Genomic DNA, 144,179 nt, shown 5'->3' with positions numbered 1-144,179 from the left:
TTTGTGGATAATAAAGATCATTATAAACTGATGAACCAAAAGATAGATACAGAGACAGTAAAGCAACAAGCAGACTGTCAAATTACAGAGGGGAGGGGAGGAGGAACTAGGGGAGATAATAGATCAACTGAAGGACTTGTATACATGCATATAAGTACAACCAATGGACATAAAGCTCTGGGGAGGGAGGGGATGTGTGGGAGGGAGGGAGGGGGAAAAATCAATAAAATATGTAAAAATAAATAAATAAAGTAATTAAATTAAAAAAAAAAAGAATGGATGAGATCAGATCACGTTTGAATGCTAGTGGGGAAGTCTTTTAAAAGGAAGATTATAAAAATTCAATAGAGAGGAAAGATGAATAATATAAAGCAAATTGTTTCATTCCTCTGATTCAAATAAACACATATTCCTCAGCCTGCTCTACAAAAGCCTTCTTTGAAAGCCCCTGATGGAGTCTGTGGCCTCATCTCATGACCCTCTTCCCATCTTGCTCTTCCTTTGTCCTACACTAAGAAGTCTTCCATGAATTTCTAGCTTTAGAATTTTTGTACAAGCTATACCCTCTTTCAGGAAATCTGTTCCCTCTGCTATTTTACTGGATGACTCTCTTTTTGTCATTCATATCACAATTGGAATGTTCTTCCTGACCATCTAATGAATCCAAAACCATATCCAAATTTTCATATGTCTGATTCATTCTTATCTTTCAGGTCTCAGTTTCAGTACCCTCAATGAAACCCCCCAATCACTTAAAAAAATTAGTAACATCACCCCCATGTGCCCAACCAATCACCCTGTTAATTCTTAGCATGGCACTTATGTCACATTTTCTTATTTATGTGCTTGTTTATATAGTACACTAGAGGCTCAGTGCACAAAATTGTCCATGGCATGGGGGGGGGGGGGGGGAAATCCCCTCAACCCTGTCTGCACCCTCTCCAATCTGAGACCCCTCAGGGGATGTCTGACTGCCAGTTTAGGTCCAATCTCGGGGCTGGAGCCTAAACTGGCAGTCAGACAGCCCTCTCACAATCCAGGACCACATGTCTGCCTGCCTGATCGTCCCTAACTGACCCTCCCTGCCTGCCTAATCACCCCTAACAACCTCTGCCTGCCAGCTTGATCTCCCCTAACTGGTCTCCCCCAACTTACCCCCCCCCCCCGCCTGCCTGGTCACCCCTTACTGCTCCCCCTGCTGGCTTGGTAACCCCCAACTTACACCCTCTGCAAGCCTGGCCACCCCCAACTGCCTGCCCCCACCAGCCTGGTCACTCCACACAGCAAGCTGCTCAGTCGTTTGGTCATCCCTCACTAATCCCCCTACCAGACTGGCCACCCCACACAGCCTGTGTTCAATCGTCTGTCCAGTTGTTTCAGTCATGATGGCCCCTGGCTTTTTATATATTAGGATGTTACTTCTCTATAGAAAGTAGACTTTATGAAAGCAGGGATTTCATCATATCAATGCCACATCTCCAGAATGTGTAATACTGATTGGCATATAGTACATGCTCAATAAAAGTTTGTAGACTGACCCATAAATTAAAAGGCAATCTAATGTCTAATATATAGACATCAAAGGCACATTATTGTATAAATTTTAATCAAATTCAGTACAAGTATACAGGTAACAATAAAGGCAATAGTGAATATAATTACTATTTTGAAAGAGAGTTTTTTGTTACTAGATAATGACTCTGTATCTCTTATAACAATACTGGTTGTTCTGGAAGGTCATTTTTTCAACTGGTCTAATTAGCATATTAGCTCTTTATTATATAGAATTAAACTATAACTTTCATTCTTTGGTTATATACTACCTAATAGCAAGAGAAGGCTTTCCAGGAACACTTTGCTATTAGAAAATAGACAATCTACACTAATAAAAGAGAAAGATGCAAACTGAACCATACCTTTGTGATGCCCGCCAGCCAATCAGGAGTGAGCATGCAAATATACCCAACAAAGATGGTAGGTTAATTTGCATATACAGGGGCCGAGTGGCTGAGGGCAGAACAATTGGTTGTCATCATGGCGATGATGCAGGTGTTCAGTATTACCCCAGCTGCTCTGAGCATCTGGGCACCGTGGGAAGGTGAAAAGGTGACTCCAGGCTGGAGCAAAGGCAGTGCTGGCAGCCAAGGGAATAAAGATCCATTCTTGCACGAATCTTTGTGCATCAGGCCTCTAGTGTAGTATAAAATGTGACTGTGGATAACTCACTTGGTAAATACAACATAAGTATGAAATCAAGTGTGCTTACATTTAGCAAACATTTATTAAGCCATGAGTTACGCCAGGCCAGCCGTATTAACTGCTGTGCCAGAGCAGGTACATGGTGCTGCAATAATTTTTAATATATGAAATATCTGACTCTAATAAGAGACATTGATTTCTTTTCTCTTAGATTTTCAAATTTAAAAATGACAATATCCAATACAACAATAGCCCTTCAGTGAGAATTAATAAAAATTATATTTATTTTTTGTCAGAATGACAAAAGTATAAATTTTAGAGTGCTGCAGAATTTTAGTAATTAATTTATGTGTGCCATTAGATCAGAAGTCTTCAAACTATGGCCCGAGGGCCACATGCGGCCCGCAGAGGAGTCTGATCTGGCCTGCCAGGTTTTTTGGGCAGTGAGTGCAGCCAAGGTGTTACAGTTCAGCCGCCAGGACCTGCATATACACTGTCACTGCACGGCCGCTCTGACTCCTCTGCCTCTTTAAGAGCACAGTGCCTGCTGGGGCTCAGAGCATGTGACGTGCCACTGCACAGGCAGGTCTGTGCTGTGCTGCGCTGCGCTGCGCTGCGAGGCAATGATGTAAAAAGGTGCCCGCTTCACCCCCAGGCAACGTGGTGTCTGTGTGCTGTGCCTGCCTGTCAGTGAGGTTCTCCTCCTCTCCCTCCACTGCCTTCACCAAAGGTCGGTCGAAAGTGCCATAGAAAGAAATAAGATATGTGCAGTGTGGGTAGGAATTAGTAGTTCATATAGTCCGGCCCTCCAGCTCTCTGAGGGACGGTGATCTGGCCCCCACTTTAAAAAGTTTGAGGACCCCTGCATTAGATAAAAAAGGTTGAAAATCACTGCCCTAGGCATATAGAATTCAAAGTTAACAAAATATGGTAGATTACTCTCTATTAACTCAAAGATGAGTATGTAAGCATACTATACTTTTAAAAAATTTATAGAGCCTGAAAAATAATGAGGGTTCAGTTTAACACCTCTGTGAAATGAGATCATATTCATTTGAATTTACACAGTATACCAGGCTTCTATTTCTCCTTGTAGCACATCATTAATATAAAGTTCAGTTACCTGGAATATAACCCCTTTCCTTAAATTAAGTGAGAATCTTTTCACACACACACACACACACACACACACACACACACACGGGAGAAAGAAGAGGCTATATTTGGTGCCAATGTTTCAATGAAGCAATTAAGTTTTGGCTGCAACAGGAGGAGATTGCCATAGGAAAAAGGCATAGCAAAGAAAGATACCATGCTCAAAGATTGTGCAATGTCAGCTTATTATTTCTGGAAGGTGCTAAATATTAAAAAATGGCTCTTCCTATGTTATAAGGAATGTGTAAAATGAAGAAACTTAGAAAACACTGGAAAGCAACACAGAAGAAAATAATAAAAAAATGAATAGCAATAGAAATTGTGTTGAACTGAGCATGACCTTTGGAAAGTGAAGGAAAATCATGCATTTCTAAGAATACCTTATCACAAGTGCTCTCTGAAAGATTAAAATGATCTCAGTATTTTCTCATTTATTTAGTGCAAACAGGTATGGCTTGCTCTGACAAACATCCCGTTTTCTACTTGTGTGTTATTATGGGGAGATAGAACATCAAGTTTATATTGGTTTCTCAAAGTCATATCTTTTTCTTTTTCTTCTAACTCTTATGTTTTAATTTTTATTGAATTATTGGAGTGAAATTGGTCAATAAATTCATATAAGTTTTAGGTGTACAATTATATATAATACATAATCTATAAATGTATTGTATGTTCACTATATTAAGTCAAGTTTTCTATATCATTATTTATTCCCCGCCTTTATCCTTTTCTACCTCCCCAAATCTCCCCTTCCTCACAACAGTAATCACCATGCTGTTGTCCGTCTTTGAGGAGTGTTTTGTGTTTATTTGTGTGGGTTTTTTGTTTTGTTTTGGTTTGGTTTGTTTTGTTTTGCTCAATACCTTCACCTTTTTCACCCCACCCTCAAATCCCCTACCTGCTGACAGCTGTCAGTCTGTTCCCTGTATCTAAGTCTGTTTCTATTTTGCTTGTTTGATTATTTTGTTAATTAGATTCTACACATAAGTAAAATCATATGGCATTTGTCTTTCTCTAACTGGCTTATTTCACTTGACATATTACTCACCAGATCTATCTATGCTGTCACAGAGGTAAAGTTTTCTTATTTTTTAACGGTGAATAGTATTCCATTGTGTAAATGCACCACAGCTTTTTTATTCACTCATCTTCTGATGAGCACTTGGGCGGCTTCCAAAACTTAAATACTGTAATTAATACTTCCAGGAACATAGCTGGGCATATATTCTTTTGAATTAGTGTTTTGAATTTCTTCAGATATATTCTAAGAAGTGGAATTTCTAGGTCATAAGGCAGTTCTATTTTTACTTTTTTGAAGTAACTCCAAACTGCTTTCCACAGTGGCTGCATCAATCTGCATTCCCACCAGCAATGCATAAGGGTTCCCTTTTATCCTTATTCTCTTCAACACTTGTTGATTATTGATTTATTAATGATTAACGAACCAGTGCATGGATTCAGGCACTGGTGGGGTCTCTTAGCCTGACCTGCACCCTCTCACAATATTGGACCCCTCGGGGGAAGTTGGAATTCTGGTTTCAGGCTGATCCCAGGAGGCCAGGCCCAGAGACCCCAATGGTGCAATAATCTATGCACAAGGCCCCTGGTATGCATGTAAGACCTTTGGTTAATCTCTTCCCTCACTCCACCTTCCCCCTTCCCTCTGAGATTCATTAGTCTGTTCCATGTTTCTATGCTTGTGCATTGAGCATATGCTCCCTGGTGGTCAGTGAGCATCGTAACTACTGATCAAACTGTCTAACAGCCCCATAGTCGAACAGTTGCTTAGGGTTTTACATATATAGGTAGCCATTCTGGCAGGTATAAGGTATTATCTCATTGTGGTTTTAATTTTTATTTTTCTAATTAGTGACATTGTACATCTCTTCATGTGTCTATTGGCCATCGGTATGTCCTCTTTAGAGTAGTGTCTATTCAGATCCTTTGCCTATTTTAAAAATTGGATTATTATTAATTTTTTTGGTATTGAGTTATATTAAATTCTTCATAAATTTTGGATATTAATTCTGATCAGATGTATCATTGGTGAATATGTCTACCCATTAAGGGTGTTGTTTTTTTATTTTGCTTATGGTTTTCTTTGTTGTGAAAAATCATTTTGCTGCTACGTAGTCACATTTACTTATTTTATTTTGTTTTCCTTGCCCAGAAAAAAAAAAAAAAAAAAAAAAAAAAACATTGCTAGGAGAAATATCTGATATTTTACTGCCTATGTTTTCTTTTAGGAGTTTTATGGTTCTGAGTCTTAGATTTAATTCTTTAATACATTTTAAGTTTATTCTTATGTATGCTATAAGAAAGCAGGCTAGTTTCATATTTTTTTTTGCACATATCTGCCAATTTTTTTCCAAAAGCATTTATTAAGTAGACTATTGTATGTTCTTGCCTCTTTTTATTAGTTTACTATATTTATCAGGTTTATTTCTGATCCATCAACCTATATGTGTGTTTTTTTATGCCAGTACCATGCTGCTTTGATTATTATAGCCTTATAGAATAGTTTGTTAACAGATAGAGTGATTCCTCCAACTTTGTTCTTCTTTTTCTAGATTGCTGTCACTATTCAGGATCTTTTATGGTCCATATAAAGCTTGGAATATTTGTTCTAGTTCTGTTAAATATGACATTGATATCTTAATATAATGTTTTGGGAAATTTGGACATTTTAAGTATGTTAATTTTTTCTATTCATGAGCATGGTATATGCTTCCACTAATTCATATTTTTTAAATTTCTTTCTTCAGTGTCTTATAATTTTCTGAGTATAAATCTTTTATATCTTTGTTTAAATTTATTCCCAGGTGTTATATTTTCATGCTATTGTGAATAGGATTATTTTATTAGTTTTTCTTTCTGAATTCATTATTCATGTATAAAAAATGCAACTGATTTCTGGATATTTACTTGTATCCAGCTACTTTACCAAATTCATTTATCAGTTCCTGTAGTTGTTTTGATGGAATCTTTAGAGTTCTCTACATACAGTATCATGTCATCTGCAAATAATGACAGTTTTTCTTTTTCTTTTCCAATTTGTATGCCTTTTTATTTCTTCTTCTTGCCTGATTGCTTTGGCTAGGAATTCCAGTAGTATGATAAATAAGTGAGGTGAAAGCAGACATCCTTGTCATATTCTTGATCTTAAAGGGTACATTTGTAGATTTTAAGCATTGTGAATGTTGCTGGCTGTGGGACTGAATTTTATGTTATTATATTGAGGTATGTTCTCTCTATTTCCACTTTCCTGAGAGTTTTTAGGGTGCTAGATTTTTAAAAAATATATATTTTATTGATTTTTTACAAAGAGGAAGGGAGAAGGATAAAGAGTTAGAAACATTGATGAGAGAGAAACATCAATCAGCTGCCCCCTGCACACCCCCTACTGGGAATGTGCCTGTACCCAAGGTACATGCGCTTGACTGGAATCAAACCTGAAACCATTCAGTATGCAGGCTGACACTCTATCTACTGAGCCAAACTGGTCAGGGCTGGGTGCTGGATTTTATCAAATGCTTTTTTCTGCATCTATTGATATGATCATGTGATTTTTATCCTTCAATTTGTTTATGTAGTATATCATATTTATTGTTTTGTGGATATTGTACCAACCTTGCATCCCAATTGATTATGGTACATGATCTTTTTAATGTATTGCTGGATTCGGTTTGCTAATATTTTGTGATTTTAGCATTTATGTTCATCAGGGATATTTGCCTATAATTTTCTTTCTTGTAGTGTTATTTTTTGAAATCTCCATTGTTGAAAGTATTAAATATGTCCCATTCTTTTTCCCCTTGACCCCTTCTAGCCAACTCCTGCCCTCCTCCCCACCACCCAAGGTCTTCACCACATTATTGTCTGTGTCCATGGGTTATGCATATATATGCCCACAAGAACTTGGGTTGATTTGGTCTTAGAATTAGGATAAGTCTGGCCTTATAAAATGAGCTTGGGAGACATCTCTACTCTTGAATATTTTTGTAATAGTTTGGGAAAGATAGATGTTAGTTCTTGTTTAAATAATTGGTAATATTCACTTTTTAATCTATCTTTTCTTATTGTTAATCCTCACTCAAGGATATTTTTCTATTGATTTCTTTACAGAGTGAAAGGGGCACACAGAGAGAAATATTAGTGTGAGAGAGACACATCAATTGATTGCTTACCACACATACCCTAACTAGAGCCAGCGATCAAACCTGCACCTGAGGTATATGTCCTTGACAAGAATTGACCAGGGACCCTTCTGTCTGCAGGTCAATGCTCTATTCACCCAAATACATATAAAAAAATTCCTGGAAGATATTAAAGGATAGATCTACAACAATACAATCATAGTAAAAGACTTTAATATCTCACAGACATCACAGAATAAATTCTCTAGAGAAAAAAATCAGCAAAGAAACAGCAATCCTAAATGACTCACTAGATCAAATGGACTTAATTTACATTTTCACAACATTTCACCCCAAAGCCACAGAATATACGTTCTTCTCAAGTGCACATGGGACATTTTCAAAGATAGGCCAGATATTGGGTCACAGAAAAAAATATCTCCAAATTCAAGAAGATTGAAATCATATTAAGATCTTCTTAGATCACAATGGCATAATATTAGAAATAAAATACAATAACAACAATAAAAAAATTAAACACTTGGAAGATGAATAGCATACTATTAAACAATGATTGGGTCACCAAAAAAATCAAAGAAGAAATTAAAAACATCCTAGAAATGAATAACAATTAAAACACAACAATTCAAAATCTTTGGGACACAATAAAAGCAGTCCTGAGAGGGAAGTTTATAGCTCTACAGGCCTACCTCAAAATATAAGAAAAAATTGTAGTAAATCACCTAACTCTACAACATAAAGAATTAGAAAAAGAGAAACAAGAAAAACCCAGATTGAACAGAATGAAGGAGATAATAAAGATTAGAATAGAAATAAAAGACATAGAGACCAAAAAATAACCAAAGACAAAACAAGCAAGCAAACAAAAACAATAAAAAAGATCAATGAAACCAAGAGCTGGTTCTTTGAAAGGTTAAACAAGATTGATGGACCTCTAGCCAGGCTCACTAAGAAGCAAAGAGAGAGGACACAAATTTAAAAAAAAAATTAGAAATGAAAGAGGTGAAATAACAACTGATCCCACAGAAATACACAGGATTGTTAACAAATACTATGAACAACTCTATTCCAACAAATTAGACAACCTGGAGGAAATGGACATATTCCTAGAAAAATAGAAACTTCCAAAACTCAATTAGACAGAATCTAAAAATCTCAATAGGCTGATAACTATGGAAGAAATTGAAGCAGTCATCAAAAAGATTCCAGCAAACAAAAGACTAGGCTAAACAGCTTCACATGGGAGTTTTACTAAACATTCAAGGAAGAACTAAAACCTATTCTCCTCAGACTATTCCAAAAAATTCAAGAGGAAGGAACAATTACATGCTCATTCTATAAAGCCAGCATTACCCTAATACCAAAACCAGATAAAGACAATACAATGAAAGAGAATTGCAGGCCAGTATCCCTCATGAACATAGATGCCAAAATCCTCAAAAAAAATTCTAGCAAATTGAATCCAGCATTACATCAGAAAGATCATACATTATGACCAAGTAGGATTTATCCTGGGGATGCAAAGATGATATAATATCCACAAATCAATAAATATGATACATCACACAAACAAATTGAGAGATAAACATCACCTCGTCATATAAATTGATGCAGAAAAAAGCTTTTAACAAAATCCAACAAATTTTCTTGATGAAAACCCTCAGTAAAATGGGAATAGAAGGATCATACCTCAACATAATAAAAGCCTTATATGACAAATCCACAGCCAACATCATACTCAATAGGAAAAAATTAAAACATCTTCATTTAAGAATAGGAATGAGACAGGGATGCCCACTTTCACCACTCCTGTTTGACGTAGTTCTGGAAGTGCTAGCCATAATAATTAGACAAGAGGAAGAAATAAAAGATATCCAAATTGGAAAAGAAGACATAAAACTGTCATTATTCACAGATGACATGATACTGTACATAGAAAACCCTAAAGGCTCTATATAAAAATTTATTAGACTTAATAAATGAATTCAGCAATATAGCAGGATGCAAAATTAATGCCAAGAAATCTGTGGCATTTCTATACACCAACATTGAACTTACAGAAAGAGAGATAAAAAAAAAATCGTATTTACCATTGCGCCCAAAAAATTAAGATACCTAGGAATAAACTTAACTAAGGATGTAAAAGACATTCTCGGAAAACTACAGGACACTGAAAAAAGGAGATAGAGGAAGACATAAACAGAATGAAGAACATACCATGTTCATGGATTGATAGAATCACTGTCATTAAAATGTCCATACTATCCAAAGCAATCTATAGATTCAATGCACTCCCCATTAAAAGACCAACAGCATATTTTACAAACCTAGAACAAATTCTCCAAAATTTCATCTGGAATAAATACTTTAAAAAAAAAACCTGAATAGTTTCAGCAATCCTGAGAAAGAAGAGCAAAGTAGGAGGGATCTCAATACCAGATATCAAGCTGTATTGCAAAGCCACGGTTCTCAAATCTGCCTAGAACTGGCAGAATAACAGACATATAGATCAATGGAACAGAACAGAGAAACCAGAAATCGAGCCAAACCACTATGCTCAATTAGTATTTGACAAAGGAGGCAAGAGCATACAATGGAGTCAAGACAGTCTCTTCAATAAATGGTGTTGGGAAAATTGGACAGATAGCTGCAAAAAAAAATTAACCTTGGCCACCAACTTACACTATACACAAAAATAAACTCAAAATGGATAAAGGACTTAAACATAAGACAGGAAAGCATAAAACTACTAGAGGAGTCCACAGGCAGCAAAATCTCAGACATATGCTGAAAAAATATCTTCCCTGATACAGCTCCCAGTTCAATGGAAATTAAAGAGAAAATAAACAAGTGGGACTACATCAAAATAAAAAGCTTCTGCACAGCAAAAGAAACTATCACCAAAACAACAAGACAACACTGCCTGGGAGAATGCATTTGCCAATGTTATCACCAATAAGGGTTTAATCTCCAACATTTACAGGGAACTTATACAATTTAACAACAGGAAGATAAAGAACCCAATCAAAAAATAGGCAACAGACATAAAGAGATGAAAGAAGATATAAGGAAGGCCAAGAGACATACGAAAACATGCTCAAAGTCACTAATCATCCGAGACATGCAAATCAAAATGACAAGGAGGTACCATCTCACACCTGTCCAAATGGATATCATCAACAAATGACAGTGCTGTCAAGGATGCAGAGAAAAAGGAACCCTCATGCACTGCTGGTGGGAATGCAGACTGGTGCAACCACTGTGAAGAACACTATGGAGTTTCCTTAAAAATCTAAAAGTGGAACTCCCATTTGACCCAGTGATCCCACTTCTAGGAATATATCCCAAGAAACTAGAAACACCAACAGAGCCGAAACCGGTTTGGCTCAGTGGTAGAGCGTCGGTCTGTGGACTGAAAGGTCCCGGGTTCGATTCCGGTCAGGGGCATGTACCTTGGTTGTGGACACATCCCCAGTAGGGGGTGTGCAAGAGGCAGCTGGTCAATGTTTCTCTCTCATTGACATTTCTAGCTCTCTGTCTCTCTCCCTTCCTCTCTGTAAAAATCAATAAAATATGTTAAAAAAAAAAAAAAAAAACAGAAAGGATATATGCACCCCTATGTTCATAGCAGCACAATTTACAATAGCTAAGTTTTGAAAACAGTCTAAGTGTCCATCAGCAGATGAGTGGATTAAAAAACTATGATACATCTGCACAATGGAATACTACGCTGCTATAAAAAAAGAAGGAATTCTTAACATTTGCAACAGCATGGATGAAACTGGAGAACATTATGCTAAGTAAAATAAGCCACTAAGAGAAAGATAAATATCACATGATCTCACTCATTTATGGGAAATAATGAACAACATAAACTGATTAAAAAAAACAAACAAACAAAAAAAACAGATCCAGAGACAGATAAGCATTGATCAGACCATCAAACCTCAGAGGGAAGGTTGGGGAGGTTGGGGGTAAAGGGGATTTCTTTAGGCTTATAGTCTCTCTCAAAAGAGTAGAACATACTCTTATAAACACATTTCATTCAAGCATTAATGAGGAAGCATATTCGCTTTTTGAAAATTGCCGTATAAACATAGCATTTATCAGCTGCTTAGTGGAAAGAATGAGACAGAAGTAGATGGGGAAATAGTTGTGAATCCAGACCTTTATGGATGAAAAAGAAGTATTCCTTTATGTATTACTTCACATAGAGCTAATACAACAGAATAAAACTTTTACCAATTATTGTAAAATTTGGCACATAAAGTATCAATTTCTAAAATATTTTGAAATTCTTAAGTATGATATATTAAAAAAATAAGTACAAGCACTAAAAATACAAAAAAAACCTGTTTAAACTAGTGTGAAATATTTGTAAGTTTTCCAATAAAACTTTGAGTAATTAATGCAGTGCTAATTCTTTTATCAGTATTTTGCCATAATAAAACAGTGACATTAACATACAAAAATGTAGTAAGCTGTTTTTCTCACTGTGTCTTCAAAAGAGCAAGAGGCTACTTAAAAACATATATTTCAAAACAAAGACCTTGTTCTTTTTACTATTTCACATTGAGCAGGAGTGAATAATTTATAGATGGCTTGGATTCAATCCATTTTGCTGCATTTTAAAGCATATAAGAAAAGTAAAAGCACCATGCTTTAGTATGCCTAGCCAGATATAATATATTTTATTGTACAAGTCTTAACCCCCCAAAATGTGGTGTGCTTTCAAGGTATTTTTAAATTGTGTGAGGGTATTGGTTTTAAGGGCACATTATTAATTTTTCCATATTTATTATCTCTGCACATTTTATATTTAATCTTTTGTGAAGAAAAATTTGTCTTTAGCTATGTTTGTACTAGGTCATGAAATTAAGTGGTGACCCAGTGGAATTGGGACATTAAAAAGACTCCAAAAACTTATTTGGACCAAAAAACCCAGGGATCCCAAGTCTGGATGAGATGAAACCTCCATTAAGTAAGAATTCAATGAGCTCCTAAAAACTCTACAGAATTGGAGTAGCATATGTTAATGAAGGCCATTTTGATACAGCCTTATGGTAATCACTAAACATTGAGTTTATTTTTTTTAGTTACCAAGTTATATATGAAATATATCCTCACCTTATCCCTGAATTTCACCTTAAACCTCTGCTCTACTTCATTTCTCTTTCCCTTCAGGATCAGTTCAGGGATAGAGTAAGAGAAAGCTGTGGGTGCAAACAGCAAGCAATGGGGCCAGTAGTGATCACTGTTCTTATCCTTTAGCCACAGAAAACAGTATATTTTCAATTGTGATGTGAGTACAGCAAATTGAAATGTCATAACATGCAATTTTGATTTTGATTTTTAAATAATACCCTATTAATCATTATTTTGTTTATACCAGTTAAACATTTGAACATAACAAGAGTTGATGACATGATTCAATTTACTATGGGTAATATATATGTCTATTTTCTATAACTTTCTTACATATATTTTCATCAGATCTTTCACCACATGTAAATAGACCTCACTAATTTACTTTATATTGTTAAAGAAATACCATTTTCTTTTGTTTTCTCAGTCTTGTTCAGACTTTCCTAAAAGACTTTACTAAGACATACTGAATGTATAAACCTCTTTGCAGAATGATATTAAAATATAAAATTACAGAATACCAGTAAGAATGAAGTCCATATTCACTGAGATTTTATTCTTTTAAGTAAGGCAAAGATTTCATTTGCTGCTTTCTATTGCTCTCTTACACCCATGACCTCAAAAAATTAAATATAATCCAGAATAGAAACACACCATATCATGCTGAGAAGATATGGAAAATTTTAGAAACTGTAATGTTTAGGAGAACCAAGATGGCAGCTTAGGTAAGCACCTAAGCTGCTGCCTTGCACAACAATTTCAAAACAACAACTAAAATCAGAATGGACATCATTCAAAAACACAGGAAAGCTGGCAGAATGGGAAATCTACAAATAGAAAGAAGGAGAGAGGCTCACAGATTGGATTGGGAGATACAAAGCACTGACGTAGGGAGACATGCGCATGCAGAGAGGGAGTGCAAGATACTGAAAACCTATTTGAAGAAATAATATCAGAAAACTTCCCCTACCTGGTGAAAGAAATAGACTTACAAGTACAGGAAGCTCACAGAACCTCAAACAAGAGGAATCCAAAGAGGACCACACCAAGACACATCATAATTAAAATGCGAAGAGCAAAAGACAAAGAGAGAATATTAAAAGCAGCAAGAGAAAAACAGTTAATTACCTACAAGGGAGCACCAATACAATTGTCAGCTGATTTCTCAACAGAAACTATGCAGGCCAGAAGGGAGTGGCAAGAAATATTCAAAGTGATGAATAGCGAGAACTTAGAACTAAGATTACTGTATCCAACAAAGTTATCATTCAGAATTGAAGGGCAGATAAAGAGCTTTACAGATACGAAAAAGCTAAAGGAGTTCATCACCACCAAACCAGTATTATATGAAATGCTGAAAGGTATTCTTTAAGAAGAGGAAGAAGAAGAAAAAAGATAAAAATTATGATCAACAAGTACATATATATCAACAAGTGAATCTAAAAATCAAGTGAATTAGAAATCTGAGGAACAGAATAAACTGGTGAATATAATAGAATCAGGGGCAAAGAAAGGGAGTAGATTGATAATTATCGGGGAAAGGTATGTGGGGGGTGTGCAGGAAGAGACTGGTTTAAAATTGTACACCTATGGGTGAGGACAATGGCAGGAGGTGGCAGGGGGAGGGTAAGGGTAGACTGTGAGGCAGGAACCGGGGGGAAGGGAACTATGGTGGGGCGGGGGGAAGGAGAAACAATTGTAATAATCTGAGCAATAAAAATTTATTTAATAAAAAAAGAAGCTGTAATGTTTCTCGAACATCATGCAGTATACTATTTGTATGTGGCTTTCAGTATTTCCAATCAAAATAACTTTAATCATTCAGTATAATTTAATATTTTTAGGTAAATAAGTCTTTTTTTTCTTAAATCTTTTTTACATGAAAAATAATATACAAAAATTACTCACTAAAGAAATGCTGTTGTAAATAATTTTATTAAGTTAAATGACTTTCTGGTTTATCATCTGGTGTTCATTCTTATCCTATCTAATAAAAGACTAATATGCAAATTAACCATCACCCCTCTACACCCACCAGCCACACCCACCAGCCAATCAGGAGGAAGTATGCCAATCAACCCAACCAAGATGGCTGTAGTCATGGAGAAAGCAGGAGGGAGGTTTGGGTTTCCCTGGTGATGGAGGAACCCAAGCTTTCTGCACACCCTGGCCGGCCCAGGCCTTCACTTAAGGATACAAAGTTTCAATTATAGAAGATAAATCACAACAAAAATGGCGGCAGCCATGGAGCTGGAAAGCAGGAGGCAAGGGTTTCCCCTGGCAATGGAGGAAGCCAAACTTTCCACCTACACTGGCCAGCCTAGGTCTCCACTGCAGGCTACAAAGTTTCAATTATAGACGATAAATTAGTCCTAGCAGAAATGGCTGCAACCACAGAGTGAGCAGAAGGCTTGGCTCTGCTCCGGGCTACAATCTTCAATTATAGAAGATTAATAAATCCCAAATACCTGGGCCTCCACTTGGGTCACCAGGGGGCATGGCTGGCCTATAAACCACCACAAGCCTCTCTCCCAGGCAGCCCCATGCCCCAAGGGAACCCCCACCCTGATATGGGACAGCTTTCAGGGCAAACCAGCTGGCCCTCACCCATGCACCAGGACTCTATCCTATCTAATAAAAGAGTAATATGCAGATTATCACTCCAACAAACAAGATGGCTGCCCCCATGTGGTCAAAGATCCTGCCCCTATGTGGACACAAGATGGCCACCACAAGATGGTGGGGCCAAGCCTTCAAGAGGGGGCAGTTGTGGGTGATCAGGCCAGCAAGAGAGGGCATTTGGAAGGCATCAGGCCTGCAAGGGAGGACAGCTGGGGGGAATAAAGCCTGCAGGGAGGGCAGTTAGGAGAGACCAGGCTGGCAGAGGAGGGAAGTTGGAGGCAAACAGGCTGGCAGGGGAGCAGTTAGACATCAATCAGACTGGCAGGGGAGTGGTTAGGGGGTGATCAGGCTGGCAGGCAGAAGTGGTTAGGGGCAAATGAGCAGTTGGGAGCCAGCAATCCCGGATTGTGAGAGGTATCCCAGATTGGAGAGGGTGCAGGCTGGGCTGAGAGACAGCCTACACCCCTGTGCATGAATTTCGTGTACCATATACATGAATTTCGTGCACCATGTGCATGAATTTTGTGCCTCTAGTACATTATATAAAAGGAAGCATAATACTTATAATTCTTTAAAAATTTTTTTATTGATTATGGTCTCACATAATTGTCCTCATTCCCCCATTTCTATCCCAAACCCCTCCCTAGACATGCCCCCCCAACCCCCATTGTCCATGGCCACTGGCTAGGCCCATATGTATGCACACAAGTCCTTTGGTTGATCTCTTCCCCTCACCCCCATCCACCCTTAATACTTATAATTCTTACATGTACAAAATTATGACAGGCTTACTTTTTAACATTTTTTCTTTATTACTCAGAAAATAGAGATATAATATAACATTGATTTTTCCATATAAAATTAGCCAAATCTCAAGACAATAAAGTTAATAATATTAGCACAAGAAAGATAGAAGAAATGGAGATCAGATTGCATTTTCTTTTTGCATCACTGGTTAGAGCCAGTACTTAACTGGAGGCAACTTGGCAGAAACGTTATCTCACAATGAAGGTGAAGTTCAGATGTATAGCAGTTAGAAGCATTTTCCAGAAAACACACTTTGGACATGTGTTGATTTGGAAATTGCCCAAGTTGGACCCTGAGGACAACTGTTTTCACTGTAATCATTATCCAAGTCTCAAGACTTCTTGTACAGATATGGATCTCCCACATTCATGGGTAAGTTTGTAAACTACAGAAATGTACTGTCTTATCTTGACGTTTGTACTGGCAGGAAATAAAGAGATAACAAAACTGATAATCAGGCAAATATGTCAATGTCAGGAAGTTAGCAGAGCTAGAGTTGTCTTCCAAAATAGCAATGCAGCTCTTACAATTTTTACTATCGTGTTTCTATTGCATGGATCCCTTTGTGTTAAAAAAACAAACAAAAAAAACTGCATGATTATTTTTCTAGTGTGTTTTTTTAATTGAAGGAAGGCTTGGGGTGTTGATTCAGATTTTAAAATGTGCACTGAATTGTCTAAATTATTGCTGTTTTTATGATGTTTCATTAACAAATAATGCTAATTTAAATGAGCATTTCTTTTGGGCTGCCATTCTCCTAAGCACTTTACATCTATTATTTCTATTACATCTCACAAAAACCCTGTAAGGTATGGTGTGCTATTCTAATATTAATTCCCTCCCCCCTGTTTTACAATTAAGAAAACATTAGGCTCAAAAAGTTATTAGCAGGTACAAGATCACCTAGCTTACATTAAGTGAAGCCAAGATCTAGAACCTGGGTGGTCTTATGCTAGGGATCTTGCTTTTAGCTAACATATTGTGCTGCTTCCCATTTACTAAGCTAGGCCCTAAGCCCATAATGGTACAAGACAGTGATATGAACTCTAGAGTTAGATAAAATTTGGTTTGGATTCAAACTATGCTATTTGTGTAGTTTGAGAAAATTATTGAAACCCTTTGATTTTAACCCTCTCAATTGTAAAATGGAAATAGTAATATTAAATTCATGAGTTAATTGAGAAACTAAAATGACACAACTGTTCTGGAACTTGAGTGGTTAATTTTTTTTTAGCTCGATTGTCAGTTACTTCAGGCATGTATTATACCTTTATTTCTTTACGTTCATGGTTGTTTGTGTTTGTAGTTAATAAATGGAATAACCTTGTGTATCCAGGAGCCTTACTCTATACTATTTTGCTGTAACTAGTATCTCATTAGACAAGGGCTATATTTCATGGTACATTGGAGATATCTGAAGATCCCTTGGAGTCCTTTTCACCTTTTAAGATTTGTGTATTAATTTAGGGCTTTGCAAACTAGAGCTAAAGTGTGTTTTCAAAGTGCACATTAAATATTGCAGGTATCCAGTAGTGGCTTTGGAACTAATGAGACTGCCCAGCATTAAATATTTTTAGAAATCTCTCTCCTTCCTTTGTCTGTTCTGGGGCTGCTGGACCTTGTAGCTTCTTGGAGCAGTTTCATAGAGAGCAGCTGGTAATATAATTAGGAACTACTTCTGAAGACTCTCCCTGACGGCTTTGGAATCAGGATCAAGAAAAATGGATACTTGGCAAGTAGCAAAGCTGGTGTACAATAATGTAAACACAAATATTTATATCTTACTTTGAGAATAAAATCTGGACTCCTTAACTGAGCATTTCTGGATTTCAGCAATCTTGCCTCAGTCTAACTTTTTAGGTTTCTTTCTTTCTTTTTAAGATTTTAAAAAATATATTTTAGAGAGAGGGGAAGGGAGATGGAGAAACAGAAGCATTGATGTGAGAGTGAACATCAATTGGCTGCCTCCAGCACACTCCCTACCAGGGATTGAGCCCACAACCAGGACATGTGCCCTGACCAGGAATTGAATGGACAACTTTTGGTGCATAGGTTGATGCCCAACCAACTGAGCAACACCGGCCAGGGCTTTATTGCTTTTTTATAGATTTCCTATGCTCAACTGCCAAATCGAATGATTTCCTATTTCTAATCACTGTGATGGCACTTTCCTGCTTCTCTATCTTTGTGTTTGTGTCTTAGCCTCTGCCTACTATGTTATTCTCTTCTTTAAAAACCAATACCCCATTCCTTGAGACTTCAGATCAAATGTATTATCTTCTAGAAAGCCTTCCTAGGTCATGCCAGATAAAAGTAATATCTCCTTCCTTTGAACTTCTAGATCACTTAAGGGCATTGTTCTTTCATTATACAGTCATCAAACATACTTTGGCATCTCTGTGTGTCAGTCACAATATTAGACATTGGCAAAACAGAGTTAAACAATACATAAATTGCCTTTATCTTAATAGAGTTTAACATACTTCACCTAGCAGTGCAATTAATTGGACATTTGTTCATTTGCTATAAGTAATTTATCTCTGTATCCTCTATAGTCCCTAGAATGTTGTGGTTTTTCAATAAATATTTGAGTAACATTTGCTAAAAAAATAAATAAATGAAGTTGTGAAAATAGATATGATTTTCATAGGTCAGATAAAAATTTTCTTCTCATCCTTCTAACTGTCCTTATATTAATTCAATTATATATAACTAGTTATTATGTGTATGTATTTGTGGATGAATATGTATATTTAGGATATATAGATTGGTAATTCTTTTTTCCTTAGGTAGTTTTGTCTTTTTTAACATATAACTCAATAATTAAGTGAGTTTGATGTGCAGAAGTTCAAACATATCTGTAGAATGCTTAGAATTTCAGATAATAATGCTCAGCATTTATGACAAGAAAACCAAAGTGGATTTTAAGAGAGGTTTCAATAATATGTTGGACTTAAATTTGTTTCATAATGAGATTATTTACACTCAGGGATTTAAAACATTGAGTGAAAAAAGTTGGCTTAGTGCATTCTGCACATATATTCTATAATAATAACAAGTGAAAAATATCCAGTTTTATTTAAGCATAGCTGGCATTTTTTTCTGTAGTTATTGCAATGTTATTATTTGGGTCCTACTTTAATTTCATTCTATAGAAGGTGTAGAAGGCAGATAGTGATGAGGAAAAGGTGTGCTTCTAAATGAGTGTTACTATCAATGGCAGGTGACATTTTTGCAATTTTAGAGGGTACAAATACACACACACACACACACATATATATATATATGTGTGTGTGTGTGTGTGTGTGTGTGTATATATATATATATATATATATATATATGTATATATATGTATGTATGTATTAGGGGTCCGGCGCACAAAATTCCTGCATGAGGGGGGGAAGGTCATATACTGGGAGCCCTCAGGGGATGTCCTACTGATGGCTTAGGCCCACTGCCCATTGGGAGTGGACCTAAGCTGCAGTCTGGCAACTCTTTGTGGGAGCAACCTGGCTGATCAGAGGAAGGCACCAGCCCTATCACCCCACTGCTGCAGCCACAACCAGTCACCACAGTTGCCAAGATATTTGCATCAATATGGACTCCAGTCCCTTTACCATGAAAAAATGACAACTTTCTTTAGGCATTTTCAAGATGTGCCTTTCATAAGATATGACATTTATTTCTTTATTTTTCTTTTTATCCTCACCTGAGGATGTTTCCATTGATTTTTTTCCCCCTTCCCATTGATCCCAGGCATTAGGCTTGGGAAGCTGATTTCGCATGCCCCTCTGATCGCAGGCTTGGCCCCTTCCAAAGCCTAAAGCCTCTGACTATGGCTTTAGACTTGTGAAGCCCCTTCCCCCACCCCTCTGATGGCCAGCTGGGAGTGACCTGAGTGCCGAGGAGGTTCGTGGGACCCAGGTATGTATGCAAACTAACCGCCATCTTTGTTGGGTTAATTTGCATACTTAATCTGATTGGCTGTGGATGTAGTGGAGGTATGGTCAATTTACAAGTTTATAATGTAAGATTTTATATATATATTTAAATGTCCAAACATTTTCAGATATAGTTAGAGCTGTTCCTAATCCTCACATTTCAAGGGAAAACAAACCAATCCACAAACACTAGTTTCTCTTTGATTTAAGGAATTTCAGCAATAGTAGATTCCAGATACTTTGAACCCATTATCAAATAGATTTCTGAAACTAACTTGTCTTCCAGAAAATCCTCATTCAAGGCTGGTTCTGATGGAGCTGTGTTCAATGCCAACTCTGACATTACCAGCAGAATCAGTGTGGGTAATCTCTTCACCCTCCTTAACCCACTAGTTCCAATTCTTCACATTAGCCTCAGATACTTCCTATCCTTTTTCCTCTGAATGACTCTTTACATATTAAAAATAGCCCATATGTAAAAAAGATGATCAATATCTACCATGCAAGGCTGGTGGGGAAATTAAATAAAGTGGTGTCAAGACTCAGGAGGTAATATTTATATCCAATCAAAGAATCCAGAGCCTTGTGCTCTTCTTGGAAAGAAGCACATTTTAGTCATATAAGATACCATAAATAGACTGAATGCAGACAGGAAATGTATTATTTGTGAAGGGCTTTTCACAGAAGTTAACGGGAGAAGAACAAGACACACAGATGTTTAGTGTGTGGTTTAGTTGTTTATAAGGTCCATGGCATCTGAAGAATGGGAAAAATATGTGATTATGGAAATAATATAAATAAAAAGGTAAAAGGTCAGATTTATGAAGGCATGTGCTCCATAAGAGAAGTATGAGAGCAAAAACTACTTAATGATGTGGGTCTTTTCTAATATCTGAATGTATAGTGTTGAGAGGGGATCACAGATGCATCTTAAGAAAGGTAAGAGTAGAAATAAGCAAAAGTAATATTTGAAGTCAAGTGTTTACAATCCATTTATAAGACCAGTGACTGAAGACTACTTATGAAGCTTTATATGCTAAGAGCTTGAAACATCTTAACATAAAGAAGAGAGTGAAACCATAAGCTTGGTTGGAAATAAAGGTAAGAATGAATAAAGTTTGTGTTACAGAGAAGATATTTTAGATTAGTATAATGACATATTATGATAAATATATTTTTCAAAATCTGGAACAATTATTCAGATTAAACAAATTTTTATAATGTTAAGAAATAAAAGTAATCTTAGTATGCAAAAGGAGAGCAAATATCCATTTCTCCCTTCAAGTGTCTAAAATATTTTGAAATACATTTTCTTAAAGTAGTATAATATGTTGGAAAGTGAAAGGCCTGAAAGAGCAAAATAGAGACCCAAAATAAAATATTTCAATTGCAATCTAGGTAGAAAAATGATGATGAGAAACCAAATCACATAAAAATCAAAGAAAATTTCATGACTCTCAAGTTGAAAAAGTAAACAAAACTTTACTGAAATAATTTTAAAGTACATAAGAAGAGGATTATATAAATGGGAATTGAAGGGCTTATTGAATTATTACATGAACCTATCAAAACTATGCAAAAAGGGAAAATGTAGATAATGGAAAATTTCTTGATAGAACTGTTTCAGTGAGAGCAAGAGGATATGTGCTATTGTCAACCAAGAAATAACAAAGATTTTACAACTAGTCTTTTACTTCAAATGGGGCATACTGGATACTCTAATTATTAACATAGGAAAATACTCTTGGGACACATAGACCAACTTCTAAGTGGTATAAGAATTTTAACACTTACCCAAGAAACTACTGTTCTATGACAGAGAGGTGACAAACCAGGATAAGCTATGTGTGCCTGTCCTCCACTTTGTGTCTCTAGTCTCAACCTTGGCAATCTCTTCATGACTCTGACCCTAGTCTACTTCCTTCAATCAACATGACACATCATTACCAGATTAATCTACCAGATTAATTTACTTGACTCATCTACCTGATTAATTCTACCTCATTAATTATTCTAAAGCTCAAGCCTAATAATGTTACTGCCCCCCCCTCACAAATGCTTAAATATCTCCCTGGAATTACAGTGTCAAATGCAAACTCATTCACCTATCCTTCTTCTCTCTTACTACATAGATGCCCCCAAGTCTCTTTTACATACTCTCTGTAATAGGCAATGTGAATACTATCCTTTTGCCAAACTCAATGATTCCCCACCCCAACTTAATAGTTTTGTTTCACAGTTTCTTCATTTTAGCCTTTCTTTCTTCTCTACCTATATGATGAATAGTATTGTAGTTTATGATGAGTAAGAATTCATGCTGTATGCTTTTAAGAAATATATAAAAATAAATGAGGATCGAGAGAACCAATAAAAAGAGGGCAAGAAGACACATGGTTTAAAGTAAGTGCAAAATTAATTTGATATATTTTGTAATTATTTTCCTTGTACATTAGTGATGATATATTCCTGCCAAGAAGCCTCTGTGTCCCATTGATAGATATATTTCTTTCTGACCCAATGAATAAGACAAGACATACCAAGAAGATTGCTACATATCCACCCAAAGGAAGGCATGTTATGAACTGTCAGTTCCTCATAGTTTAATGCCCTAGTGTTCAACTTGGACAGCAAAATCCATTTGTTAGAACAGCTTAAACTTTTATCTGCTTACATTGGAATTGATGTGGGATGGAAAAAGGACAAATTGCAATGAAAAGTTTTGGACAACTTGTGAAACGAAAGGCAGAGTGAATGATAATCTGGACTGAGAAATTCATAAGAGAAAATGAAAATGTGATACAAAAATACCAAAAGATATCTCTACTTGCTACACTCTACACTGAAATTAGTGAACTTGAGAATTAAGATTCTAAAAATAATTTTTAAAAGCCTAAATGAGCAGAATAATTAGTTATAAATATTTACATGAGAAGTTTTTAATTATAAGCAGTATGTTTGATGGGAGAAGAATTAACATTAACTCAATAGGAGATGCTGTAATAACTTATTTGTTCATTCATTCATTTATTCATCCATTCACCCATTCATCAACTCATATAAAATTCTGCCTGAGCCACTCAGTCTATGAATGTGGGAGCTAAGAGGTATTTATATGGGGAAGATGATAATCTACCATTTCACATTTTAATGAGAATTTAAGGGTCTTATTAAAAGGAAAAGGTTAAATCATAATTCTTAGCATAAAATTCCATTACAATGGCAAACACATTACAGTACTTGTATATAAAATAATTCTGGATATAAAAAATATCTGATTACTTACATAAAGTATTTTATATTACAATAGTTTATAGAAGAAACAAATTTGAGAGATAATAGAGTAAATTATTATATCTGTGGAATTTATTTATTTAGTTGTTAGTCTGCACCTGAGGATATTTTCCATTGATTTTTAGAGAGAGTGAAAGGGAGAGAGAGAAACAGAGAGAGAGAAATATCCTTGTGAGAGACTCACATCGATTGGTTGCCTCTCACATATGCACTTGACTGGAATTGAACCCAGGACCCTTCAGTACACAAGCCAATGCTTATGCACTGAGCCAAGCTGCCTAGGGCTCTGGATATTATTTAGGTTGAGTGTGAAGAAAGTAAATGTGTATAAAATGTTTAAATGCATTTTCTCATTGTCTTATATAATAAAAATAAAGATAAAATGGGAAAATGTAATTGCTCTATTTGAAGTAGTATTCTGAAAGTTTAGAATTAAAGGGCATTATTAAATTAGACTTTTTAGGCAGAGCAATATAGAATACAAACCAGTCTAATTATTTGGGTTGATGTTTGACTTTACCTAATTATACAAACTTCATACATGTTAGGGAATAACAGACTGTGACCTCATTCTAGAATTATTCCAGAAACCAGGACACCGCTGCTTTAGGAATTGCTCTAAGTGTTTTGCCCCTCTTCTCTCTTTGTATTTTTGTTTGTTTTTGTTTTGAATCTGTACTTGTTTACTCAAGTGCATCAAAATAATGAGGAAGTTGAATTGGTACTCTACACAATTAAATTCTTCTAAAGTCATTATAAGTACTTGTTATTTAAAATAGTTCTTAATAAGACCCAGGGTAATCAATTCTAATTATATTTTGGCTTCTACAAAAAAAAAAAAAGTTGAAACTTATTTCATTAGAAACTCAAATGGAAGGAGAGGACAAAGAATGTCAATCTGAAAAAGGCCCAATTATGCTCATGATCATGGGAGATCTAAAGCTCCTATTCACTTACAACCTAACTCTTTTGTATACTTCAACAGGGTACAACAAGTCACCAAAGCCAGACATTGACCTTTGTGAGGAGAGAGGCTTGAATGTTAGAGCATTTTATGTAATGAGGCTTGGAGAATACACCAAGTGTTGGTAGGTGTGTGTGTGTGTGTGTGTGTGTGTGTGTGTGTGTATGTGTGTGTGCGCACACGCACATGCCTTTTGTGTGTGTGGCAGAGAAATGGCTCATAAGTCAAATAATACTAGCATGCTTAGTACATAGCATGGTGTGTCAGAGGCTGTTAGACAATGATGGAGCATAGGTCAGAGTCAGAAGAGTCAGGTGTAAGTGCAACTGTCACTTACTAGGATCTCTTTGGATCAGGTTGCTTTATCTTCATGGTCTTCTTCCTTATGGAAGAAGAGGGAGACAAAAAGAGAGGAAGAAAGAGAGAGAGAGAGAGAGAGAGAGAGAGAGAGAGAGAGAGAGAGAGAGAGAGAGAGAGAGAGAGATGCTCCATATGTACCAGACCCTGGGAATCAAACAAGCAACCTCTCTGTGCACAGGATGACGCTCAACCAACTGAGCCACTTTGACAAGGCTGTTGCCTTGTCTTTAGAATGAGGAAGTGCTATCTATGATATTTAAGGTTCCTTTTATTATCAATAGTTATGGCTATAAGGGCACACTGGAGGAAGAAAAATTCCATGAGCAAGTAAAGATTAACACAAGGATTTTCTTACAGCTTTTTTAAAGCAGCTCTTTTATCATTCTTTATATGAACATTGTTGACCTTATTTCTCATTGTTTTCTTTACCTAAGCTATTTCAGGTTTAGGGTTTGTTTTTTGCATTACCAACTTTACTTCCTCTGTTCTGAAATAGCAGTGATATATATGAATATAGTTTTCACTTTGCATGATGCAAGTTCTCAGGGTCATAAAAATGTTTTTCATGAAACAAAATGTTTGCATTTATATTCTCAGGAGCTAAGAAGGTTCCTGCCACTCAATAAGAACTACTTAAAAAATGGAAATGAAAGATATCTGTAATACTATCAACAATAAAAATATATTTTAAAAAGAATCTAGGAAAAATACATGTTGAAAATAAAAATTTTCTCTACAAAAAAATGAATTAGTGTGTTTTAAAAATCATTTTGAATGCCATTTCAGAAGACTGAATTCTTCTTTGAAAATGAGTGTTTGAAGTTTAAGATGGTAAAGGGGGCAGAAGAATCAGGGCTATGGAGTATAAAGAGTGCTGGGTTGGAGTGAGACAACTTCTTTTGCCACCATCACCAACCACACACATACACACACATACAACAGGTGCCACCTTGAATGCTTCAGGCATATGAGAACTTGTTCTGATCATGCAGACACAATTATATAATGATAATCATGTCCTTCTTTAAGTTAACACTTGACTATATTTCAGTTGCTGTTACATATGCTATCTTTGTGCCATAACTCAGAAAGGTGATATTATTTTCCCCATTTTAATGATAAAAATCAGCTCAAACAGGTCAAATAATTTATGCAATATAAGTGATGATCTAGATTTTAAGTTCAAATCTATGAACCTGAAAGTTTTCTTGTGAAAACCATGGCTTTATAACTTATGAGACTAAACTAATAACTGTGTTTCTCACCTGTGAAAATTAAGACAGTTTTTTTACTTGAAATGCATAATGAAATGCTACTTGTGAAAGTGCCAATTCAAGGTACTGGCTTAATCGCTAAATAAATGGAGTCCCTGACATCTAGGGGAAATGTAATTTATCTTGTACTAGCTTTTGAATTAGGCAAAACATTATTGCCATTTTAAAGAAGGAGGAATTGAGGCATGTGAAGATTAAGTGGTATAAAATACCATTTGACACCTGAGGTCTCACAGCAGATAATGGCAGAGATGCTACTTAACATAAACTTTTCTTAGTCCACACATTTTTTTTTTATCACAAATTGTCTTTAACATTTCACCAGAAAGATAAATAGACATGACAGTAAAAAAAAAAAAAAAAAAAAAAAAAAAAAACACACACACACACACAAACACACAAACAAACACGGCAGAACAAAACAAAACAAAATAAAACAAAACAGCAGAACGTGGTAGAAACTCCGAGTGTTGGAGACAAATGAGTCTGGCCTTCATTTGTAGCCTCTCTGCTTACTGTCTGGTGACAATTGAGTTACTTGATTTCTTTGAATTTCAGTTTCTTGTCTATTAAATGGACAAAATGCAGATTTTGTGATAGGGGTCTTGCAAGAATGTAAAGTGTTTAAGTGATAACCATTGGAATTTAATGAAGAAGAGCTACTACTTTTCTATTTTTAGCAACAATTATTACTACTTAATTAAAATTTATAATTATATATGTGTTTATAATTACTTATCCCTCATTTGATTAACAACAGCATAGTGTCTATGATATATCAGGTATTGTCCCAGTCTATGGGGCCAAAAAGTTAATCAAGACACATGCTTGTCATTAGGCTCACATCATCGACAATTCTTAGCATTTTCACATCATATAAGATATTGTTGTATTAAATGTACATCATTAGCTTTCACAAATTTTTAAGACTTTAAAATATAGTTTATGCAATTTTCTCTCTGGAGATAAAAACAGTCAGAACTACCTAGTTCAGTTGTTCACTGTGAGGGTAGGGTAAGATTCTGCTTTTAGCTTCCTGGACGTGTACTAGTGACCCCACACCTGTGGTCTCTGAGGCATGCAGACAAAAAGAAGGTGGGGATGGGGTTCATGTGCTAGGCTCACCATTGCCCTTTTTTAACCTTCCAAATTATCACTTCCTAAATCAGCAGTGTCTTATATATATATATAAAATGATTTTATCTTTTAAAAACCCTTTCATATATTTTGTCATAGACATATTAAATATTTACTTTGTGATATTTTATTTCAGAGTCAGAATATAACTCAGGCATTACACACATTTTGCAGAGGAGAACAAAAATGAAAAATAAATTTATGTTTCTTCTCCTTCCTGGGGAGATGTAAAGCAACTGGTTTTCAGTCTAAAAACACTTATGAAAATTCAGTGTAAGATCTTTATCCATCTCATGGTTCCTAGTTGTTAAATACAACCACACCAATGAATAATTGGATTAAAAATATGGCCTTATTGTATCTCACCTCAAGCCCAACCAAACTGAAGTCCACATCTCACCCACAGAAAGGGATTTTTAGCCAGGCCACAAACTGGATTAAGTTTAGGAGCTTATTTGTTTGTTTACTCAACCATTTCTTTTGGAGTATTTACAATGTAAGGAAAATAAAATCTTGGCAGAAACAGACACTATGAACCTCATAGTCCAGTGAGGGGCAAAGAAAGAAATAATCTCAGAAATAAACATGAAATGATACTTTAATAAAATCTATGGGAGCTGCATGGTTTATTGAAGCCCAGGAATATGCAGATTTGATCTAGTTAGGAGTCAGGAAACACTTTTGGGTATAATGATGCTTGAGATTAAATCTGATGAAAGAGTGGCAGCAACTAGTCCAAATTCAGGAGAATATGAAAATGGGTCTGAATAGCTGGAAGAGGAAGTGAGGAGACATGGTATGAGGTAAGACAGAAAAGTCAGACCACTTATGGCTTTATATGAGATGCTAAGTTGTGTTGTGTGGTGGCTCTTAAAAGCAATGGGAACCTATGTACAAAGTGTTTTAAGACAATGGTTTGTTTTTGTTGTTAGTTTGCTTCTTTTTTATTTGTTGAGGATATGAGATAAATGATTACATGTATATTTTAAAAAGATCACTCTCCATATAGTGATGGCAATAGATTAGAAGGGATAGATGCAAGGTGACATGAATTATGGTGGTAGAAAGAAGAACAAAGTAATTAAAAGCTCTCAGGCTCATAATCCCCAGCATATAGGCTTCTCCAAAAGAAAGGTCAGTTTTTAGTCATCTTTTGGTATGCAACCCAAAGAGTCCCACTCACTTTAGGACACGTGGTCAGAGGAGACAGCGAGGAAGTGACACAATGACCTCACTGAACATTCCAAATCTGTACTTTAATTTTTAAAACTTAGACACTCATAGCCACCACAGTGGCTTAATGGAATCAGTCATTCCCAATGGATAGGAAATGTCATCCATTTGTCTCCCCAGATTCCTCTTGGACATTGGCCACTTTCTACAAAGAGTGGCTTGGAGCCATGCAAGTTTCAAAGGAAATTGGCCTTTCAAAGGGTCATATGAGTAGATAATGCATATTGCCATCATAAAATATCTAATGAATATTAAGGGTGGCTTTCATTTGTGATTATTGAAATGAACTCAAGTTCCCTCTCTAGATGCCGGAAAATTTTCCTCCCCGGAGAGATCTAATGGATTTGGGGCATTCTGAATGATTTGGTGAGAAATCAGAGGTATCTGTACAGCCACCTGCAAAGGGCACTTCATTTCTAACATGTGATTGTCACAAAATATTTTCTTTGAGAACCCGGAATGATTGATGTGACCCATTATAAGCCATGCAAGGTATAAACTGAAAAACTGGAAACAGAAGTGGTTAAAGACACCGCAGCTTAAAAAAAAAAAAAAGACTTATAGAGAGGGTTATTTCCTTTTAGAAAAAAAAATATATATAATAGATGTGCCACCTGCCAGAAATTTAGATCAGCTGCTTGTGGCCACTGAGAATCCCTACAGCTCTCTGTATGGAGTAGATTAAACTGTTCCCATACAGTGGTAATATATCACAAAGAGCAGTAACAGGAATACAATATGTTGTAGCAGTTAATGGTACAACTTCCAGTTAAAACAATATTTTTAGAGTTTCTTTGACCACTTTCCATTTTATGTATGTTATTTTTGATAAGTTAATTTTTTTTCCTATTTGCTGAATCAATATCTTTCAAAGCTTTATAGGATTAAAGAGGAAAATTAGAGGCAAGAGTTCCATGGAGCTTTGCTAGCTCTGTGGGCCTGGTTAACATTTTGAGAAACGCACAAATAATCTATGAAACAGCAGTTGAGGATTAAAATAAAAATTTATTGTCACTTTTAAATTTGATGTATACTTGGAAGGAAAATGAAGCAGTAATCCAAAGCAGCAATTGTCCAAAAGGCATTCAGATTTTACTATAGAATGTGGCAGAGAATCTCTTCAGATAAAGTAATTTTTAATGCTAGATGTTTAACAATTGAAGTAAAAAGTGTTGTTGAAGGAGTGTTTTCCTTTGTGGAATGAATCCGTGAATCTGCTACTTATGTCATGAACTAGGTACACTGCAGGAAGTTAACCCAAATGTTCTGCATCCTTTTTATAGGAAGAAATTATTACTATAATTTAAGACAATGAATTCCTCTTTGACACTGGATAGTAGAGCTTGATTCATTGGGGAAATTTTTCTGAGTGTAGACTTGGCTCTCAATTGGACTTCCATTGGATGGGAAACTTTTTCATTTGTGAAGATGCTGGGATGGAGGACAAGTCAGATGGTACAAGCTATAATTTTCTTAGCTATATAATAAATAGAAAAGTCTACATGGCCATAGACCTCTTCAGGGATAAATATTCATGAATCAACTTTGTGAAGAAATAAGTAGCAGTTGTGGATTATATTAAGCCATCATATAGGGGGATAGGAGGACCTAATTCCCATAAAAACATTTCCAGTCTCAGAGACTTATATTTTAAGACACAAAATAGTAAACACCTTTCTTTACCCATAGCCTATATAAAATCCTATATAATAAAGAGGTAATATGCAAATTGGCTATCACTCCAACACACGAGATGACTGCCCCCATATGGTCAAAGATGACCACCCTCATATGAACACAAGATGGCCACCACATGATGGCCAGCAGGGGAGGGCAGTTATAGGCAATCAGGCTAGCAGGGAGGTCAGTTGGGAGGTACCAGGCCTGCAGGGGAGGGCATTTAGGGGTGACCAGGCTAGAAAGGGAGGAAAGTTAGGGGTGATTTGGCCATCAGAGAGGGAAGTTGGGGGCAATTGTGTCAGCAGGGGATCAGTTAAGCACTGATCAGGCTTGCAGGGGAGTAGTTGGGGGTGATCAGGCTGGCAGATAGAAGCAGTTAGGGGTAATTAGGCAGGCAGGCAGGTGAGAGGTTGGAGCAAGTAGTCTTCGATTGTGAAAGGGATGTTTGACTTCCCTCTAGGACATCCCTCAAGGGGTCCCAGATTGTAGAGGGTGCAGGCTGAGCAGAGGGACACACCCCCCCACCTCCGTGCATGAATTTCATGCACCAGGCCTCTAGTTTTATAATAAGTAGACAAGAGGCGATGTGTAGTGTTCTTCTTGCCAGTGCACGCTCACTAGAATGCAATCCTGCTTGGACGTGAAAGGCTGATATATTTATAAGGGAAAACTCAGGAGCTCATTTTCAATGAGAATCAGAGGCCTTTGGAAACCTGAAAATTTGTAGAAAAGAAATTACATTGGAATAAAGAATTACAACACGCCTGCTGATTCCAAATAAAACAATCTGTTTCACAGTTTTGTTAGAATATTATGTTCTGAAATTGTATTTGTCAATGTGTGATTTCATGAACCAACTCCAATAAAAATTCCTAAGGCGTCTGTTACTAAGGACTGCCTACTCCAGACTTAAGAATCAGAATTTCATCAAAGTTTGAGAATCACCTCTGAATCAGACAAAACTATTAATTATTGTATAACTGATTTTCAATTTAATCTTCACCTATCCAGAAGTCTATTTAATCTTCACTCCACAAATTATTTAATCTAATAAATACAGCAACCCTATAAAATAGATAATTCAGTTTTCCAAATGAGGCCATAGGACTCTGAAGATTGATGAAGTTGGGATTTTAGTCAAAGTCTTCTGAATTCCATTCCTATACAATAATTGTCACCTTAGGGACTCACACTGACCACAATACAAACCAATGTACTGGGCAGCCCTCAGGAATTCTTAGTACTCAAGATCCTTATTATCAACCTGTGCAGAAGTGTACAGAGCTTCTGTAGGTGCAGCTGATAAATCCCCAGAGATTGTTCTGTGCTTTCCAAATTGACTTAAACTCCCATCACAGAATGTTTTGGGGCTTTTGATAAATCACAAAGTAGAAAAATCCCCATGTAAACCACCAGGCCACTTACCATATATCTTCCAGATTTTATAAAATGCTTTTGAATATAAATAGCACTTAGGATTATAATAACATAATCATTATTTTCTTTAGTAACTGTAAGAATGGGATCTGATTTTTGTTAGTGGGTCATTGTTGGGTTGTTTCAAGCTTAACATTAAAGCTGGATTAAAATTAATTTGACTCCTTTGTGCAATTTTCTCTAATTTAGGGGAGCCTCATTTATTTTCTACTAGAAGTTCAGTGTACTGGCGGGGGGAGGGGTCTCCTCAGCCCAACCTGTACTCTCACCAATCTAGGACCCATCTGGGGATGTCCCACTGCTAGTTTAGGTCTGCTGGGATCAGGTCTAAATGACAGTCAGACATCCCTCTCACATTCTGAGACTGCTGGCTCCTGACCACTCATCTGCCTGCCTGCCTGATTGCCCCTAACCCACTTCTGCTTGTCAGCCCGATCACCCCCTAACCTCTCCCCTGCCAGCCTGATTGATGCCTAACTGCTCCCCTGTCAACCCAATCACCCCCACTGCCCTCTCCTCCCAGCTCAATTGCCCCCAACTGCCCTCCCCTGCCTACCTGATCACCCCCAACTGCCCTTCCTTGCAGGCCTGGTCCCCCCAACTGCCCTCCCTTGCAGGCCTAGTTGCCCCCAACTGTCCTCCCCTACCAGCCAACTTGTGACAACTTGGGGACTGCCATATTGTAACAATATAGGGGTGGCCATCTTGTGAGGGTATGAGTCAATTTGCATATTACCTCTTTATTATATAGGATGCTGTCATTTTTCAACCCTCTCTTCTGCTAACTCCTCCTTATTAGTAAGGATATTTTTGGGGATTGTCTTCCTATAGTCCCAGTAGCCATGGAATTCCCTTAAAATACTTCTGTGTGAGCTCTAGCCCCAATGTAGCATTCTACCCCATCACTGAGGAGCAAAAGTCATTTCCTTTGTCAGAGGGTCAATAAAAATACACAGTTTTGATAATGATTCAGTTCAATACTTTAGTAGGAGTTCCCAATGTCATTTAGTCTTGAAGGTTAGGTCCTAACATATTTAACCAAGCCAATGTATTTGAAAGGGATCCCTAGGTAGTGTGCGTGTGTGTGTGTGGGTGTGGGTGTGGGGGTGCGCGCGCGCACGCTTCTTTGCATTAGATAACATTAAAATACAAAAGTGAAAAAGCTTTAATTTGATTAATCATTGCCAAATTTCTTCTGCTCTTATCTTTATTCTAAAGCAATAATTTTTTAAAGTGGCTTTATTTGGTGGTAGCCATTTATGATGCAATACCTTAAAACAATATTCCTATAAGTGTCAGAATAATAGAATGTGGGAAATGAAGATCATTGGTGTTAAATGGTAAAAATAAAAAAATAAAAAACACACAAAACAAAATAAAAAATAAAAGAAAAACCTGATGATTTTTAAAATATTTATGCTAAAATCTTTTTGAAATTGAGTACTTACCTCTGTTATGTGGTTTTCCTAACAGTCTGCAACCTTTGGATATCCATATTTACCACAATTAGAAATTTTGGTGGTTATATTTATTTAGTGCAGATGAAAATGATGAAGTGTCTCCTTCAACTGAAATACAACTGAACTTAAATTCAATCATGGGAACTATAGTGAAAATGTGGTTATTGCCCTTGTCAACCAAAGCAGCAGCTTGGCCTTTCTATCTGGACAAACTGTTAGAAAGGGAAGGTTAAGTCTTTATCAGTAACAAAAACAGACTAATACAGAAAGAAAGTCAATCAAGTAAATAAATTATGATACAGTAAAACCTTGACAAAACCAACTAATTCAGTCAAGGGGTTGTCCAGTAAAGCCAAAAGCCTGTTATATATTAAAGTTAGTTTTCCGAATGCATATGTTAAAAAATTGACTAATTGGTTATTTACATATTTTTACTTATGTAGACATGTTTGTGTAATTAAAATAAGGTATGTGCCGAAACCGGTTTGGCTCAGTGGATAGAGCGTCGGCCTGTGGACTGAAAGGTCCCAGGTTCGATTCCGGTCAAGGGCATGTACCTTGGTTACGGGCACATCCCCAGTAGGGGGTGTGCAAGAGGTAGCTGATCGATGATTCTCTCTCATCGATGTTTCTAACTCTCTATCTCTCTCTCTTACTCTCTGTAAAAAATCAATAAAATATGTTAAAAATAAAATAAAATAAAAAGGTATGTATGAAAAGCTTAATTTCACATAAAAGTTTTCTATATGTATTACAGAAATTTTAAATTTATACTGAATAGGTCTAACAAATGTGTGCATTCACCAGTCACTCAGAGTAAATGAATTAACATGGCTAGGGTGTGACTTAGCTCATGTGGGAATATCACCTGGCAAAAGTCAAAACTGCTGTACAAAGTCACACGGTGTGAGCATGTGTTAATCATTTATGGAGCATTGTTTCTGAGTGGTGACTCTTGTATTCAAATATGTCATAGATTAGTAATATTTATTTATGTTGGCAAAATAACTAATGTTTTTCTTCCCTAACATATGGCTTATTCAGTAAAATGTGTCTCTTTTTATACTTTACAAATGAACTAAACTAAGTATGTGATGTGGATAATGATGGCTTCCTAATGTATAAGCTACATTCTTTGATGGTATATCTAAACAACTCTTCCTGTGAGTCAGTATTTTGCAAATATCTAAATTCTTCTCTTAAAGCATCTTATTTGAAATCTATTGCCTGGGTTAGAAGTAATAATCCTCTCCCTTCTAAAGTCCAGATAGTTTATGCAAATCAGACATGTTTTAAATGAAGATATTTTTCATTTCTAGGCACATAGTAAAGCTAAAAAATGGTGTGTCAGAGCCAGCAGGAGCACTGCATGGCATAGCTACTCTGAATTGTTCTGAGTCCATATATTCTTCTAAATTCTTCCTGACTATGCCAGGGATGGTTCTGTTGGGAATTTAGTTCAATTTCCTTCTTTATCCTCTGCTAAATAGTTACAGGTGTTAGGTACAAGTCTCTGCCTGGGGCTGGACCTCATAGGACTCTGGGTCTTAGAGAAGTCATGAGAGTTTGTGGGTGTATAAGAACGAGACGTTATTACAGAAGCCAGCAGCCACATAGTCATTAGACTAAACGGTTCTTTACAGCAGTCCTATATAGGCAGGCAGCCAGACACCTGCTGGTTAACATGTACATCTTTCCCACAAAGCAGCATTAGTGTCTGTACCCACAGCCATTATCTGAGTAGATGCCCCCTGCTCCTTAGATTATGCCCTCATATTGTAGCAGTACCTAAGCTCTTTGCCTCATCAACTTCTCTAGCCGCTCCAGCTCAGCAGCTTCTCCTGTCTCCCCTGCCCAGCACACTGCCTGGTCTCTGAAGCCTCACATAGTAACCACCTCTGAGCTCTCTATGAGCACTTAGTCTTACGTCACAGCAGCAGCTCTCAGCTCCATCTGAGCTCTCTAGCCTCTCCTCTCTGGCCTACTCTCTGGTCAGTAACTTGTATATTACTCCAGAGACAAAGAATTTAGATGCCAACAGAGACATCAGTCATTTGTCTATAGAAGGGCACAGCTTACCATGAGATTGCTGTGGCCTTACAGCTGTGTACGGTACCTCAGCCTAGGCACAGAGTGGCCTCGGACAGTCCGGTGTATTGACAACAAGGCCTCTTCTTTAATTGGCCTTGGTGTAGTTCCCACAGTAAGTGTCCCAACTCAGCCACCCCATGGAGATATAGGGTATTTTTGTTTCCTTTTGCTACTATTCTTAATTGTGCCATATTACTTATTCAGTCTTTTCCTATTTTGGTAATCCTACCACTACTGATACTTACACAAACTTCCATTGCAGAGAGATAGGGCACCCACTATCAATATACATGTCCATGACCCCTCCCAAATATTTCACACTAGAGGCCCAGTGCATGAAATTCGTGCATGGGGGGCGGGTGTCCCTTAGCCCAGCCTGCATCCTCTCTAATCTGGGACACCGCTCTCACAATTTAGGACTGCTGGCTCCTAACTGCTCATTTGCCTGCCTTCCTGATTACCCCTAACTACTTCTGCCTGCCAGCCTGATCATAACCTAATCACTCCCCTGCCAGCCTGATTGATGCCTAACTGCTCCCCTGCCAGCCTGTTTGTCCCTCACTGCCCTCCCCTGCAGATCCTGTCACCCTCAACTTCCCTCCTCTTGTGGCCTGGTCACCCATAACTGTCCTCCCTTGCAGGTTTGATCACCCCCAACTTCCATCTTTTGCAGGCTTAGTCCCTACAAACTGCCCAATCACACCTGTTGGCCATCTTGTGGTAGCCATCTTGTGTCCACATGGGGGCAGGATCTTTGATCACACAAGGACAGCCATTTTGTGTGTTGGAGTGATAATCAATCTGTATATTATTTTTTTACTAGATAGGATAGAGCAGTGGTTGGCAAAATGTGGCTCTCAAGTACATATGGCTCTTTGGCCCCTTGAGTTTGTGGCTCACAAGCCACGGTTTGCGGAACACTGCTTTAGGACAATGATTTGGGTGATACCTTACAGCAGTGGTTGGCAAACCTTGGCTCACAAGCCACAAACTCAAGGGGCCAAAGAGCCACATGTGGCTGGTAAGCAGCAGTTTGCCAACCACTGGGATAGAGCCCTGGTGCATGGGTGGGGGCCATCTGGTTTTCCCTGAAGGGTGTCCCAGATCAGGGTGGGGTTCCCTGGGAGCATGGGGTGGCCTGGGAGAGGGGTCTGTGGTGGTTTGCAAGCCAGCTACACACCCCTGGCAATCCAAGTGAAGGCCCTGGTATCTGAGATTTATTTGTCTTCTACACTTGAAACTTTGTAGACTGGAGCGGAGCCAAGCCTTTTGCTTGTTCTGTGGCTGCAGTCATTTCTGTTGGGATTTATTTATCTTCTATGATTGAAACTTTGTAGCCTTAAGCAGAGGCCAAAGCAGGTCAGGGCCACTGAAGCTTGGCTTCCTCCATTGCCAGGGGCAACCCTAGCCTCCCTCCTGCTCTCTGAGGCCACAGCCATCTTGGTTGGGTTAATTTGCATACTCGCTCCAGATTGGTGTTGTGGGAGTGGTTTGTGGGTTTGGCTTGTTGGTCTAGCAGGGTGATGGTTAATTTGCATATTAATCTTTTTTTAGATAGGATATGTTCTTCTTTGGAGAAAATGTGTTTTCCATGGTAAAAAAAAAATAACTTTAAGATTATTTAGAAATAATCTTAATGTAATAACCTCATTGATTTTTGAATTTATTATATTGTGCACTTTATATATAAAACAAAGGGAAATAATTTTAATTTATCCTTCAATACAATACAATTAAAAGCATATACTTTACATGTCTGGTTATGTCATAAAGCTAATATTTTGGTAACATTGTTAGTTACAGTTTTTAGTAAATGTTTAGTTAAACATGTTTTACATTCGTCAAACTATTTCCTCATTTGTTCTAGTACAACATGTCATGTCTCAGGAGGTTATAATGAAGTTGCAGAACAGGAAGCAGAATGCTTTAACTGTGTCTTCTTGCTCTCTTGTGAGTCCTATCACTTTAGTAAAGATGTATCACTTGTGAAGTCTGCGTGCATTTATGTTGCTTGAAATACTGAAAGCATACTCATCTTCTGTATTTATAATGTAATCTATTTAAACCATTAAAGACTAGAAAAATCCAGAGAGAAAAACTTTAGAGTGTCAGAAGTTTGAATGCAATCTACCCCATTAGAAAGAAGACATTTGCTTGCATGAAAAATTATCCTCACAATTAATGACCTTATCAGGAAATACACATAACAGAAGTAACAGCTGTCCTCTAGTATCTTTAGTCTTGATCTAAATGATAGTATGTTTCTTAACAAGTGTTTTACTTGCATAGAATAGAAATTTTAAGATACAGATATAGACCAATTTTTCCAATGAAGATAAAGATCAAGAAAAACTAGTCTTGAAACTCAGATAGTTTGCTACTAGGAAATTAATTTTATTTAACTCATGGTTATGAGATTTGCAACTTATTTTGTAAATTAGTAAGTATCATAATATCAATATCAAAATCATTTTAATTGTTTATATTATAGTACTATCATTTTCCATTGTGACATTTCCATCACTAAATAAGACATTCTGGCAGGATTGAATTTAATGCCTCTTTCTTTATTCAGGTAACATTATACAGACAGGAGAAGTCTGGTATAATGTTTTGAACCAAACAGAGAAGAGAAGGTGATCTTTGCTCTCTCCTTTTCATTTGTTTCATAGGTGAGGAGATACCAAGGAAGTAGAGATGTCAATAAGTTTTGAAAAGTTTGCAGGTTTTCCCCATTCCACATCTCTAATCTATGTTCCACAGTTCAGCCAGACCTTTTATCTAAAATGCAAATCTGGTAGTGTTGCTCTCTTGTTTTGGCAACAGTTATTCCATAGTTCCCATCCCATACAAATGTACACTCTCACTACATTTAAATCCACACTACTTAACATGTTTTAGTTTAGTAGGGCAACCATAATAAGGTACACAAACTGGGTGGCTTAAAAGAATAGATATTTATTATTTCACAGTTCTAGTGGTTAGAAGTCCAAAATCAAGGTGTACTTAAGTCCTTTAAAGAAGGATTCTTCCTTGTTTTTTCCAGTTTCTTGGCTTTTGTCAGCATGACTCCAATTTCTTTTACCATCATCACATGGCTATTCTCTCCCTTTGTGCATGTGTGTGTCCAAATTTTCTTCTTCTAAGGGCAGTCATGCTGCCTTAAGGGTTCACCCTACTCCAGAACAACCTTACCTTAACTAATTACACCTGAAACAACCCTATTTCTAAATAAGGTCAGATTCTGAGGTACTGTGGGCTAAGACCTTCAAACATTACATGTGGCCGTGGCCTCCAAATCCTTCATAGTCTGGCATTCAATCACCAGTCACCATTTTCTGTTTTTTTCCTTGTTTACCACACACAATAGTTGCGCAAAATACTCCTCACTTCCAGATAATACCAAACAGTTTCATGTCTCTGGTCCTATTACATATTCTTCTCATGGTTGAAATATTCCTGTCTTTTCTTTTATGTGGATGGCAAATTCCCACTTGGCTCAGTAGTACCTCATTTATTGAATACTAGAGGCTCAGTGCATGAAATTCATGCATGAGTAGAGTCCCTAGACCTGGCCAGTGATCAGGACTGACCTGTAGGGTGACTGGCAGGAAGATTGGGGAGCCCCTGCTAGCATCCACCTTGGCTGGCCTGGGGCATGTGGGTTGAGGGCAGCTCTTGCACTGAGTGTCCCCTGGTGGTCAGTACACATCATAGCAACTGGTCACTCCATCAGTTGTTTTGTTGTTCAATTGATTTGTATATTAGGCTTTAATTAAATAGGATTTCTATATCTTTCCAGACAAAACAGCAATTTACCCTCTATTCCTACTGGCTCATGCACCTTGAATTATACAGAGCACATTGCATTGGATTTCAACTCTCTATTGATTTGCCTTTCTTCCCACTAAACTAATAACTCTTTGAAGGTACTATCCATGCTTCTCCATTTTTAGATACCTGGTAGAGTGACAGACTCATAGTGGACATTTAGTAAATATTTGTTAAACAAATAAGATAGAACTCCTTCCCCATATATTGGAATATGATAAGAATGAGAACAGCCCAGAAACAATAATATGTGCCTGTGAGCATGCAGGTCCTGCCCAGTCTTCTCTGCGTGACTAACAGAGTGATTTGGCCAAGTCCTCCTCATCATTACAAAGCAGTCACAGGAAAAACCTTAAAGCATTTTAAGGTTTTTTCAATCTGGTGGCCAGAGCTGTGATGACTAAAAGACCAGCAACAGACTTCTTCAGTTTCCAAATGGGTACCTTGTAAAGATTCTGTTCACCCACTAATTGCCAGCAGAGGAGGTGACCTTTGCTGGATGAAATGAAGAAGTTGGCTTTGCATGAACCATATGACATACTTACTGATTGTACTAAGAACTAGAAAAAAGTCCACATATTTCCCCCTAAGTGTTTATCATTTTGAAAAGCAAGTTTCCTTTCTCTCTCAAAGGAGAAGTGTTAGTTTTCTAAAGCAAGATAAGCTGGCAAGTTCAAGTAAAGCTCTAATATTGAGAGACTCATAGGGCAAGAGTTTAAGTAGACATATATAATTTTTTCAATAGGTAAGGAGATATTTCATTTCAATGAAATCTTTGCAGGCTCAGCCTTAGAAGTCCTGTAATCAGGACCTAAATTGCTAGCAGTGGGAATTCAAATAGCCAGTTTCCAGTATGTATAAAACTACAATAAATATTTCATAGGAAAGCTGCTAGGGTGGAATAAATTATTAATAATAGATCATTATTATCAATAGGAAAGTATGTTGACATTTCTTATGAATTTCTCAATGAAAGAGAAAGTATTTTTTTAAAGTGGTTTATGGTGTTTTAAAATTAAAAGAAAATTTTATAATATCTAGTTAAGCATTTATTCTGCCTACCTTATCCCTTTTGATTTTGAGGAGTATGAATTCTGAGGTTTTGATGCTGATGCTTATTAATTCAAGAAGGAAGATGGTGTGCAAATATATAGCATTGAGTTTATTTCTCGAGTAGACAAACACATTCTGAGCCTCTCTCTGTGCCATAATCTAGAGCTAGCAATAGGCCTGGACTCTGCCTTCTAAGTAATCAAACCAACCAACCAGTCAAGAGTACTGACAACTAGAAAACACTTACATGGTTTCAATCAGGAAAGGCCCTTTGTGCAGGTGGCATGAAGGCTGATGCCTTGAGGATGACAAGGAGCCAGCCATGTGAAAAAATGAAGGGAAGAACATATCAAACACAAGAGAGGGCTTGGCCAAATGCCCAAGGCAGACAAGAACTGACTGGTTTATAAGCACAAAGAAAAGACCAGCATGATGGGATCAAAGAAAGAAAGAAAGAGAGCAGCAAGACTGGAAATGCCAGAGATTCAAGCCTTCCTGGTCATGGGGAAGAGTATGGAGTTTTTTTTTAAGAGCAATTGCAAATCCACAGTTAAATGTGTATTACCAAATCTAAATGGAAAAGAACTGAATTTCCCTGTAGAAATTTCTCCCAGCTGGTGGCTTGGAATAAACATCAGATGGAAATCCATTATAGCATGAGACAGTAAGGAAATATAAGATTAAACTAGAAATGATATATGTACAGGCTTTGGAAATCAGAGGGCAGACATGGTACAGGAAGTTGGGTCACACTATGACCACATCCTACATGAGAATGGGACTTGCTTGCAATCCTAGATACTTCATATGTTTTTACCTTTGTATTTGAAGAAGGTTAATGAAACTAGCATTTGTTAGATCTTCTCTGTGTTAGAAATTTTTTACATATGGTCTTATTCAATCTCAACAACAACCAGATAAGAAAATATTATTTTCCCCTCTCATCAAAGAAGAAAATGAACTCAAGAGGTCAAATGTTGGACCCAAATTTATATAGTTTGACTGAACTCAAACTTATGTCAGTCCTCCCAAGACCATACACTCCAATCCCACAAAAAGACCTACAAGGGTGGTATGAGAAAAGAAGACCCAAGCCAGGCTTTGTCAGCAAAAGACTAGTCACCAGAATGTGTTAGCTGCTGTATGGACCACTTTGGTTTATTAAAATTCGATGCCCTTAAAAATAAAAGAGGAAATTTGATTTGTTTCCAAGTATTGTAGATACTAGTTTTCCATTAATACATTAGTTGTTTTTGTTTTTTTTTTGAGCTCTTGGAAACAGATGTAAATGGCTATTTGGTTTACCATACTACTTTATTAACTGACTTTTCTTTCATTCTCACAATATAGCTGTAAAAGTTATGGAATATTTTCTTATTAAAAAATAAAACAGAATTGAGTTGTAGGTAACATACTTGTAAAATCCTGTAAATGATCACCTGACTTTTCCCTTCCAAGAAATGATAAGTACAAATGGAATAATTTTACAATACCGGAGTGTTTTGAAGAAGCTGTGCCTCACTGTGGCTTCACACTTTATGTGGAAACCTCACTTCATGTGTGTTGGGTTGGGGAGAGCAATGTGCACCTATTAAAAACATACCTGGTCTCTAAGAAGAGTTTCATTACCCTTTGTATGAAAATGAAAAGATGATATTTCATCTAAATTAACACAAACATATATACACACATTTATATACATATCCACTTTGCTGTGGTAAACATTTTTACACTAAAATTCCACCCCAATAATATTTTATTCATTTTTTTTGGTTATTCTATTCATTTAACTGATATGCAATTAAAGTATTTCATTTTATAATTATACTAGAGGTCCGGTGCATGGGAGGGTGTGTCCCTCAGCCTAGCCTGCATCATCTCTAATCTGGGATCCCTCTCATAATCCAGGACTGCTGGCTCCCAACTGCTCACCTGCCTGCTTTCCTAATTGCCCCTAACTGTTTCTGCCTGCCAGCCTGATCACCCCCTAACCACTCCCCTGCCAGCCTGATTGATACCTAACTGATCCCTGCCAGCCCGATTGCCCCTAACTGCTCTCTCCTGTCAGCCTGGTCACCCCTTAACTTCCCTCCCCTGCAGGCATGCTCACCCCTAACTGCTCTCCCCTGCAGGTCTGGTCACCTCTAACTTCCCTCCCCTGCAGGCCTGGTCACCTCTAACAGCCCTGCCCTGCAGGCCTGGATCTCCCCCAACTGCCCTTATCTGGAAGCCTGGTCTCCCCCATCTTCCCTCTTCTGCTGGCATGGTCACCCCTAACGGCACTCCCCTGCAGGTTTGATCACCCCCAACTGCCCTCCCTTGCAGGCCTGTTCCCTCCCAACTGCCTTCCCCTGTTGACCATCTTGTGGTAACCATCTTATGTCCACATGATGACAGCCATCTGTATGTTGGAATGATGATCAATTTACATATTACTCTTTTATTAGATCGGATAGAGACCTGATACACTGGTGGGTGCCAGCTGGTTTGCCCTGAAGGGTGTCCCTGATCAGGGTGGAGGTTCCCTTGGGGCATGGGGAGGCCTGGGTGAGGATCCTATGGTGGATTGTAGGCCAGCCATGGCCCCTAGTGACCCAAGCAGAGACCTTGGTATCTGGGATTTATTTATCTTCTATAATTGAAACTTTGTAGCCTTGAGCTGAGCCAAGCCTCCTGCTTGCTCTGTGGCTGCAGCCATTTTTGTTGTGGTTTATTTATCTTCTATAATTTCAACTTTGTATCCTAGATTGCAGGCCTAGGCTGGCCAAGGTGTGCAGAAAGCTTGGTTTCCTCCATTACTAGGGAACCCCAAGCCTCCTGCTCGCTCTGTGGCTGCAGCCATTTTAGTTGGGTTTACTTGCATATTCGCTTCTGATTGGCTGGTGGACATGGCTTGTAGGTGTAGCAGAGTGATGGTTAATTTGTATGTTACTCTTTTATTAGATGGGATTATGGGCAACATTGATGGAATTAAGATAGATAGAGGTTTTGATTGTTTAAATAAATGGGCCATATATTATTATCTCTTATTAGAGGCCCTGTGTATGAAATTTGTGCACTGGGGGAATGTCTCTCAGCCCAGCCTGAACCCTCTCCAATCTGGGACTCCTGGAGAGATGTTCAACTGCCCGTTTACAGGGATCAGGCCATGGGGGTGTGGCCAGCCTGGGTGAGGGGCTGAGGGCTGTTTTTTTTAGGCTGGCCACAGTCCCTTCAGTGTAGGGGACCCCACTGGGGTGCCTGGCCAGCCAGGGTGAGGAGCTGAGGGCTGTTTGCAGACTACGGAAGCCTCCCAGCAAGGACCCTCACCCCATGGGTGTGACCAGCCTGGGTGACGGGCTGAGGGCTGTTTGCAGTCTGGAAATACCTTTAGTGACCCAAACTCCTTTTTTCCAGTGCTTCTTGAGTTGAAACCAGGGCCAAATGGAAGCAGGTATCTGGGATTTATTTATCTTCTATAATTAAAACTTTGTAGCCTTGAGTGGAGGCCAGGGCCAGCCAGGGCAGGTGGGAAGCTTGGATTTCTCCATCACCAGGGGCAACCCACACCTCCTGCTCACTCCAGCTCCATGCCCGCTGCCATCTTAGTTGGGTTAGTTTGCATACTCGCTCCTGATTGGCTGGCGGGTATAGCAGAGAGATGGTCAATTTGCATGTTTCTCTTTTATTAGTATAGATTAGTGTAGATAGGCTTTCAGCATTAACAATAGTTTCAAACGGTAAGGTCTGAAAAACAATCTGGTCACTTCTGAATCTGTTATAAATTGGTCTGACTAGTGAAGGTGGATAGGAAATAGAAATTATTTTGTTCTTCCTGTTTAAGAATAGCTTTTCTTAAACAATGTTTTATTAATTACATTTTTCCTCAGTAGGCAAAGGCAGGAATCATAGTCTGCTGATCAGCCAGTCTCTCTTCCTCTTATGCTTCTGGGGAAAGCATAAGAATTAAGCAGGGGATTTTTATAGCACATGTGGAGTGTACTGTGTTCAGATAGATGTTAATTGAAAAAATACTTTTGTGCAAAGTTAGTTCAATTGGTTCTGTCAGTATTGAACTATGGACAGAATTTTTTTCAGCCTAATGAAAAAAGGATTCATAAATGGTTGAGGTGGTACTAAATTGCATTCTTAATTTAAAAATTACTTTGAACACTTTTAATACAAATGTAATTTTTTATTATTTTATACTATCTATAAAAATGAAAAGGCAAATTATTTCATAGGATACTTTATTTCTGAGCTTGTGAGAAGAAATGTGGAGAAAGCAAAATTACTTAAATGTGAGAATAATCTTTCATGAAAATGCTTTATGATTGTGTTAAGGTTGATGTAGGACAGGTCAATCCTACATCAATCTTAAAATATTATATGTAAGTATGGTGGTGACAGAGGTAAGTTTTATGTAATTAGTTATACCTTCCATATAATTTGGAGTTTAGCAAATAAGATAAAGAGATGCAAATATTTTAAAGGGCAGAGTAAAAGAAGAGGTGATAAAAATGTGAAGAAATGGCGGGACCGGTTTGCCTCAGTGGATAGAGCGTCGGCCTGCGGACTGAAAGGTCCCGGGTTTGATTCCGGTCAAGGGCATGTACCTTGGTTGCGGGCACATCCCCAGTAGGGGGTGTGCAAGAGGCAGCTGGTCGATGTTTCTCTCTCATCGACATTTCTAACTCTCTGCCCCTCTCAATTCCTCTCTTTGTAAAATCAATAAAATGTATTTAATAATTTTTTTTTTAAATGTGAAGAAATGTAGTTGACCAAACTATATTTTGCTTAACTATAGTATATGATCCACTTACAGAGACAAAGACATGTATGATGAAAGGACAGAAGAAGAGATGCATACCAACTAGTGTATGGGACAATGGAGGTGACTGGAGGACTGGAGCAAGTGGCAATCTCAGAACCTGCAGAAAAAGGATGCAGCACTCAGTAAGTCAGTGTGTGCCTCAGACCCCCTAAGAACTTCAGCATTTGAAGGCTGCAAGGAATACAATTCCTTACTCCTCATCCTCCCCAGAACATGAGAGGATTATTACCTGAAGACCCTGAGTGGTTTCAGAGAATAGAATTCCAGAAATTTCTATCTGAGGGTCTTCTGATAAAAAGGTTTTCTTGCTTCTGATCCCCCGACCAGCCCACCCATTTACACAGTGGTTCCAGACAGGACTTTCATAACATGTCCTAAATGATGTATCAACAGCCAAGGATCACTAGACATTTGAAGAAAGCCACAAAGATGAAAGATAAAAATAAGAGCAAACAAAAGAAAGATATCAGAAAGAAAAAAAGTAATGCAAAAGATAGAAGTAAAATTATAACTGATGACCTCAGAAAGGAAATGTGTAAACATTTAAATGAATAAAACATTTTAATGAATAAAATCTATAATAATAAAAGCATAATATGCAAATATACCAAACAACCATCCTGACATCCTTCCAGACAACCTTTCGATGAAGCTGGGGCTGCAGCCTTGGGATCAAGGCAGCCATCTTGGCTGCAAGGGAGGGATCGAGGCAGTCACAGTGGCTTGCAAGAATTTCATGCATCAGGCCTCTAGTTATTTATAAAACAGAAACAAACAAAAAATAAAATTGAAAACAGAGAAATATAATACAATGAGAGTATCAGTGAATAATGTCTAACATTGATTGTATTAATCATATTCCGGAAAGACAGATCAGAGAAGAAAAGATGAAGAATTTATCAAATAAACCCAAAGCCAAAGGTTGTGTTTCCACTTTAAAAGAGCCATTGAGTGAGCAGTACAGAGAATGAAAAAAAAATAACCCATATCAATAGGAAACTACAAAGACGAGAGAAAGGGAGGAAGGGAGAGAACCATGTATAATAAACCAGGAATCATAATGACATTAGACTTTTCAACAATAACTCTGGAAGCTGGAAGGCAATGAAGAGGCCTTCTAAGTTCTGAGAAAAAAATGAGGCTAGAATTCTGTTTCATGTCAAAACACCATTCAAAGAGTTGTAAAGAATCTACAAGCATCTAAAATGTTTTCATTAGAAAGGTGTGTTTCTGCAAATGAGAGAGTAGACAAAAATGATGATGTAAGACTCAAGTCAGAGAGAATCCAAACCAAGACAAGATTGAGAAGTTCCATTTCAATTTCAGCCTTAGTATTACATCTATACTAATAAAAGGGTAATATGCTAATTAGACTAGATAGACTGGATGTCTTCCAGACATCCTTCCAGACAAAGCCACAGTGGCAGGGACCGAGGCAGAGTCAGTTAGGGGCAATCAGACTGGCAGGGGAGAGCAGTTAGAGATGATCAGGCCAGTAAGAGAGAGCAGGCAGTAGTGATCAGGCAGGCAGGGGAGAACAGTTAGGGGCATCAGGCAGGCAGGCAGAGGCAGTAAGGGATGATCAGGCAGGCAGGCAGAGTGGTTAGGGGCAATCAGGCAGCCAGGCAGGTGAGCAGTTAGGAGCCAGCGGTCCTGGATTGTGAGAGGGATATCCAACTGCCAGTTTAGACCTGATCCCACAGGAATTCCTGCAGGATAGGGCCTAAACTGGCAGTAGGACATCCCCTGAAGGGTCGCATATTGCAGAGGGTGCAGACCAGGCTGAGGGACCCCCACCCCATGCACAAATTTCATGCACCAGACCTCTAGTATTTAGATAATAATCAAACTACATTTGAAGGAAAAAAAATCTGAACATTTTGAGCATTTAAAATTATAATGTGTGAACTTAAATATTCAAAACAAATAAGTTGTTAGATTTGTTGGGGCATTTATCTGGAATACATTACAACACATAGAGAATCAACCATAAAAAGGAAGTTAGTTATAAACTCCAAAAAAATGGATAACAAAGGGAACATAAAGCATTAAGCACAATTTGACTTATCCATCAAATCAACATTATTTACAAAATAATAATGAATAATTGTTTAACTGAATAATTATAAGGAAGTTGGAAGATGAAAAGAGTAAAGAATTCACAAGGATAAAAGCAGGAATCATTAGATAATAACTAACACATAAGTCAAGAAAGTACAAGCCTATCACATAGAAAAATGAATCTAATTAATGAGAAAAATGATTTTAATACTAGAGGGATCAGAAAAGAATTGAAATAGGAAGTCTGGGAATAGAAGCATATATGACAGGAAGCTTCAATTTTTTAATCCTTTAGGGTAAGCATTTTAATTTTTTAAAAAGTTAAAATGTTATTTAGAAGTGCAGAAGGGAAACATATTATAGAAATGTAAAGATTATGATCATAATTCGGGTGTGACCTTGAGGCAAGAAAAACTGATAAAATTAATAGATAATGGAAAATATAACAATAAATACATTTAAGAAACATAAATTACAATGCTATAGCTTCAGGTCAAGGAAGAAATAAAATATGCTCATAATAGTAATTTCACAGTTAATGTTATTCGTAGATAAATACCTTATCAAAAAGCCATCAGCAGGGAACTTCAGGACCTAAAGAATTTAATAAAGTGTGGAAAAGTCTAATCTGTAATTTTACCATGATTTATATAAGCAGGAAATTAGATAAAATTATTATTTAAACTAGTATTAATGGGCTCTTGACTCTTCTTGGAATCACAAAAAGGTAGCTTGGGTTGCAGAAGGAAAGTGAAGCAGTACTGGTTTATCCCTGTGGTGCTGAGTCTGAATTAAAGAAGAGGGTTCTGATTAGTTGCATACTTACTGATTTCAACTTTTTATTCACACTTAATGATTGAAAGAAACATTCTCTCCAACCAGTAGCTCAGCATTACCCTGTACCCAGCCCTTACCATTCCTGGCTCTAACACCTAAGTAAACCACTTCCATTTTATGCCAGGTCTTTGTGTATGCCAAAGCACAACGGTGAGAGAGAGGGATATTTATGTGCTGAGGCTTTGGATTGAATCCTGACTCCACCACTTACCAGATGTGCAAATTGGACCTTACCTCACCTCACCTGGAGGTAAGAATGATATTAGCTACATAAAGATTTTATGAAGATTACATGGGAAACATGTATAAAGCATAGAGCACAATGCCAGGCATATAATAAGCACTTAAAAAGGATAGTCTTTATTATTATTACCTTTGATAATAAGATTATTTCTATAATTTTGTAATTTTAATTATAAATGGGTAAAATTGCATCATTACTTATTGTGTCAACCACTTTGTATATACTTAGAATTTATTGAAATGATTTGAGTAATTTATATTTACTTAGAATTTATTCAGTTCCCCTAATTGTTTTAGTCACTGTTGAACTGGTGCTCCTTGTATTTTGTTTATGATGTCTTCTCAAACATTATTTTCAAACAATTTGCCATGCATAGATATGATGTGAGAAGTTCTTTATCTCTTTCTAGATAGTTTTTCCTGTATGATTATTTAGGTTCACCATTCATCTTAGACCATTGATTCTTTTTATTTACCTCAATTCTCTATTTCTTCTCTAACTAAGATATGGAGATAATTTGACACATTATCTTTGAGGAATTTAAAATAAGAATAATGTTGCAGGGCCAAGCTCACTCCCAAGAGTCATCCAAGATATGCTGGGCCTGCCCAGCCCATTTCCTCTCTCTAAAGCATCATGATTTTGGCACATCCAGAGTGGATCCTTATTTTGAGACACACTCTAATTAACAACCATGGTAATTTATTACTATATAGTGAGAAATATAAATTACAAGGTTTAAGGGACTTGATGTCCATACGAACAATGCATTCTCCTCCTGAAGAGCTACATAGAGCCAAGTCATTATTAGAAGGTTACTCTTAGGCTTAAAATAAAAACAGAAAGAAGTAGTTAAACATATTTGTTGTTTATTAAAATCCAGCTAAAATCGCTTGATGCAGCGATCTCCACATGATGAATCACCTTGTCAGGAGAATTAAGACACTAAAGGTTGATTAGAGCTCTCTTTCTTGAACTAAGCAGCTTGAGTAGATGCTATTAATACTTACCTCTGTTACTTCCCTTTTTCTTTGTAGGAAAAAATTGTCAACTCTCTCCCTTCTCTCCCCCCACCCCACCCCCAACACACAACAACATTCCTAAGTGTTTTAGGCATTAACCCTGTCACTGCTAGTGAATGTATGAAGACTCTAGTAAAACTAAGGCAAGGCACCATATTACAAGAAGAAAATAATAATACAGTAATTTTTATGTAGACTTGATACATATCCTTAAAAGAAAATTAATCTGTGATAAGTAAGCTTAATTTCAAGTTTTTAGGGAAAAACAAACCTTGATAGTTCCCAACTTCTTTACACACCCAGTTAGTGGAATCAGAATTATTTCTTCTTCCAATTTTCTCCTCAAAACTTGAGCTCATGACTCCCTAAAGCAGGTCACTAGGCAAAACTATAGTTTTTCAATTAGTAAGACATTAGAAGGAATTTCAAGCTGACACCAGTTTGGCTCAGTGGATAGAGTGTTGGCTTGTGGACTGAAAGGTCCCAGGTTTGATTCTGGTCAAGGGCATGTATGTGGGTTGCAGGCACATTCCCAGTAGGGGGTGTGCAGGAGACAGCTGATTGATGTTTCTCTCTCATCAATGTCCCTCTCTCTTCCTCTCTGTGAAAAATCAATAAAATACTTTAAAAAAAAAAAGAAAGAAAGAAAGAAAGAAAGAAAGAAAGAAAGAAAGAAAGAAAGAAAGAAAGAAAGAAAGAAGGGATTTTAAGAGTTTAGGGAATGAGCTGGGTTCCTTACTGAAAAGGATTAGTAAGAGACTCTATAGACAGAGAATGAGTAAGTGATTTCAGAAAGCTAGAAAATATAAGAGATTCACAGGAAGGCTACTATCCACAAAATCTCTTCCTGTAGGCTTGGGGGAACATCCATCCCACCATTTCTCTGTACACAGTACACACCCACATCTAAACAAGGAGGTGCTTTATCTACCATGTGATAAGAATAAACTAGATATCTAGAGGAGGGATAATACCCAATGTGTTGTATATGGCTATATGCCTTTAAAAATAACACCTGAATTATTGAGTAAAGAACTACATAGAACTTCATTAGAAATCCTGAGTAAGGCTAGATTTGTATCATAGGATCTCCACTTTCATCAAGCCATAAATAGGTAAGAACTCATACCCCCACTTAGACTTCTTTCTATAAGATTACCTTTTCCATTTTGTAGAGAGCAGCCTACTTGGAAGGGACAGAAAGAAAAGAGGAACTATAAAGGTTAGGTTGCTTTTATGATTTACTCCACCTTTTGTTTATATAAATGACTAAATTCTGTTGAACAAAATGGAATATAATCTATTACTTTTTTATAATTATTCTATATTATATTAAACTAGAGGCCTGGTGCACGAAATTAGTGCACAGGTAGGGTTCCCAGGCCTGGCTGGCAATCAGGGCCCATTGGCTGCTGGCTGGGGCCTCCCTTCTCCGGCTACCAGCTGCCAGCAGACGCTTTCTTTGTTCTGCACTGTGCCCTGGTGTTCAGCGCACATCATAGCAAGTGATCAAACTCCTGAGGGGACAATTTGCATATTGGCCATATGTTAATTTCAAATTATATTCTATAATAACAATATTATTTCTTTTATTTTTCAAGTTCTTGAAAGATGTCTTTCTGTTCTCCTCCTTCAACAATATATTTGAGGTGAGGTCAGAAGTAGTTTAGTTTATAGTTACTAAAATAGCTTTTTCATCATGGCTGCCCCAGAAATGCACTGAAGTGTTAGATTTTTTGTGACCAGGACACTTGTTAGAGGTGTAAAAATTAAGGCAGCGTGGAGATCCTAATCCCATTATTAAAGAGTTGGTTTGAAGACCCTCCATCCATTGAACAAATGTGTCTTGAAATACCTCAATAATTTACAGATTAGGATTAACCCAACATTACTAACTTTATCATTCAATTTGGTGACTAAAAGCAGAGATAAAGATAGATGTCATCAGGTGATGAAAATGTCAGAATCAAAGACATCAGGTAGCATTTTCTCATATTTATACTTTCCTGATGCCTATGATTTGAATTTTATTATTTTTTATATCATAGAATATTTGTTGCACTGTTGAAACAACTCTTTCCTATCTCCCCTTACTTTCTCATAAAACACACCACAGTACCTATCATTTAATTGCAATTTCTTTAAAGTTTTTGCTCACTCTGTATGATGCAGAAATAGTAACCAATGTATATGCCACAGAGTTCCAACCTGTTTTACTTCCTGGGTAAAAGGCCATTAAGGTAATGTGTAAAAGCAGTCCATGGAGACTACTCTTTTGCAATTTCCTTGTTTCAGAACATATCTTAAGCAACATGTGGCTTAGTGGTTGAATAGTGATGTGGAGTTAGGTGTGCTCCATAATGATTACCTGATTCCTGTACTGTCGACCTTTAATTTCTGAATTTGCTGGATCGCTGTGGGTCACCTATTAAACAACTTATTAAATGATTATCCACAGATGAAGAAATGGGGACACAGAGGTGCAGATATTTCAGTTAAGACATATATTTCTTCATAACTTTCAATTTTTGCAAAAGAAACAAAAAATTTACTTAGGCCACAAATTCAACCTAAACCCAAACAGAAAGTTTGAGAGAGGGCATACTTCTAGGTGATTACCCAAACTCAAAGTCCTGAGATTTTTCATTGTTATCTTTTGTGTCATTAACTTATAAATATCAGCCTGATAATACTAGAAAATATAGAACTGTTCTTGATATCTAGTAAAAGCATATTAACCACAATCTTGACAAGTGTATTCCTTCAATTCTATTATGTAATAAAAACAATATTTTAGCAAGTCAGGAGGCTTGATATTATTGTCAGGCAGCATACAATAGATACTCAATTCAATATTTGTTAAACAATTAGCAAAATTTGAATGCTGGAACTGGGCCTCAAGAGAAGGGGCTTAGAGATGTAAAGAAAGACTGAGAAATCGTCAGTTGATTTGTTATCTAGAGAAGCTGATACTTTAGAATATAGCACCACTACTTTTCAACCAGGGGTTTTATAGACAGAAGTGTGGGTTGATTTCCAAAACAATAGAACTGGAGTTTCAGATATTCCACGACTCCCTTTAGTAAATCCCTACTTAAAGAAAGCTTGAACTTCTTGCTTTTACTTCCTTGGTATCTTGATTTTGACATTATAATAAAAATTTAAAGCTCTTTAGTTTGGCAAGGAAAATCTTTCTAAGCCATATTAGCTCTATTTCAGACCTATGGACCTATTAAATAGGAACTCTGGAGGCTTCATTTGGAGGTCTGATTGATTGATCTACTGGATCATCACCAGAACAGCAATAATCAGTGTATGGCATTGTAGATTGTAGCAGAAAGATGTCTGGTTAAATGAAGGGCCTGTTTAATTGATTTTCAATTAATCAGGACTTTACAACATAGTAATATGTTAAAACAGTAACAATATGCATAATCACTTACTTTTAGAGTCAGGTTCCCATTTATATTTATATGAATTTCATCCATGCTCTATTTTAAATGTATGCATACATGTCTTACACAGGATTACTATTGTATAAAGTCTAGTTTATTTCATCTTCTAACAGTTTACTTAGAAATGTAAAATTGACTACACTGAGTATTTTCTTAAAAATTTTTTGTACTAAAAAACCTACATCTCAAATTTTATTTATTAGCTCACATGTTTTCTTCCCTTTACCCATAAAGTGTGTTATAGATTTTTATTTTATATAAACTAAAAATAATGAGTGTTATTTTGAAATCCTTATGGTTCTGATGATAACTGCAGGTATGTCAAAGTGTGACATTTAGTAATTTACATCATAGAATATAGAAGAAACAGAACATTAAAGAGTTACTAAAGAATAACTGTAAAAATTGCCAAAAACTTTACCCATGTAAATGTGACATCATATCCTGACCAAAGGAGGAAGTGGCAGGTCACAGGGCTCAAACTTACTGCTGTCAGAGACAGCACACTGCTTGCTGTCTTCAGTTGTTTCTGTAACGACAGAAAGTGCACCTACTTGGAGTAGTCTGAATTCAAAATGCTGAAGAGAAAACCATCCAATGTTTCAGAGAAGGAGAAACATCAAAAGCCAAAGGTAAGGCAATTTTATACATAGTCAAACAAAACTAAACCACTTAATAAATTGCACACACGGAGAGAATTCTTATCTGCTAGTCATAAATAAATTCAACCATACGGCTGAATGCCTCATAGCAAATATGGAAAAAGATTGCATTACAAAACTAGATGTTAAATAATACCTGACAATTATATATGATCTTTGTAATTTAACTTATAGGTCATATTTCATTGTTTATATCTGTAACTGAACTTTGAGCACAGAATATCAACTTCCTTGAAGTCAATTTGGTGATCTCTGTTTGAAAGATTGATATTATAAAATCTTCTTGCACATTTTTAATGACAATAGACTTGTTAATGTCTACTTAACAATTTTCTGAATTTATTTTAGTACTTTTGTGCTCAGGTCTTCACAATAAATTTAATTATGAGAAGATTTTAAAATAAATATTTGGTTAAATATTTGATGTTTTTATTTTTAATATTAAAATATGTCAGCATGTTGTACATAGTATTTTTCTATTCTGTTTTTTGAATTAAAGAGAGAATTGGGTTGTCTTTTGGGAAGCCTCAAACCCCCAAAATTAATAGATTTGACAAGTTGATTTTATTTGGCATGTTTTTCTTCTCTTAATAATTGCCACTTAAAAAGTAGAGGTGCCTGGCCAGTGTGGCTCAGTGGTTGAGTCAACTATGAAACAGGAGGTCTTGTTTAGATTCCCATTCAGGGCACATGTGGGGTTGCAGGCTTGGTCCCCAGGAGGGGATGTGCAGGAGGCAGCAGATCAATAATTTTCTCTCATCATTAATGTTTCTATCTCTCTCCCACTTCCTTCCTCTTTGAAACCAATAAAAAGTATATTTTTAAAAAGTAGGGCATGAGGTAGCAAAGTTTAGTTTCTATTTCAGAAATCTATCTATATTAGTTATTAGTTATTGATTTATGAAATCCTGGTATAGAAACTTTTTCTAACATTTGTACATTCTTGAGTTTGTTATGTAAATAACATTTTAATTCTGTTTGTGAATAAATAATAACTGAGTTTCAATATTTTTAAAGGACTAATTTATTACCTGTTATTTGTCTTTATATACTTGACACCCAATCTCAGAGGAAGGATTTGAAAATTGTAAACTTTTGACTTGATGTGGCATTGAATAATCATCAATATTTGAAAACTCCTTGCAAGTTACACACAACCACCCTGAAATAAACTAAAATTAAATGATTTCTAATCTTTGGAATAAATTATTTTTAATATTAATTCTTACTGACACAAAGATCTGATAAAGGGTAGACAAGTATCTTTACTGAAAAATATAGCTAGATAACATAATTTATTTTTCCCTAAGGTAATAAAAATTCAAAGTAACATTTTCCAAAAATTATCAATACAAAAACAGTTTCTAAAAGCATCATTTACCTTTATATTTAAGATTAATTTTATATAAAATTTACTTGATTAAATGCAATAACATTGAGTTTATAATAGTAGATTTAGGAAGATTCCAATAGTATATTTAGGAGGAAGCAGTAGTTTCCCTCCAAGTATTTAAAATCTAAAGTTAGAATATTTCATAAAGATTGTATTATATAGTAAGTTAATATGTCATTAAACTATTTCCAAAATGATATTTCAGTCAATTATCATTTGCCTTAATTGCAGGAACTATTGTAATATAAATAGAGTGCTGTTCATCTTATTGACTTTATTATTCATAAAAGTAAAAATAAATTGATAAAATGCATATCTGGTAAAAAAAAAAACATATATTGCATTATATAGTCACATTGGAAACATTAACTCTTGTAAATGAATTTCCATTTTCTTTTTTTTTTGTTGCAATTTTCTTAATGATGTGACTTGAGCAAATGACAAAGATTCAAATTCAAAATGCAATATGTTTTTTTTTAAAATATATTTTATTGATTTTTTACAGAGAGAAAGGGAGAGAAATAGAGAGCTAGAAATGTAGATGAGAGAGAAACATCGACCAGTTGCCTCCTGCACATCCCCCACCGGGATTGTGCCGGCAACCAATGTACATGCCCTTGACCAGAATCAAACCTGGGACCTTTCAGTCCACAGACCGATGCTCTACCGCTGAGCCAAACCGGTTTCGGCAGAATTTCCATTTTCTTGAGATAAATAATTTTATTCCATATACATTTTAAAATTCATTTTCCTATTACACTTGATGTACAAAATTATATTAGTTTCATTTGTACAACATAGTGATTAGATATTTGTATATCTTACAAATTGATCACCTCAATAAGTCCAGTATTCATCTGACACCATACACAATGATTACAATATTTTCTACTATATTCCCTATGTGTGACTATTTTCATTACTGATAATTTGTACTTCTTAATCCCTTTCACTCTTTGCACCCATCTCTTCACCCTTCTTCCATCTAGTTACCATCAATTTGTTCTCTGTGTCTATGAGTTTGTTTCTCTTTTGTTTATTTATTTTGTTTTTTAGATTCAAAATGTAAATGATATAATATTCCATTGCATAAAACCCTTAGCTCCATTCATGTTTTAAAAAATGACAAGATTTCGCCAAGACCGGTTTGGCTCAATGGATAGAGCGTCGGCTTGGGGACTGAAAGGTCCCGGGTTCGATTCTGGTCAAGGGCATGTACCTTGGTTGTGGGCACATCCCCAGTAGGGGGTGTGCAAGAGGCAGCTGATCGATGACTCTCTCTCATCGATGTTTCTAACTCTCTCTCCCTTCCCCTCTAAACAAAATCAATAAAATATATATTTTTTAAAAATGACAAGATTTCATTCTTTTTTTGGCTGGGTAATATTCCATTTCATATATATACCACATCTTTCTCCATTCTATATAAATTGGAAGACTTTGTGAATGTATATGTACAAGTATGTTTTTCATATATTCCATGTTAACTTAATTCTTTCCTTTTAATATGTAGTTAATGTTTCCCAAATATTATAATTATGCCTTATAAGCATTTCTTTTTCTGGGTAAGTTGTTGAGCATTTTGTGGAGGAGAAAAAAAAAAAAACAAAAAAACAGAATCCCTAGGGATGGCACAGATTGATGTTATGGCAATCCCTGTACATACATGAGTGGTAAAATGAGGAGTGCAAATTTCTTCTTCATCTACTAGAAGAGGACACAGGGCATGTATCCAGAGAGATAAAATAGAACCATCAAGGAAACTGTCTAACATATAAGAAAATCACTGTCTACACTGACTAACCACATACCAATTATTCAATCTCCTGAGTCAGAAACATACACACATTATCCTGCACTATTTCAGAATTTTTGAGAGAGATTTCCCTGCGTTTTATTATAAACTAGAGGCCCATCATGCGAAATTGTGTGAGGCACCCTGCCTCCTGCCGCAATGCGAGAGCTGCTGCTCACAGGCCTGCGGGGAGGTACAGAGAGGGGCTCCATGCACCTCCTGGTGACAGGTCATTTGGTCGTTCGGGCATTATGGCCAGTGTCTTTTTACAGTATAGATACTGAAGTAAGTAATGAGCAACATTAAAAATTAGGGAAATATTATTTAATCATTTGGTTCATGTTAACTACTATAGGTTTTATTTCAGGTGACAGAGTACCCAATTCAAATAGTGGATGCATTTTATACCTCAAATAAAAGTTATGAAACTGATCATTTGTATAGGAAATGAATGGAAGAAGACTTTTTTGTTAGTATTTTTAAATGACTTCTACTTGTGAGAAGAATTCAAACCATTCATGGATATAAAATGTAACAATAAATTGTGTAAGTGTCCTATTTCTAAAATAATTTATTATTTTCTAATGTTCTCAAGACTTACTGACAACATGCCCATCAATAAAAAATAATAGGTCAAAACACACATTAAAATACATATTTAATTTCATCACTAATGTGTCCTCTTTTTCACCCTTTATTTTTCTGTTATTCCACTTTGGGTATGAGTTCTTTCTTTCAAATAGCTCATAAATAGAAACAACAGTATTCATATTTATTTTAAGAGATTCATAATGCAGCACAAGAGGAAGAGATAAGAGATATTTCATAAGAGAAACTAAAAGAGCCTGGGAAATTATTACAAAAGAAACTCACTATTTATACTGGAATGTTAATAAATTCCAACAGGTTCAATTTGTTACTCAGAATCCTCTATGGTGACTAGGTATTTTGCAAATTAAGAAAGGAATTTGATAAGTAGTTGTGCAGTATTCTACATTTAGTCTATAAAAAATAGCCTTGGCTAACATACAGGCAACAAAGTATACTGTACTTCCTTCTTTGATTTTGTTTTTACCTTATTATCATGAGTGTCCATTACAGATATAATTTTTCAAAAAGTTAAGCATATCCAGGATTAATATTTAATAAGATATATCATTTAACTGTATAAATGCTTGCATTATAGAACAGAAGATTTTTGAATACTTTTTCAATTAAAAATTTTTTTATTTTTAGCTTTCTATATTTATTGTGAGTTTTTTACATATCTGTTGCTGTGTTCAGAGCTTTTCGTATACTAATTGATTTAATATTTGTAACAACTCTGTGAGGGAATGTCTTGTCTCATAGAGGAGAGAGCATAGAGAAGGTGAATTAACTTGAGAAAAGACACACAGGTAAAAAATAAAACTGTGTGATATGAAATACAAATATCAATTTTCAGTATTCCTATTCTTAAATATTATGCTGCCATTACAAGTATAGAAACAGTAGATATTATTTCTAATTGTCTTAATTACCAGCTAAATTTTAATGAAACTTGGCAGGACATATTTGTAAGAGCCTCTGTAGGTTTGATAGGAATTTAGAGATTCTCCATTCTTATCTCTGATTAGATGCAAGAATTCCATCTACAAAATTTAACACTTACTGAAAAACAATAATAACAGCTTCTTTAATATTCAAATTGCTCAAGAAAAAACAACCTAAAATTGAAGTAAGTATAACCATGTATCTCCTTCCTGCACCTAGCATAACACCTTCCATGTAGTTGGCGCTTAATAAATATTTGTAAACTGAATTAAGTTTCTTGGGTCTACTGTACATAGTCTGGTTCCAGTTTGGATGCTTACCAGTGTTATGTACTTTCATTATTCTTGGATCAAGTCTGATAGTATGTACATAAGAAACTTTGTATTTATATGTGTAAATACAACTAATTCATATTTAAGTTTTATTTTAAAAAGGAGCACCAAAGCTGCAAATGTTGTGCAAAACTCCTAGAGACGCCTGTCATTATGTCACAGTAGAACTTTATTCCAGGTCAGGGAATACAGTAGAAAATTCAAAATATAGAAAAAAAAATAGATCCCATAAATAAAGCTCTTCAGCTGAACCAGTCAGGCTTTATTTGGCTGGGATGAATGATCTGTGTTAGTCAATTCTAACTGAGGTTTTCCTTTGAGTAAAAGAGATTTAAATACCATTGTTATTTTAAAGGAAAACACTGTGATGATGGCAGTTCTGAAAATCGATTTTTTAACCATTTTTAAAAACCTGAAGTGCATAGTAAATGAGATACCATTAGTGTCACAAATGCTAATTTTCACTAGCTATGACTGAAGTGGCATTCCTTCTACTTGCATTTGATCCTAGCAATGCTAAGAGGTGAGGAGTTGATTATGAACTGTTTTCACTGCACTGCCTGCTGTGCAAATTTATTCTCCTCAACAAAGATGACACATGGTTGTGGCATTAAAGACCTTTTTTCATTGCTTTTCCTATCAAGACTGTGCAGATATATTTTAACTCTTATTGAACCAAGTATGAAAAAAAGAGAAGCACATATGCCCTGGTGCATACGTTAGGTAAGGCATTTGCACAAGGGCTTATGGCATTATTTTTTTTCTCTAATTTATAGGAAATAAAACAGTCCTGTAGCTCACGACATGATAGCTAGTAAAAAATAAATTGGTTTGGGATTATATGAAACAGTTTTTCTTCTTCTAATCCTGTGGGCTTCTGCCCTACTGCTTCTTTTAGCTTCTTCATCTGGGGTATAATTTTCAGACTTCACTTGACCTGAATTCAGTTGAATGTTTTGGTTTTGTAAACAAAGTGATATCAAATAAGATACGTGATAAACAATAGAGGTATTATTTAAGTTCACTTTTCACATTTAAAACATGGTGGATGTATATAAATGTTTATTTTTATTTTTATTTACTGACCTCCCTCTGCAGCCAAATATCTCTCAAGATGTTCTATTCTTTTATGTATTTAGTCAATATTTATGTTTTAGTTGTTTTCCAAGAAATATTTGAAGTAAATTATGAGTCAAACCTAAAATAAAATAAGACAAGTCAGGAGAAAACAACATATAGACCACAATAAACGGCGTCACAGGGCCATGAAGGTTGAGTTAACTTTGGGTAAAAGTACTTGTTCCTCAGTGTTGTCCTACAGACCAGCAGCATTGCCATCCCCCGAGTTGGTTAGAGATACAGATTCTCGGGTCTATGCAGGCCTATAAAATCAGAACATATCTTGTAACAAGATACCCACGAGTTCTGTGAGCACTTTAAAGTTTGAAAACTATGTTCATATTAATGGTTCTCAACCTAGGATGCATATGTGAATCACTGAAGAGCTTTAAAAAATACTGATAACTGTGTTCCATATTCAGATATTCTGATTTACTCATATAGAATATGCCTGAGCATCTAGAATTTTTAAAGTTTTACAATCTTGAACCATTTTTCCCCCCAACTAATCTTTTCAAAAGACTTAGAAGTTACTTCATTAATACATTCATCTATCCATTCATTAATTCTTCAACATAAGAAGTATCTAATGAGTCCAGACCATAGACTGGAAATACAGTGGTGAATAAAACAAGGATGCCTGTCCTGGTAGTATTTTCATTTACTGAGGATGACAGACGACAGGATAAATATGTTAAATATATAGCATGCTATGCCATGACAAATTCTAAGAAGGAAAGGAGGGATGTGAAATATAGAGGACCAGGAAGACTTGGTAAGAATGGGATGTGTGGAAAAGGACCCGAAGGAAATGGAGGAGCTGGCCGTGAGACTGGCTGAGGAGATCTGTTCCAGGCTGAGGGAGGAGTAAGTCCAAAGCCTTGATGTGGGAGTGCCCCTGGTGTGTCTGAGAAACAATGGAGCAGAGCACACAGGGGAGAGAGCGCTCAGACACTAAGAGCCTCAGTCACACAAGATCACAGGGCCTTGTAGGCCTTTGTAAGGATTTTGCCTAGTATTAAAAGATTTTGAGAAGAAAACGGTCTGACTTACATTTTAGTATATTTATTCTGTCTGTTGGGTTTTGAATATTCTGAAGGGAGTGAGGGCGGAAGCAGGGAGATGAGATCCATTTTACAGGCGTCTTCAAACTATGGCCCTCGGGCCACATGCGGCCCGCAGAGGAGTCTGATCCGGCCCGCCAGGTTTTTTGGGCAGTGAGCGCAGCCGAGGTGTTACAGTAGGAATTAGTAGTTCATATAGTCCGGCCCTCCAGCTCTCTGAGGGACCGTGATCTGGCCCCCACTTTAAAAAGTTTGAGGACCCCTGCTAGGAGGTATTACAGAAACTAAGAAAGAGATGGTGGTGTCTCAGTTAAGGGAAGTGGCAGGGTGGATGTTGAGAGATGCTGAGATGTATTTGTACATATTGCATACATTTGAAAATATATAAAAAACTTAATGTGCTTGAAAGATGGTAAACAGAAAGGTTGCCATTGCCCTGCACTGGTCTTGCTTCCAGCTGGTGCCACATTCTAAGAAGAGATAACCTCATTCCTCTCCTCAGAGCCAGCAGAAGTTCATTGCCAAAATGATGTGCCACTTTTGAAGGAAAGGTTTCCTTCAAAACACAGTTTTTTATTGCACTTAATTTTCATTTCTAGGGCACCTCAAATAAAAAGAGACAAACTAATAATTTCCTCAATTTACCATGTTTAATTATTCAAAACTTAAATAATTTTAGCCTTGAAAACTCTCCAAAAATAGCACAAATTCATTTTAACATTCTCATTATTATGCTCAATATAAATCTATAACTAAGTTGTTTTGCAAGAAAATAGCAAAAGGTTTGAGGCAAAATAGTTTGGTTATACTTGAAGAAAGCAGAGTGCCCAAATAATATATAGAAAATTCATAAGACAAATGATTGAGGGATTTGATGGAATTACAGAATTCCCTTTAGAAATTTGGATATTATGTCCTGGAATAAAAATACTAAATCATTGCTCTATCATACACTGGATTTGTTAAAAATCAATTTAATGAGACACCTCTCTAATTTTTCTTGCCCTGCATTAGAGATAAATGGCTTCATTTTCCCTGCTGATTATTTTTTTAATGGAATTCAGTCCATATTCTATATATCTAAGTTTCCATTAGCATTACCAAACTGACCCATTTCTCTTTCTTTCTAGTGTTAAGGTTTTAGGTGAATTCCTAGAAACAAGACATTTCATAATTAGCTTCTTAGTAGAGAAAAAAAGTTTTCCATTAAGAATTAATAAATAAGAATAGAAGATGGTTTTAAACTGGCTCTGGGGGTAGATGAAGTGATCCTTTCATAGATAGAGCCATTTGTCAACACAGTGTCTTTGTCCTCTTTCTTCCCTTATATGAAGAACTTGGGAATTTTTCTCATAGTCTGTATTAATTTTCTAGAGCTTCTATAACAAAATACTATAAATTGGTGGCTTAAAGAACAGAGCATTATTTTCTCTCAGGTCTGGAGGTTTAAATTGCTGGCAGGGTTGGTTTCCTCTGAGGGACATGAGGGATGGATCTGTTCCAGGCTTTCTTTAGGACTTGCAGATGGCCACCACTTGCTGCCTTTTTTCTTGGTTGACCCTCTGGGCATGAGCATTCCTCCTGATGCCTTTCTTTGTGTATCCAAATATCATCTTTGAGTGGCTGTGGCTACTATCATGCTTTCCTGTCTGTGTTTTCCTTAGCCTAGAATGCTTTTACCTGTTTTTTTTTGTTTGTTTTTTTCCAAATCATGAACCCGTATCTTTGAATACCTCTCTGGACTCTCTCCCTCAAGAAATCCTCTACTAGTTACCAAGGCAGTGCGTAAGAGGGCAGAGCAGTAGGGAACTAAAGTATTATAGACATGGGTTTGAGGTCCTATTCTCAGATGTCATAACATTTTTTAAAGCATTTCATTAAACCTCTTTTGAGGTTATGCTGACTAAAGAAGGGAATGTGTTAAAACATGTCACATAAGATTGATGTGAAAATTAAGTTAGTTACCACATGTAAATTTCCAAGCACATAGTACATGTTTGATTAATAATCTCTCCTTTTCTATTTTTAATAGACTGTGTGTCACACCTATATTGTTTTTCTTACCATAGTTAATTTCAATGTGTCCTTCCAACTAGAATAAATCATCAATAACAGGGGTTTATCTTATTCATATTTGTATCCCTGCAGTTTTTGTTGGGAAATAGGGGAAATTAAACTCCAAATGATGTTCAGACTCCATGTACTTTCTAATTCATTTTGATTACCATCAAAGCATTTGTAATATGAAACGTAGTCATGACTTCCCAATATATGTACTGTAAGTGTAGAATGATTAATGGATAATATTAGTCATATAAAGAAGTAACCTACTTCAAGACACAGTTTTTAAATAGGCCACTGATAAAGATCTGGGACACACCCACATAAAACAAAGTAACCATTCTTAGAATCAGAATGAAAACAAAATAATAATCAAAAATTGTAATGTTATCTGTCTAAAGAGGGAGAAAAAAGCATTTGCAAAGGGTGTTACTTTTCACAGAGCCTAAAAGGAGTGGGAGAGTATCAATTTGACATTGTGGTATGAAGAACCATCCAGAGCAGCCTAAGTAAATATTCTACGTGGTTCAGCAGCCTTGCTCACTTAAGTAGGTACTTTGGACTATTATAAATTTGTCTCTGTAGCCCTTAATATCACCTAATTTACTCTATTGTGACTTTACTATACCAAACACAACAAACTCCCAACATGATTTTATGTCTCATATAGTATTTCTTTCAGGGGAGACAATCCTTTGATCAGTCAATAAGAGAACATATTCTTCTTTGCAGTTGAATTTCTAATATTGAATCAACACTTGGTGTTGTCAGATTGGGTATATTGTCAGCTTAGTTTAGACTCAGTTCCCCTTAAGGTTATTTATTTCTACAAACCTAAAAAAGAAACTGTCTATATGTGTCAAAATGGAGACCTGATATTGGGCATGGAGACCTGGCCATAGAACCAGATTCCTAGAAGGACTGGCCTGAGCTTCCACCTAACTCTACATTTTCTCTATATACATACAATGAAGGCAAGAAATAATAAACTTTTTCCTACATTTTTTATGATTTTAATAAGTTAAATTCTTAGTATAAAATACAAAGCAGATTTTTCTTGTATCAAATTCTATTTTATAATTCAGAGTGATATGACAGTCTGAATATTTGTTTAAATTTTAATTTTTTTTCTGAATATTTCACATAGTAATAGCTATGCAACTTTGATTTTTTAAATTAAAGTAATAAATAGAAAATTAAACATAAATTTTATAATTCTTATAGGTATAAATTCTTTACAGCTACAATCCTCTTTTTTAAATTATGCTATCTACAAATTTAAAATTACTTTAAAATTATGAATATTTACTATAATTATCAGTTTTGAAACAACCAATATCAATGAAACAAATGTTTATAATTTAAAACATAAAATCCCTTCAAAGATAAATGTTCTATAATTATCAGACATTATATTCTTGGTTTAGGAATTATCATAAACTGAGTTTATTCCTACCACTACTATTACATATCAATACCACCATTATCTCCTGATTAGATTGAAATATTCAAATAGCCAAATTCAAATTTACTGAAAGGAAAATAAATGTAATATACAATGAGGAAGTTAGAGAATCCAAAAGTATTTTCAAATATTCTAGCATGAACTTACCACAGTTTTTTCCCACCTATTCTTTCCCTGTTTGGGATTACATGTCATATATTTGCCTCCCACATAAACATGTCTGTTCTTACTAATAGAAAAACATTTAAATTCCTAAGTATAGTGGCAGTGGGTACTGCCTGAGAGCGGAATGTTTATAAGCTTTATGATATTAACTACAGCACTCAACCTCAGGTGGCATAAAGCATGCAAAAAAGTCAGTTTTATTATTTATAAAATGGTTCCCCTTGAAGCAGAAGAGTGACCTTGCTCTGCTGAGCTGACATATGCCACTGGATTGATGGTCGAGCTCTGCTGGAGGGAAGCTCATGGAGACATTACAACTCTAGAAGCTGGGCTTGCAATGACCATTAATCAGGGGTCCCAAATCATGCATCAAAAACACTGATTTAAAAGTAGTAAAAATGGCTTATAAAGCTTTTTGAGAATTAGCTTATTGTTTGTCATTATTGTGTTCAAGGAGATTACTGAAATAGTCTTTGGGGATATCTTTAGAAAGGTTATTATGTACCCAGAGGCCAAGGAAATGCAGAGGACATGTAAGTCTAATGGAAGTAACTATGGTGGAATTTTTGTTCCAGAGAATTGGATGAAAAAGTTTATTAAATGAATTCAATATTTTATAATTCATTTTTACTCCTTTATGTAACCATGATTTCTAAGCAGGAGGTACTGTAAATGTTTGCCTCTTTGTGATAATTTTAATTTTAATTTTAAAACTAGAGCAAATGGATTTAGTGGGATAAATATTTGACTGGTGAATTTGTTAGGATATTTTTTAGGAACATGAGTTTGAGTCAACACTTTCAACAATTACATATGTTAAAAAGTTTCTTAAGGACTTAAAAGTACTATATGTTCTTCCACCATGTGGTAGCTAGTGAAAAATTTTCGAGACTTTTTCTTTCTCTGATTACTGAGGGAAAAAAAAAAAAAAAGCCTTCTAAGTCTAAGATCCTTAAAGAGAATATTCAGCTTAATTTTTCGGATAATAAGTTCTTCCTGCTTTTTAAAAATGCCTTTGATAAAATTAAATAGACAATATCTACACTAATAAAAGAGCAAGATGCAAATTGACCATACTTTTGTGATGCCCACCAGCCAATCAGGAGTGAGTATGTAAATTAACCCAATAAAGATGTTGGGTTAATTTGCATATGCAGGCTCAGCTGGGACTTGGGGTGATGACGCAGGAGTTTTGCCCCTGCCCTTGGTCACTAGGGGCCTCTGGGCAGTGTGGAAAGGCAAAAAGCTGGCTTCTGAGCCTGAGTAAAAAGGCAGTTCTGGCCGGAGTGAAGGCCATGCTGGCAGCCAGGAGAAGGAAGGCCCATTTTTGCACGAATCTTCGTGCATCTGGCCTCTAGTCTTTTATATTTCAACTAGAGGCCTGGTACACAAAATTTGTGCACGCAGGGTGGGAGGGGTCATTCAGCCTGGATTGTGAGAGGGTGCAGGCCAGGCCGAGAGACCCCACTGATGCACTATCAAGGCTGGGGAGGGACACAGGAGGTTGGCCAGCCAGGGAGGAACCAAGGGAAGGCTCCAAGATATGTCCGGCCCATCTCACTCAGTGCCAATTGGCCAGACCCTGGCAGCAAGCTAACCTACTGGTCAGAGCATCTGCCTTCCTGGTGGTCAGTGTATGTCATAGCAACTGGTTGACTGGTCAATTGTCTGCTCCTGGTGGACAGTGCACATCATAGCAAGTAGTGTATTACACTTTGATTGGTTGAACAGCCAACCAGATGACTGGACACTTAGCATTATTAGGCTTTTAATATGTAGGATAATTTATCTTTTAGATTAATGATACTATACATAATATATACATATAATTCCATTATTAGGTAGAACAAATAGTAGAATCAGGCCTTTATTTAAAAAAAAAGAATATTTGATACTTAAAATTATAGTTAATGTAGTAGGCCTGTTATGATTAATACTTCAAAGTTATTGTTCTAAATAACTGTTGTTTTGCCTAACCAGGTTGGCTCAGTGGCTCACAGTTCAGTTTACGTTCAGATAGCAGCCCACATCTCTGGGTGGCAGCTTCATCCCCAGATGGGGGGTGTAGGAAGCGGCCAATCAGTGATTCTTTCTCATCATGGTTGTTTCTCTCTCCCCTTCTCTCTTTCTCTCTGAAATCAATTAAAAATATATAAAATAAATGTTGCTTTGTTCTAACATAATATTCAATATTATGCTCTTTTGTTGATTATTCAGAATTATTTATTGTCTTTGAAGTTTAGTTGTAATATTAAAATAGTTGATAATGTGTAGAAAGTTAAAAATTAATTAATAGTTGATTATAAATAGAAAAAAAATCAGTATGCATATAATAAAGAATGAATTTCTAAATTTATGGGAAGATAATATATATTTCTTATAACTGGATATTTGAATTCTTCTTTCTACAACCTACCTACTAGTAGAAAAATATTAGAAATGGAAATTTGATCAGGGAAATAATTTACCTTAGAGTAGGGATAGCAAATGTTTAAAATTTATTATGTGTAATTTCTAATTTCTCTCCTAATTCTCTTCCCTAAACACACACTGTCTTCTATAACCATGATGGGCATCTATATGTTAAAAAAAAAAAAAGGCTAATATGCAAAGTGTCCCCACGGGAGTTTGACCAGGAGACCAGGAGTTCTATCACTCACTATGATGTGTGCTGACCACCAGGAGGTGGCACAGAATGAAGGATGGCACTGGCCAGCAGCTGGCAACCAGGGAAGAAGGCCCCGACCAGCAGTCAGAAGGAAGGCCCAAGCTGGTAACAGAAGGCCCTGATTAGCCCTATTGCTGGCCAGGCCTACAAACCTTACTGTTGCAAGAATTTTGTGCACTGGGACTCTAGTAGTTAATAATGACCTCGTTATTCAGAGTCCTTTTCAACACTTTTCTCCTTGAAGATCTTAAAAAATTATCCATGTGGTGCAAGAATTGGAAACTTCTTATCAGTTTGGTTTCGAGAAAAGCATCATTCAGAAATGGATAATCCTTATGAAATATTCTCATATTAACTATGCAACATAAAATGATTAAGTTCACTAAGGACAATCTTTCATTCCCTTGAATAGTTCAGGAGATAATTATATTAGACACATTTTTTAAATCCAATGTTGTTTTTTATATACAGTGTGTGGTTTCAAATCTTTTTGCTACTTTACCATCACTTTAGCAATCACTATCTTTAGACTTAGTGATTTCTAAAGAGTCTCCCAGTCAATAACACAACCTCTTAGAGTAATTTTTGAAGATGATTAAGAAAGTTGAAATTGTATTGATTTCACCTAATTTCACTTCCAAAACCTGTGATCATTTTAATGGGCCTTTCTTTAGACTGACTATAAATTATGTACATAGACCTATAAACAAAAAATGCCTTTCTTGTATTAAGTAGTCAATACAAATTAGTACTTGTAAATGGGGGAATATAAATTTCCAAGTAGACAGCTATTATACATTAGTCATCTCATTTTTTGTTTATAAATATCTCCTTTTAGCAATTGCTTCTATATTTGTATACCATTCATTTGAATATAGCTCTGTGTAGCTCTTAACTACACCAATTGATGGCACCAATAAAGTGTAAATTCCTCCATGATAGATTCCTGCCTGATCTTGGTCACATTTTTAAAAGATTTTCATTTCCTTTGAATTCTCTAGGATTTTGTAAGAATCAATAATATCAAGTGACTGAACTTTTGCCAAATTATGTTTTTACCTGAAAAATAAGAGATATTTAAGATATAGCAATACTAATTTTAAAAACTCTTTTCAACTAAAAGAGAATATCTTACTTTCTATTCCATTCTGAAAGTGCAGCATGATGTACAGTCTATGGATGCAAATTATAGGGTACAGTGGGAAATCATGCAGGTACCATTGAGAATTTTAAATGTTTTGAGTCTGATTTACTCTTAAACTTGGAGGTTTTTAAAAAATCTTTATTGTTAAAAGTATTACTTACATAGGTTCTCCTTTCCCCCCTATTAACTTCTTGAGTCCATACTGTCCTCCTCTCTCCCCCTTCGGGATCTCACCACCCAATTGTCTGTGTCCGTGAGCTATGCATACCAGTATATGCATACAAGTTCATTGGTTGTTCTCTTCCCACCCGCTCTCCCCTATCTTCCCTCTGAGATTCAACAGTCTGTTCATACTTCTATGACTCTGGGTCTATGTTTGATCATCAGTTTATTTGGTTAGTCTGATATGAATGTGAATAACCACTTTTGCCTTTTGCAGGTTAGAGATTCTGTATTGATTTTTTTTTTTTTTTTTTTTTTTTAGTTCTAGTTTATTTCCTTTGGGTAATTTTCTTTGAAGCAGTTTCAATTTGCAGAAAACATCTTGTGACATATCATGTTCTGAAAGTAAAGCTTTACCATGGAAATTTTGACACAATTTTAAAATACTATGGTTGAATGCACTTCCTTTAGATATTTTGATGACAAAGATACCAAACCAGACAAATCAATTAGAATAACTAGTTCTAAAGAGTCCAGATGTACATTACAAGTATTTACAGCATTGACACATATGTGAGCATTGGGTTGCCTTTACCCAAGTAAAGGCATTCAAAGCTATGTTTCACAGCTCTGGTTGTCTTTTAGCCTCAACACCTCTGACATCCCACACAACTATCTTCCATTGGCACCACATGATAGTGTAATTATTTAACACTGAAGCAAACCTAACAGATTATTTTAAATCCATTAAATTTATTTCACGTTCTTCAAAACATGTCTTTAGCTGATAAGCTTATTGAGATTTAACATACTATTATTATAAAACATTCATATAAGCACATAACACCTAAACAATTTCTATTTTTAGAGCATATTACTAACCACTGCTCTCTGTGCAATATTGAATTATGTGAGAACTCACTGGCAGAGTGTGTGTAATTTTTGATTTTCCAGTATTTTCAAAATACTGTGGATTTCTGACTCACATATGCAAATTTTTTCTTTGAAATAGACTGAAACTTTTCCACCAGTGCTTCACAAATATTAAGTAATGCTGGAGGTAAGATTTTACATGAAGATCCCCAAAGTTGGTGGATGGTTATGAAAAAGAAGGTCAAGTTTTTTCTGGTGTTGGTCAAAAAAGTCATTTACATTCTCAAAAAGTGACTTCCTTATTCTTTTTCTGCTGTTGATAAATTTAGGCTGGTCATTTTTCTAAGAAGTCTATTCAGTTCCATTCTTTCTATTAAGCCAACTTTCCACACTTTCCATCCTGCTCAGACAGCAAGTTTCTTTAAAAGTAGAGGAAAATATCAAAACTTTGTAATGAAATGACATAGTGGAGAGTGGGGAAAAAAAAGATTTTTTTTTGAAAATTCTGGTTCCTATAATAGTTTTCTCATTAAGTCAAATTAGATAATTTCTAAGAACTCTGCCAGCTTTATGTCACCTGTAATTAGAATTGTTAGAAAACTAGAGAGGATATGTGACTAGAAAAAAAAAAAAAAAAAAAAAAAGCCTGAACTTTCCGAGTTATTTTTTTTCCTTTTTTGATATTTTATTTTATTTTTTATTTTTTATTAAATTATTATCTGTGTACATATTTTAACATTACCCCCCCCATACATACCCTCCCTCCCCAGAGTTTTGTGTCCATTGGTTGTACTTATATGCATGTATACAAGTCCTTCGGTTGATCTCTTATCTCCCCCAGATCTCCCTACTCTCCCCGCTGTAATTTTACAGTCTGCTTGTTGCTTTAATGTCTTTATATCTGACTTTTGGTTTGACAGTTTATAATGTTCTTTAATATCCATAAATGAGTGATATTTTTACCATACCATACCATTTTACCATAAATGCCATGTGGTATTTCTCTTTCATTGACTGACTTATTTCACTCAGCATGATGTTCTCTAGTTCTATCCAGGTTGCTGCAAATGATGAGAATTCCTTTTTTTTTATGGCAGCATAGTATTCCATTGTGTAGATGTACCACCGTTTTTTGATCCAATCATCTGCTGACAGGCACCTAGGCTGTTTCCATATTCTAGCTATTGTAGATTGTGCTGCTATGAACATAGGGGTGCATATATCCTTTCTGATTGGTGTTTTAGTTTCTTGGGATATATTCCTAGGAGTGGGATTACTGGGTCAAATGGGAGTTCCATTTTCAGTTTTTTGAGGAAACTCCACACTCCACACTGTTGCACCAGTCTGCATTCCCACCAGCAGTGCACGAGGGTTCTTTTTTCTCCACAACCTCGCCAACACTTACCATTTGTTGATTTGTTGATGTTGGCCATTCTGACAGGTGTGAGATGGTACCACATTGTTTTTTTGATTTGCATCTCTCGGATAATTAGTGACTTTGAGCATGTTTTCATGTGCCTTTTGGCCTTCCTTCTGTCTTCTTTTGAAAATATTCTATTAGGTCCATTGCCCATTTTTTAATTGGATCATTTATCTTCCTTTTATTTAGTTGTATAAGCTGTCTGTAGATGTTGGAGATTAAACCTTTATCAGTGGTAACATTTGCAAATATGTTCTCCCACATAGTGGGCTTTCTTATTGTTTTGTTGATGGTTTCTTTTGCTGTAAAAAAGCTTTTTATTTTGATGTAGTCCCATTTGTTTATTTTCTCTTTAGTTTCCATTGCTCTAAGGGCAGTATCAGTGAAGAAGTTCTTTTGGCATATGTCTGAGATTTTGCTGCCTGCGGATGCTTCTAGTATTTTTATGGTTTCCCGTCTGATGTTTAAGTCCTGTATCCATTTTGAGTTTATTTTTGTGTATGGTGTAAGTTGGTGATCTAGTTTCATTCTTTTGCATGTATCTGTCCAATTTTTCCAACACCATTTATGAAGAGACTGTCTTGACTCCATTGTATATTCGTGCCTCCTTTGTCAAATATTAATTGAGCATAGTGATTTGGGTTGATATCTGGGTTCTCGATTCATTCCATTGATCTATATGTCTGTTCTTGTGCCAGTACCAGGCTGTTTTGAGAACAGTGGCTTTGTAATACAGCTTGATATTTGATATTGAGATCCCTTCCTACTTTGTTATTCTTCCTAAGGATTGCTGCAGCTATTCAGGGTCTTTTATTGTTCCAAATGAACTTTTGGAGAGTTCTTTCTAGGTCAGTGAAATATGCCATTGGTGAGTGCATTGAACCTATAGATTGCTTTGGGAAGTATGGACATTTTGATGATGTTGATTCTACCAATCCATGAACATGGTATGTTCTTCCATCTCCTTACATCTTCCTCTATCTCTTTTTTTAGTGTCATGTAGTTTTCCACTTATAGGTCCTTTACTTCCTTAGTTAAGTTTATTCCTAGGTATCTTAATTTTTTTGGTGTGATGGTAAATGGAATTGCTTTTTTAGTCTCTTTTTCTATAAGTTTGCTGTTGGTGTATAGAAATGCCATAGATTTCTTGGCATTAATTTTGTATCCTGCTACATTGCCAAATTCATTTATTAAGTCAATTAGTTTTTTAATGGAGTCTTTTGGTTTTTTTATATATAATATCATGTCATCTGCAAATAAGGATAACTTTACTTCTTCTTTTCCAATTTGGATGCCTTTTATTTCCTCTTCTTGTCTAATTGCAATGGCTAGTACTTCCAGTACTATGTCAAAGAGGAGTGGCAAGAGTGGGCATCCCTGTCTTGTTCCTGTTCTTAGAGGGAATGGTTTTAGTTTTTGCCCATTGAGTATGATGTTGGCTGTGGGTTTATCATATATAGCTGTTATTATGTTGAGGTATGATCCTTGTACTCCCACCTTGTTGAGAGTTTTTATCAGGAAAGGATATTGGATTTTATCAAATGCTTTTTCTGCATCAATTGATATGACTATATGATTTTTATCTTTCAATTTGTTTATGTGATGTATCACGTTTATTGATTTGCAGCTATTGTACCAACCTTGCATTCCTGGAATAAATCCTACTTGGCCATGGTGTATGATCTTTGTGATGCTCTGCTGGAGCCGATTTGCTAGAATTTTGTTGAGGATTTTGGCACCTATGTTCATGAGGGATATTGGCCTGTAATTCTCTTTCATTGAGTTGTCTTTATCTGGTTTTGGTATTAGGGGGATGCTGGCTTCATAGAAGGAGTTTGGAAGAGTTCCTTCCTCTTGAATTTTTGGAATAGTCTCTGGAGGATAGGTTTTAGTTCTTCCTTGAATGTTTGGTAAAACTCTCCTGTGAAGCCATCTGGCCCTGGGCTTTTGTTTGCTGGAAGCTTTTTGATGACTGTTTCAATTTCTTCCCAAGTCACTGTTCTATTAAGATTTTTAGATTCTTCCTGATTGAGTTTTGGAAGTTTGTATTTTTCTAGGAATATGTCCATTTCCTCCAGGTTGTTTAGTTTGTTGAAATAGAGTTGTTCGTGGGCTTTTCTTGTTGCTCTTTTTCTAACTCTTTGAGTTGTGGAGTTAGATCATTTGTTACCATTTTTTCTAGTTTTTTGCAATAGGCTTGTAGGGATATGAACTTCCCTCTCAAAACTGCTTTTGCTGTGTCCCATACATTTTGGATAGTTGTGTTTTCATTGTCATTTGTTTCCAGGATGTTTTTAATTTCTTCCTTGATTTCTCTGGTAACCCAGTCCTCGTTTAATAACATGCTGTTTAGTCTCCATGTGTTTAATTTCTTTGGATTTTTTTCATTGTAGTTAATTTCCAGTTTTATGCCACTATGATCTGAGAAGATGCTTGATATGATTTCTATCTTCTTGAATTTGAAGAGACTTTGCCTATGTTCCAAAATGTGGTCTATCTTTGAGAATGTCCCATGTGTGCTTGAGAAGAATGTATATTCTGTGGCTTTGAGGTGGAATGTTCTGAAGATGTTGATTAATTTCATCTGGTCTAGCAAGTCATTTAGGATTCATATTTCTTTGCTGATTTTTTGTTTAGATGATTTGTCAAAGGGTGACAGTGGGGTATTAAAATCCCCTACTATGATTGTATTGCTATTAATATCTCCCTTAATGTCCTCCAGCAGTTTTTTTATATATTGGGGTGCTCCCATATTGGGTGCATATATATTTACCAGGATTATTTCTTCTTGTTAGATTGCTCCCTTTAGTATTATGAAGTGGTCTTCATTATCTCTTGTTATGTCCTTCACTCTGAGATCTAATTTGTCAGATATAAGTATTGCTACCTCAGCTTTTTTTTTTCATTTCCATTCACCTGGAAAACCTTTTTCCATCCCTTCACCCTCAGTCTGTGTGCATCTTTTTTTCTGAGGTGGGTTTCTTATAGAGAACAGATATATGGGTCTTTTTTTCTTATCCAATCCTTTACCATATGTCTTTTGATTGGAGCATTTAGTCCATTTACATTTAAAGTTATTATTGATAGATACTTATTTGATGCCACTTTTATTCTATACCCCTGTGTTCCTTCTTTGCTTTCTATTTCTTTAATTTTACAGTAGACCCTTTAGCATTTCTTGCATTGCTGGTTTGGTGGAGATAAATTCCCTCAGTCTGTTTTTGTCTGTGAAGCTCCTGATTTCACCTTCACTTTTGATTGATAGCCTTGCTGGGTACAGTATTCTTGGATTCAGACCCTTCCTTTGCATGACTTTGTATATTTCATCCCATTCCCTTCTGGCCTGATAAGTTTCTGTGGAGAAATCAGTTGCTAGTCTGATGGGGGTTCCTTTATAAGTAACTTTCTGTCTCTCTCTGGCTGCTTTTAAAATTCTTTTTTTGTCGTTGGTGTTTGCCAGCTTAATTATAATGTGTCTAGGGGTCGGTTTTCTGGGGTTCATTTTGCTTGGGACTCTGCGAACACCTTGGATTTGTGTGGGTTTTTTCTTCTCCATCTCAGGAAAGTTTTCTGTCATTATTTCTTGAAATACGTTTTCCATGTCTTCCTCAATTCCCTTTCCTTCTGGAACCCCTATTATTCTAATATTGTTTTGTATTATATTGTCCCAAAGTTCCCTTAGACTTTCCTCCTGTTTTTTATTTTATTTTTTTCCAGAAGCTGTTCTAATTGGGTATTTTTTTCCATCTTGTCTTCTAGCTCGCTGATGCGGTCCTCTACTTCTTCTAATCTACTCTTGATGCTTTCTATTGAGTTCTTTACAGTAGCGATGTCATTTTTCATTTCTTCTTGGTTCTTCTTCATTTCCTCTTGGTTCTTACTCATATTGTCAAATTTGTCTTCCATTCTTTTTAGCCATCTTATGATCATTACTCTGAATTCTTGCTCTGGTAGGTTGCTTGCCTCTATCTTGTTTACTTCCTTTTCTGGTGAAGCCTGCTTTTCTTTCATATGCACTCTGTTTTTTGTCTCTCCATGATCTCTCTTTTTAGGAGTAAAAGTTGTGTAGTTCTGGTTGTGTAGTTCTGGTTGTGTAGTTCTCTCTCTCCTGCTTTGATTTAAAGGCACAAAATACAACACAACCAGGTACAACACACAAGGCACTGAATAGAAATGTGTTTGCGATATTAATAACCACCAATAAAGGTGACTAGAACCCAGCTAACAAAAACATACAATCAAACAAAAAGAATAGGCAAATCAATCTTATAAAAAAAAGCATACAACTTCAGTATAGTTAACATTCAATATACAACTTCAAAGAGTTAGAGAGAAAGACCTTTTTTTTTGTTTTGTTTTGTTTTGTTTTTAGGACAACTGCGAGGGAAGTGTGAATGGGCTTGGAGCAGGGAGTTGGAAATTAGATATATATAAGTAGGGTGAAATTTTAGGAGGGGGTAGACAGAAGGAATGGGGAAAATCTAGAAAAGGAAAGGGTTAAGGTAAACGGGGTACCAAAGGAAAAGTTCGAAAAGAGAGTGAAGGCATAAAGGTAGGGTTGAGATAGAATAAAGCATTGGAGAAGGAAAGATAGATAAAGACTGTAGAACAGTAATCCTGAAATATATATATATATATATATATATATATATATATATATATATATATACATATATATATATATATGTATATATATATAAAATGAAATAAAAATAATAAAAATAAACAAAAGAAAATAAGATGAAAAAGGTAAATTAGTAGTAGTAATAATGTTGATTACGTATACAATGTAATAAAATCAAGTGAGGAAACAGAAAAAAAATAGTTTCTTGAGTAAACTGCAAATAATGAAAACAAAAATAAAAAACAAAAATTTAAAAATTAAAAAAATAAAATAAAATTTAAAAAATTTAAATAAAATTTGCAGTAATGAAGGTCATTCGCTTCTCTATTGTTATGATCCAGTCCTGATTTTTCAGCAGGTTTTGCTTTGTTTTTATTACACTAGAGTCAATTTGTGAATTAGCCTCTGGGTGGCAGTGTTTCTAGATTGACTTCCCAGACTCTAGCACATGTGTCAAACACAAGGCCCGCGGGCCAAATCCGTCCTGCCAGGCCTTGCAATGTGGCCCGCACCGCGCTGTCATCACTGCACTCTGCTGCGTTTCCATCACAATGACAGTTTATGACTGTTCAGTAAACCATTCGGCCCGTGATTTAGGCTGGATTTTAGATTTTGGCCCCTTCTCTGATTGAGTTCTAGACTCCCCTACTAGAGCCTCTCCAGCTTTTTTTTTTTTTTTCCCAGTCCTCTCTGCAGCCGGATCTACGGAAGGTGGGAGGGGGCAAGTCTGAGCAACTGCAATCTCCAGCAACTCTCTGATATCCCTCCGAGCCAGATCCAAATGTGTTGCTCTTTAGATTTCTCCCCTGTTAGGAGCCCCGTCCACTTTCAAGGGTGACACCCGCCCAACAGCTGGGGCTTCTACTTGCAATCACCTCCCTTGTCCTCCAGCTTCTGCGCTTTCTGTGCATGCATGCTTTTGTCTTCTCCGCCAGCACTCTCCACCCTCTCCCCGTGAAATCTGACCTTTTCGCCTAGCAGTGGGGCACTCCTGTGAGGCCAGGTTTTCGCGCTGTCTGGGATCCACATTCTGGGGGTCACAGCTGCTTGGTGGTCGCTGCGGCTGTGGCTGTGGATATTCAGACCTCTGACACGATCCAATCTTCCTTTCAGGATGGCGAGGTTTCCCCATCCAAGCCAGTAGGTAGCTTCGGGAAGGGACGTAGCCCGCGTGGGTGTTTCCCTGTGAGGGGCACCCTCGTCAGAGGCCCCCCAGCAGTTTCTTCTGGTGTGCGCTGTCTCCCAGCTTGCTAATAAACACTCACAGCTCAACACCATCAGCTGCTCTCTCTTTCTGCTTCGGGACAGGGATCAGAATCCGCCCATCTATTCTTCCGCCATCTTACCTCCTCCCCAAGTTATTTTAATTATTTATTGCATTGTGTACATACACACACACACACACACACACACACATACACATGTGTTCAAAACCTAAGTGACTTGGTCAGTTCTATTTTTGTGGAAACCAAGTAGACCATATGAAAAAAATAATCTTCACCAAGTGAACTCAGTTAGTCTTCTAAAGGCACTCAATAACATACATTTATACTAACACAAGTTTACAAAGCGACACTTTATTTTCTCTTTAAATATGACTATACTAGTACTTCTAAACAACTATGTCCTAAGCAACACTAATAATATTTTTCATTTTTATTTAGAATTTTTAAGGATGGTTTTTATTTCATATTGTTTATAAATATATAAAATATATTTATAAACAATATGAAATAGTTACATTATTTTAAAATTAGATTTACAAAACAAGGTATATTTAGATAAGTCTATTTTCTTTCCTGTCTTTTTTTAAATCGTTTTTTCCTGTTTTTTATTGTTTGAAGCATTACAAATAGTAGTACATATGTCTCCTTTTTTCCCCTCTTGACCTCCCCCCATCCTGCCCTCCCTCCCTCCCGGCATATGCCTTCACCTGCCCCCCCCCCACCACGTCTTGTATCCATTGGTTATGATTATATGCAAGCATACAAGTCCTTTGATTGATCTCTTACAGCCCCCTTGCCCCATTTCTCTAAGAAGAAAAATACATATTTGCCATATTAAAACACAATCATACATTTCCACTCTTTGAAAAATTGCAGCATACTAAATATGATTTTCTTCACTGAACTTTTTTTTCACTTACTCTGTATTTTGAAGATCATTCCATAGCAGTATAAATAGATATATTTCAATTTCTTACAGCAGCACACAATTTCTTTGTTTCACAATATATTCAATCAGTCCCCTTTTTGTGAACAATGAGTTTTATAGCTTTTGATAATATAAAAGTTTCATAATGGATGTGGATGTGTAAGTCAGTTTGTATATAAATGTATCTCTGGTTTAGTTGACAAGAAACAGAATTGCTGGGTCAAGAAGCAAATACAAAAGTAATTTTACTAGTTTTGCCAAATTACTCTCCACAGCAATTTTGCCAGTTTACAAATATGTTTAAATATTTTTATTGGTTTTTCGAGAGGAAGGGAGGTGGGAGAAAGAGAAAAAAAAATGGATGCAAGAGGAGAACATCGATCATCTGCCTACTGCATGGAGATTGAGCCTGAAACCCAAGCATGTGACCTGACCAGGAATCAAATCTATAACCTTTTGGTGCACAGGTCAACACTTAACCAACTGAGCCACACCAGCCAGGCCTACAAACATATTTAATTGGACAATGAAAGACTATAGATTTATAAAGACAATTTAAAAACTAAATATGATCTAATGTCAACAGAAACAAAGAACTATCTAAAATCTAAATTGCGTTTCTATTTCTTACTCTTCTGTTGGTATATATATATAAAACTAGAGGCCCAGTGTACAAAATTCATGCATGGGTAGTGTCCCTAGGCCTGGCCAGCTATTGGGACTATCAGGTTTCCTGCCTCCCCCCTTCCCCTCCTCCCCCCCCTCCTTCTCTCAATGTCTGCATCCACCTCCACCCACCCCCAGATCCCCATCCCAGGCCAAGACCCGCCCCTAATTGAGCAATTGGGACCTGCCTGTCAGGGGGAAGGACTGGGAGGTTGACTAGCAGGCCCCAATCAGGCAATTGGGGCCTACTGACCAGGGGGAGGGGCTAATCACCACCACGATGGGTTGGCGCTGGGCCAGTCAGTGCCTGCTAACTGGGGGAGGAATAGCGGGAGAGACCCAGGAAGGAGCTGTCCCTCAGCCCTCCTGGGAAATAGGCCATCTGCTGCCACCACCACCATTCCCCCCCATCCCCCTACCCCCCCCCCACCCCCAGTTCTCCACCCCAGCCTGGTGGCCTGGCTCCAATCAGGCCATCAGGACCTGCTGGCCGCGGAGAGAGACCAATTGTGGTGATTGTGGGCTGGGGGAAGCTCTTGCATTGAGCGTCTGCCCCCTGGCGGTTAGTGAGCATCGTATTGATGGGTCATTCTGGTTGTTCCAATCATTCTAGTCATTTTGTCTTAATGATTGCTTAGGCTTTTATATATATATATAGATAGATAGATAGATAGATAGATAGATAGATAGATAGATAGATCTGTCTTGATGGGAGCTTCTGTCACAGGATAATATTTGCTAAATCTGATTCATTACAATTATGCCATGCAAAATTATCAATATTCCAGTACATTCTCATTTACAAAGGACTATTATCTGTGAAGCCAACTTGCTTCCACATGACTGAAACTTAACAGGAATAGAAATGATAAATTTGTGCGTTGTCCATACCTCAATGTAGATATTAGCCCTTTTTCATTATAAACTATAACCTATACATCAGGAAACCATCTCAGAAAGTCACTAACTTTTAGATTTATTGAATAATAAAATTTTTTAAATGTCATTTTAAATACATAGATTTGCTTCTTAAGGATATCTTAGCATGGATTGCTATTATACTCCTCTCACTTAAAACTGTTGAGTGAATTATAATAAGATGACTGACACATCCAAAGTAATAGTCCTGAAGCTTTCTTAAACCACTACTCCTAAACCTGCTTCCCTTTATTGATATAATGAGGGGGAATTAATCTTAAAAGGTGGTGACTATTGATTACTTAATGGCAGAAGATAGTGTAGAGAAATGCTGAAGTGAGCCTATTCTGTACCCTCTTGGGCCATATAATCCCATTATACATGGTGGAAACCATGCTGTAACCCTCATTAATATTTAATAGGCAGGATGCAGGCTGGATGTAGTAGGCTAATGTGCCCTAAGCATAGGCTCCAATAATGCATATGAATGTTTCAAGCATATAAGAGAGTAAAAGATTTCCCTGTGTTGAGATACTTTATAAGCTGTACAACATTACATCAATTCCTTTTTCTGATCTCTGGACAATGATGACTTGGTGGAAACACCTACTAGGCAAGCTGGAGTGATTACTGCTTTGGGAAGTCACTCTAGGTTGGTAAACTCTGCATTAGAACACTATTTTCTGGTGTGGTTCTCAGTTTTAGCCTTTTTCTTCTCCTCCTGTCATCAGTGAAAGGGCTTGTTCAGCAGGGGTGGCAAGTCAGCAGAAGGTATGTCTCACACAGCCATTTTTCTCACGGTATGTATCATGTTATCTATCAAGCTAACCCCTTGCCACATGTCAGGATCTTTTTATTTCAGCTCATTTAAAATGGAAACAAAGTGTTTTAAAGATAACTATTGGGGAGAGATGAGTATAAGAGTTCTTGTAAGGACTAAAAGTCTTTGATGCTCACTTGAACTAAAGTGGGCTGTGGCATCTGAAAGGACAGTTTTCTAGGTTACTGGCTCCCATTATTAACATTTCTGATCACCAGATTATGTTTTGGTACCACCAGCTTATTTTGAAAATATAAGCTTGAAATGAGATGGAGTTCTTTAGACAGAACATGTTCTTAGGATTTGTGGGTATCTAAGGACATAGTATTAAATATCTACCTTCTTAAACAATATATAAAATTAAACAGAGAGTGAGAAGATATAATTTTTTTATTTTTTATTTATTTTTTTAATTTTTTTACTCAATGACCAAAGATATTTGTAAATGTGTTTAGGAGAATATCAGAAACTATTTATAATTACCTGCCTAGAATGAGTTACATAAGAATAAACATTTTATCTTCTCAGGACAAAAAGTAGCAAGAGAACAAGTCTTTTATTAACATACTAAGTTTTTGGTTTTTTTTTTCTCACAGCCAGTGAATGAAATTGACTTAAGGTCTCATTGTAATTCTATGTTGAATGTGGGAAAATTCAGGTTTATTTCAAACCTTAGGCTATGCATAACTAAGTGCTGTTTTCAATTTATGTATAGTTCTATGTGTATGCCTTCTCTTTCTGACATCAAATAGAGAATTTAAAATTAGCAGGAATTAGAAGTGGAAAATGTATTTATGCTTATTTTCGTTTTGCTTTTTGACTAATATGCTCTTTATGAAGCATAATGTTGTAACTATTCAGATGTTTTCTTTGTTTTATTGTTTATTAGTTGTTTGATGGGTTAGTAATACATGCCATTCTTATGAGCAAAATTCACATTATAAAATAAAAAATAAACAGATTTTCTTCAAGGTATGTACCACTATAACGTTAAACCTATGAAGATAATTGATCAAATGTGCAACTAGAATTATAATAATAGTCATACATCCAGTGTCCTTATTCCAGAGACAGTTCTTTCCTTTTTATTGAATTTATTGGTTAATAACATTATACAGATTTCAGTTGCATAAGTGATGCTTATTGAACCATAATATATTTTGCACTTTTATCAATGAAAGTCACAAATCCTAAACTTCCTGTCCTTTCCCTTCATTTTCTATATTCTAGCGCAGCAGCAGCTTTGGAAGCTTTGATCGTTTTCGGAATAATTCCATATCAAAACCAGATGAATCCACCGAGGTACTTATTATGTTTTTATGCATATTATGCAAACACACAAAAATTATAAAGCCAACATCACTTTTGTATAGTAAAACACAAATATGTTTAAAAATTATAGCCTTCCATGTTTTTGGTGATAAATAAATAAACAATTGTTTAGTGCCTAGTACCATGCTGGAAGTAAAGAATTACCTACAAAGCCCGAGAGACCATTGGGAAGGCAGAACCTGAGTCTAAGGAGAGAATCATAACAATGTAACTCAGATAGCCCCAAATTTTCTGAGCAATTCCACCATAAAACAATATGTATTTTAAATTTTATTTAAGTTCTAATTCCTCTAATTTAGGAGATGATTAAATAGCTTAATAGTAAATTTGTTAAGGAAAACATATGGCTACTCAATTACAATCTCACACTTCTGCCATCTGCACTGAAATGTCTCAGAGGTGACCATTCCATACACATTTGCAAATCATGAACACTTCAAATGGCTTAAGAAAAATTTTCTATGTTACTGCAAGTGATACATTTGTTATAAAGCAATAGGTTTAAGATTTTATTCACTACTTAATTATTCATTTAAACTAGTGTATCCTTATTCTTTGTTTTTTTATATAGAATTAGATTCTTTTATTGAATATAATTTCTCAAAATACTTTTCAGGTTCTTATATGCATCTATCTATACTATTTTAAACTATGTTAATTACAATGATGGATATTCTAGACAAAAAATAAAAATAAAGTGACATCTTTTATTACTTCATTAATCTGTATTAGTTCTATACATGCGTGTGTATAACATATATTCTTTTATACATATATATTATACATATCCCCTTTTATACATCTATATAATTATATATATATATGCTTATAGATAAACTTGTATACAGCTATATTTTCTATCAACACTTACATAATTGTAAATAATACAATGTAATATATTTTTATTACATTGTATATATATTAGAGGTCCAGTGCATGAATTCATTCACAGGTTGGCCTGACCCCAATCAGCAGATCAAGGCCAGGCCTGTCAGGAGATGGAAATGGCAGGAGGTTGGCCAGTCAGCCTGTCCCGATCAGAGCTCGATCAGGGCTGAGCCAATTGGGAAAAGAAGCCACAGGTGATAGGCCAGCGGGCCCCACCCCCGATTCGGATGTGTGGGGGCTGGTTAGGGGCGGGGCTGGTCATGGGGAAGGGCTGTGTTCAGTGGGACAGCCAGCCCTGCCCCTTCATGGGGTGGAGGGGCCAATAGGGGTCAGCAGATAAGGGAGAGGCCATGGGAGGTTGGCCAGCTGGCCCCATCCCCTGATCTGGTTGGTTCACAGACCGCAGTGGACATCATAGCAACCAGTCATTCTGGCATTCTGGTCACTGGCCTTTTATATATATAGACCAGAGGCCTGGTACATGAAAATTGTGCACATGGAAATTTGAATGAGGGAGTACCCTCTGCCCAGCCTGCACCCTTTCACAGTCTGGGAGCCCTTGGGGGATGTCTGACTAAGGGCTTAGAACTGTTCCCACATACTTAGCACTGCCACAGAGGCAGGAGAAGCTCCCACCAGTGCTGCTGCACTCTCCAGCTATGAATCTGGCCTCTGGCTGAGTGGCACTCCCCTGTGGGAGATCACTGACCACGAGGAGACAGCTCCTGCTTTCCAGTAATTTTGTATATTGGCCTTTTATTATATAGGATTTCCATATATATATATGGAAATAGTAAGAAGCCCTAGTTTTAGTTGACATCCTATCAAATAATCTACCAAATAAAAGAGCAATATACAAATTGACTGTCACTCCAACACACAAGATGGCTACCCCCATGTGGTCAAAGATGACTGCCCCCATGTGGATACAAGATAGCTAGCAGGGGAGGGCAGCTGGGAGGGACCAGGCCTGCAATAGAGGGCACTTGATGGTGATCAAGCTTGCAGGGGAGGGTATTTGGGGGAGGGGATACCAAACATGCAGGAGAGGAAAGTTGGGGGTGAACAGGCCTACAAGGGAGAGAAGTTGGGGACAACTGGACCTGCAGGGAAGGGCAGTGGGGGGGCGGGGGGCACCATACCAGCAAGGGAGAGCAGTTAAGGGTGATGAGGCTGGTAGGGGAGGGCAGTTAAGGGTGACCAGGTTGGCAGGGGAGGGCAGTTGGGGGTGACCAGGCCAGCAGGGGAGGCCAGTTAGGGGCAATCAGTTTTGCAGAAGAGCAGTTAGAAATCAATCAGGCTGGCAGCAGAGTGGTTAGGGGGTGACCAGGCTGGCAGGCAGAAGCAGTTAGGGTCAATCAGGAAGGCAGGCAGGTGAGCAGTTGGGAGCCAGCAGTCCTAGATTGTGTGAGGGCAGTTGGGCAACCCTCTAGGAGTCCCAGATTGGACAGGGTGCAGGATAGGCTGAGGGACCCACACCCTCATGCATGAATTTCATGCACCAGGACTCTAGTATTGTATAAACCTATAACTTTCCATAATCATACATAGATACAATTAAACTTATGATTGTATAGTTAACCTAAAATGTTCCTCAGGCTCACACAAGTTCACTAGTTAGTTACAGTGACCTAGTATTTGTGAAAGTTTAGTGAACCTGATAGAGTAGTTTGTACATTTTTCAGTAACCTAGTATTCATTCATTCATTTAACAAATATTTTTTCTATAGCAGGATTTCTGTTAGGCATTCAGAATATTGTTACAATAACATATGAAAATCCTTACTTCATGAAGTCTGGATTCTAGGGGGAGATAAATTAAAACAAGAAAATAAATAAGTGTTTAAATAAAATTGTGATCAATCTATAAAAGAAAACAGCATAGAAATACGTTAAAATTTTTAAAATATTTAGGTAGTTTCTTCAACGCTTCTGAGCAGAATAGTAGAAGAATCTGACATTAAAAATCCTTAGTGGTAGTTTTGAAGTTTAGGCAATGGTAAGTTAACATAAATAAATTAATATACTTTCTTATTTATTTTAATTTGTAATTTTACATGAAGATAAAATTAAGAGAAAAAACATCTAATTCTAAAATTTTAAACTATTTCTAAGTTATATTTTATTCTGGATTTTTTGAAGTAAGCAAAGTATCTTTGTCTTTACAGCTCTGAGCTTAAATTGGCTGTCTATTCATGTTTATCATAGGCAATTTGGGGTAAGATGTGGAGCAAAACATAGTATGATTAACAATTATATTAACTACATAGTTAAACCTTCATATTAAAATATTCAAGTTCACTAAAGAGATGCTTCTCATGGTCTTTTATATTTAAGGAATGACTAGCTGTCCACCTATTGGAAATGGTGGGCATCACTAGACTAGATGATCTTCAGAGATCCTTTCTTACAAACTTGAGATGTTAAGGACATGTAACCCAAATACATCCTTTAAGATTAAAAAAAAAATCACTGCAAAGTTCAACATGAGGAGTTTGGCTTATTCAAAGTATATTGGGGGTCAGTTACGTTACTGAAAGTATTTTAAACACTCAGAATAAATAAAACACATAAAGCCTCTAGTCTCATGGAAACATACATCATAGTGGGAGATTCAGGCAATAATCAAGCAAACAAACAAATGTTATAAGGCACTATCAAGTCTTTAGAAGAAGAATAAATCAGGATAAGCATGCAGTGAGCATGGACAGGAGCAAGCTCTTTTAAATAAGGTGATCAATCAGAAACTTCCCTTCTTTTACACGGCATGGATTAGAAACCTGGGTGAAGGAAGGAATACAGGTTTGGACACCAGGGAAGCCAGTGGAAAAAGCAAATGCAAACCTTGATATGACCATAAAGAGAAGCAGCAAGGAGACTAGTATGGTGACACCTGATTATAGTTCTTTCCGACTTTAGCATGTATCAGAATCACTTGAAGACTTCAAACTGTATTACAAAGCCACTGTTCTCAAAACAGCCTGGTACTGGCACAAGAACAGACATATAGATCAATGGAATAGAATCGAGAACCCAGATATCAACCCAAATCAATATGCTCAATTAATATTTGACAAAGGAGGAAAGAATATACAATGGAGTCAAGACAGTTTCTTCAATAAATGGTGTTGGGAAAATTGGGTAGACACATGCAAAAGAATGAAACTAGATCACCAACTTACACCATACACAAAAATAAACTCAAAATGGATACAGGACTTAAACATCAGACGGGAAACCATAAAAATACTAGAAGCATCCTCAGGCACCAAAATCTCAGACGTATGCCAAAAGAACTTCTTCACTGATACTGCCCCTAGGGCAATGGAAGCTAAAGAGAAAATAAACAAATGGGACTACATCAAAATAAAAAGCTTTTTTACAGCAAAAGAAACCATCAACAAAACAACAAGAAAGCCCACGGTGTGGGAGAACATATTTGCAAATAACACCACTGATAAAGGTTTAATCTCTAACATCTACAGACAGCTGATACAACTAAATAAAAGGAAGATGAATGATCCAATTAAGAAATGGGCAAGGGACCTAAATAGAATATTTTCAAAAGAAGACAGAAGGAAGGCCAAAAGGCACATGAAAACATGCTCAAAGTCACTAATTATACGAGAGATGCAAATCAAAACAACAATGCGGTACCATCTCACACCTGTCAGAATGGCCAACATCAACAAATCGACAAACGACAAGTGTTGGCGAGGTTGCGGAGAAAAAGGAACCCTCGTGCACTGCTGGTGGGAATGCAGACTGGTGCAACCACTGTGGAGAACAGTGTGGAGTTTCCTCAAAAAACTGAAAATGGAACTCCCATTTGATCCAGTAATCCCACTCCTAGGAATATATCCCAAGAAACTAGAAACACCAATCAGAAAGGATATATGCACCCCTATGTTCATAGCAGCACAATCTACAATAGCCAGAATTTGGAAACAGCCTAGGTGCCCGTCAGCAGATGATTGGATCCAAAAACTATGGTACATCTACACAATGGAATACTATGCTGCCATAAAGAAGAAGGAATTCTCATCATTTGCAGCAACCTGGATGGAATTGGAGAACATCATGCTGAGTGAAATAAGCCAATCAATGAAAGAGAAACACCACATGACCTCACTCATTTGTGGATAATAAAGAGCATTATAAACTGATGAACCAAAAGATAGATATAGAGACAGTAAAGCAACAAGCAGATTGTCAAATTACAGCGGGGAGGGGAGGAGGATCTGGGGGAGATAACAGATCAACCGAAGGACTTGTATACATGCATATAAGTACAACCAATGGACATAAAACTATGGGGAGGGAGGGGATATGGGGGAGGGAGGGAGGGGGCAAAAAAAAATCATTAAAATATGTAAAAATAAATAAATAAATTAATTAAAAAAAAAAAAAAAAAAAAAAAAAAAAAAAAGAAGAATTTGTTAAAATACAAATTGTCCCCAAGTGATATTGTAGTTGCTGGTCTTGGGACCCCATTTTGAGAAACACTGCTATAGTGAACAAGGGAAGCATGAGAAGTAGCTAAAGGTGAGGTAGTGAATATATTCTATTTCATATACACTTTGTATAATGTAATATATATGACATTATCAAATGTATTAATTATACTGTTGTATTATGTTGTATTATATAGCGATGCTCAGAAAAAAAAATGCTTTTTAGTGCTTTATTACTTTGTCTTTTGCAAATAATTTTAACTAGGTGTATGAGGGGGAGCCTATAAATGAAAGTGGAGAAAAAAATAGAAATTCAAATCATGGAGGAAGTTTAGGCAAAAGAATGAGAGCCATTTCCTGGACAATGAAGAAAAAAGTGGGTAAAAAGTACATCAAAGCCCTTTCTGAGGAACAGGTAAGAGTACCCTGTTAATCCCTTGTCTTTTTCTATTAAACTTTTTAAAAAATAATTAGCATGTACTTCTAGAAATGGAGATACTTGTGCTTTATGAAGGACTTCAACATCTATTTATCCTCAATAATTGTACTCAGAAGTTCTGTGGAAGAAAGTGTTATTACTCCCATTTTAATACAGAAAACTGAGGTTCAAAAAGATCACACATGTAGTATGAGAGAAATATGTGCCTTTTATGTTGTAATAAACAGTACTTCATTTCTTTTTATTGACAAACTAGAGGCCCAGTGCACAAGGAGTATATTTATTTAGATCTCACTGTTCCTTTTACTTGAAAAACTGTCTCCAAATATTCACATAAGTTATAGCTTGCCATCATTCAGGTCAACAATTCAGAGCATATATTACCTTATGAAGGAGACCTCTGGAGGCTTCTCCTAAATTAACTGAACTTCCCCCAACCCTAATCCAGTAGCTAATCTCCTAGCATCACCAGTTTTATGTCCTTTTATAGCACTTATTCTCTGATATTTTCTTGCTTATTATGTTTACACATGGCTCCCCAAACAGTGTACACACACACACACACACACACACACACAAACACATGCTTACCCTCTGACACTAAATGTACCTCATTAGAGCAATGACTCTGTTACCTTTTCACCACTGTATCCCTAATTCCCAAAACAGTGCCAGGTACTTAGAAACTGTTCTACAAATGTGGGTTGAATGTCTAAACAAACACAAGGCCCGAGGGCCAAATCCGTCCCGCCAGGCCTTGTGTTTGACACATGTGGTCTAAACAGAAGAATAAATTAATAGATAAAAACAGAGAATCAAATTTAGTGTAAATCAAATGCATATTCTGAAGTTTTATTAATGTTTAGAAATGATCAAAAAGTAGGATTATTAAATTACATTTTGATGAATATTAAAAATTTATAGGTTTTGTCCAAACTACCTAAATATGGAAAACATTTTAGATGTTTTCAAGCATATGTAATTTATTTTGAAATTGTCTGTCTTTCTAAATTCATGCAAGATTTGCTTTTCACTTGACTAGGTGTCAAGCATGGTCTGAGATTTGTAAAGCTTTGCTTTAAAATTGCAAAGTGTACATGTTTTATTCATATCTAGTGATCTCATGGGGTGCAAATAACTGACATGAAATAACTGTGGAGAGTTTAAACTTTTAATGTTAGATCTCAAAGGATTAGTAATAGTGGTAAATAGGTGAGAAAGAGCACTTACATAAAGAAAGAAAAGTACTTTAACAGAAGAGCATAGATATCAATAACCTAAAATTTCTGGTTAAATAATCTTGATACAATATTCATCCTAATTTACAAATTGCACTATTATAATTTTAGTTGAATTCCATTATGTGGAATGTTCTATCTATAACATTTCTTTGCTAGGAATTGAAATTAGGATTAATGACACTCATATTTTATGTTGATGTTTTCCTAAGTGCTATATTGTTAAACCATATCTTGTTTGTTAAATCAATGTGCACAGTGAGTATCTCCAGGGAAAACAATGATCTAACCTAACCTCTGTTATGTTTTTCTGGAGGATGAAGACGATGGAGAGGATGCCCTCCCGTGTCGGAACAGTGACCCCATTATTGGGACCCAAACAGAGAAGCTCTCCCTCAAAGCCAGTGATTCCATGGACAGTCTCTACAGTGGGCAGAGCTCATCGAGTAAGGCTATAGAATCAGAAACAAGTTCTGGGTTAAGTTCAGGTCTGGGTTACGTTAACTAACTTGCTTCTCTGGGACTGGTTTCTCACATGCAATTTAAAATTAGCAACAAGGTTCCAGCTACCTGATAAGATAAATAGTGAAAAATGTAAAATGTGTTGAATTTAAAGTGTTGCTGTTGTTTAAAATGGTACTTAATCTATTATTAATAGATAGAATTATGCAATATTTTGAAACGTGTAATGTTGTTGTTAGAAGTATCCTTGGGGATATGCCTCAGAAGATCATGTTGACTAATTAAATCTGCATCCCTAAAATAAAAACGTATGCCGGGGAGAACTAGTGTTATATTGAGTCAGTATTTTTAAAAAGACTTACAGTTTTCAAATAAATAAAATCATGTTCTCTATCTCTTCTTTCCTTCTTTCCTCCCCGCCCCCTTGTGCGCTCTCGCTCTCTCTCTCGCGCTCTCTCTCTCTCTCTTTCTCTCATCTCTCTCATGTCTCTTCCTCCTCCCCCCTCCTCTCTTCTCCTACCTTCTCTCATTTTTTCCTTCCTTTCCATTATTTTCCTTAAAAAATTCTGGATAAAGCAGGGCATTTACATCAATTCTGACATTTAAGTTTCCATCTTGCATTAGCGGGTAAAGAGTAAAGTAATATGTAAATATTAAAAAGCAGGAATATCACCAATTAGGTGACAAAAAGAATCAGCAGATGATCAAAAGGATTTTCTTAAAACATTGCTATGTTTTTAAGAAGACGATCAATCGCTCAGGGTTCAGACACATATCCGCTACAATATTTGGAAACTGCTGCTATTTCAGGGCATTTTATACTGTTTTATTTCCCTCTAATCTTATATTGGCTTTTAAATGTTTTTTTCAGTTAATTTTTCATTTCCTTTTAAATCAGCTGCTTCTGTTATTTGAATTTAGATAGCAAAGACCAGATGTTTCAAATATCCTGAATTTTATTCCTATTTTCCTATTGGCTGTAGAATAGTTATCTTGTTAAAAAAGCAACTGCAGAAACATTTGAAGGCTATATTTTTGCATGTGTGAAATTCAGATATCTTTAGTATTCATTTCTGCTGGCAATTTTAAAATTCTGAAGTGTGATGCTGAGAGTGGGAAGAATTTTATTAACTAGAATGTACCATGAAAAACCAGGGCCCAGAGTGGTCATAGAAGGGAGGTGTGAGGAGATGATGGCTCATTTAGCTGCTACATACAACTTGTTTCTGTAATTGGAAGAAACGACCCTTCTTATACTCCAGCTCACATACAATATGGAGCATCCCTAAGGATCTTAGCCTTGTTTCCACAATCATGATTATTCATGGTCAAGAAACTGAGGCTGTTGGTCATTAAACGGAGCACCCGAAGGCCCACTGAAGGAGAAAGTGAAGCAACAACTGAGAGGGGTACACCAAGAGCAACTTCCACTGGAAAAACAATCCTTCCCGCAGACAAACAGCAAAACGGAATCACTTTCCTCTTAATCCCCTGAGATTCAAAGTCATAAAGGAAGAAGACCAAAGAGCAAGGATTTAGAGCAGCTTTAAAAGTCCAGTTTAGAACATTTTTGAAAGCCATATGTACAAACTTCATTGTTTGGCTTATACAGCGAGTTAAGTTTACACTGTCTGCTTCTTTAACAAGTACCCATACTCAAAACACTGTACTACTGGATCAGATTGGAGACCAAAGTCTGGTGGTATTTGGGTTACTGGTTGAGGAAAAAGTGGTCGGCATGGCTGGAGAAAGGTCCAAAGTGGCTCAGAGGACAGAGGTTGCTGATGGAGAATGCCTGGGAGGCAGAAACAGGATGGGTCCTTGGAACTTCTGCAGGAGGATGGCATCCGATGTTTCAGCATTGTCCATGCTTAGTTGTTCCAGGTGATGGTTCAGATTGTTATAAACCTCCCATGAGAACTGTTCACCTCTGCTTTTCCTTCTTTAGGTGGAATAACAAGCTGTTCAGATGGCACAAGTAACCGGGACAGCTTTCGACTCGAAGATGAGAGCCCCTACTCTGGACCATTCTGTGGCCGTGCCAGAGTGCACACCGACTTCACGCCAAGCCCCTATGACACGGACTCCCTCAAAATCAAGGTGTGTGCATGCACATCTGCATTCTGTGTGGTGTGTCCAGTGCTGGTTGTATGATCTGTTTCTCAAGGGCAAGCAGCGAGAACTGGGGGGAGGAGATGTGAGTCTGTTCTTCCCAACAGTAGAACTGGGGACCAGCTTGCTGTGGCAAGAATTTAAACCTTACACAGCAGGCAGAGTAGGAGTCAGTCTGTTGAAGCTATTAGCATAAACTGCTGTTATGAAGAAAATCCATAATCAAAGCCTACCAGAGAAGGGATTGTGTACATTTTCCTGAAAGCAGGTGCCCAGCTCTGCCTGATTATTCCTGAAGTGAAAATAATAATGCGAAGGAGAAGGAGAAAAGGTGAAGATATTAGGCAAAATTCCAGCAGAGCAAGGGCCTTGGGAACCAGACTTGACTTCACTCAGTGCTTAAATTGGTTACTCTGAGTAACCAAAAAGCTTCCTACCAATGATATTCCACCCTGAATTCCCTCTTCTTACTCTTATTCTCTGTATGCATTTTCTGTTACTGTGTAACAGATTACCACAAACCTTGGGGCCTCAAACAACACAGATGTATTATTATCTCATAGTTCAATAGGTCATCATTTGGGCATGGTTCATCTACTGAAGGTCTCACTGGGCTGAAATCAGGAGCCACCTGGAAATGTGATCTTGCCTAAGCTCGAGTCAACTTCCAAGCTCATTGGCCGTGGGCAGAGTTCAGTTACTTGTGGCTGTAGGAGTGAGTCTCGTGTTCTCATCCTGGAAAGCACCTGGATCATCCTCAGCTCCTGGAGGCGGCCGGCCACAGCCCTCTCTATTACAAGTTCTGCAAGAGAAACATTCAGGCTTCAAATATCTCTATTTTTAAGAGCTTCTACCCAATTAAGTCAGAAACGCCCAGATAATTACAAAATTAACTAGTCTGGGACATTAATTACATCTGCATAGTCTCTTCTGTCATGTAATACAACATAATCACAGGGGAGAAATCCATCATTTTCATTATCCTGCTTATACTTAAGGGGAGGAGCTGGTTACAACAGCACAAATAGAAGAAGGTTTAGTGCTAAAATATTTTGTGGATGTCAAATTATTCCTTTTAGTAAACCAAAGTGCTATATAGCTAAAAGGACAGAATTTATGAATTTTTATGCTGTCAACACCAAGCCGATGTTAACCAATATTTATAAGTTATGAAGTATTGATATTATCATTTAATGTTCAAAGCAAACAACTCTTCTCTTTGTCCATTCTGTGGTATCAACTCTGAGCAAGCTCAGTTGGAAATGAAGAAAACATTATTCACTGCAATTGACCTCTTAGTCATTTCTTAGTTCCTGTCTTGAGGAAAAGTGGGTAGCAGAAGGGAGTAAACTGAACACATTTTGATTCAGGATAGCTGTTCACCTTTCCCACAGTGTTGTGACAGTGCGCTACCTCTGGTACTGCCCAAGGTGATGCTTGCTGAGGACTTGTAAGACACAATAAGAATCCCAGTTACCACTGAAAATCGAATACTGATGTTTCCAAAAAGGGTCTTATCCAAAATGACATTGAGTCTTTGCTTGGTGACCTTTCCTGGAATGCACAATTTTTACAAGTTTTAAATATACTAGGAAGTATATGGCAGAGGGCTACCATGCTTAGAAATTCCCTTCAGAGCTTCTGGGGATTTTTCTGGGACTGATTAGCTGATCTCATCGAGCCTACGATTTGATGCCCTTATAGTGAAAGGCAAGAAAGAGCTAGATGAAAGCTAATAGTGTCAGACAGGCAGACTGTTACAAATCAGAAAGCTCAGGTCTTTTAATCATATTGAATTCTACTTCACAAATAAAATCTGTGTTTTAGATGTTAGAAGATACATTCACAGAGCAGCCAGAAAAAATATTCTTAGTAGCCACGTTAATGCTTTGGGTTTTTTTGTGTGTGTTTGTTTTTTCTCTCATTTGTTTTATTAAAGTATTATATGTGTACATATCTTACCATTGTCCTAATGCTTTGTTTATTTAGGGGTAGACCCCTAATATGTCCAAACTATCAGAAAGGATAATGTCTTCTCTGGGGAAGAAAGTTAGGTCTCAAGGGAGTAACTCTTCTCTAAAATGCAGGCACTGTATTTGCATAGGTACCCATTTTCTTTACAAATAATTACTCCTGTGGGGTTTTCTGCTCTTGCCAATAACTGGCAGCATATAACCAGATAGTATCATATGCAAATAAAGAAAAAGACCAATTTCTTTGTCTATCCCAATGTGCTTCATTGATACTTCAATCCAAACTTTGTTGGGGAGCTTACTCTAAGAATTATCATCTCTAGAATAAGTAAGTAACAATTTATCCTCAGTACATACATATCTTTATTATGTATTTTATTTGTACAAAGTTCTGAACACTCTCATTATGTCAGATGAATGCAGTAATTTAGGTGTGCTTATTTTGTACTGTGGATGAGTATTTTAGGTGAACTAGAGGCACAAACTGAATCACAGATTTCTTTTTCCCTTTCCCTAATATGGGAGCCCCTCAAGAATGGCAGCTTAAGCTTTGCTACATATATAGTGCTTTGACAGGATGAGTGAAAAGACCATCACTTTTTAGTTCGGACAACTTAGTCTTGAGTTCTGGTTCTGCCATTAATTTCCTATAAGGTCTTGGGAAGTTATTTAATGTTTGTTGTTTGTGTTTATTTTTCTGTAATATTTATAGAAACAATGACACCTTGTATATATACATAAGAGGTGTGTTGTGGGCATAAAATTGCTTCATTTGTGCAAAATTGTTTTGCAAATTATATTATGCTCTACAAATAAAATTTGACAAATTGATATAATACCAAACACAAAAACATGTCATCAAATGCATGTAGGATATTTTCTTCAACACATTGTTTACTTCATATAGTTAATAGTTTCCTTAAACTTTTTTAAAGATATATTTTTATTAATTTTAGAGAGGAAGGAAAAGAGATATAAACATCAAATATGAGAGAGAATCATTGATCAGCTGCCTCCTGAATGCCCCACACTGGGAATCGAGCCCAAAACCTGAGCATGTGCCCTGACTGTGAATCTGACTATGACCTGCTGGTTCATAGGTTGATGCTCAACCACTGAGCCACACCAGCTGGGATTCCTCAAATGTTTAAAATAAATTTCCTCATATTTATTTGTTATCTTGGAACCATCTTAGCATAATGCCCTAGTTATTCTATTTTCTTTTTTATAATTTTTTTCTTTATTGATTAAGGACATACATATGTGTCTTATTGCCCCATTGTTCCCTCACCCTACCCCCACTCATGCCCTCACCCCCTGTTGTCTGTGTCCATTGATTAGGCTTATATGCATGGATACAAGTCCTTTGGTTGATCTCTTCCCCTTACCCCACTTTTTCCTACCTTTCCTCTGAGGTGTGACTGTCTGATCAATGCTTCTCTGTCTCTGAATCTGTTTTTTTTTTTTTTCATTAGTTTATTTTGTTCATTATATTTCACAAATGAGTATAATCATGTGATATTTATCTTTTGCTTATCATAATGTTCTCTAGGTCCATCCATGCTCTTGCAAATGATATGAATTTCTTCTTTTTTATAGCAGTGTAGTATTCCATTATGTAGATGTACCATAGGTACATCTGCTGATGGGCACTTAGGCTGTTTCCAAATATTAGCTATGGTAAATTGTGTTGCTATAAACATAGAGGTGCATATATCCTTCTGATTGGTGTTTCTGTTTTCTTGGTATATATTCCTAGAAGTGGGATCACTAGGTCAAATGGGAGTTCCACTTTTAGTTTTTTGAGAAAATTCCATACTGTTCTCCACAGTGGCTGCACCAGTCTGCATTCCCACCAGCAGTGCATGAGGGTTCCTTTTTCTCTGCATCCTTGCCAGCACTTGTTTGTTGATTTGTTGATGATAGACATTCTGACAGGTGTGAAATGCCACCTCATTGTTATTTTGATTTGCATCTCTGGATGATTAGTGACTTTGAGCATGTTTTCATATGTTTCTTAGCCTTTCTATGTCTTCTTCCTTTTTTTAATATATATTTTATTGATTTTTAACAGACAGGAAGAAAGAGGGATGAAAGTTAGAAACATTGATGAGAGAGAATCATTGATCAGCTGCCTCCTGCACACCCCCCCACTGGGGATGTGCCCTCAACCAAGGTACATGCCCCTGCCCGGAATCTAACCTAGGACCTTTCAGTCTGCAGGCCGATGCTCTATCCACTGAGCCAAACTGGTCCCGGCCCTATGTCTTCTTTCAAAAAGTATCTATTTATCAATAGGTCCATTGCTCATTTTTTGATTGGGTTGTTTGACCTGTAAATGTTGGAGATTAAACCCTTATCGGAGATAATATTGGCAAATATGTTCTCTCATACTGTGGGCTTTCTTGTTGTTTTGTTGGTGATTTTTTTTGCTATGCAAAAGCTTTTTTGTTTTGATGTAGTCCCATTTGTTTACTTTCTCTTTAGTTTCTTTTGTTCTAGGAGCTGGTATCGGTGAAGAAATTGCTTCAGCATACGTCTGAGATTTTGCTGCTCTGGATTCCTCTAGTATTTTTATTGTTTCCCATATTTTGTTTAAGTTTTTTTCTATGATTCCATTCTTTCTACAATAGCACCAGAGTTCTCTGAAATTTGATTTGCATATTTCTTTGTCCTTAGAAAGGAGACATCATAGACATAATCTGCAAAACACCAATGGGGATGTGGACAGGAATGTTAAACAATAAAGTGGGAAACTTTAAATTTATTTATGTGGATGTCATCTCAGAAGAGGAATCAGCCCCCAGGAAAATAAAAACACACCGGAGGAGTGGAAGAGAAAAATCCAAGAACCTGCAGGAATTCTTAGAGAGGATTCACCTTCAGGTTAGCAAACATGTGGTCTATTGGATTCTTGTGGCATATAGACAGAAAAATTAAAGAGATTAGATCAGTGTTGCATAGAATTGTTTAAAAATACATGACTTACAGCAAAGGAAAATTTGTTTTTCAAGAACAGTTCTTATTTCTCCTTTATCACTTTTATTATGCAAGAATGGTTCTTAATATAATATCCTTTGGACTAAACTCTATTGCTACTCATCAATGACTATAGAGATTAATCTTGAGAAAGAGTAGTGGAAAAAAAATATGTAGGAGAATAAATGACCCAGAGGAAACATGTAAATGAGAATCATAAAGAAAGTATGAACAGTGAAAATAAAAATCCAGATGTTATCAATATAAAGATCTCCACATCTCTACAGGTTGCTAGTGGGAATTGGTTTTCTATCATATCCCAAGAAAAACAATTCTTTGAGACTTGCAGGGGAGGATGTAGTATTGTAGAAAGCTTTATTTCTGATAAATTAAACTCCTGAGTTTCCAAGCAGGGCTAAAATCAAAGCCAGTATCCCAAATTTCCATTCTAGATTGAGACACAGTGTAATCCAGCATCAGGCTAGCTTAGTTTGTATTACCAGATATAGTTCATCTGTACCCTTTAAATGTGGGGTCCACATGGCCATATGGCTATGTAGGAAACACAGGTTAATGCAAGGAAGCAGGAACATAAGGGCCCAGAGAGAATGTGAACTTCTTTTGATTAGGGGATTATGTATTCCCAAATTTTTGCAGGTTTGCGATGGCCCTGCCCTACTCTAGTCGATTCATGGTTCCCCAGGCTTGACTGACTGCCACTTTCCCTATGACACCCCAATTCACTGTGCATGCACACAACGTCTCCTTTGTCCAATTCCTTCCCCCAGTAAGCTGCAAGGAAGTGGGCCAGTGGTTTCCTGGGAGTGTGATTAACAGGTCTATAAAGTCTGTCCTCCCTTTTGCTTCTTTCCTAATGTTAACTAGCTAATTACAATGGTACCAGAAACTTGAAAGAAAAAAATGAAAATTATATTTTCTATAGAGCAGAGATCAAAAGCAAGTCAAAGGAAAATAAGTAAATATAACTGTTTTAAAACTAATTTGTTAGGAAATAGTGATATTAAACCTGCATAATAATTGCGTTAAAAAAAACCCACAAAACCTTGTTGTCTATATTTATAATCAAATTATTTTCTCATATATTTGCAAAGTATCTACCTTGTTAAATACATACCTAGCCTCACTCAATTGTTTTGCTATCCATTTTAAAAGTTAATCTGGTAGTACTATGTTATATTTTTTGAAATTCATTAAGGCAATAGCTAAACTTCCCTTAATTGTTTGTCCTGAATTATCTAGTTACAATCTTGTTTGTAGACACACTGCCTAGGTCTTCCTACATTACTACTGGTGCCCCCAAATTGGGTACTCCTTGGAAGAAGTACAAGTTTGAATCCTGCTTCCCTATTTGTTTTTGTGTTGTGTGTGTGTGTGTGTGTGTGTGTGTGTGTGTGTTTAATGACCTATGAGAAAACCAAAGTCTAAGGAAGTGAAATAACTTAGTCATGAGCCCTCAGTTAGATGGTTACATCAGAATGGGAACTCAGTTTTCTCTGTCCTAATTCAATGTTTCTTCTACGATATTTTTAAAAGAATTACTACTGGGGTTTTCTTTTTTGTTTGTTTTTAACATTAAAGGGCTGCTAATAAGCTCTTCCTGATTACTTAAAACTTTTATACTTCCTCTTACTCAATTTTAATAACTAAAGTAAGGATTTTGAAATAATAATAAAATAATATGGGAGGAATTTTTGAGAAAGTTGAAAAGCATTAAACTTCACTGAATTTTTATGCTATTGGATAGAATAAAGATTACATAAATAAAATACAGACTTTGAAATCAAAAGCCCAGTAAAATTATTTTTATTTTTGTTTAATATATTTTATTGATTTTTTGCAGAGGAACAGAGAGGGATAGAGAGTTAGAAATAATGATCAGCTGCCCCCTGCATACTCCCCACTGGGGATGTGCCCGAAACCAAGGTACATGCCTTTGACCAGATTCGAACCTGGGACCCTTCAGTCCACAGGCTGACACTCTATCCACTGAGCCAAACCAGTTAGGGCAAAGCCCAGGAATTTTAATTAGTATATATTAATGCAAATGATGGACAAGATATATGTGCTGAGAAAAGGAAACAATACGTTTTTCCAACCACAGTACTTTTGTAAAGCTTAATAAAACTTTTAATTAAATAGAAAGCCTTGGATTCCTTTGATTTATAACCAATATCCTAAGACCACTTTAAAAAATGTTTTTATTGATTTCAGAGAGGAAGGGAAAGGGAGAGACAGAAACATCAATGATGAGAGAGAATCATTGATCAGCTGCTTCCTGCAAGCCCTCCACTGGGGATCAAGCCTAAAATTTGGGCCTCCTTCCCCCACAACCCCCCACTAGAACAGAACCTGGGACCCTTCAGTTGGCAGGCTGACACTCTATCCATTGAGCAAATCAGCTAGGTCCTCAGTACACTTTTAAATTGCATCTGTTTCAAATTTATTTTTTACCCTACCCCAAGAAATTAATGAGAGTAGCTGTTTTTGCAATCAAGCAAATAAGAGATGTAGATTCAAAAATATTACTATATTATACTCTATTAAAAGCACTTTATTTATAAACTTAAGGCACTCTAGTTTTATCAATTTAGCAATTTGAGAAGTGAAAAAGCGGCAAGTAGGATGAATGATCTAGCTATTTAATTGATCCATTATTTAGCATTGTATGCTTAAGGTAATTATTTCTTCTCTATTTGTCCTTCCAGAAGGTCAGAATTATATCTCTTACTCTTTTCAATGCCCTACAGTTTATATGTAAAAACTAATAAAAGTAAAATAAAGTTAAGCAAAAGTTTTATTGGCACCTTTGGCTTCCATAAGCATTTCTATACTTTCTATAAGTCTACAGAGAACTAAAAGTATTTGAATACAACTAGCTCATATTATACATTTTTTTTTTCAGGAATACTCATCAACACTTTTGCTCAATGGTTATGAGACCCTAGAAGATTTAAAGGATATAAAAGAGAATCATCTCATTGAATTAAACATTAAAAACCCTGAAGACAGGAAGAGGTTACTATCAGCTGCTGAAAATCTCCTTGATGAAGAAAGTAAGTTTGCACACCTATTTTTCTCTCTGGCTGATAACCACAGTTTAATGTAAATAGTAAAATCATTAAAAACAAAGTTCCAATTTAATTTGCTGAGAACCATGTAAAGCATTTTCCCCCTAAAATAAGTATATTCTTATACATTTGTAAACAACAACTCTTATCAAATATATAATTAGAAAGAGGTCTTTTTTTTCTCTTCCTTTTGGACTCAGAAAATGAAAGGTCTTTTCTGTGTCCTTCGTTTAGATTCTGCAGAGTTATTAATTTAAATGCAAATGCATGTCTGCATTCCCAAAGACTGGAACAGATACACTGAGTGGCCAGATTATTATGATTTCTGAATGTATAATAATCTGGCCACTCAGTATATATCCTATATAATAAAAAGGATAATATGCAAATTGTTCCCTCAACCAGGAGTTTGACCAGCAGGCAGGCTGGCCAACAACCCATGTCCCCTCCCGCTGGCCAGGCAGGCTGAACCAAACCCATGCACGAATTCATGCACTGGGCCTCTAAGTGGCCAGATTATTATGTGTTCAGAGATCCTAATAATCTGGCCACTCAGTGTAGAGGCAGACATTTAGTGGCAGCATGAGCCATTAGTGAGAAATGTCATATGTGGCTCCTGGAGAACAGCGCAGAGCTTGGCTCCAAGCTAATAAACCTTCATGCTACACAGGGAGATTTGTTTTATTACCCTATAGTAGCATCTTATATGTGCTTATACTGTTCTTTTGAGATGTTAAAATAGCTTGCAAAAATATTCAGCACTCAATGTTATTATCTGAGATGGCACTGGGTGTCTGTGAGTATAAACTGAAGATGAGGGATATATATAGATTTACTTGAGGCAGAATACTGGCTACACCAACTGGGTTTGTAGAGATAGGTTAGTTTTTGCTTTTACAATTACTTAGTCTGAACACTCTTCTACTAAATCTTGTCAGGCACCCAGAACCCTGAATTCAGAACATACCAAGCTCTGTAAGGGATATTTTGTTAGAAAAAAAGGAAAGAAGTATCTAATTTTAAAGATTAAAAATAACTTAGATCATCTAATCCAGTGTTTCCCAAACTTTTGACATATGTGTAGCCCTTCTATAATTTTCATTAATGCTGAGTAACCCTCATACTCATGAGAACATAGAATTAGGCGCAGCTAAGCACGGTGCAGTACATATCCCCACCAAACTCCGGTGCAACGCATACTCCCACCAAACTCTTCCCGTACCCCTGGGGGTACGCATACCACACTTTGGGAAATACTGAGTCAATCTCCTCTTGCAAAAGTAATAATAATAATAAGCATTAATTACTTTTTAAACATGTTCTGAGTACAATTTTGAGCCAAGTTCTTCATATTTATTGCCTTCTTCAATGCTCTTCATTATTCTGTGAACTAGATAATACTACCCCCATTTTATAATGAGAAATTGAGAAGGTAAGTAACCTGTCCAAGCTCACATACCTAGTAAATTGGAAACGAGGACCAGTGTTTGTGATGCTCTGCTGCACTACAAAGAACTACGAAGAACAGCCCAGAGGAAGGAGGAAAGGTGCACTTAGGACCCAGGCCTTCTGGCTGTCCTTCGTGGCTTCCCTTTATTCTCTCTCTTATATCTCCCCAAATGGGCATATTTGCACAGCACATAGTTATCTATACTGGCCTGTTATCTGAAAAGAATTCATTTTTTAAGAAATCGTATCTTTAGTTTTTGGGGGTTTTTTACTTGTTGTCTTGAGTTTGCATAGATCTTTATCCTTTTTAAAAGCTTTCATATGTATGACTAATTTGAAACCTGCAGAATTGATTTCACTCTTAGGCCTATGTGTTTAAGAGCATTCTTTGAAGTTGTGGAAGCTAGGAGATGCAAAGAGAAGGGATAGGGTCATAGAGGCAGACAAAGATCAAACTTAAGTAGCCAACGTACTCAACAGTCCAAGCCCAAGCAGAACTGATCAGCATAAATTGATGTAGCGGTATCTTTCATGTACATGAGGCAGTTTTTTGTCATACCTTGTCATTTTAAAATATGTCTCCTCTGTAAACAATGTTAGGTTAAGAAATAGATTTTGTAGATTTTTTGTAATTGATAATGTGTAGTATCACTGTCAATACTCTTCATACTAATTTGACATTGAAGTAGAAGAAAGGAGAGGAGAGTATTTTTTTTTAACACTTGTATAAAATTTCTTTTCTTCCGCAATGTCAACCATCTAGGTATTTTGCCAATTTTGCAGATAAGAAAATATTTCAGAAATGAACTTCCAAAAGGCCAAATAGATAAGCAGCAGAGCTGGGGTTTCAATCAAAGGCTGTATGCTATAAAAACCCACATTTTCCCTTCCACACAGGCAAATTGATAAATATGAAAACAATGAACATTTAAAAACTTAAAATTACTACTACTCTCCAATTTCCTCAGCAGCTTAAGTTGAGTTTTCTATCTCAAAAAGTGGAAGCTAGTATTTAAATGAGAATGGAAACCTTATAACAGCCTGACTCCCTGAAAGGTGGGAACTGTATGGTTGCACTGCAACAGGATTTGTGAATAGAAGGAGCCTTTGAGCCCCAATAAGCAGCTTTCGCTGTGAAGCAGTTTTCAGCAAGGACCCACAGAGGGAAGATCAGCCCAGCACCAAAGGCTTGGGCCACTTACAATGTCCACTTCCAACTTTTCATTCCAACTCCCTTATCACCCATCTATATTCTGTTAACAACAAAAATATATAATGATTTATCTAACACAAATTCTTCCTTTGTAATATGAAGAGAGTAAAACTAGAGCAGGTGTCTTTCTCAAGGTCATGTATCTAGAATCCACCTTCTAAATCCAGATATTAGGAACACATATGCTGATCTCTGAAAACAAAACACAATATCTCCAAAGCATGATGTGAAATGCAATGTTTGCTATAAAAAGTACAACTCCTCCAAATTATTTCCCTTGTAAAACTTTAGAAAAATGGTGCTTGAAGGTCACTAGAAATTGATCATTTAGTAACAGCAAGTAATGTACAAACATACATACACTGAGCCCAATTCTAGGAGATGAAAAATGAAAAAAAAATGCAGATTCAACTATAGTCGTGTTGGTTGTAAACACACAGCACAGGGATTTTTCTTCTTTTAATCTTACGGTCAAAAGTACTATTAGAATATACATATCAAAAAGATGCATATTGCATGTTAGGCTATACTGACTGAAAGCTATTTATCTTATATGAAACTTCTTTGCTCAAGAAATAAAGAAGAATGACTTCTATTTGTTGATAAGATGTGGAGTTCTGATGATTCGGCACCATGCTGCTACATGCTTATTTTTATCTATTCTCTATTTTAATCATATCTCCTACAACCATGCCAAAGATTAAATGCACAACCTTCATGTACCTTCAGTGATAAAGACCTTGAATATATGGTTATATTAAAACTAAGACAAATGCATGTCACAGGTTAAAAATAGTTAGCTTTTTGTATGTGTGTGGAAGAACGGGGTATGCAGATTGGCCAGAATTTTATGTATGTATTTTATTCTGATCATTGAATAATGTCAGTTTGGGAAAGACAATAAATTTCTAGTTTAGAGCTTTGATCTTTCTTAGGTTGGGAATTGGAATGTTTTACTTTGCTAACCATTCAATATAAAAACTGAGCAGAGTGGGCACCTGTTTTGAGGACAAGAATAAAAACTTTGAGATAATGTAGAAAGATCACAGTCCCATGTGAGCCTTTAACCTGTCTAGAGAACCAAGATAATTGGGACTGAGATAGGAACAAAAACAGAAAACTAAGACTTAAAGCAAGCACTTTTCCTTTCTCTAGATAGCATTTTACCCTCTTTGACTTTGAAGATGTAAATAAAATTAAACTTTGTAGATTACTGTTTGACAGAGGTAAAGATGCTTCTGGGGTGCTAGAGCTAGTTACAGGAGCACCTCTGGAGGAGAACAGTTTGGGGTTCTGCAGTCCCAGCAAGACTGGATCAGGGATATTCTGAACTCACTCTTATGCAGATCAGGTCACTGGCTCTCAGTTGGGAATCCAGATTAGGTTAGAAGGAGAAGAAAAGTCAGGGTGAAACATCTCTTAAAGAAGCAAATGACCAGAATCTGTTTATTTTGAGCACATTAGGGTTTCTGTAGTTATCATCTGAATTTTAAAATGGTCTGTTCACTTAGAACAAACATTCCCAGCAAGTAGAAAGAGAGTAGAGAATATATATGTGTGAGTGTTTGTGTGTTCATTGTTCCCTAAGCACAACCTTCAAGACCCCGTTGCCTTGCTGAGAAATGTCTTTTTAGAATAAGTTAATTGCTATTAATAGTAAATATTTTCTCTTTATCCTGAACTTACTCTTTTCCCACATTTAGGAATACTTTGATGTGTCTTAAAAGTGTGTCTATGAGAATGTGTACTCTTGTCCTGGGGGGAAATGGGTGATAGAAGTATCTTGTCTTCCCTTTAGCACAGGGATAATTAAATTTTAAAATAAAATAAAAAACAACTTAGTAACTGAATGAACAAACTGTACCAGAATATGTATATACGGTAAGTACCTGCAACCTTTATTTGTAGTGCTCAATGAGGAGGAAGGAGGAAAGGTGGATTGTGTGACAGGCTGCTGGCACCAGCTGTGGTCACAGCAGCCCTCATTGCTCAACTATCCCCAGTTGTGCCTTCCTGTCTGCCTACCTGCCCAAAATGAAGCAGGGCAAATGGCAAGGCCCAGCCAGGAGCCTGGAACATGAGCTGCCAGCAGGGAAGACTTGTATTTATGCCAAAGAGCAGTCCAGCAGTTGGCCTGACAGCGTGCCAGGGCAGGCTGGTGCTCTAGCCCCTGACATATGTACCTGGTGTTTCCAACCCTCTTGCCATATGATTTCAATCTAGATTCAAGAAACATACATACGACTTTAAAAAAAAGATATGCTAACCATCCATACATACAGAGTAAAGGAGGCATATAGGCATTTTTACTATTCTGTATTAATAAATATGCCTTTCATATCTGTTTCTAGTCATAGCTATACCTTACTAGTATATTAATTTTGCAATTTAATTTCTTCAGATTTGGGGGGAGGGGTTATTCCTAAGATTTAATTTATAATAGATGCCATGGTTTATGTAATACAAAACACACACAAACTAGTCAAATGAAATATAAACATTTATAAGCTCCTTCCAGAGAACAATTCCGAGAGAAGGGAGCTCATAGAATTTCATGTCAGTCACCTGAGAAACTTGTACTGCCTGTGCGCGCAGGGGACTCCTGCTCTTATTAGATTGCACTGTGATTGTGTACTAGGCATGGCTTTGTGATGATTACCTTGGCCAAACAAGACTGAATTCCTTATTACCATGTGCATTCCCAATGCCCCCAGTTCTGTGCTTGCATTAAGAAGATTGTTAACAATGCCTGTAGAATTAATCAATGTTGAGTGCAGGAGTAAAAAGATTTTCAAATAGTAAGCAAGATTTTTTTTGGTTATAGTACCTAAAATCCCCCACAACCCCAATGTATACATAAAAGTTTTTGTAACAGGCAGGCAAGAGTTGGTATGCCTTGTCAAGAGTTGTTTTATGTGTGCATGTATCCATGATAAAACATAACCATGTGTGCATGTATCCATGATAAAACATAAATGAGTACTTTCTAGAGGGCAATAATGTAAAACCTATCAAAGTTTAAAATGTACATACTTTCATTTTATACCCAGGAATTCAGCTCTAGGAGTTTGTTTGATTAATTTAACTTCAACATACAAAAACATAAAATACTAGTTAAACATAAAATACTAGTTAAACTAAAATAAATTTCCATCATTAATTCTTTTAAATAAATTAATATATATATAAACAATAAAGGAGTATATTAAGAGAAGATGTTAAGAGAATGAAATGCATACTGACATAAAAAAGATGTTCAAAGCATATTAAATGATAAAAGTGATTTCTGGATCAGAAATATGAAGGACATTATGTTTGTGTGAAATAATGATAATTTTTAAAACAAAAAAATTATGTTAATTTTTACTATATCAAATAAACAGGATTAACTTAACCTATAAGAAATATAAACTTGATTTCCCAAGGTCCATAATTAAGCAATATAAATGATCGTTTTAAAAATTTCTTGGTAATTATCAAAACAATCAGTCCAATATAGCTATGCATGGCTGGGCACTGTGACAGCCGAGCGGTGCTTCCTGAGTCAGTGCCCAGTGATTGTGAATTTGAGTGAGTGTGCCTCTGGGTTCTTCCTGAAGCAGTCAGCCCAGTGCAAGTGGAGGCTGCTGTGAGTGTGAGAGAAAACATTTCCTTTTCTTCACACATGTCATTAGAGGGTAAACTATGATGCTGGACAAAAAGAAATGTGTACAACCAAAGGGAGAGTCACTTCAGCTCCATATCTCTCATAGCTTCAGGAAAACAACAGAAACTGGTTGAGTTTCCATAAAGGGATTCCCGGTTTTCATTTGTTCTTGATTTTTCAAAGGGCATATTAATATTCAAATGAAATGAATATCAGATATTCACTATAGTTAAAAAATTAAAGTGTTTAACTGATTTAAGGATGTGCTTAAGATGAAACTGAAATGACTAAAAGTTGTGCCATACTGTCTACTGAATACTCCTCCCTGGACACCAACCACCTCTGGACAGATAAACACAGTTACAATTACCTGGGAAATGCCTGAGTTTCGGTGTGAATGACTCAAATGTGGCTAGGACATGAGGCTGAGATTTGGAGCCACCCTAAGATGCATATCCCTGTTTTTTCCTCTGTAGAGATGATACCAGGAAAGAGAATTCAAAACTGAGTTCAACAAAATTCCTTATTTGATTTTCTTTAGTTCATATTTCCTTTAATTAATCAAAAATTCACATTATTTTTATTTAAACAAATGTTTACTGGGTACTTTTGTTGGCCAGGCATCTTCCTATGTTCTCTAGATTATGTTATTTCATAGTACTTGCCCCAAAGAACTAGAGGCTTCAAATCTAAGGCAAATAACAAAGTAAAGTCAGTATCTAGAATATTTGGGTAAGAAACCTGGAAAGTCAAACAAAAAAGGATTCATTTTTAGTGAATCCTTATCTTTCTTAATGTAAATATTGTACAGATTTCTTACCTTAAGGTTTGAGAACTTTTTACCATAACTAGGACCTAGTTTGATTTTCTTAAAGCTTTCTTCACTTCTAGTACAATTGAGATGCCTATACTTAATTAATTAAATGTCGCAACTTCAATTAATTATTTCATGAATAATTGTATTAGCTGTCATTTGTTTTAATTATCATCATGCCACTTTGTATTGCCATTGGTGACTATCTTAAAATATTGATGAGGATAAAATATTATAATATTCAAATTTGTACCTCATGACAAAATGTTATCTAAATAAATTTTCTTATAATTATGTTTTATATTACATAGAGTACAAAGCAGTTTGGGAATACTTCTCTGACTTCATATTATACCTGCTGCTAGCTGAAAGCAAAAAGGACATCTTTTTCAAATTACTTAATCTCCAATATACTCAGATTTGAAAATGTATTGCCTTTAGAATGTTTAAAAACCATTCAGGGGCTTTATTATAAAAATGTACCAGTTTTTGGTACCATTTAAATTTTATTAAAACTAGAGGCCGATGCACAAAATTCATGACAGAGCAGCCTTCCTTCCTCCAGGTGCTGGCACCAGCTTCCCTTCGGCACTCGGCATCCGGGAACTGGGCTTCCCTCGCAGCCCTGGCTTCATCCGAAGGTCATCAGGTCTAATTAGCATATTATGCTTTTATTATTATAGATATAATAGAATATAAAACATTGTAGATAATCTGGGGAGAATAGAGGAAATCTATCTAAAACTTTAATTCTTTCATTTGTGAATTATATGCATATGTCTATGTGTTTACATAATGTTTATAACAGAATACATAAATTAGAAATACTGAGTTTTAAACTTAACATATCACAAACATTTTGGTGTAAAACAAATGCAATCAGACATCCTATGGCAAGTGTGTAATTTTGGAAGCAAACTGTTTCTTATTCCAATGTTACTTGCCTGGTTAGCTCAGATGATTGGACCATAGGACAAAACTGATGAAGGTTATAGTTTCAATTTCTAGGTAGGTCATTTAGCTTTACACTGTTTCATGGTCACATGGAGGGGCTAAATGACTTAGAAAGAAAATGTGGGTGCAATACTGTGAATTCATCCCCTCTGCTGGGAAAATCACCCACAGCTCAAGTGCTAGGTTTGTGCCAATCCCAAAGTGATTGTCAGGATGGGGAGAAAAAAAAAAAGAAAAAGAAAGAAAGAAAGAAAGAAAGAAAGAAAGAAAGAAGGAAAGAAAGAAAGAAAGAAAGAAAGAAGGAAGGAAGGAAGGAAGGAAGGAAGGAAGGAAGGAAGGAAGGAAGGAAGGAAGGAAGGAAGGAAAGAAGGAAAGAAAGAAAGAAAGAAAGAAAGAAAGAAAGAAAGAAAGAAAGAAAGAAAGAAAGAAAGAAAGAAAGAAAGAAAGAGAGAGAGAAAGAAAAACCAAAGAGGGAATCCTGACCCTCACAATACAAAAATGTAATGCTATGTAGCTCTCATTTCCATAATATAATATAATGGCCTGCCTTTCCTTTTATAGATATAGTTGAGGGGCTCTAGCTGATCACCTGCCTGAAATGATTGCAGGCCTGGTGGGAAGCATTTGAGGAAGCATAGTCATGTTTCCATTTCACTAGGAAATCATTTAGCAAATTACTGCTGTTCTGTAAATTGCTGTGCTGCATGACTTCCATACTGAGAAACTATTTCCTTTTTCTATAAAAATTGCAGATAAAAGATTATCACAGTAAATAATCTGTATTTAAAATAAACCAATTCTGAGAATTTAGAGAATGTAATACACTGTTTCTTATATGGTAATATAAAAAATACATTTTATTACTAATATTAAAAATATATTCTTTGTTAAAGTCAAAATTTCACTTATTTTGTTTGTTACCCTTTCAGATGATACACAAAAATTTCTGAGGGTAAAATAACAAGCTAAGTATTTATTTTTAAAGGAAAATAGCTAATTTTGGAAATCATAGTACTTTAAGCCTAAGTTTTTTTTTTTTTAAGAGGATCTAAGTACCTTTAAGAGAATCACACAGTTAGTAATCAACCTAAATAGAACATGGCATTAAGAGCAGTTTTTATTATGTCAGGTCCTGTGTAGATGTCAGTCTGAAAGGAAGTAACTCAGTAATTTTAATTTTGCGATGAAGTGATAGGCTCAGATATAATCTGGGGAAATAGCCCCACAACCCTTCTAAGAGGATCACATTCTAATATGATGATCATTGCTGATGTGGCAGAAAGCTCACACCAGGCCTCGCTCCTCTGGTCTTTTCCAGAGACACTCGGATCATGGAACTTGGACCTGATGCCTCCACTTCAGTGGCAGTACGATAGACAAACAGAGGCAGGGGGACATCTCTTCCTCAGAGAATGAGATCCCACTTTCAGACCTGCTTTTTCAAAAAAAGGGGGGGCTTGGAAACAATAGTGAAACAGTCTCATAGAGACTAAGTAGATTTCCCCAAACTTAAAGGTTGTTAAGACTAATAAAGAAAAAATGCTTCATGGTAACTAAAATTTTAAAATAATTACAATAGGTGCATATTGAAATTAAAGCTCCTTATACCTAAAACTAGCTATAACATCACTAAATTTAAATATCTGATAATTGAATCCAGAATTAAAGTTGTGGCAAACATGGAGAAAATTCAGAAAATGACATAAATGTGATTTTATTGTTGCAAATAAAACCTTGTAGGGAAAATTTAAAAGGGCTGTTATGATTCATTTTGAAGATAAGTAGATTTAAATTATTTTTTTTCAGCCTTTCTCAATCTGTGTTCCTCATCTAAACTACAGAATACTGAAAATAATTTAAGTGAATTTTCAATTCCTCCATGAGTTGGACATAACTAGTACCATTCTAAATACACTAAAGAGAAGTTTATCCATTACATATAAGGCTGCCTTAGGGCACTAGGGCTCAATTCTCTCTCATAATGGGGGTTGGTAACAAGTGGTAACAAGTGGATACACAGTGGACCATAAACTAATGTCAGCAAGTTATCTATAGCCTCAAAAATGCATTTATAAAGCAGATGTGTAGACTATAATAAAGTGTGAATTTCTTAAAGATAAATTACTTAGCCTTATATGGTCTATTGAGGAAAATTACACAATATCCTCTCCCAAAGATTTTGAAGATGGGATTTATACATTCTTCTGGCAAGAATGGAATGAAGTATAATATGTAGCATCTGAAGGCAGAGATCTTGAAAAGTATGTTTGGTTCTTCCAGTTTGGGCTATTCAAATGTCCACAGTGTGGGAGCCCCTAGGTTAAAAGGGGGAAGAGCAGAACATGCTGTGGGCTAAGAGCATTGCCTCAGTGAGGAACTCACTGTAATAATGCACAGAAATACCTATTCACTGGTGTCAAGAAAGGGAAAGCAGCAGAAAGAATGCTGATGCTGAAGAATTCTTGTGAAAAAGTAAATCTTTATAGGGCCATTTAGGTTCTTTAGAGAAATCTTTTGTTACATCTCTGAGATTATTTTTTTCTTAACATATAATGCCAGTTGAATCTAGAATACAGACTTGATAACACACTACCAATAGGAACATAAACAATTGTTATTCAGAATAAAGCAGACTCGGAGGTAGTCACTTACTATCTAAAAGCAACCTGATTTTTTATGTCTATTTTTTTATAAATAGACACATAGGAAAATCCTGAATACTCTGTTCTTTTATTAGTATATTATTTTTTTAATTATAGTTTACATTCAATATTATTTTGTATAAGTTTCAGGTGTACATCATAGTGGTTAGACAATCATGCAGAATATAAAGTTTTCCCCTTGATATTTCCAGTACCCATCTTGCAGCATACATAGTTAACATATCATTGACTATATTTTCTATGCGGTGTTTTACATCCCCTTGACTATTTTTGAATACTGTACATTTTATGAGTTATATTCTAAGTTACTGAGGTCCCACGTTGTTGTCCATATTGATCTTTTGTTCAATAATCCGCATTATCATGATCCAAAAACTATTAATGTGGACTATACATTTAAACTTTACAAATGACTTTTTCTAATGTTACTTTAAGGAGTATTTGGACAAGGCATCAGTCATACTGTGGATACAATCTGCTTTCTTTGGCAACATTAATGTAAAAGGCGAGTCCATATTGATCTTTGCTTATGCAAGCAGTTCACATAAATTCCATGAAATTGCAGGTGAGCAACAGTGGTTTGCTCATTTTGTCTTCTAAGAAAACAGTGCTTTGAATATTTGAGTGTAAAAATCTCTTTTATAATAAACAAACACATTATTTACTTACATAAGTTTCCATTGTAATGAAGTTAAGGTTGGAACAGTTAAAATAGCTTAAAGATGAATAAGTACATGAATAAAACTTTTTTCCATATGCGTAATTGCTGCCCTCTTTTCCATTTACAGCTATTCAAGAGCACGAAAATGAGTCTGTGCCCCTATCCTCAAGCCCAGACATCTCCTTAAGTAAGTCACAGCTAGATGACTGCCCAAGGGACTCTGGTTGTTTTATCTCATCAGAAAATTCTGACAATAGCAAAGAAGACGTGGAGTCTGAAAATCTGCCTGACATGGTACAGAAGATGACTATTACAGAAACAAGTGACTGAACACATTCTCAACTCTATATCCACATTTGCATCCTATGTAACTCTTCTGGAGCTGAAAGGTTAACTAGGAAAGAAAGAGAAGTATTTGCAGATAACAATCTAAAGTTAAGGTGTTTTGTTCTGAATGAGTATATGTAAAAGTTTATATCTCTAACATTTCCAATTTTTGTAAATAATATGTATATTTATTATTTTAAGTGATACAAGTTAGTATTTCATATGTGTGTATTAGGAAAGGTATAATGTAAGTCTTTAGTATGTGTGACGTAAACTTTATTTTGTAAATGCAAAATGATAAATTCTACAAAATCCCCTTCTTTTTTATTTTTATTTTTTTAAATATATTTTATTGTTTTTTTTACAGAGAGGAAGGGAGAGGGATAGAGAGCTAGAAACATCAATGAGAGAGAAACATCGACCAGCTGCCTCTTGCACAACTCCTACTGGGGATGTGCCTGCAACCAATGTACATGCCCTTGACCAGAATCAAACCTGGGACCTTTCAGTCTGCAGACCAATGCTCTACCCACTGAGCCAAACCAGTTTTAGCAAAATCCCCTTCTCTCTTCATATCTGTCAGTTTTGAATTTGTGTCTATTAGAAATAAATAGGAGTGGAGCCTGTGTTTGTTTAACCAATTATCCAAGCAGTATTTACACTCATTTTTATAACTACTGTTATATGGTATAAAAGTATAGATAGTATACTGTCAGTTCTGCTTTAGTAAAATGAATTGTAATAATTTCACAGTTGTTTCAAGTTTAAGTGTACATACTTTAAATTTTGTAATGCCCTAATTTAAAAAATAAAGTGAATTATTTGCATTTAGTATTTTCCAGATTAGTGTTACCTTCATATTAGGCATTTTCATATCAGGCATTCAGACAAAATATCTCCTACCAGACAAGATTTTGTAGTCAGTCCTCACTATATCTATCCTATATGTAATCAAAGTCTAATATTCTAAGTGTCCGGTTGTTCGATCATCCATTCAACCAATGATATGCTAGAGCCATTCAACCACTTGCTATGATGTGCACTGACCACCCAGGGGCAGACTCTCAGACCAGTAGTTTAGCTTGCTGCTGGGGTCAAGCTGATCAGGACTGAATGAGGTGGTCCAGACATGTCCTGGAGCCCTCCAGTGGTCCCTCCCCTGATGTCCAACCTCCCACATCCCTCCTCATCCCTGACTGTGCACCAGTGAGGTCCCTTCGTTTGGTCTGTACTCCCTTGCAATTTAGGACCCTTGGAGGGATGTCAGAGTTCTGGTTTTGGCCTGATCCCACAGGCCAGGCTGACGGGCCCCACTGGTGCATGAATTCATGCACCAGGCCTCTAGTATATATAATTCCCAAATCAATAACTCACCTCAGTCTGCCTCCTGAGCTCCAGATCTGTGTTATCTAACTTCCTGAATACTTCTATGTATTAGCTTAAGTTGCCATAACAAAATACTATAAACTAGATGGCTCAAACAATATAAATTTATTTCCTCACAGTTCCAGAGGTTAGGAGTTCAAGAGCAAGTAGCCAGCACCAGAGTTCTGATGAGAGCTCTCTTCCTGGCTAGCAAAGAGCTTCCGTCTTACTGTGTTCTCACATGGCAGAAAGATAGAAAGCTTTCTGGTGTTTCTTCTTATAAGGACACTAATCCTATCATGAGGGCCCCACCTTCAGAACAATTATGTCCCAAAGGCCCAATCTCTAAATACCATATATTGGGACTTACAGCCTCACATATAAATTGGAAGGGTGGCAGGGCATAGTTTAGTTTGTAATACTCTAGGAAGCTTTGACTCAACATAACCAAATCCATGCTCTTGTCTACAAATTTGTCTCTTCTTTCTTACTCCCAACCTACATCTCTTTAATAGTACCAACATTCAGCCAGTTATGCAAAGCAGAAAGTAATTTCTCACTTCATTTTACAAATATCCTCTTCATGTAGATTCAATAAGTAATCAAGCCCTATGAATCCTTCCTCTAGAAATTCTTTTATATTTATGACTTTCTATCCATTTCCATGGTTGCAGTCTTGCTTTGTAATCTCAGGATTTCATGTGTAAAATAGTGCAATAGTTTTTCAACTGATCTCTTTTGTACAAGTGCCCTCCTTCTTAAACTGTCCTCTACAGAGTCTCTAGAAAGATCTTCCAACATGCAAATCAAGTCATGTACTCCCAACTTGAAATTGTTTAGTGGCTTCTCACTGTCTTTAGTATAACATTTAAACTTCCTTTCAAGATACATAAGACCTTCCCCCACCATTTTTTAGAATATATTTTATTTATTTTTTACAAAGAGAAAGAGAGAGGGACAGAGAGCTAGAAACATCGATGAGCTGCCTCCTGCACACCCCCCACAAGGGATGTGCCCGCAGCCAAGGTATTATACATGCCCTTGACCGGAATCAAACCACAGGCCAACACTCCATCCACTGAGCCAAACCGTGTCGGCTTCCCCAACCATTTTTTACCCACACCTATGAGTCATATATTCCTTCCCACACCTCTCACTTTACACTATCCAGCCATACCAATCTACTTGCAATCACTAAATTCACGTGGGAACTATGGCAGGGTCCTGAATAGTCATGGTCAATAGGAGCACAGAAGCCTTTTTGTCAATACTCCAGAATGGCCAAGGCTACTCTGAGTATGAGTCTATTTGGGATCCCAAGGTCAAAATACCATGAACAGCTGCAAAACCACAACAATCTCAGGGTATGCTGTGCATTTCTGTAACCCCTATGATTTATTTCATTGTTGGCAAATAGCCTTCTTTATCTCTGGAGTAATATACATGTTACTGATTAGGAGTCTGAGAGAGAGAACAACTGAGTAGAGGCTAGAGAGGGCTCAGAAAAGCAGAGGCAGTAGACACAGATAATGTAGCGCTTATGTGTGCAGGAGATGCTAGAGAGCTCAGACGGAGCTGAGAGGTGGTACTGTTACAATGTAAGGCTCAGAGCTCATAGAGAGCTCATATATAGCTACCCTGTTAACCAGCCAGTGTGCTGGACAGGATAGCTGCTGAGCCAGAGAGCTGTGATACCACTACAATGTGAGGCAATGAGTTTGGAGGCAGCGAGTGACTGCTCAGAGAATAGCTGAGTATAGTCACTAGTGCTGCTTTTATGGGAAAGATATGTATTTACCAGCTGGTATCTGGCTGCCTGCCTACATGGACTTTACTGTAAGGACTATTTTTGTCTGGTGGCTATGTGCCACTGGCTTCTGCAATAAGGACTCATTCTTTTTTTTTTTTTATAATATATTTTATTGATATTTTACAGAGAGGAAGAGAGAGGAATAGAGTTAGAAACATCGATGAGAGAGAATCATCGATCAGCTGCCTCTTGCACATCCCCTACAGGGGATGTGCACTCAACCAAAGTACATGCCTCTGACTGGAATCGAACCCGGGACCTTTCAGTTCGCAGGCTGACGCTCTATCCACTGAGCCAAACCAGTTTTGGCAGGATTCATTCTTATACACCCACACCCTCTCATGGCTTCCCCATCTAAGACCCGGTGCCCAGGAGGTCCAGTCCCAGGCAGATGGGCTCAGACTCAACACCTGTTACTAGTGAGCAGAGGATAAAGGAGGAATTTGGAATAAGCTCCCAAACAGTTAGTACAGTGGGCAGGGCTTGAGAAGTCACCTGTCCTGTGCTTGGCTTAGTCAAATGAGAGAATTTAGAAGAATATATGGACTCAAAGCCGCTCAGAGCAACAGAGCTGTGCAGCGCTCTTGCTGTCCCTGACAATTTGTGACTTTTTTTTTAACATTATTTTTTTTTCTACATCCAGAAGCCTCCCTCTGTTTCCCATCTTAAGATTCACAGAAGTTACTCTGTGAAGCCCTTAAAGAATTTCCTTTGATGTTCTCCTCTTTGTTTTTCCAGAGCAAACTGTATCTCTGTTGATTATAGCACTTATATAGATATTATACTTTATCTATTTGTGTAACACTTGCCCTTCCATGAGACTGTGACCTTAATTGTGGCAGAGCCTCCTTAATCCCTGAATCCTGGTATTATACTGGGTACAGAGTGAGCATTTAAAATATTTGCCGTAGTGCCTTGAATATAACAATTATTCCCATATAACACATTCCCTATTTATAGTTAAATCAATTTACTCAACGTATAGGTAGATACTTTCCAAAGTAACATAAAAGGTTTTTTAAATAAATAAATAATAAGACCTTAGAAAAAAAATAAGGAAACACAAAGTGGCATTTCAAATGCTGGGGAACAACATTACACTGTTCCTCTCCAATGTATTTTCCAGGTCCATGAAATTTAGTCCCATTTGTACTGCCCAGGTCAGAAGTGAAGCACATGCCTACTTCCCTCTCCACAACAGGACATAGTGTTTCAATGTCAAACTTCCGACATGCTGCCTTCATCATCATCCCACTCCTGCAATGGCTACTACTCTCCATAGATTATTCTAGGGACTCATTGGATATACCACAGACACTGACCATAATTTCTAAACTTTACTCAATTAGCTGCCCCAGGGAGGTCAAGAGAGTACAATTTCTTTACGAAGATGCCAGGGAACTGTAGGTTGAAAAACATCTAAAGAATTGCTTGATTATCAAATAGTGGAAATCTGTAATACACACTCAGTCACAATTTCAGTTCCTTTAAAAGGAAGATCTGGTACGCAACCAAGGATCCAGACAAATGCTTTTGAGCAGAAATGCTTCAGAGGCCTTGAGGAGATGAAGCAGAAGGAGATAAGATTCCTGAAATGAGGAAGGGAGGGAGGAAAGTGGAGACACAAGTTGGTGGAAACATGGCCACATCACAGAACACAACACTGACAAGGACAAGTGTGGAGCAAAAGTGTATGACATCCAGAAGCGCTGTTGCCTTCACTGTACCTACTGGTTCCCTGCAGCTCTGCTTCTCCTTCCTTAGGTTTTTCTCTTGACCCTGGTGGGTTGGATAATGAGGAGTGGGACAGTAGAAACTAGTTCAGCCAAGGTTGTAAATTAGTTGAGAGACTTAAACCTTCTACTGCTTTTGACTGAGTGAGAGGCATGAGTCTGAGCCTTTTAAGAGTTGATGTGAAAGAAAAAATAAAGAAAAGGAAAAAAAGTGGATGTGAAGGTGGCCAGAGGGTTGAGACTTTAATGTTTAGAGATGCTTACACTAACTTTGTAGATTAAAACCTGGTGAGAGTCTTAGTCTTATTTGTTCATTTATTCACTCAATAGTTAGGCATGGAGCATATATGCTGGCCATGACTGTGCCAACAAAGGCCCTTCAGATCAAACAATCTGCAATAGAATTTCCCCACAGCCTCTCCATAAAACCAATTCAGTCTTTCAGTATAGGAAGGTTGTAAAACCATTCTGGATGCAATGATTATCCTGATCCCAGGGGTATTGTATTTTTACACATTGAGGTTTGTTGTGATGGTATACATGTTTAGAGAAATTTTATTCCAGGTAAATCATTAAAATCCTCATAATACTTCTTTGATAAAGGCAAAAATCAGATCATTTAAATTCTAGTCCCTCCCCCATTCTATTGCTATTGATAATATAAATACAAATATGTCTTTACCCTGAAATATTTTATCAGCAGTTTTTAAATTAATTAAATTGCCAAGAGAATTGATTAAGAAATAAAAACAATTTTTAAAACGTTAAAAGAGAGGAGGGGAGTATAGGGGGGGTCAGGGTGGGGGGAAATGGTAGGCAGCTAAAGATTATCATGTTTTAGAAAACATCCCGTTCATTGAGGTTACAGTCAGGCACCCTGCAACTTCCTGAGTGAGGCCAAATTGATGACATTTTATGTTGAGAAACTTCCGTTACAAGCATAAGTTCTGAGAAAAATAATATGAAGAAATTTTAGATAATCCATCCTCCTACACATGCACGCACTTCCATCCCCCTACCATGGGCAAAGAAAATTGTATAACTAATCAGCATGCAGACTTCAAGTACTCTTTCATAAAGTGGGAAGTTATGCTAAAATTATGTAAAAGTTGAGAGCAAAATGAATAGGTACTAAATATAGGCAGAGAAGAACAGTTTGTAAATTTGACCAGTTTGGGGGAACCACAGAAATAAGATCAAAGTGAGCCCCATTGTATGCTACTTTTTATTTTACTCATCTGATCACACCTAATTTAGACCTGCACACAAAGAAAGGAGCTCCTGGTCTGAGGATTGTGTGACTTTGGGGAAGTCACTTGTGCTCTGAGCTTAATTTTCCCCGTCTACTAAAATGTAAATAATTATAGGACTATTATTTCATATCACTGTGTTAATTAAATGAGGTAATGTGTGCAAAGCACTCAGCACAATGCATGCAGTATGTGCACAGAAACTGACATCTGAACATAAATGCAAGCAGTGCACATGCTACCACAACAAGCCCAGGGACTTGTGGTAATTTAAACTTTTCCAGACACAAATTGTCTGAAGACCTGGGTAACTGCACTGTTCAGCAGCAATAAGAGAGAATCATTTTGTCACGACAGAGTATTTCTTTTTTACTTCTGATGGTTTAGTAAAAGGCTATGTTGTATTTAGCTTTTATTCCTTACCCTTGGCACAAGATAATAGTAATCATTTTTGAAGACTGAATGACTGAATAAACAAATAAATGCCAATATTAATGAATGAATAAATAAAGGGTTTGGGTTTCTTACTGCTACTACACCACCTTGGGCCCAAGTCTTTACAATATAGAGTCATAGTTGATAACACTATTGCCAGTAGAGGAACCCTTAGGAAGACACACTAAATGCAGTTATTCATAAATTCATAAAGCTTATGGGCATTTAGGCAAATGATCTTCCATGGGAAATCAAAGTTCAGAGAGAGGCCACAGGAAAATGTGAGCTTTTCATTACTTCCCCTTTTATTCTTCATCGTACTAACTCCCACATTTGAATTAACAAGTATCTATGTGATGTATATTATAAATTAAGAAGCCATGATTGAATAATCTAAAAAATGACATTAGTCCATTCAGAGATTTCTTTTGACCTTCTGGGGTCCCTGGTGGGCCTGAGTGCAAGCACCGTTTCTTCATAGGGAAGGGGTGGAATCCTGATGCATACGGGATGGTTTTCTTCTCTGAGTTCTTGGGCATGAGGCCAAGTGAATGGGCAGGAATCGTTTTATTTGCAGAATAAATTGGGGTGAAAAAGCATTCCTGGCACACTTTGTCCACATAAATTATACTTGTTTTCAATTCATCAACTCCTTCTCTCTTTTATATCCATATGTAATGTAAATGATCATCTTTTTCTGAAGCTCCATAATGATGTACAGCTCAGAAATGTGATAGAATCAGCTAAAAGAGAGCAGATGGAAGCTTTCCCCCTGATATGCATATTCATAGAAAAATAGAGAACTCAACAAAAGGAGATACATAAATACTTGTACCCGGGGGCTACATGAACTGGTACAACAGAAAGTTGGTTTTCTGTAGCTATTCATTCTTGCAGCAATCATTAAAAATGCTCTGGAAATAATCTCTGTATAACATCAAATATATTTCCCATCGGATTTGTATTGCACCTTAGAATTCATGACTCAGGAAATAAGAGTTAAATATTTCACTAGAGAAATATAATTAGAAGACTTCTGTGTTCCTTTAGCAATACAGACTACAACCATTTAAAAGCACACTGTTTTACTGAAAAGAAAAGAAAAAAAATACATAGGGAGAATAATGAACTGTCTGGATGGCATTTAACTGGTGTGTGTGTGTGTGTGTGTGTGTGTGTGTGTGTGTGTGTGTGTGTGTGTTTAATATCAGAGGCTAAGGTGGTTCGTACACATGTGCTGGAAGGAAATCTCTACTAAAAATGTTAAGATAATGAATACAGCATCAGGATATATTGTCAAAAAAAGCAAACACTAAACATAAAAGACATTATAATAAATGTTTTTTATAAAAAGAAAATCATTCAAAGGGTGGTTATAAATTTTGGGTTCTGACACACTCCGGATTCACTCTCCACATATGAAGTGCTGGTATCACCTCAGGGAGCTGACCATCCTTGATCTTTTAGATTCAATCAATGGGAAGCCCCATCAGGAAACTGGAGGAAAAGAGGGGAGTGAGGTCAGGGCATTTGTGTGTCTATGGAATCACCTTGTGCAGACTGTCTCCTGTAACCAAAGGTCACTCTCCTTAAAGGTGACTTTTTAACACAATTTCCCTACAAATTCTTATAATTGTTCCTTTCTCTCAACTCTTCAGGCCTAAATTAAATGCCAGCTCTGTAGCTGTTAGCTCCCACTACCTGCATAACTCTTAATGGTTCTTCTACCTTCTGCCCTGACCACATCTTTCTTTGTAATTAGTCCCTTTATAATAAGTCTTCCTTTGATTATCCTAATTTGGCTGTGCCATCTATGTTTCCTGTTGAGAACTGGACCATCATTCATGACTTCCACTTAGTTGGGTCATATTCATGGGTCCAATGAGCACTGTTTTATGACTCCAATACAACTACATTTACACAGTCTCAAGTCACTTCTGTGTATTTCACTACCAGGCTCCATCCTTACTGGTAATCAGATAGCTTCAGGGTAAAGCACTGCCACTAAAACTACCAAAATGCATGCCCTTTACCCTTTCAATTCCTTATTCATTTCATGGACCCCATCCACATATTTCTCATTTTTCCAAGCAGTTAAGATTTCCTGGAACTGGGGAGAGTGTCAGCATATAAACGGAGGTTTCCATGGTGTAGTTCAGTCTAACCTAACTGCAAGAAACACATATTCTATCTTTTTCTAACAACTCCACAGTCCACTCTGCTATACAACACAGAGTCATTTCTATTGAGACAAGAAACCATACATCAACATTAATATCCATTCACCAACTATGTAATAAAATAGAATAAAGTACAAATGTTAGCTGCTTTCTACCTAATTAAAAGTATCTGACATTAATATCTTCCTGGTATTTTTTTCATAAATGTGTAGATCATAAATACTGTGATTTTACTAGCAACTTCTTATTTCTAAAATACTTTAATTCTAAGTTCTGTTTCAACTACAATATCAATCTCTAACATGGGATTCTCAAACACAAAGCCTTAGGCCTCTTCATCTCAAAAGAGGTTATTGTATAATATGAATGCCCAGATAATTTGCATGATTAATGAAAATATGTTTTAGAATATTAAACATTTAAAATATTAGCATTTAGTAGGCTTTCTGACAGAAGTTAAAAGACTATTAGAATGACTGATGAATTGCTACAGCACATTAGCCCTCAAAACAGGGAATGTGCTAGAGAACATTTATGCAACTTCTTAGTGTTCTTGTGTGTTTTTTTCCTCCTTTTTTTTTTTTTTTCCTCATTCAACTAAGCTGTCCTTTTATGACCTTGGTTCAGTTGTAAATGATCAAGAATAGGATTTTGCAAAGTTTTTAGGAACTTAAAAATTACATGAAAAGCTATTGGTGGGGAGAAAGAAAGCAATGCTTTGCATACAATAACTGGTACATAGTAGGAGATGAGTAAAAATGTGTTGAAGAAATGCAACCGTGGTACAGATGGTCTTACCTCAACACAGTAGAAAAAATAAGTAGAAAATTCCTTCCTAGTCAGTTACAAGGTCACTGACAATTTAGCTCTTCATAACTAAAGGATATAGACATTTATCCTTTCCAGTTTTAGGAACTGATTTTCAAAGTGAAGCTCCACCTACTGAGTTATTTCTAAAGCCCTTTGTCTTTGATTGCTTCAGAGTTTATCAAGACCTGTGTGGTCATTTATTTTCTCCTGTTGTTATACTTGTAGGTGAAATATACCAGAAAGGACTGTCAGGGAGGTGCTTATATCCCCCCTGGGTAAAAAGTAAAATACCATTGAAAAGGTAGAAATGCCAAAATAAATTAAAGTAGGAGCAATAAACTACTTAATGGCCCTGCTTTGGGGAAGACAATTAACATTACTCTAATTTATGTCTTGTATTATCATGAAGTTATGAACTCCCTCTGTGAGCCCTACTTGCCAAAGCCTGCTTCTTTATAGAAGGATTTCCTTTACCGTGTCATTTAGTTTATAGCTCTCTCACACACACTTATTATACACCCTTATTCCTATGTCAGTGAGCAGCAAGGAAAGTATACTAGTATACACCACCTAATCACACTACTTAGTCATAATGCCAAAGAAAGCTGGGCAAATGTAGCAGGCTGAACAATTGCCCCCCAAAACAGGAGATCCTAATCTGTAGAATTTAATGAATGTTTCCTGTTTGGGAAAATGGTCTTTTCAAATGTGATTAAATTAAGGATCTTGTGATAGGGAAATGATCCTGGATTATCTGGGTGGGTCCTAGATGCAATCACAAGTGTCCTTGTAAGAGAGGTAGAGAGAGAGATCCCCTGCAGAGAAGAGAAAGCAATGTGAAGGCAGAGCAAAGAGAGATTTGAAGACGCTGGCTGGCTTTGGTGATTGGAGTGATATGTCTGTAAGCCAAGAAATGCTGGCAGCTAACAGAAGCCAGGAGAGGAAATAAACAGATTCTCCTCTACAGTCTCTAGAGAAAGAGTAGCCCTGCATACAGGCTTTAGATTTTGGCCGTAGTGATATTGGTTCTGGAGCCCTGGCCTCCAAACCAGGAAAGAATAAATTATTATTGTTTCAAGCTACCAATACAGTAAATAAACCATTTCCTACCTTAAACAAAAGGATAGTGACTTCTGCTCATGACAATTACTAATACCATGGAAAAAATATATATTATTAGCAGCAAATTTAATGCAAAGTACAGTATATCAACATATCTATCCTTTGAAATTTATGTATATTGTACTTCATTATTTATATATGTGTTGGGTGACTGTATTCAAGAAACTCAATTTTTTTTTAACAAGACAAAAACTCCTTCAATAATATAATGAATTTCTGAATATGATAGGTAGGTGTACACTATTTTCATCCTTTAGTTGTTTTAAATTTCATTTAATAAGAGTATGCTTTCTTTCATCCCCACTTGAACATAGCTGTTATGAACTAAAGAACATAATGCAAGTTTAAAATGTTCTTGAAAAACATCCTGATTGTGGCATTATTAAGAGCCAAAGTTTCCTTTAAAGTAGGGGTGTCGAACTCAATCAGAGAAGGGGCCAAAATCTAAAATCCAGCCTAAATCGCGGGCCGAATGGTTTACTGAACAGTCATAAACTGTCATTGTGATGGAAACGCAGCGGAGTGCAGTGATGACAGCGCGGTGCGGGCCACATTGCAAGGCCTGGCGGGACGGATTTGGCCCGCGGGCCTTGTGTTTGACACATGTGCTTTAAAGCATGGGAATACATATTTTGCTGAAAGAAAAGTGGTATTTTTATTATGACATTTATTCCTTCACTAAATATTTATTGAACATGTTCTCGGTACCTGGAAACTCTACAAGGCTGTGGGAATATCAAGATGAATGGCAATAACACCTGTCTCAAGGAGTTAAGAGTTAGTGTGCTCCTTTGGCAAATGTGCAAATAAATAAATCCCTATGAAATGTGATATGCCAGAGTAGTGATACAGGCAAGTAGTGTAGAAGCAAAACTTAAAACTAAATAATTCATTTAAAAATCAAATGATTCTATGAGCTTAAGAAGAGGTAAATTGTGCCTAGATATTTGTAGTAGGAATAGAATGTTACACACAACATTAGAAAAATTTCTTATTCTTTATTCTAGTTGTCAAATATTTGGGACATTCATAGCCAAAATTATATCCAAAGTTATAGTAGACAAGATTCAACATTTTCAAATTCTGGCTAACAAAATTCTCATGGTTTCAAAAACAACTACGTGTAAAATACAGGTTGCTTAATTAAAATTTACCCAACTAAAGCTCCATTTATGTGAAGCATATGTTGGTGCTATCTGTATCAACCAACTCTTCCAAGAGTAACTAACAATAAACAATGGAATGATGCTCAATAAATACAAGTTAAAATAAATTGTTCCCAATAGTTTTTGCCCAAAAAAATATTTTTCTGTATGGACAGATGTAAACATATGCACAAAAGTGTGTGCACATAAACACACAGATATACACTGAGTGGCCAGATTATCATGATCTCTGAACGCATAATAATCTGGCCACTCAGTATATATCCTATATAATAAAAGGCTAAATATGCAACTTTTCCCCTCGACCAGGAGTTCGACCAGCAGGCAGGCCAGCCAACCGCCCATGTCCCCTCCCCCTGGCAAGGCCAGCCGGATCCCACCCATGCACGAATTCTGCTCCGGGCTTCAAACATACATACATGTGTTTATACATTTACATGTATACATTTACATAAACATACATACATATGTTTATACATTTACATATATACATTTACATAAACATGCATATATATATGTTTATAAATTTACATATATATTTACATATACTTACATATATATGTATTTATATATTTACATATATACATTTATATGTTTCACTATTATTAGGTAAGATATATGTCTATATCTATATCTTACCTAATAATAAAGAAACATGTAAATTGACCGTACCCTTGCTATGCCCACATATATACATTTACATGTTTCTCCATTATTAGGCTATATATATATATATATATATATATATATATATATCACATATATATCACATATATATTTACATGTTATATAGGTTATTATAACCTATATAACATGTAAATATATATATAACCTAAAATGGAGAAACATGTAAATTGACCATACCCTTGCTATGCCCACAGCCAATCAGAGTGAGTATTCAGATTAACTCAACAAAGATGGCAGTTAATTTGCATCCATACCGGGGCCTGGGGAACCTCCTCAAACCCAGGTCACTCCCAGGCAGAGGCTTTAGGCTTGGGGTCGTGCTGGGGGGAACCCCTTCCCAAGCCTAAAGCCTGGGGCGGAGGCTTTAGGCTTAGAAAGGGGCCAAACCTACGATCAGAGGTGTATGGAGGGGACCCCTTCCCAAGCCTAAACCTGGGGCAGAGGCTTTAGGCTTGGGAAGAGGCTGAGTTTGGAATTGGGGGGAAGGGGGTAATAACGGAAACATATCCTCAGATGAGGATAAAAAGAAAAAGAAAGAAAGAAATATTATATTCTAAGAAAGATACATCTTGAAAATGCCTAAAGAAAGTTGTCATTCTTTCATGGTGAAGGGACTGGAGTCCATATTGATGCAAATGCCTTCACGACTGTGCTGACTGGCTGTGGCTGCAGCAGCAGGGTGATGGGGCTGGCGCCTTCCCCTGATCAGCCAGGTTGCCTCCCACAGAGGGAGGCCAGGCGGTGGCTTTGGTCCACTCTCAGTGAGGAGCAGGCCTAAGCCATCCGTAGGACACCCCCTGAGGGTTCCCAGTATGTGAGAGGGGGCAGACTGGGCTGAGGGACCCCACCCCAGTGCACGAATTATACTGAGTGGCCATATTATTATGTGATCAGAGATCATAATAATCTGGCCACTCACTGTACAGCTTTCCTACTTTAACCTGTCTACTTTAGAAGGTCAAATAGAATTAATTGCATCTTTTTGTTGTTGTTGTTGTTGTTGTTGTTGTTAATCATCACCCAAGGATATTTTCCCATTACTTTTTAGAGAGAGAAGGGAAGTAGGGAGGAGGAGAGAGAAAAAGAGAAGAAAAAAGAGGGAGAGAGGGAGAGCCATTGATTGCCTCACATACATACCTAGACCAGTGCCTGGGGATGGAATCTGTACCCTCTGAGTGTGCAGGCAATGTTCTAACCACTGTACACCACTGGCCATAGTGAACTTACTGCATCTTAAAGACTGTATCTTCATATTTATCACTGAGCCCAGTTTTTTTAAAAAATATATTTTTATTGATTTTTTACAGAGAGGAAGAGAGAGGGATAGAGAGTTAGAAACATCGATGAGAGAGAATCATCGATCAGCTGCCTCTCGCACACCCCATACTGGGGATGTGCGCACAACCAAGGTACATGCCCTTGACCAGAATTGAACCGGGGACCTTTCAGTCTGCAGGCCGACACTCTATCCACTGAGCCAAGCCCATTTCGGCTCAGTTTTAATCTCTGAGTTTCAAGCAGCCCAGCCACATAATGGGAGCTGGCCAGAGTATTAATACTTATACTACTGGCCCAGAGCAAAATAAAAATACAGAGCCCCTTGTTCAAAATTATTAAGAATTTTAAAACAGCAACAGCAGAACATTAAACCAAGGATGGAGCCTTTGTAAGAGCAGAGTTCAGTGTAACAACATAGGAACAAACCAGCCCAGTTTTCAGATATTCCTTATCAATAGTGCATCTTTTGATTTTCCCAAGGACCATGCTATAGATTATAAAAATGAAAATAACCTGTCCAAAAGTTACATTATGGTCACATATTATTTGCACAGACCTATATTAACAAGATATTGTTGGACATCATTAAAATTATCTTAGCATCAATATGTCTCTCGCTGACTGGATTTTGCCTTTCTCTGCTCTATCCAGCTTTACTAACTTAACCGAGGATGCAGAGAAGATGTTAATTCACCAAACTGTATCTATTAGCCTCTTGGGCATATCATCATCCCTCTCCCATTCTGTTGGGTCCATGTGACCAGTTCTGTCCAAAATTGGGGCCTGGCATTAAGAGCTCCTTGGAGGTTCATGCCCTTGCCTCACTAGGTGTCCTTACTATTTCCTGTGCTTCCCCACCTTTTTACCCTCATAGATGCAAGCAATGAACTCTGATTTGTGGAGTCCACTATAGGAAAAGCCTGAATTCCCAAGTCATTTTTGGAGGACAGTCATTCAGAAATGCTGCTTGACCACATGCAAAAGCCACATAAAATTAAACTTTGTTTCCTTAAACCATTATATTATCCCAATACTCTGTGTCTAAAAGTATGATAGTCTGAGGCAGGAAGCATAAGGCCCAGAGCAGTATCAAGCTTATTTAGTGATTCTGATATAGCTCAATAAAGTCATCTTTTCAATGGACTATAAGCCTATGGAATTATCTCATGGTGTTGTTCACATTTTCATAACAGCATACATTTACAATTTTGGAAGCACTCTTTCCTGTGTGTTTTTAGAGAATTCTAGAACATTAGAAAGACTTCAAAATCCATAGTAATGAATTAATCTGGAAAGAATGACAAAAGTGACACTTTTCTAAGCATCCCCTCAACTCTCAAAAATTGTCAAGTGTCTGCTTTTAGAACTGACAGATCTGAAAAATTTATATTACCCAAGTAAGTAAATGATATAAACCTTGGAATCCAGCCTGAGTCTAGGAAGCTGGGAACACTATTCTTAGGAACCCCAGGGCCTGCTATTATTGGGAGGGACAAGGGGAGATGATAGAGAGTGCTTAGAATAATGGCAAGTGTTCTTTTCCCTTTGGCTGCAGAATGTCAGCACTTATGGGAAGAAGTTGACCAAGTACTTACTGGATCTGCTTAATCAAGCATAATTGTCACCGTGTGACTGGCAGTTATTGGAAGCTCCCACATGAGCAGTGCCAGAACCAGCATGCAAAGAACTACCTATACTGTAGGTGACGGAAGGGAACATAACTTCTCCTTAGCACAGGAAATAAACATGATGCAATTTAAGAGTGTGGGTTTTTTGGAATGTGAGATATTTAATTCCAATACTTATTTACTTCAACTTATTAAGCATCTAAGCGTTACTTTATTTCAATGTAAAAGAGATGTTAATACCACCATTGCAGAGTTGTAGCTTAAACAAGTAAGGCACCTAGCATGATTTCTGCAACTTCTGTCAGGTTCATTACTTGTATTGGTAATAATAATAATAATACTTTAAGATTTAAGACTAAAAAAGCACTCCTGTCAGGCACTTACAAAAGTATACCATATAGAATCCCACTAAACAACCTTTCTGCCTGTTCTAAAACTTAGAAATAATTTTTCCCCAAACTTTCTCAAGATACAGTGTCAAGCATCTATTTCCCCACACAGCCAAACATATCTCATAATATTCCAAACAAAGCATCAATTGTCCAAACACTAATAAGTTGTAAGGAACAATAATTTATTAAATATTTATGAATTATTGAACTAGCATAACTCACACCAAGGGAGTTTAATGATAGAAATAATTTCCTTATCCTGAATCTTAAAAAGGACTCCAGGAACCCTGATTTATATTGACTTTCCTAGAATGTCCCCTTTATAATACCTTTGTAAATGATTTATTTACTCTGCTTTAAGAGTCTAGGATAGTTTTCCCTGAAAAAAAAAAGCCCCCAAATTCTTCCAAACCTAGGCAAAGGATATAAAGTTAAGGGTTATTTATATATAAGTGTACTTATGGGATATGAATCAGTCATCACATAAATTTCTATTAATAAAAATCTACTTTTTTTCAGTGATTAGAAAGTTGCCTCACATTTTAATGTGCACTGCAATGTTGATAAAGTAAAAATTCAGTTAGTTTGTTGTCTTAGATTAATTAAAGACATTTTAAATATTGAAATATTCTGCACCTACTTAGACTAAACTCTATGGCAGGATCTAAAAGACCTAAATATGTCTTTTGATATAAGAAAAATATAATAACAAAAGTTTTAAAAAAAAGTTTTGAGTAGTCAATGTACCATTAAAAACAGCCACATTTGAATTAAGGGTGTTTCATGAATTATACTTGAATTTGCTGATTTTACTGTGAGCTTGCAACAGGCAATGTGTCTATTGACCTACTTACAGGATTCGGACAAATATTAATTGAGTACTTTCTAGATAAGTAAAAGTCCATTAGAAATTTGGAATACAGAAACATAAGATACATGTCTTTTCTCTCAATAAGTTTTAATAGCTGAAGAGACAGGGCAAATACCAAGGCTGTAATAGCAGCACAATCCTGTAACAAAAGATGTAGCATAGTGCCAAACCAACAGAACAAAGACATAGCTGTGGAATTCAGGGAAGGAAGATATCACTAAGTATTATGAAAAACTCAGATATTATTTCTCAATTTATAGTTTTAAGAGGTGAGGTTGGAAGAACAAGACACATGCCTAGTGTATAATTATCTACTAGGTAAGCTATTTGTGAAGTAGCAACTACTTAACTATATAATAGGACTTATAGAGGTATCTATATATATATAAAACCCTAACATGCAAATAGACCAAATGGCAGAACAATCGAACAACTGAACAACTGGTTGCTATGATGTGCACTGACCACCAGGGGATGCACATAGAACTTGGTGCACATGAGCCATGGTGGGATGGTTAGCAGGTGAGTGGGAGCACCAGATCAAAATGGGGTACTAGTCACTGTCATTGCGATGAGCCTCTGGTGGTTACTGAAAATTCTTTGCTCCCTCATGCTACAGTCCCACCTGGCACTTGCATATGCTGCCGGTGAAGGCCCCGCTCGCACCCACTGCTGGCACTTGGCTTTGTCAGCAGATGCGAGTGGCTGCTGCCAGCCCTAATAGCCCCTCAGAGCTTCTCCACCTTCACCTGCTCCTGAGGGGTGATCAGGGCCAGCAACTGCCTCTCACACCCGCTGCCAACAATGGTCCCGCTTGCACCTGCAGTTGGCACCTGAGCTGCTGCTCACACCCACTGCCAGTGCCTGGCACCGGTCCTGATTGCTTGGAGCCATCAGCAGGTAAGCAGCAGGTGCCAGCCCTGATCGACCCTGGGGTGCCAGCCTCGCTTGCACCTCCTGCTGGCACTGACTTCAATCACTCCGTGGCATCAGCAGATGCGAGCAGGGCCAGCACGATCAGTGGGTTGGAGCATCAGTGGCTGGAGCATGGCTGCAAGTAAACAGGGTACTTGGGGCCATGGTATGAGGGGCTGGGAAGGGGCACAGAGGATGGCCTGAGACCTACCCCTGTGCCCACCATAGCCTCACAGCCCACAGTTCCTTGCAAGATGTATGAATTCATGCACTGGGCCCCAAGTTATCAATTAAAAATTAAATAAAAATTAATTATACAAGAATACATTTCAGTTTACCATAGTAGACCAAATTATTCATTTAGACACCTTTTTTCTTTTACTTTGAGTTTTGTGGAAAGTTTTTTTCAGAGATCAAGAAGAAATCTTTAGCCTATATAATTTTTCCATAGTTTTACTTACAAAAGGAAAGTCATGTCACATAACATATTAAATGATTAGTTGTGGTGCTAAATGATAATTGGTAGGTGCTAGGGATATACAGAACCTCCAAATATATTTCCAGACCTTCAAAGCATTATTATCTAGCTGGAAATTTAAGACTTAAATATAATACAATAAGACAAACTGTGTCTATGCTAAAGGCTGAATAAGTCTGTTGGGCTTAGATATTATAATAGTCCCCAAACCAAAAGAAGCCATTCCTATTCTAACAATAAGTCTATGAATATAGGAATGATGCTGATATATCCTTCTAAAATTTAAAATTCCCCAGATGTCTATAATCTGCAATAATATAAGGGTAAGATTCTGGGAGAAAATATTTCCTAAATATTAATCACTTGAGTGTCATAAATAATTGCTTTTATAAAGTGACATGCTAAATGCTTAGATGCTGATAGTCATTCATTACGAGGAGGGACTCCTGTTTTTATGGAATTTTAGATGTCAAATATGGAGGGTCTATTTCAATGTCACCATATTGTAAAAGAAATTTGAGGCTTACGGGATGAAGAGATTTACTCACTGTTCACAAATGAGAAGAGTTCAGGTTTGCACTGAGATATTATGTAATTAAGTTCAGGCCTCTTTCATACCATGCTGCTAAATTCACCATGGGTGGAACACAGCATTGGGCAAAGTTTGATATTTAACATAATATTATTGACTGAAGTTATGGTTCCTCAAGAAAAAGTAATTTTTCTTACCCTTAAAAATCCTCTGAAATTTGTATTTCCTCAATAACATATGGTTCCTAAGTAGGAAAAAAAGTAGTCTAAATGTCATTAATTTTTTGTGGTTTTTTTTAAATATATTTTATTGATTTTTTACAGAGAGGAAGGGAGAGGGATAGAAAGACAGAAACATCGATGAGAGAGAAACATTAACCAGCTGCCTCCTGTACACCCCCTACCGGGGATGTGTCCACAACCAATGTACATGCCCTCAACTGGAATCGAACCAGAGACCTTTCTGTCCACAAACCTATGCTTTATTAACTGAGCCAAACCGGTTTGGGATAAATGTCATTAGTTTTAAATAACAGTAAAATAAAAAACATTAGCAATATAATGTTTGCCTTGTAGAAGCCTTGTGAGTGCTTTCACAAAGTAAGAGAACTTGTAAGACAAGAGAGGTTTTACAAATCTTTCCCACTGCTTCATGTGAAATATGTGACCTACACCAGCCAACTCAGAGAAAAATCATAACTTTATATGTTGTCTTAAACACCTTCAGAGACTTGTGAAACAACATTTTGATTAGCCAAGTGAAAATTAATCATAATTACTGGCAAAGAGATATGCTACAGTTTCACTCAAACCAAGAAAAATTGGTTGAAAAGAAGTGAAACATCAAGGAGGATTCATTCTACATGTTGCATTTTGATTAGGATGCTGGATTTTCACACGTGAGATCCATACTTTTCCGAGGATTCAATTATTTCCCAATGATAATTACAAAGATATGGTAATCCTGGGCTTAAATCAAATACCCATGGTAGATCCACTGTCACTGAAAGAACCAGCTTGTTGCGTGCTGGCAGGGAAGGATGTGCTTGGCTTTCAACTGGCAGAGCAGGCCTCTTGGCTGGCATAGCAACTAGCTCTGCCTTAAATCTTCCTGAGCTATGTGTGTCCTGTTAGAGTAATTTGGTTAATTGAAAATGTCAGTCTTTGGAGAAATCTTTCATAATATTAGTATCATTTGCAGGTTGCTGAGGGCTGCAGTGCTGCCTGACTGCCTACAAAGCCCCCACTGATCAACAGTCCCATTCAAAGGGTCCATTTAGGCAGAGCCATCCAATGACCTGCCAGTCACCTTTATTGCCAAAATTGATATGTGAGCAAACTGACTTGAAAGGATATGAAGTCTCCAGTGAAGTAGACAAAGTAGACAGGCAATTTTCAGAACACCCTGAACAGTTCCCATTGTCTCAAGCAGTACTGTGGAATTAGATTATCCCCAAAGGAAAATTTTCCAACCATCTTTCATTTTATATTTATTTATTTATTAACTATACATATTATAACCTTTTTTAAAAAATATATTTTATTGATTTTGTACAGAGAGGAAGGGAGAGAGATAGTTAGAAACATCGATGAGAGAGAGTCATCGATCAGCTGCCTCTTGCACACCCCCCTACTGGGGATATGCCCAAAACCAAGGTACATGCCCTTGACCAGAATCGAACCTGGGACCCTTCAGTCCCCAAGCCAATGCTCTATCCATTGAGCCAAACCAGTCTCGGCCCATCTTTCAGTTTAAAAATAAAGTTATGTTATAAGCCACCTGAGAAGAATAAGCAGATGGGAATAAAGATTCAAAGTAGAAATTCTTTCATAATTAAGTCAGAATCTGTAGATGAGACACCATGTCTTAAAAGTTCTGTGGAAAGTGACTTTTAATAAAATAACAATAAATACAATATTGCTTTTTAGTTCTCTTATTTCCTAGTTATATCATCCCCTTTTACATCACAGAACTTATTTTCTTAACTTTCAAAGCACTAATCTGCTAACAGAAAAAGACCAATTTTTCTACCCTTGCCTGAAATAAGAGGTTAAATATATCTACCTAAATAAAATTACCCCAAGGAACACAGTGAATCTAGCACTGATGGGAATAAGTCTGTGAGGAAGCAAGTTGTTTTGTTATTCCTATCCCAGCTCAGCTCAGTCTCTAGTACTCTGTACCTCTGAATCCTAATCTTGGTCTCAGTATGCCCTGTTGGTCTCACCAATCCTCCTACACCATTGACTCACTCTTGCTTCATCTCTTTCCTTCTTTCATGAACACTATCTGGTTGGTTTCAATTCTTCCCTTATTCAAATGGATTACTGCTTCAAAGTCTCCTCAACCACCCAAAAGTAGCAATTATAAACATTTATAAACAGAAATATTTATAGGTGGGACAATCATTTCAGGGAACCCAAAATACACATCAAATTTGGGGAGATATAATAACATGTCCCTCCAAAAGCTCATTTATAAAGGACCTAAAATGGGTCTTGGTGAGTGCTCTATATGTTCTGGGTGAGCTTACCTATTTTATTTTATTTTTTTAAATTTGGATAATCTACACAAGGTAGATTTTGTTTTGTTTTTTAATTTTTGTTTTTGTGTTAATATTTCAAGAAAATTTATTTTTAAAATAATATTACTAAAACTGAACAAAAATAGTATAATACCACAAAAGATATAGGAAATATTAAAAATCTTCAAATTATAGGATTATCATATATAATAAAAAAGTAATATGCAAGATGCCCATAACTCCAACACACAAGATAGCAGCCCCCATGTGAATACAAGATGGGCTGTGACAAGATGGCCAGCAGGGAAGGACAGTAAGGGTTGACCAAACTGACAGGAGAGGGCAGTGAGGAGTGATCAGGCTTGCAGGGGAGGGCAGTTGGGATAGACCAGGTTTGCAGGGGGGGGGGGCAGTTAGGGGGACCAAGCCTGCAGGGGAATTCTGTTGGGGGGACTAGGCCTGCAGGGGAAGGCAGCTGGAGGGAGGGAGAACCAGACCTGTAGGGGAGGGTAGTAAGAGATGACCAGGCCTAAAAAAGGAGGGCATTTGGGAGGGACCATGTCTGCAGGGGAGGACAGCTGAGGGGACCAGGCCTTCAGGGAAGGGCAGTTGGTTGTGACGAGGCTGGCAAGGGAGGGCAGTAAAGGGTGACTGGGCTAGCATGGGAGGGCAGTTGGGGGAGGAATAGGCCTGCAGGTGAGGGCAGTTGGGGGTGACCAGGCCTGCAGGGAAGGCAGTTAGAGGTGACCAAGCCAGTAGGGGATGGAAGTTAGGGGTGACCAGGCCTGCAGGGAAGGCAGTTAAGGGTTATCAGGTCAGCAGTTGAGGGCAGTTAGGAGAAACTGGGCTGGCAGGGAGCATTTAGGCTTATATCAGGCTGGCAGGGGAGTTAATAGGGGGTGATCAGGCTAGAATGCAGAAGCAGTTAGGAGCAATCAGACAGGCAGGCAGGTGAGCAATTGGGAGCCAGCAGTCCTGGATTGTGAGAGGGATGTTCCAGATTGGAGAGGGTGCAAGCTGGGCTGAGGGACAACTAGCCCTTCCTCCCATGCATTAATTTTGTGCACCAGGCTTCTAGTTTCTATTATATTCTAAATTATTTTTCCCCCTCTGGCTCTACTTTTATTAATCAGTTTATATTGTTCATTATATTACACAAATGCATGAGATCATGTGATATTTATCTTTCTCCAACTGACTCATTTCACTTATCAAAATGCTCTCCAGATCCATCCATGTTGTTGCAAATGGTAAGAGTTCCTTCGTTTTTACAACAGTGTGGTATTCCATTGCATAGATGTACCACAGTTTTTTTAATGCACTCATCTGCTAATGGGCACTTAAGTTGTTTCTATATATATAAAAAGCCAAATCTAAGCTATTGTCAATTGTGCTGCTATGAACATAGGGGTGCATATATCCTTTTTTTATTGTAGTTTTTTATTTCTTGGGATATGTTCCTAGAAGTGGGATTACTGCATCAAGTGGGAGTTCCATTTTTAATTTTTTGAGGAAACACCATAAAGTTCTCCACAGTGGCTGCACCAGTCTGCATTCCCACAAGCAGTTCACAGGGTTCCCTTTTCTCTGCATCCTCTCCAGCATTTATAATTTGTTGATTTATTGATGATAGCCATTCTGACATGGTGTGAGATGGTATCTCATTGCTGTTTTGATTTGCATCTCTCAGGTGATTAGTGATTTTAGCATGTTTTCATGTGTCTCTTGGCCTTCTGTATGTCCTCTTTCAAAAAGTGTCTATTTAGGCCCTTTGCCCATTTTTTATTGGATTGTTTATTTTCCTTTTGTTAAATTGTATAAGTTCCCAATAAATTTTGGAGATTAAATCCTTATCAACGATAACATTAGCAAATGAGTTCTCCCATTTGTTGTTTTGCTGATGGTTTCTTTGCAGTGCAGAAGCTTTTTATTCTAATGTAGTCCCATTTGTTTATTTTCTCTTTAGTTTCCATTGCCCTAGGAGCTGTATCATTAAAGATATTGCTATGACTTATGTTTGTTATTTTGCTATTTATGGATTCTTCTAAGAGTTTTATGGCTTCCTGTTTTACTTTTAAGTCCTTTATCCATTTTGAGTTACTTTTTGTATATGGTATAAGTTGATGGTCTAGTTTCATATTTTTTGCATATATCTGTCCATTTTTTCAACACCATTCATTGAATAGACTATCTTGACTCCATTGTATGCTCTTGCCTCCTATGAAAAAAATTAATTGAGCATAATGGTTTGGGTCGAATTCTGGTTTCATGGTTCTGTTCCATTGGTCTATATGTCTGTTTTGTGCCAATACAGTCTTTGTAATATAGCTTGATATCTGGTATTGTGATGCCTCCAAATTTATTCTTCTTTCTCAGCATTACTGCAGCTATTCAGGGTATTTTTTTTTTTATTCCATATGAATTTTTGGAAAATTTTTGTTCTAGGTCTGTGAAATATTCTATTTATATCTTAACTTGGGTTGATTTGAATCTATAGATTGCTTTGGATAGAATGAACATTTTAATGATGTTGATTCTACCAATCCATGAACATTTGTTCTTCCATTTGTTTATGTCTGCCTCTATCTCTTTTTCAATGTCCTGTTGTTTTCTGAGTACAGTTCTTTTACCTCCTTAGTTAGGTTTATTCCTAGGTATCTTAACTTCTTTTGCAATGGTAAATGGGATTTTTTTTTTTTTTTTTTAGTTTTTCTTTCTGTGAATCCATTATCTATCTATCTATCTATCTATCATCTATCTATCTATCTATCTATCTATCTATCTATCTATCTATGCTTAAGCTACCACTCAACCATTCTTTCAATCACTATTATGTGCACAATCACCAGGGGGCAGACGCTAGAAACAAGAGTTGCTCTCTAGTGGTTAGTGCACTCCCACAGTGGGAGCACTGCTCAGCTGACCTACAGGCACCAGACACTGGCTCACAGCAGGAAATCACAGCTGCTGTAGCTTGAGCCTTTACTGCAGACATATCCTCTGCATGCCCCCTCCCTCCCCATCCAGATCTGGACCAGGATTCAAACTGGCATCCAGACTGACGGGGCAGGAGCGTGTGGCCACTTTTTGTCATGGGTTCCTCATTATCACATTAGGATGGGCACGTGGAGGTGGCAATGGAGCAGCAGTGAGCCTACCTAGCAGCGGTGGTGGCAGGCGCAGTAGGTCTGAGATGAGCTGGAGCAGAACAGCACCAGGCCCAGGCTCAGGCTCCTCCCAAGCTTCCTGACACTTCCCACACTACTACATCCCTTGGGGGATGTTGGATTACTGATTTCAGCCCAATCCTGGCAGGCCGTGCCAAGGACCCTCTCGGTGCACAAACCTGTCATCAGGCATCCAGTTGGTGCATAAAAAAGCCATAGATTTCTGGGTGTTAATTTTGTATCCTACTACATTGTTGAATTCACTTATTAAGTCTAGTAGCTTTTTTATGGAGTTTTTGGAGTTTTCTATGATGTACAATATCATGTGATCTACGAATAATGACAGTTTTACTTCTTCTTTTCCAATTTGGATGCCTTTTGTTTCTTCTTGTCTGATCACTATAGCTAGCATTTTCAGTACTATATCAAACAGGAGTGGTGAAAATGGGCATCTCTGTCTTGTTCCTGTTTTTAGAGGAAATGGTTTTAGTTTTTTTCCATTGAGTCTGTTGGTTGTAGGTTTGTCATATATGGCCTTTATCATATTAAGCTATGCTCCCTCTATCCCCACTTTGCTGAGAGTTTTAATAAAAAACTAGAGGCCCAATGCATGAAATTCCTGCACTGGGAGGTTATCTCTCAGCCTACCTGCACCCTATTCAATCTGGGACTCCTCCAGGGATGTCCAGCAGGAAGTTGGACATCCCTCTCACAATCCCAGATTGTTGGCTCCCAACTGCTCACCTGCCTGCTTGCCTGATTGCTTCTAATTTCTTCTGCCTACTAGCCTAATCACTCCTGACCACTCCCCTGACAACCTGATCGACACCTAACTTCTCCCCTGCTGGCCTGATTACTCCCAACTGCCCTCCCCAACTGACCCGATAGCTCCAAACTTCCCCCCCCCTGCTGGCCTGGTCACCCTTAACTACCCTCCCCTGCTGGTCTGATATCCCCCAACTGTCCTCCCCTGCCAGCCTGATCATCCCAAGATGCCCTCCCCTGCCGGCCATCTTGCAGCAGCCATATTGTGGTAGCCAACTTGTGGTGGCCATCTTGTGATAATGTGAGGGCAGCCATCTTGTGGCAGCCATCTTGTGATTTCATGAGGGTGTCACGTGAGGGCACAAGGACCACCTAGGCTTTTATTAATATACAATAGATATTGAGGTCATATATCTGAATATAACATAGAAGGAAAAAAAAGTATTCCCCACAATTGTGATCAAACTGCCATGGTTCCTGATCTCTCTGTGGGTGAGAAAATCTCTCAAGGTAGCTTTTTTAAAAACATAATTAACACAAACATTCACTCACAAATTGTCTAGATTAGTTTCCTATGAAAACTATGAGACAGAAATATTCATTAGGGAAAACAAAACAAAGCAAAACAAAACAAAAAAAAACACCAAAAACCTCTCCAAGGTTCTTAGGCTACAGGATGGATTTGAATAAGTACAGTAAAAGATAACTGTGTGAAGGGTCATTTGCCTCTGGTTCTGGGAGCAACTATGTTACTTGCCAAAATTGCAAAGAAGAGCTTTCTAAGTTATTTTACTTTCTTCAACAAGTTTTAAATTATTTGCAGAATATCTATTGTATATACTAAAGGCCCGATGCACAAAATTTGTGCACGGGGTGTGTGTCCCTCAGCCCAGCCTGCACCCTCTCCAATATGGGACCCTTCAAGGAATGTCCAACTACCCATCTAGGCCCAATCCTACCGAGCAGTCAGACATCCCTCTCACAATCCAGGGCTGCTGGCTTCCAACTGCTAGCCTGCTTGCCTTCCTGATTGCTTCTAATTGCTTCTGCCTGCCAACCTGATCACCCCCTAACCACTGCCCTGCCAGCCTGATTGATGCCTAACTGCTCCCCTGACAGCCTGATTGCCCCTAACTGCCCTCAGCTGCATCGTGGTCACCCCTAACTGCTCTTACCTGGAGGCTTAGTCCCCCCGAACTGACCTCCTCTGCAGGCCTGGTTTCCCCCAACTGCTCTCCCCTGTAGGCCTGGGTCCCACCCAACTGCCCTTCCCTATATGCCCAGTTGCCCCCAACTTCCCTCCTCTGACAACCTGGTCACCCCTATCTGCCTTCCCCTGCACACTTGATTGCCCCCAACTGCCCTCCCTTGCAGGCCTGGTCCCTCCCAACTGCCCTCCCCTGCTGGCCATCTTGTAGTGGCCATCTTGTGTCCATATGGGGGCATCCATCTTTGAATACATGGAAGCAACCATCTTGTGTGTTAGAGTGATGTTCAATTTGCATATTACTCTTTTATTAGATAGTGTAGAGGCCTGGTGTACAAGTGGGGGCTGGCTGGTTTGCCCTGAAGGGTGTCCCAGATCAGGTGGGGGTTCCCTTGGGGTTCAGGACTGCCTGGGAAAGGGGCCTGTGGTGGTTTGCAGGCTGGCCATGCTCCCTGGCAACCAAATTGGAAGCCCTAGGATCTGGGATTTATTTATCTTCTATAATAGATACTTTGTAGCCTTGAGTAGAGGCCAGGGCTGGCCAAAGTGGGTGGGAAGCTTGGATTCCTCCATTGCCAGGGAAACACAAACCTCCTGCTCTCTGTGGCTGCAGCCATCTTGGTTGGGTTAATTTGCATACTCGCTCCTGTATGGCTGGTGGGCATAGTTTGTGGGTATAGCAGAGGTACGGTCAATTTGCATGTTTCTTTTTTATTAGTGTAGATATAAAAGTATAGGTGACCTTTATGACTGAATTACCAACTGGAATGACCAGTTGACCAGTTGCTATGATGTGCACTGACAACCAAGGGGCAGGTGCTTAATGCAGGAGCTGCCTCCTGGTGGGCAGTGCATTCCCAAAGCTAACCTCCCATGGCTGGCCAACCTCCCCCGGTTCCTCCCTCCAGGCCTGCCAACCTCTCACGGTCCCTCCTTATGGCCAGCCAATCTCCCGTGGTTCCTACCCCCAGCCAGCAGGCCCTGATTAGCCTGGCCACAATTGGCCCAGCCCTTATCAAGACAGAGCAAGACAGCCCCAATTATTCCTGATGGCAGGCCAGACCTAGGGAGCTCACCCATGCAAGAATCCGTGCACTGTGCCTCTAGTCCATATTATTAAGCCTAAGTAACCTTTATGACTAGAACCACTGGTCGATCAGTCACTATGGTGCACACTGACCACCAGGGAGCAGATGCTCAACACAGGAGCTGTCCTCTTGTGGCCAGTGTGCTCCCACAGGTGACCTTTTGCAGCCCCACCCCCCTGCCAGTAAGACCCCCAATAGGCCTCAATTGCTGGCCAGGCTGAGGGAGCCCATCCATGCACAAATTTGTGCTCCAGGCCTCTGATTTTACTATCTATATATAAAAAAGCCCAGCAACCCAAACAGCAGAATGACCAGAATGACTAGAATGACTAGAATGGCCAGTGGCTATGACGCACACTGCAGCATCCAACCAGCCTGATCTGGTCCCCAATAGATACTCCCTATCTGGCTGGCCTGGGCCCCAATCAGTCCCCAATACCTCGATTGGGGTCGGAGCTGACTGGTCACCTGCCCAAGGTCCCTCACACCAAATAGCCCCAACCTCAATCAGCCCTTCCCTGAAACCCTGATCAGAGGTGGGGCTGGCTGGCCAAAGCCCACAGTCCCTCCCCCCACTTGCATGAATTTTTGCACTGGGCTTCTAGTAATGCCATAAACCTAAATTAGACAATTTATTTGACAGTTCTCTGAAACTTACTGAACACTATAAAAATAAAGAACATCAGTATCCTTATAGAAATATAATTCAGAAATTAGGTTGATTATGTACAATGGACATTATGGAATTTACCTGTTTCAAGGTGGCAGGTCTGTTTCTTCTGAAACCTTTTTTTAAAAAATATATTTATTTATTTCAGAGAAGAAGGTAGAGAAAGAGAGAGATAGAAACATAAATGATGAGAAAGAATCACTGATTGGCTGCATCCTGTATGTCACTGGAGATCAAGCCTGAAAAACAGGCATGTGACCTTGAACAGAATTGAACCCAGGACCTTTCAGTCTGCAGGCCGATGCTCTATCCACTGAGCCAAACCAGCCAGGGCTTCTTCTAAAGGGTTTTAACCAAAGTATTACATATATTAGAAATATGCACAAACCAGTGTGCCACTAGATAAACTATCAAAAAGTGAACACATCCATGAAATCCCCACCCAGCTAAGTGACAGAACATTGTCAGCCCTTGAAGTCCCACTGTATACCCATTCCAGTTACTCTCCTTCCTCCTTCCAAATTAGTTTTGCCTCCTTTTAACCTTCTCTAAATGGAATATTATACAATATATATCTTTCCTAATTGACTTCTTTTTATTCACTAAAACCTTTGTGAGACTGATCTCTGTTGTATTGATATTGAATATATAGCAGCATTTTGCCATTTTCATCACTGCATAGTAGTCATATGCTGTAAATACTAATATGTGAGTATTTACAACATATACATTTTTCTGATAATGGACAGTGTGTTGTTTATAGTTTGAGGCTACTAAAATAATATTAATATGAACATTCTCTTAAATGTCTTTTTGTGTACATGTGCATGCATTTCTCTTGGATATGCACCTAGATGTGAATGTTCCAGATCATAAGGCTTGTGTTCTCAAAATCAGTACGGAATGACAGTTTCCTGAACAGTTTCAGCAGTTTTTACTTCCCCCATCTGGTAGAGGAGTTTCTTCTTTGCCAATCCTTTATAACATCAGTCCTTTTCATTTTAGCCACCTGGCAAGGGTGTGATGGCACTTCCTTACTATTTATATTTGCATTTTCCTGAATTGCAACAGTTTTACCTGTCATGCCAGGAATAGATCTCTAGTATTCTGGTAGAACTGCTCCTCACAGTTATAGAGAATTAAACTCACCTCTATGGAAAACAGGTATCCTTTTCCTTGGGTAGAGGATTTTAGCAGTTATAGATTAAGCCTGATTATATACATCTGTTGGCATATTCAGTAGATTCTTCCATGAGAAATTATCTCTGCAAATTTTTTTAAGAAGTATATTTGAAAACAATAGACAAAAATAGGAAAGTATTTTAAGATGTCTATAATAAGAAGTAAAATAAACATAAAGGTTGTTTTTAAAATATATTTTATTGATTTTACATAGAGAGGAATTGAGAGGGATAGAGAGTTAGAAATGTCGATGAGAGAGAAACATCAACCAGCTGCCTCTTGCACACCCCCTACTGGGGATGTGCCTGCAACCAAGGTACATTCCCTTGACTGGAATCGAACCTGGAACCTTTCAGTCCACAGGCTGACGCTCTATCCACTGAGCCAAACCGGTCTCGGCAAAATAAACATAAAGGTTTTTATTCAAGATGACTTAAATACTCTTGAATTCAGCTTCGCTGCTTTCTCAAATTCCATTTGTAATGATAAATAAAAAAAAACAACAACAACAACAACAATAAAAGTAAACCTGAAACAGACCTTGAAAGCTGGGAGGCAACCCAGAAAAGCAAAGGATTCCTGGAAGATATAAAGTGAGTGGGAAGAGTTTGACAATGAAACCTAACAAGGCTAAGAAACTATAAATCTCATATAGCCAAAAAGGAGCTCAAAATAGGTGAGGTTTTCAAGCTCAAAATCATATAAAGAACAAAAGGATCAGGGCCTTGGAGATAGTGCTGGCAGGAGGAGCTGTCCAGGTAATTGATTTAAAATGATAAAACAGCTGTCCTAGGAGTCCTCTCCACCCCAAATAACTGAATTTCGGTTTTCCCCAAGTTCAGGGATGGAAAATGAGAATTCCAGGCCCACACTAAACTGTTGTTTATCTTAGCAATTGCTGGTGAGTTGGTACAGCCATAGGATGAAGACATTTTGAACTGTTTGGTCAATTCATAAAGGACAAATGCCCAGGAGAGTTACTTGATCCTGAAATAAATTTTGTGTAAGCCAAAGACACTGGAATTCTGGCATTGTTCATTACCGTGATATGGATTAGTCTCTTAAGGCTGACACAATATTTTATATTGTTCTATTGTAAATAAAATTTATAGGTTTGTAATAACAAAAACAGTAATTATTGTTCTATCCAAAATGATGATATAACTTTATGGCAGGCCTAGAAAATGTGCTTTGTGACAGTGCTGCGTGTGTAGGAGACGGGGGTGGGACTAAGCATGTATGTTGGTGTAGTGATGTTGTGTGTCAAAAAGAGCAAATTCCCCCTCTTAAGTGGAAAGTCAACAAATAGTGCCTAAAATTCAAAGAAATAGTAGTAAATGTGTGTCATTCTTAGCTTTGGACCTTGCTTCCTATTTTGGTACGAAGGAAAGGCCCCCTAGACAAGCACATAAAAGGCAGATCAGTTAAATGCAATACAGGGTTTTGCTTTCCTAGGTGTGACTATGAAAGTTCAGGTCTTTTACAATGGCCAGGAGTCTTTGGGCAATTATCCATGCCTGCCTTCCCTGGTTCATAGCACTGGGGGAGATGAAGAAGTGGAGGGAAAACCTTCCCAGCAGCTAAATATGTGTTATCTTAACAAATTTCCTTGCCACAGTTTATTCAAGGAAAAGTGCTCATCTGACATGAGCTGAAGCAAACCTCTCTCTCCTTGATTTGGAGTTAGGATTAGAGACCCTCAGCTTGGTATGATCTGTTTTTTGAAATAAGACTGTATGATCCTAGGGGCTGGGAGGAGTCTATCTTTCCCACAGTGATGACAAAATGACAAAAACCATTGTGCAAAATGAGAAGAAGAACACAGATACTAAGAGATAATGTCTGGGACTTATGTCAGTTCCTGAGTCTGTGAAGCTCTTCTTTGTGCAAAACTACTCAGTTCCTTTCACACTTGAAGCCAGTGAGTTGTGCTTGCCAAAACTGTGCTTATCAACTGGGACCTAAAAAGGCAGCTCAATTCTTTCCTTTACACCAAAAGGTACACATTCTTTAAGCAGTCAGAGGGAAAACCTCATGTGGATTCTCTTCTTTGTCCAGACACATATTTCTCTGGCAGCTGTGCACATCCTAGACATGGCCTTTGGTCCTTCTTTAACATGCACAGAAAGCTTTGTCTAGGGAGCTAACCAAAGAGTTAGAATCTCCAGCTTCACCAGTGTTTCCTGCCTCACCACAGCACCACAGCACAGCATAAGATATGGAGAGAAAGAACACCACCACTCTCTAACATTTAAATTTTTTTTATTGGAAGAGGCTAACATTAATTATCTGTTTTCCCACCTCTAGAAATTGCTGGAATACTTTTACTGACAGCATCAGCCTGGTTTATAGCATTCCCTTCTCCTAGAAAATAAGAAAAATCAAAGGCATTCTACTACCAAGAGGACATAAGCGAATAAAGAAAAATTATAAATCAATATTTGTGAGCAACACATTGAGGCAAAGAGAGTCTCTGCATTAGCTTCAGAGAATAAACCATTTTGTATAAGACAGCACTTCTGAATCCTTGATTTAGCAAGTGTGAGCTTTTCTTCTTCCTCAGCTAACAGCCAAAATAATTAAGAGTTTACATGAACTGGGGAAGTGCTGTGCTGAGAGAAAGAGAGAGAGAGAGAGAGAGAGAGAGAGAGAGAGAGAGAGAGAGAGAAAGAGAGAGAGAGAGAGAGAAATTATACAAATCCTGTGACCAAGCAGTTTACTGCCAGAAATAGAACTGTGAACGTGAGTTTGATTGGAAATGCTGCTGTGTCTACTGGGTGACTGGAAATCCACTCCACATTTTCCACAGCCACACCCTGTGCAGGGTTCTCTGAGCACCTCATGTGGAGAAGTGCGGAGAATAGGGCCACCTTGGTGAAAAATCTCAGAGGCAATAAATTAGTTACATAAGTCAACATTAAGAATACATTAAAACAAAAAAGATGTTCAAAGTTTCATTTGAACTGCCCATTCTAAAATCATACCAAAGCTAAATATTTTAAGCTTGTTATAACCTTTTTTTTTTTTTTTTTTTTTTTTTGCCTTTTGTGTGAAAAGGACCCCATGAAATCACATAGTTCCTCATTCTTGCTTTAAATGGCAGAAAGCGAGGATGATCAGAAAGGTTAAGTATGGGTCCAATTTAAGCAGCTAGGGAAGAGCAGAAGAGCTTATCAAAGCTGGTTCCCGCAGCTCCTAATTAGGTTCTTTCCCGCACTGTGCACAGGGGAAGCTGTGGGAGTGCAGTGTGATAATGGGGACAATGTCACACATGAGGCGACAGGTGGTCTCCCAGGAATATCAACTTCCCACCTGTTAAAAGGCTTTTTTTTTTTTCTTTTCTGAAGAGGGAATGAGGGCCTTCTTTTTTAAAAGCTATTCAAAGGTGTGAATGTGTGAACTTCTAGCTAACTAAGGCAAGTGTATTGCCTAAGTATTAAAAAATAAAAGAAAAGAAAAGAAATGGCACAAATAAAATAAAGTAAATTCATGTACAAGTTACATCCTCTCAAGTCTAAATAATTTGATGATCCTTAAGGAAAAAAAAAAATCGGTCTTCTTGCCACCACAATTGAACTGCATGCAACTCCATTACTGAATCAATACTCTGCTTAGCAAATATCTCTTGTGAAGAAGCCTTGATACACAAATTAAAACTGTTTAGGGAGGGAAAGCGGTCATTCTGGGAAACTTGGGGAAAATAATGAACTCAAACAGAATTTACTTAATAGACAGAACTGGGCTGGGTGGTGGAATATGGAGAAAGGGGTAAAAATGTCTTGTATTATGATAATTGTTTTTAATAAAAGACATTTTGGTTTTAAAATAAAGGGAAAATGATCAAATGCATCTTTTCTCTAAAAAGTTATGCTTACATTTCACGGTCAATCGTGCTCCATTTGTAGGTGCCCCTTGCCTCAAAACCAATTTGGCTTATCTGTTTTCTCTTCCTTACACATATCTCAAAGCTGTAACAGACTCGGGGAAATAGATGATCCAGCCACAAATGCTCACTTCTCCAGGGGCCTGCCTTCAAACTGCCCTTGAGTTGCACAAACCAAAAAAAAAAAAAAAAAAAGCATTTGTGTGCCTCAGGGCCATGTTAAATCTGGAAAAATTAAATAAAAGAGAAGGGCAGAGTTGGTCAAAGCAAATAAATATTCAACTGGACCCTGCCAAGCCCATAGATAAGAAAGCAGAATCCCACTGGGCAGCCCCTTATGGGGCAGAAGTGGTTACAGGAAGTGTCTGTTTAGATTAATGCCCCACAATCATCAGTCCTTCGTAAGAAACTTTAAAATGTGAACGTGTTAAACTTTTTTTGTGGCTTTTTATTTTTGCTCTTTTAAATTTGGAAGATTTGGGGGCGTGGGGAAAGAAGAGCCTGGGGAGGTCAAGGAAAATTTGATTGTTTGCAAATGAATTTTAATGCATTCAGACATCACCTTTTTTTCTGAGTCCTTTGCCTCTGGAGAGGAAGCACAACTATGTATAGGTTGTTTTGGTGAGGTTATGGGCAACCAATGAACAAATTGAAACTGAGTTCTGTATGATTTGTGAGATCAATAAACACCATCACTATTATGGGAGAGAAATCCCCACAGATAATGCTCAATGGCCTGTGTGGGGTACACAAGGTTTTAGATCTCCAGCTGCTACCTACTGATGAGGGCTATTTTTTTTAATATATATTTTATTGATTTTGTACAGAGAGGAAGGGAGAGAGATAGGGAGTTAAAAACATGGATGAGAGAGAATCATCGATCAGCTGCCTCTTGCACACACCCCTACTGAGGATATGCCCGAAACTAAGGTACATGCCCTTGACCGGAATCGAACCCGGGACCTTTCAGTCCCCAAGCTGACGCTCTATCCATTGAGCCAAACCGGTTTCAGCTGATGAGTCCTATTTTACAAAGTATAA

At 37.1% G+C, this 144,179-nt stretch overlaps 1 protein-coding gene across 3 annotated transcripts; it reads left to right on the top strand.

Annotated features, from left to right (window-relative positions):
• The first annotated feature begins 52,748 nt into the window (after positions 1-52,748).
• Positions 52,749-110,320, top strand: SAMSN1 (SAM domain, SH3 domain and nuclear localization signals 1). Of its 3 annotated transcripts, none has more exons than XM_036444364.2 (8): positions 52,749-52,901; positions 80,538-80,609; positions 86,247-86,396; positions 87,975-88,104; positions 90,069-90,220; positions 94,885-95,091; positions 98,108-98,258; positions 109,801-110,320. In XM_036444364.2, the coding sequence occupies exons 1-8, from the start codon at positions 52,845-52,847 to the stop codon at positions 110,001-110,003; spliced, it is 1,122 nt and encodes a 373-aa protein (XP_036300257.1). In that variant the 5' UTR covers positions 52,749-52,844; the 3' UTR covers positions 110,004-110,320. The 3 variants fall into 3 exon arrangements, with proteins under 3 accessions (XP_036300257.1, XP_036300260.1, XP_036300258.1); XM_036444367.2 differs by lacking the exon at positions 109,801-110,320 and adding an exon at positions 101,509-102,160; XM_036444365.2 differs by having other exon boundaries at positions 52,756-52,901; positions 80,543-80,609; positions 109,801-110,317.
• The last annotated feature ends 33,859 nt before the right edge of the window (positions 110,321-144,179 follow it).

Source organism: Pipistrellus kuhlii, unplaced genomic scaffold (genome assembly GCF_014108245.1).
Source record: "Pipistrellus kuhlii isolate mPipKuh1 unplaced genomic scaffold, mPipKuh1.p scaffold_m20_p_2, whole genome shotgun sequence".
NCBI lineage: Eukaryota > Metazoa > Chordata > Mammalia > Chiroptera > Vespertilionidae > Pipistrellus > Pipistrellus kuhlii.
This window is presented reverse-complemented; position numbering and strand designations above follow the sequence as displayed.

Excerpts from the sequence above, each read along its gene's own strand:
- SAMSN1 (XM_036444364.2), top strand. The coding sequence starts at position 52,845 with ATGCTGAAGAGAAAACCATCCAATGTTTCAGAGAAGGAGAAACATCAA. Across the intron at positions 52,902-80,537 it reads AGAAACATCAAAAGCCAAAG|CGCAGCAGCAGCTTTGGAAG; the intron begins GTAAGGCAATTT and ends TCTATATTCTAG. Across the intron at positions 80,610-86,246 it reads AACCAGATGAATCCACCGAG|GTGTATGAGGGGGAGCCTAT; the intron begins GTACTTATTATG and ends AATTTTAACTAG.